The 121,450-nt window shown below is 47.1% G+C and overlaps 1 protein-coding gene across 1 annotated transcript; it reads left to right on the forward strand.

Annotated features, from left to right (window-relative positions):
* The first annotated feature begins 33,316 nt into the window (after window positions 1-33,316).
* Window positions 33,317-108,437, forward strand: ENAM (enamelin). The gene is made up of 18 exons (XM_054987618.1): window positions 33,317-33,456; window positions 33,710-33,856; window positions 34,681-34,732; window positions 35,398-35,508; window positions 36,370-36,443; window positions 36,719-36,824; window positions 37,267-37,362; window positions 37,829-37,933; window positions 38,678-38,810; window positions 39,234-39,325; window positions 39,746-39,907; window positions 78,846-78,916; window positions 89,011-89,080; window positions 89,180-89,224; window positions 91,013-91,054; window positions 96,183-96,524; window positions 105,128-105,175; window positions 105,753-108,437. The coding sequence occupies exons 1-18, from the start codon at window positions 33,317-33,319 to the stop codon at window positions 108,435-108,437; spliced, it is 4,521 nt and encodes a 1,506-aa protein (XP_054843593.1).
* The last annotated feature ends 13,013 nt before the right edge of the window (window positions 108,438-121,450 follow it).

The following is a 121,450-nucleotide window of genomic DNA, read 5'->3' on the forward strand; positions in this document are numbered from 1 at the left end:
CGGTGCTGGCAGGGGTCTTTTTCCAAGACAGCTCTCTTGAGAAGGGAGGGTCCCGGGCGAATGGGGTCCTTCTGCCCTTCCCCTCCAGTAAGCCTGACAGTCACGGCCAGGAATTCTTTAGCCAGCGGTGCCAAGCGACACAGGCCTCCCTTCGCTTGCAGTCAGGACTCCCCCTTTCCACGCTTCTTCCCCTTCCGATGACACCTGGCTTTCCATTTCCCTCGCCCTCCGGAGCGTAGCGGGATGAGAGGAGGAGCTTCTGGTCTCTCTGCTGAAAGGGGGCTAGGCAGAGGTGGGGGGGCCAAGCCGGGGGGGGGCTCCGCAGGGTCAGGTGTCCAGGCCACTCCCCTTGTGTCCGGGAGAGAGTGAGCCGCCGCTGAGGGGGACTTCTCTTTGCAGCACTTCCAGGCCTGCCTGAGTGAGGAGCAGCTCTCACAATGCCTCCTGGCCTGCTGGGACTTCATCGTCTGCCTGGGCCCGGACTGGGTGAGGGAGGGAGCCGCCTTCGTGGTCCTCTCCCTCCTCGGCCAGGCCCAGGCAGTTTTGGACGACGAGGAGGAGGTGAGCAAGTGGGCCCACCTGGCGAGGGGCCTTCAGGGTGGGTGGGGGCATGGGTGGAAGCAGCCCCCTCCCGATGTGATGGGGAAAGAAGCATTGGGGTGATCTGGGGTCTTTTTGGTTCACATCTACAGGAAAGAGAACTCAGGGCGGGACTTGCGTTAGTCGCTATTGACTATCGTAACACCAGCAACGTCCCCCCTGAACTCCAACTCCTCCTCTGACCAGCAGGTAAGGCCATTTCCCAGCAGAATGGGTGGGGGATTATAAAGACAGCCACCTCCCGAGAAGCAGGGAATGAGCCCAAAGGACTGCTGCTCCCCTCAAGGCCCCCCCTTGAAGTTTTCCTTGGTCCATGGGAGCCCCCAAGCCCCCTTCCCTCTCTTCAGCCCGACATCTGAAACTGACCCTTGACACAACAGACCGGTCCCAGGCCAAAGATGGACCCGCTTTGGTTTCTTTAAGGAAAAGGGTCCTCGGTGTCGCCTGCCCTTGAGCAAGCGGTCTCCTGGTGCTGCCCGGCCCCCTTAGCAGAGGCCTCTTTGTCTTCGCCCTCTGGGAGGTGGGAAGGAAGAAAGAAGCCGGCCTCTCCTGGGAAAGGAGACCCGGAGAGCGATCCCGACTTCGGCATGCAAAGCTGAGGCTCCGCTACTGAGGAGGGTTGCCAACACGACTGGAGGAAACAGCTTTTCCCTCCAAGCAGTCGGTCACCTGAGTCCTGGCCCTTTGCCTCTCTCCCCTTGAAAACAAGGAAAGCCAGAGAAAGTGCCTCTCTCAGGCAGGGTCCTGCACGGATCGGAGACTGAGGACTATTTTTGGTGCTGTTGTTACTGTAAAAAAAAGCTTCCCCAACCACGAAACCCCAAGAAAGGGAACAAAGAAGGGAACCATGGGGGAAAGAAGAGGGAAGGGCTGCTGCTGGGGGAGGGAGGGCAGTCCCCTCCCCCACCAGGAGGGTGGTGGGGGAGGGGGCAGTCCCTCATTCATTCCTCGACCGGCCAATGGCCTGGCACCATTTCCTCTGACTGTAGGCATCTTCACAGGGGCGTGGTTCCCTGAAGGAACATGGCATGCCGAAGGTTGGACCAGTGGACTAAAATCTTCCCTTTCTGCTTTCTTTCGCAGGCCAGGCAAGGCAGTGCAGAGAAGCCATTTCAAGCGCTTGTGGTATGGGAATAGCTTCAGTGTGCAATCTGCTGTCGTTGCCCACGAAAACACGCATGCTTTAGAAAAGCTACACAGGAGTTCCAACTGCAGGAAAATGTTTCAGTAACCAATCCCAGGTCCCAAGAGGGCACACAAGAAACAAACCCTGTAGGTCTTTTGCCTGTGGCAAAAGGACCATTCAAGGTCCTTCCTTAAAAGACCTCCTTCTCAGGCACATTAGACCCCACGCGGGAGAGAATCCATCCCAAATGCAGGGATTGTAGGGAAACCTTCACCCACTATAAATTCAGAGAATCTACACAGCCATAAACCTGTCCCGACTGTGGGAAGCCAGAAATCATACACCCTTAATTGTCCACAAGAATAAATAGAATTGGGGGTTTTTTTGAACATTTTCTTTAAAAGGAAAGATTAGATATAACAATAAAAATGCATAATAAAGCTTATTCAGGCAGTAATTGAAATTAATTTGAGACTTATACTAACTTAAATAATATCTCTGTAACTAAATTCTAACAAACAGGCACTACATTTAAAATTGAATTCAGTTGATAAAACTTAGTTGTATAGTAAATCTCCTTCCTCTCCTTACTTATACAAAAGGTAGTATCAACTATTTCACCAATCCTTTCCTGTGTGCCATCCCTTTCTCTTGATGCAAAGTTCCCTTAATTAATATTAGTTCTGGGCTAAGTAATCAAAGAAATCTCTCCATTTCCCCCCACGTCCCATTTTTGAGCTCTTGGGGACACGAGCAGTTAATTGGGCCCTTGCGTCGTATTCATGACCCTTCTCTGTCCCCTCTGACACTTCAGGAGAGGCATCTCGCTGCATCTCGCACTCTAGCGGCTGTCGCATGTAGCGAACAAGGTCTCCTGGCTCTTTTCTGAGATTATTTCGTAGGATATTTAATGACATGTTTTTTGGATTCCACGCAAACCGCCGTTTTCAAAATCTTCTGCATTTCCTTGTGTATTTTCTTTATCCAATATTTTTGCTCTTTCTTACAAGTCCACCACATGTGGTAAGATGTTGCATCCATGCACTGACATTTCCAGCATTAGCACTTCGTAGTTTGCGCAACGTCTTTAGGAGTAATATACCATCTAAAAACATTTTATACCTGTTTTCTCTTAGTAATGGATGGGCTGAAAATTTTATATCCATGGTCCACAGATCTTCCCGTAGGTTCATCATAATAGTTTCTCCCAATTTTTCCATCCATTTTATCATACAGGTTTTGACTTGCTCCGTTTCTGTGTTGTATTACAATCATATTTTATAAATTTTCCCTAGGAGATTTCAGATCTCCAGATATTCATAGTTCCCATTCAGTTTCCTCCCTTAATTAACAGCCTTGTTTCTTACATTGCTCTTTGAGCCTCGACTCGTTTGGCGATCCATCAGTCCTGGAATATATGTATGTTGAGCTTGACTTCCTTGCCAGATATTACCTTTCTCATCAGTCGTTGACTCATAGCTGGGCTGATGGATTCTGCTTCTGGTGGCTGCATCATAGAATGCATTTCTGGGCGACATCAAGGGGGAAATTGGCGGGCTCGGTGTGTTTCTACATTGAAACCATGTTTTAAGGAGTCCATCTCTTAGTATGGACTTAGTCCCATCCTGTTTTTGAATAGATTTCAGTGATTTCTTGAGCCGTAGATAGTTGTGGATCCCTTCCTTGGCACTCTCTGTCTCCAGTTGGATACGTCTACTACGTGGATTCATCATAATCCAGTCAGACATCCAAGCCAGGGCTGCCCCTTGGTGATATAACTTAAAGTTTGGCACAGCCAGTTCTCCTCATTTTTTCTCATCCTGTAATATTTTAAACCTCACCCTTGGTTTCTTCCTCCTCCATCTCGTTACCTTAACCAGCTTCACCCTCAACAGGAGGAACCTGAATCCCCTGGAATCGCACGGAGACTCCCAGCACCACCCACCAATCCTGCATTGGCAGCCCTTGAGCCCCCTGTGAGTGGCACACACAGGAGCAGCCAATCACGGACTGCCGATCCATCCGCTGCCCCCTCCAAAACCACTCCCACCCCCAACGGGGATTTACCAGACAGAGAGGAAAAAACGCCACAATGGTGGGCCCCTAACGGTGGGCACACGGCCCAATAGCTCCCCTCCCTGTTCAGAGGGGATACCCACCCCTGTGCCAGACCAGGTGCCCACCCCTTCCCTGGCAAGGACCAGGCGGGCACTAAAAGTGCCCACTCCAAGCCACAGCCCCACTCTAAGACACACTCTGCCACCCCCAGAAGAGTAAAAAATAGCAAGCTAGCAGACCAAACAGCAGACTTGCTGTTTCAATGCTTCAGTAAAGTCCAATAGGACTTTAAAGCCCCCAAAGATTTAAAACAGTTATTCTTGCTGGCGATTAAGGATGTGCGATTTCTGGCTTCCCACAATCTGACAGTGATGGCGGCTCTCTGCAGAGTGGATTCTCAGGGGTGAGTTCAGATCGGAGTGGTGACTGAGGCTTTCCATCTGGCCATTTGGGATGGCTTTTCTCTAGGGTTGCCAAGTGCCCTGCGGCTCAGAGCAGGGGAGGGGAGAAGGAGGGTGCAGCGTAAGTACTCACCTTGCATGCGCGCAGAGAGCATGTGTGCTTCCGAATGCTTCTGCGTCATGCTGGGAACGATGTCTTTCCCAGCGCGACGGAGAAGCGACAGGTCACACCAGGGGACGATCTGTTAAAAATAGGCCCCTGATCAAGTCTTGGAGGCTGATTTTTATCAAATCATCTCCTGGTGTGACAAAGCCTTTCCCCATCACGGTGGGAATGACGTCGTTCCCAGCGGGACGGGGAAATGACCGGTCACACTGGGGCCAATTAGGTAAAGTAGGACCCCCAATCTAGTCTGAAGAGCCTATGTTGATCAACTTCGCCCCAGTGGGACCCCACGCTTCAGCGTTGAGCTGGAAATAACGTCTTTTCTGGCACAACGCTGAAGCAATGGGTCGCGCCGGAGCCAATTGGGCAAAAATGGGCCTCCAATCTCATTCTGGAGGCCTACTTTTATCGAATTGGCCCCAGTGGGACCCCACACTTCTGCACTGCGCAGAGAGTGATGTCATGTCTGCGCACTGCAGAAGCAACAGGTTATCCCGCGGCCAATTCGGAAAAAACAGGGCCCTGATAGAATCTCGGGTGCCTATTGTTATCAAACAGGCCGTGGGGCAACCTTGCACTGCTGAGTCACGCTGGGCATGACATCATGCCCAGCGCGACGTGGAAATGTTCCGGAGAGCCCTGGGAGGTGCTCCAGGGGCCTGTGAGCAGTTTCGTGTGCCTCTCCCTCCACCGCTCAGGTGAGAGGTGGCAGGGGACGGAGGCTGGAAGGGGAAAATCCTGAGTCCGAGTGGCGGAATGGTAACTCTATATTTCTCTACCCGGTGGGCGGTCAAGTGCTGAATGAGGACCGAGCTCAGGTTGAAAGTTTTCCCACAGGCAAAAGACTTCCACGGGGTCCTCTTAGGTCCTATCCAAAGTGGGGTTTGTTACTGAAACATTTTCCCGCAGCCAGAACTCTTTTGTGGCTTTTCTGAAGCATGAGTGTCTTCGTGGGCAATCACAGCAGACTGCAGACTGAACATTTCACATACCACAAGCACCTGAAAGCGAGCCTCTCTGGGAGCCATCGAGAGCGGCTCCTCACTCCTGTGCTGAGAGACCAGCTGCTCAGCTCTGCCTTCACTCCTCGGCGCCCTCCGTCGGGCTCCACCAGAGAGGCGGCAGTAGGACAACCATTTCCAGCAGGCGCAGGCAGCAACCTCCACCTCAGCGCTGCCTCCTCTGCCTTGAGGCACTTTACCAACATCTGCCTCTATCAAACAGCGCTGCCCTGCGGAGAATTGTCTCCATTCTGGGCAGAGCTAGCCTGGCAGAGAGAGACCAGCATCTCAGCGCAGCCTCCTCTGTGCTTCAGGCACTTGACCATCAGCTGCCTTCTTCAAACTGCGCTAAGGCGAGGAGAATTGTCTCCAGCCTGGGCAGAGAGAGACCAGCATCTCAACTATTCCACCTCTGTGCCTGGAGCACTTTACCAACAGCTGCCTTCTTCAAACTGCGCTACAGTGAGGAGAATTGTCTCCAGCCTGGGCAGAGGGAGACCAGCATCTCACCTCTGCCTCCTCTGTGACTGGAGCAATTTAACAACAGCTGCCTTCTTCAAACTGCGCTACAGTGAGGAGAATTGTCTCCAGCCTGGGCAGAGGGAGACCAGCATCTCACCTCTGCCTCCTCTGTGACTGGAGCAATTTAACAACAGCTGCCTTCTTCAAACTGCGCTGCCGTGAGAAGAATAGTCTCCATCTTGGGCACAGAGAGCCAACATCACAGCCCAGCATCCTCTGTGCCTGGAGAACTTTACCAAAGGCTGCCTTCTTCAAACCTCGCTGCCGTGAGGAGAATTGCCGTGACTTGACCAACATCTGCCACTACTAAATTGTGCTGCCATAAGGAGAATTGTCTCCAGCCTGGGCAGAGAGAGACCAGCATCTCTGCCCAATGTCTTCTGCGCCTGAAGCACTTGCCTCCTTCAAATTGCACTGCCCTGCAAAGAAAGATATCCAGCACGAGCAAAGAGAGGCCATGAGCTCAGGCCAGCGTCCTCTGTGCCTGAAGAACCTTACCAACAGCTGCCTCCTTCAAACTGCGCTGTCCGGCGGAGAATTGTCTCTAGCCTGGGCAGAGAGACTCCAGCATCTCCACCCATCATCTTCAGTGCCTGGAGCACTTTACTAACCCCTGCCTCCTTTAAACTGTGGTACCGTGAGGAGAATTGTCTCCATCCTGGACAGAGAGAGACCAGCATCTCCGCCCAGCATCTTGTGTGCCTGGAGCACTTCAACAACCCCTGCCTCCTTCAAACTGTGCTGCCATGAGGAAAATTGTCTCCAGCCTGGGCAGAGAGAGACCAGCATCTCCGCCCAGCATCCTCAGTGCCTGGAGCACATTACCAACCCCTGCCTCCTTCAAACGGTGCTGCCGTAAGGAGAATTGTCTTCAGCCTGGGCGGAGAGATAAAAGCAGCACAGCTCATGGTCTTCAGTGCCTGAAGCACTTTACCAACCCTTGCGTCCTTCAAACTGTGCTGCCGTGAGGAGAATTGTCTCCATCCTGGGCAGAGAGAGACCAGCATCTCAGCCCAGTATCCTCTGTGCCTGGAGCACTTTACCAACAGCTGCCTCCTTCAAACTGTGCTGCCATGAGGAGAATTGTCTCCAGCCTGGGCAGAGAGAGACCAGCATCTCAGCCCAGCATCCTCTGTGCCTGGAACACTTTAACAACCCCTGCCTCCTTTAAACTGTGCTGCCGTGAGGAGAATTGTCTCCATCCTGGACAGAGTGAGACCAGCATCTCCACCCAGCATCCTCTGTGCCTGGAGCACTTTACCAACACCTACGTTCTACAAACTGTCTGCCATGAGGAGAATTGTCTCCAGCCTGGGCAGAGAGAGACCAGCATCTCCGCCCAGCATCCTCAGTGCCTGGAGCACTTTACCAACCCCTGCCTCCTTTAAACTGTGGTACTGTGGGGAGAATTGTCTCCAGCCTGAGCAGAGAGAGACCAGCATCTAAACTCTTTCTCCTCTGTGCCTGGAGGACGTTACCAACACCTGCAACTATTACACTGTGCTGTCCTGCAGATAATTGTCTTCATCCTGGGCAGAGAGAGAAAAGCAGCACATCTCAGGGTCTTCTGTGCCTTGGCAATTTATCAACACCTGCCTCCTTCCACCAGAGCTGCCCTGCAGAGAATTGTCCCCCGCATGGTCAGAGGGAGATCAACACCTTCATCCAAGGGAGTCAAAGAGAAATTAGCTGCAGTTCCCAGAAAGGGATTCCCACGTCTAAGCAGCTGCCTGCTGATGGAGCCCCTTCTGTAGAGCTCTGGAGAAAGAGGCCTCCTTCCTTCAGCCAGGAGATGAGGATGGGCATGGAATCCGGGGGTCCTTCGGGAAGCAAAAGCAGATCAATATATGAAAACACCAGAGTCAGGCCACTGGCCCGTCCTGCCCAGCATGAAGCACTCCAAAGGCGAGGGGAAAGATCAGTCCAACCCTGAACTCTGGCCCCTTCCCATCACTACGCTATATTTCTTGGAGACCTTCCAGAAAGCAGAGCTCTAATATCTGCAGCAATAAAACATCTGTGGGCCCAGCATGGATTGTAATGGGTATCTGAAGCATAATACAAAACTGAGCAGTAATGCAAGAATAGGAAGCCCTGGATTCAATCCCTGCACATCCCGTTAACAGGAGTCCTGAAACCAGGCCTAAGGAAGGCCTTGGCCTGAAAGCCTGGTGGGATCCTCCCCACCAGAGCAGGTACTGCTGGGGACGGTGGGCCAACACCTTTGAAAAGCTTGCATCATCATCATCATCTTCATCATCATCATCGATTTAGATACCACCCGTCAGGACAGCTTAGAATCATAGAATCATAGAGTTGGAAGGGGCCATACAGACCATCTAGTCCAACCCCCTGCCCAGTGCAGGATCAGCCTAAAGCAACTCTGTCAAGTATTCGCCCACTCAGAGCAGTTTACAAAGAGTGGGGCTGAGAGAGCTCCTAGAAGCTGTGACTGAGCCAAGGTCACCCAGCTGGCTTTAAGTGGAAGAGTGCAGATTCAGACCCAGTCCTCCAGATTAGAGCCCCACCACTGTTAACCAGTACCCCAAACTGTCTTAAAAGGAAAGGCGGAAAACACGGGCTCTCTAAGTATGTCATTGAAGCCACTCTTATCTCAATTCAATTCAATGTATGTAATAAACAAAAGTATGCAATAACCATGTGTGAAAAATAAATTGATTACATCATATCCATTCTTGATTCCATTTTTGACTGAATGGAAACCGTGAATAGATTTTTTGCATGAAATGGATAATCAGGACTTGATGATATCTGGATTTATGGATTACGAATCATGAACAATAGAAAAAACTTAGAAAACTTATGTTTAACTTAAAATAAGTAAGACCTTGAAAACTATTTATATTTATTGCAGAGAAAATTAAAACTCAAATTGTAGTTTAGTTTTAGGTTTTTTTTCTTTTCCTTGTTTATGTGTTGTTAGTGTGTCTTTTTTTAGAAGGTGGTGTTTTTTTAATCTTCTATGTTTATTGTCTATAGCTTTTATGTTATTGTTTATAGCCTCAATAAGGAAAAATGCTTCTTCAACGACTAGCACATACATTTCAAGATGAGCTTTTGTAAGTCAGGGCGGACTTCTGCAGATATCATCATTTCTTTATTATGGAAATCAACCTGAGAATCATTCTTACGTTTTCTTTTCCCCACGTAATGAATCTGCCCCTGAAAGACTCAGGACAGAATCCATCCTTGATCTTAATCCCCGCCCTGCCCGACCTGTCCCATACGGAGGGTTCTCAGTTGGATTTCCACATCCGAAGAAGTGAGCAGTGACTCACCGAGGCTCACGCTGAAATAAAAGTGAGTCTTGAAGGCACCTCTAGACTAGTTATTTTGTGCATGCAACTCCAATAGCCTGAAGTCCACTGGCCAGTTTGCTGGGGCAAATAAACAAGAACTGCGCAGTGTTGCAGCTCAGAGGGACAGAACGTGCAAAGACAGGGTTGGAAACTGATTTTTCCTGCAAGTATTTATGGACCACCTGTAGAGAGAGCTGCATGAGGTGGCTCACAAGCGAAATACAACTTCAACTTTAAGACGTCTGGATGACAGGAGGAGACATTTCTAGAATGCTTCGATCTGTCATTATTAGGATGCCTTAAAACTGAGCCCGTCGGCAGGTTGCAAGCCTGTTTTTTTTTTTTTTTTTGAAAAATTTTTATTGGGTTAGAACATTTTTATTTTTACATTACAGTCAATTTTCCCCTAATTTTTCGTTTCTAACCCCCTCCCTTTCCCCCCCTTTTGTTGACTTCCAACAGCTTTCCCACCCTCTGTCCCTTTTCCCTTACTTCTATTAAGTTCCTCTGTCTAAAACAGATATACATTCTCCATTATATTAAGCAGTACATCTTTAACTCCTTTACTTATTATACACCCAAACTATACGTCTTTAGATAAACAATTTATCCCATTTTCCAGTTTTGAATAATTCTATATAAACCTATATATCATAAACCATAAAAATTTCCCACATTTAAATCAAACAATTTGATTTGTTCTCTATATATTACTCATTTCAACTTTTTATGGTAATTCTATATAACTCCTCAGATACTCAATCAATTTAACTCTTCTATACATTCAGTTTGGTGCATATAAATCTTGTCAAAGAAAGAAAATATTGTTAGTTAGTCAATCCTCATGTTTAAACCTTATCATTAATTATTCTCTATCAGTTGACCTATACATATCTATATATATCTCAATCAATTAATCTAACTGCTTATAAATTCACATTTCTCTTCCTCCCCCGGTAAAGTCACCCCTCTCTTTTATACTTTTATTATATTTCAGTAGTTCTCAAACTGCCACAGTTTTCCTCCCACCTCCCATTTCTTCTCCAGGTATTGTTTCAGCTTCTCCCAGTCTGTGTTGAACTGCCCTGAGTCCAGATCTCTCTGTTTTCTTGTCATCTTGTCCATTTCAGCCATATACAGCAATTTGTAGATCCAATCTTCAATAGTTGGTACTTCTTGTACTTTCCATTTCTGCGCATACAAAAGTCTAGCTGCTGCAGTCATATAAAAAATCAACGTCCTATGATGGGCTGGAATTCCCTCCATTCCCAAGTTTAGCAGCAGGAGTTCTGGGTTCTTATTTATTTGAAACTGTAAAATTTCACTCATTTCTCTTATTATTTCCCCCCAGAACTGCCTAGCTACCTCACACGACCACCACATATGATAGAGGGAGCCCTCATGTTTCTTACATTTCCAGCATTTATTAGAAGTATTCAAGTTCCCTAGCGCAATCTTCTTTGGTGTCATGTACCAACGATAGATCATTTTGAAAATGCTCTCTTTAATATTGATACATGTCGTTGTCTTCATTGTAGTTTTCCACAAGTATTCCCATGCCTCCATTGTTATTTCTTTATTGAAATTTATAGCCCATTTCACCATCTGTGTTTTAACTATCTCATCCTCAGTATACCATTTCAGCAATACTTGGTATACCTTGGATATTCTTTTCTTGTCTTCTTTAAGAAGGGTCTGCTCTAGTTCCGAGTTCTCTGTTCGTATGCCCCCTTTTGCAAAGTCTGAGTTGTATAAGTCTCTAATCTGTCTATACTGGAACCAATCATAGTTAGGTGATAGTTCCTCTTGCGTCTTTATTCTAAGTTTAGATACTTCAATCTTAGTTATTTCTTTGTACGTTAAACATTGTTGTTCATTATCCACAGCTCTCGGATCTATCACCTCATATGGAACCACCCACAAGGGGGTTCCTTCTTGTAGGTAAGTTCTATACTTCTTCCAGATTGTAAATAGACTTCTCCTTACAAAATGATGCAGGAACATCGAGTTGACCTTTACTTTGTCATGCCATAGGTATGCGTGCCATCCAAAAATTTTTTTATATCCCTCTAGGGCTAATAGTTTCTTATTCTTTAATGTCATCCACTCTTTTAGCCAAACTAGGCAGATTGCATCATGGTAAAGTCTCAGATTGGGCAGTTGCATTCCGCCTCTCTCCTTTGCATCTTGTAAAACTTTTACTTTCACTCGAGGCTTCTTGCCTGCCCAAACAAAATCTGATATTTTCCTCTGCCATTTTTCAAATTGTTTAGAGTCTCTGATGATTGGTATTGTCTGTAACAAAAACATTACTCTTGGTAACACATTCATCTTAACTGCTGCAATCCTGCCCAACCATGACAGGTTCAATCTATTCCATTTGATCAAGTCTCTCTCTATCTGAGTCCATAATTTTTCATAATTATTCTTGAACAAATCTATATTTTTTGCAGTCAGCTCAACTCCCAAGTATTTCACCTTACTAGTTACTTCACAATCCGTTGTTTCCATTAACAATTGTTTCTGCTTAGTCATGTTTTTGCATAATATCTTTGACTTCTTTTTGTTAATGAAGAAACCTGCCAAGTCTCCAAACTCCTTGATCTTGTCTATCACTTTTGGCATGTTCTCCAGTGGGTCTTCTACAATTAACATTATGTCGTCTGCAAATGCTCTGACCTTATATGAATAGTCCTTTATTTTTATTCCTCGTATTTCCTCATCTTGTCGGATTTGTATCATCAGAATCTCCAATACTAAAATGAACAACAATGGAGATAACGGGCAACCTTGTCTTGTTCCTTTACTAATCGTCAATTTCTTGGTCAGTTCATCATTCACTACAATTGCTGCAGTCTGGTCTCTATAGATTTCCTTGATTGCTCTGACGAATCTTTCTCCCAGTTGTAGCTTTTCCATAGTGGCAAACATAAAGTCCCAGTTTAAATTGTCAAACGCTTTTTCAGCGTCTACAAAGAAGAAACCAACCTCTTTGTCACAACGCTTGTCGTAGTATTCAATAGCATTGATCACTGTCCTTAAGTTGTCTCTTATTTGTCTGTCTGGCAAAAAGCCTGCTTGTTCCTCCTCTATGACTTCCGAGAGCCACCCCTTCAATCTCTCCGCCAATATCTTCGCAAAAATTTTATAGTCATTATTAAGTAGTGATATAGGTCTGTAATTTTTCACGTTGGTCAGGTCTTGGCCCTCCTTTGGGATCAATGATATATTCGCTTCACTCCAAGTATCTGGAATCCTTTGATCCCTAAAAACTCCATTCATCACCTCTTTTAGGAATGGTGCCAGTTCATTGGCCATTGTCTTATAAAATTTAGCCGTAAGTCCATCTGGCCCTGGCGCCTTTCCTAGATTTGCAGATTGTATTGCCTTGCTTATTTCCTCGTCAGTTACTTCACTGTTCAACTTACTTCTCCAAGCTTCCGAGATTTCTGGAAGTTTGGTTTTCTCCAGATATGATGCTATTGATTCTTTGTTTACTTCTTTTTTATTATACAGCTTAGCATAGAATTTATAGAAGGCTCTACTAATGGTAGTCTGCTCCAAGTACGTTTTATCTTCTTCACAGATTTTATTTATTATTTTCTTTTCCCTTTTCTTCTTCAATTGCCATGCCAAATATTTCCCAGGTTTATTAGCACCCTCAAACGCTTTTTGATTCAGTCTTTTAAGATTCCACTCCAATTCTTTATTACTCATTGCTGTTAGCTGTTCTTGAAGAATTTTGATTTCCTGGTATATTTTCTTTTTCCCTGGTCTCTTTTTTAACTGTACTTCTTTGGCTTTTATTTTCTCCTCAATCTCTTGTCTTTTCTCCTCTTTCTTTTTTCTTGCTCTGCCATTTAAGTCCATTAGTATGCCCCTTACAACCGCCTTGTACGCATCCCAAACTTTATTGGTTGGTACTTCTTTATTCACGTTGTATTGTATAAAAAACTTAGTCTCTCTTCTCAATGTTTCCATATTCTCACTTTCCTGTAACAAGTCCTCATTTATTCTCCAGGCTTTCCTTTTTCTCCTTTTTCCGAATTTCCACATAATTGGGTTGTGATCTGAGCCTACCATCGGCATTATTCCTACCTCCTTAGTCCATAACGCTAAGTCCTTTGAGGCCCAGATCATATCAATTCTTGATAATGTAAGATGCCTTGCAGAATAAAAAGTAAACTGTCTGGTTTTAGGATATTCTCTCCTCCATACGTCTTCGAGAGTCTCTTGTTGAATCAACTCAAAAAAAAGCTTTGGCAATAATCCTCTTTTCTTTTGTGCTTTTGTAGTCTTTTTGTCTAGTTCCAAATCTGTCACTCCATTGAAATCTCCAGCAAGAATTATCTGGTCATATACAAGATCGTCTAAGTGCTTCCTTAAGTCCTCAAAGAAGCTTTCCTTTGCACCGTTAGGTGCATAAAGTCCGACTACCAACACTCTCTTTAAGTTCCAGTTACATTCCACTGCTACAAATCTAGCTTCCACATCTCTCATAACAAATTTTGGCTGCAGCTCCTCTTTTATATACAACACCACTCCTCTTTTTTTCTTGTTGGAAGCCGCTACAAATTCTTTGCCCAATTTTCCAGATTTTAAATATTTTACATCCTGTTTTCTAATATGGGTCTCCTGCAAACAAACAATATCACATTTTTGTTTTAGTAGCCAATGAAAAATATTTTTTCTCTTATTCGGTGAGTTTAGTCCATTTACATTCCAAGATAATACTTTACTCTCCATATTCATGGTTTTGTTGGTAAGTCTTTTTCATTGTCCTTAATAAATCTCTCCATCTCCCGCTCAGATCTGATACGCTTTTTTGCCCCTCCAAACTCAAAGGACACTCCTTCCGGTAACTCCCATCTGTACCTAATGTTCATGTCCTTCAAAGTCTGAATTAACACTCTATATTTTTTCCTGTCCAGTAACACTGATCTGGGCAATTCCTTCATTATGATAATCGTCTTGCCATCAATCTCCAATGGGTCTTGAAATTGTTTTGTCACAATCCTCTCTTTCATATTTCTAGTTGTAAACTGCACGATCACATCCCTTGGTAGTTTCCTCTGGGTTGCAATTCTCGAGTTCACACGATACGCCACATCTAGGATAGCCACAATTTCCTCCTCCTCCTTCCCCAGGTATTCAGCCAACACCTCAGTCATCTGTTCTTGCGCTGACTTCCCTTCAACTTCTGGCAGACCACGAAAACGAAGCTGCTTCTCCATGTGTTTAGTTTCTGCAACTGACATCCTCCCCTTTACCGATCTCATCTCTGTTTGTTGCGTTTCTATTAAATTCTCCATCGCGTCTTCTACTGTTTTGACTCTCTGTTTCGTTCCTTGTAATTCACTGCTAATCGTTTCCACGCCTTTTTTCACTTCTGACAGCTCCGACTTTACTGTCTGTGTAACTTCTTTGACCTCTTTAATAAGCTCCAATTTCGTGTCCTTAAGTTCTTTCATCATGTCTATAAGTTTTTTGTCCAAATTTTCTATTGCCGATTGCCACTCTTTTTTCGACATCGTGGGGCTTGCTTTAGCTCGCTCCCACGAATCTGCTCTCTTCCTCAGCTCCGTGGCGTATAATTAAACGTTTTCCTTTTTTTTCAAATGTCCCAATCTTTGCCAAAATTAATTTTTTATATCCAAAATGTCGGGCGTCTTTTCTCTATGGTTTCTCTATGTTATTATAATCCAAGATGGCCTACTTCCTCTTCCGCTGAAGCCACGACCCTTCCACTTTCAAAAATGGCGATTCCCCACTTCCTGTCCCTTGGCAAGGGCCGCTTCCCTCCAGCCACTCTATTGTTATTACGCACTTCCTGTCTCCCGTCTTCCCACAGCAGGTCTCGCGATGGTGTCTTTTTCCCACAGCTCCAAGACCACAGGTATTCAAAACAATAGTCCGATTTTTGTAATAACTTCTTTAAACTTAGTCTCTTTTAAAATACAACTCCTGCCGAGTCTTCACCTCCTTTTCACTAGTCTGTTGCAGTTTAAAAATCTACTTTCTTTCCTCTCTGTTTTTGTCAATCTGTCCCGTTTCAAGAGATAGCGATCTTTACCTTCTCTTCAACTTTCTCGGGTTGTAATCGCTGTTTCGATCTTAAATTCTCCTCTCGACTTCCCTCCCCGATCGAAGCTTGGGTATGTAGGTCTTATGCCAGCCGAGTTGGCCCCAAAATTGCCGCAGAGATTATAGCCGACCCGTCGCAAGGTGGGACCTCAAGGATCGGGGGGGAGACTCCTTGTGTAGAGCCCCCCCTCGTCCGAGATCTAGCTCACCCTAGGGTCTTGAGCGTTCTTTGCCTGCTCCCCGCCTGAGAGCAGTCGGCCGCGGGTTATTTTCACCCCTCCGGCCGGTTAAAACGGCAATCCGGTCAGCTCCGCAAATGGAGCTGCGTTAGACCTCCATGAATCCCAAACCGGAAGTCGGCAGGTTGCAAGCCTGTTAATGTGAACAGGCTCAAAACTGAAACCTCTGGAGCTGGCCGGTAACCCCTGGTTTTGGGCAAAGCGAAAGAGGAGATTTTGAAGCACCAAAAGAGTTTCCGTTTGGTAGCCCTCCTGGTCTGCAGTAGAACAGCAGGAGTGAAATCCAGCAGCACCTTAGAGACCCACAAGATTTTCAGGGAGGGAGATCCAGATGGTATCTGAAGATGTGTGCTGTGGCTCACGAAAGCTCAGACCCTACCACTGATTTTGTAACTCTTATGGGTGCCACGAGATTTTCCGGGTATCAGCCTTTAAGACTCCGGAAAGCTCCTATCCTGAAAATCTTGTTGGTCTCTAAGGTGCTCCTGGATTCAAACCCTGTAAAATCTTTAAGGCTTCCTGCTTGATTCTGCACCTATGGATTCCCCCGTGAACAAGGAGGCCTCCCCTCGGCTTCCACAGCAAGAGAGAAGGCAAGTCAGTGCCAGCTGCCCTTGGAAGCTCACTTTAGCTTCAGAAACAGATTTGGCATGGGAGGCAAAGACTGGCTGTGATCCTGTGATCCTACAGAGAAGGAGTAGTCTTTGAAAAAGAAAAGGATAGACCCAAAGAAATTAATCATAATCCATGTTTAATAGCTATTTTAAAAATATGGGATAGATATAAAAACAAATTAATCCCCAAGGTATCTCGCTTTGCTACCATTGCTTCGCAAGAAGATCCAAAATATAATTATAAGATAATCAATTTAAAAACCAAAGATCAATACAGTAACCCTCGTTTAATTGATATTGCTACGAAAACTGGCTTGTTAGAAAAGCACAAATTAGAAGAAAAAATGGGACAGAAAATTCCTTGGTTCTCCTACTTCCAATTCGTCTATTTTTCAAAAGATATCAAGCTGAAAGAAATAATGAATAAACCAAAAACTGAGTTGGAACATTTTATTGCCGCTCAAGAATTCATAAGAAAAGGTTTAACTTCCAAAATTTACAACTTACTAATACACTTAACAAGCACAACCAATACTAAGGGGCTAGGGGCGCATCCTGTGATCGGGGCTCGTGGGGTCCCTGCTGGGAGGAGGAACCATAACTCGGGGTGGGCGCAAAGGAAACTCCCGGACGGTAGTCCCTTGGTCCCCTTCCCCGGTTAAAGCTGCCGCTCCTTCCCCTCAGGATTCCTCCCCTTGCCTCCAGATACGGGCTGCGTCCCTGTGGTCGGTACTGAGAGTGGGGGCCATGATTGGCATAGGTGACTGCACTTATTGGCTTGCTCTCCTTCCTACGAGAGGCCGGGGGTTTCACATGGCGGATGGCGCCGGTTTCTCGCAACAGGCCAGCAATGCTTCTGATGCGAGCTTCCAGGTCTCCCCATGAGATGCTCCCGGGCTCCACTCCTGCTAGTGCTAGGCGGGGTGGTACTATTGAGTCCATCTAAGACTGCTCTCCTGAATTCTAACTCGTCAAAGTCGGGTACATCGCTTGCATCTAGGTCCACTTCGTCTGCTAGCTCAGCAAGAAGCTGTTTCCTAGCTAAATATGCCTCTGGGTCCTCCCCAGGTTTCTGGGACTCCGCAATATACAGGGCTTTCAAGCTCTTGGTGGGCCACAGGAATGCACAAATTTCTTTAATTGCTCCATACTGGCTGCGTGTGGCTAGCCTTCGGTTAGAAATATAGGCATTGAGGGCCGAAACTATCTCAGGGGCGGCGCATTGGCGAGCCAGTTGGGCTACATCGGAACCACTAGCGGAAGGCTGAGAGGTGGTCACATGGGTGAACCACTGGATGGCTGTGTCTCGGTTTAGGGGTCCCATACGGTCGGCTATGGCTTGGAGCTCATCGGGCCTCCAATTGCGGGTTTCTTTAACGACCCGGTCTGTCTTCCTGCCATCCTCGTCCATGGATACAATTTCCTTAGTAGCTATTGGATGGAGGGGCTGTGGGGCTTCCTCGGGTTGGGGCGATTGAGATGCCCAGCTATCCTTACTATCTTCTGGGAGGGCCAAGAGGGCTGAGGGGTGTACGGCGGAAATTACGGCCTGTTGCATCCCCAAGTGTCGCTTTAGAGCCTCTAGATCCCTCTTACAAGCTGAATGGTCCGCGGCTGCGGTTTTAGACTGGTTGTGGTCCGCCATGAACCGGGCGGCATGGGTGAGCTTAGTAATCTCCTCTTGTCCCTCCGTTAATGCGTGCTCAGCCATATCGGCACGAGCGGTGGCCGCTTCAGCCTTGTGCTGGGCGTCCTGGAGGGCGGTAGTTAATCCTTGCTTTTCTAGTATGAAATTGACGCGTTCAGCGCGCCACTCAACTGCCTTTTCCTCATGTTCTTTCTCCTGTTCGGTTAGCTTGGTCCTGAGAGTCTGGATTTCTAGGCGCAAGGCGTCCTGCTCTCGTTTTGACCTCTCCTCTAACTCCTCCTGTGCTGTTTGCAACTTGCTAATTAGGGACACACTGTCCTGCAGGGCGGTGAAAAGTGCCCAGGCTCCATATCTGTCCTTTTTGCTAGACCTAGGTTTCTCCTTGTCACAGAAGTCCTGGAAGGCACTTCTAACTATCTGGAGTGGGTCAGGTCCCTTGAAGGAACCGGCTTCCCAAGGGCAATCTCCCTTCTTAACTAGCCACTTCTCCAGGCGGGGCACGGTGGGGTTTGCCCGGTACATTTTACTTTCGTTTAAGGCTGATCTCGGGGGAGGTTAAAGAGTGGATCAGCGACACCAGGGGTGGGGCGATTAAAGCTGCTCAAGGGTTTTAACGACTTCTTCCTCTCTATGTCCCTTTTGGGAGGTTTATCCTTCCCTCAGGTCCTCAAGGGTTTTTACCAGGGGGTTTTAAGGTTCTACTTTTAGGTTCAAAGGGTATTTTAAGGGTCCTACACTCGGTTCTTCTCCACCGGGGGAGAAGGAAGAATTCCTATTCCCGTTTCAAGCTTGCCTACAAGCCATGGGACCAGGAAAAGTTTACTGGCTCAGAGGGTGCTCTCAAGCTCTCTAAGCCCAAGAACAAAAATTCTCAGTGCTTCCAAGCCTCTGCTTAGAAGCTAAAGCTCAGGGGTCTCCCAAGCCTATACTCGGAAAACCAGAAAGTGTTCCCAAGCCTCTGCTCAGAAACTGAACTGCTCCCAAGCCTCTGCTCAGAAGCTAAAATGCTCTCAAGCTCTCTGCCCAAGAACTGTACTCAAAGTGTCCCCAGGCCTCGTGCTCAGAGACAAACGGTTAAACTGTCTCCAAGCCTCGACCAAAAGACTAAATGCGCTCAAGGACTGCCTCTGCAAGTCCCCAAGCAAGATTGCTCAGGAGTAACACTACTGTACTCCCAAGCGAGGTGCGCTCAAGAGTTCAAACAACTCCCAAGCAGAAGTGTGCCCAAGAGTCCCACTGACTCCCAAGCGAGGTGCGCCCACGAGTCTAACTTAAAACTCGCAAGCGGAAAGGCGCCCAAGAGTCTGACTTAAAACTCTTAAGCATGGTGCGGCCGGCTGCCGCGGGGCTTCAGGAACCTGGCTTTAGATTCCCAAAGCTAACTAACCAAACGGACTAACGATCCCTTCACGTTTCCTCCGGAGCGGGGATTGAAGCCTAAGTGCTGGCAGGAATGGGGTTTGGACGGACTTAGGAGAGACGGGGGAGGGCGGAAAAGAATTTTATATGTGCTGCTTCAGGATATATATAAATCTATAGAGCCTACTTCTGGGATCCCACCCACATAGACGCGTTTAGGCGGCCCGGAAAGTGGCCAGGAACTTCACCAGTTCAGAGGTCCTCACCCACAGTACACCGGTTATAACGGCTGGAGGGCCTCGCGGTGCACCACAAAAGGCAAGTAGTCCAAAGCTGGCTGAAGGAGGAAATGGGGGAAAAGCCAACCCACAAGATAGAAATGCTCGCTAGAGCCACACACATTCACACTTTTAATTCCCTGAGCTAAAATTGCGCTCTTTACACTGAGGTCTGGAAAATTTTCCTCTAAGTCAGTTCGCTGAAGACACGCGTGTCGACTCACGTGTATTCACATGAACTGGGTTATGCCCGCATTCTCCACCAGTAAACTGTTACCAGAACTGCTCTTTATTATAATGGGGAATTAGCTGTAGCAGTCTGTAACTATTAATATTAAGCGAGGATCATAACCTATGTATACGGAGGTCCCGATCCCAGACACTCTAGTGACAAAGAGGCAGACACCGAATAAGTTCCAAACACGTGTATTGAGTGTAGCGTAAGCCTAGCTTGCACAATCATACAAGGAACACACAAGGTCTAAGAAATACAGAGCAGGAAATACAGAGACGTTCGCATTAGCGGGTTCCCAACGATGGTAAGGGAAATACTCACAATCCTGGAGCGAAGCAGAGACACGGCAGCGAGGGTGGCCCAATGCCAGCACTGGGACCACAGACGGACAGCAAGGAAGTCTGGATAGGAATGGCCTGAGCACCGAGTGGTCTGGGAGACCAGCTTAAATACCCCAAAACGTACCCTGGGGCTGGTGCTGTACTTGGTGGTTCTCACAGATTAAAACAAAGGGTCTAATGGGCTACTGAATGGCTTGGATGGGCCACTTTGGTAATCAGATTGTGATAAGTGACACCTCAGGAAGAGGGGACAAAAGAGGGAGGGGGAAATCCAAGTGGGCTGAAAGGATGTTCCAGCGGACAGGGCTTGTCCTGATGTCATCAGCTTTGGAATGCGGAGGTTTCTTTGAGATGCATTCTTTAAGTGCTTGGGATGGTCGGCACTTAGTTCCTTCTCCGGGGCGGCTCCTAAGATATGCAGAGCGGGGCGAGGGGCTCTCGCTGCGGACGTGGTGTGCCCGCTTCGCCGAAATGGCTTCTCAAAGCAGTCTCTTCCTCTGGGTCTTCTGGGTGCCTGAGAACATGGATGCCGGCTGGGCATAGCTGGGGCTGGATAGCAGGCTGCCCGGTAGCGAGGGCAAGCTCGGCGACCGGCTCGCGGGAGGCTCCAGACGGGAACTGACCAGGGAGCGCCTAGCCAGGCTCGCTGGAGGTTTCCCCGGCAGGCGCCCGGCTGCTAGCAGCGGCTAGGGCCCATATGAGGCAGGCTTCCATGGAGGCAGCGGGAACAATACTTTAAAACACAGTCCAAAGCAGGGAACAGGCACGGTCCGTGGCAGATGGCAATGCAGGCGCGGGGCACACTTGTAACAGAGTCCAAACGCACACTGGGAATTCTAGATACAGGTCAGGGCAGGGTTGCCCAGAAAGAGAGTCCTTTTGTGTAGTTAACCAAACATGGAGTCAGTAAACTACACAGACTATTGCAGCAGCCAGGTAATTGACACGCAGGCAGGAAACTGACACGTGTACCAGAACACACACGTGCAAAGCAGTCTTTGGTGTAGCAGTAAAACAGCAACGCAGGAAACTTTAACACAGTTCATAGCAGGCTTCAAAGCAGGGGAGGGGGCCTACTTGGCAACAATTCAATTTAAAAACCAAAGATCAATACAGTAACCCTCGTTTAATTGATATTGCTACGAAAACTGGCTTGTTAGAAAAGCATAAATTAGAAGAAAAAATGGGACAGAAAATTCCTTGGTTCTCCTACTTCCAATTCGTCTATTTTTCAAAAGATATCAAGCTGAAAGAAATAATGAATAAACCAAAAACTGAGTTTGAACATTTTATTGCCGCTCAAGAATTCATAAGAAAAGGTTTAACTTCCAACATTTACAATTTACTAATACACTTATCAAGCACAACCAATACTAATCTATATTTCAGATGGCAAAAAGATTGGGCCATCACTATTTCAAATACTGATTGGGAACGAATTTGGGTCTCTAATTCATTTAATACACATGTGATCAATCTTTATTTACAATCATACAAAATTATTAATTACTGGTACCTCACACCCTATAAGTTGCCAAAAGCCTATTCAAAAAGTTCCCCCCTATCTTGGAAACAATGTGGGGAACTAGGTAATTATGTACATTGTTGGTGGAACTGCACGTATGTAAACGAATTTTGGAAAAAGATTTTATATCAAGTAGAACTTATAACTTCATATAAGATTCCTCTAAAACCAGAAATTCTTTTTTTTTGGATAATTGGGACGATCTCAATATCCCTTCTGTTAGAAGGGATTTAATAACTATACTGTTTCATGCAGCTAAATCCTCACTTGCTTCATTTTGGAAGTCACAATCAGTTCCTACAATTAACACCTGGTTCAACAAGATATGGGATTTTCTAATAATGGAAAAAATAACAGAAAAGCTATACCTACAGAAAAACCCCACGGGTACTTGGAATTTTTGTGTTAAGTGGGAGCCTTTCCTCGAATGCCTTTCTAAAAATGATCTACTTTTGACAAAGCTACCTTACCAGGAAATGTGGGGTTTGTGGTGACCTTTTGTGCAGATTGTTATATTACTATTAATATCTCTACTGTTAAGATTGTTCTGTTTGTTACATATTTAAAATAAGTGTTAATGGTTTCTTGTACAGATACTGACAAACTTGTATCCATCTTTGGTTTTAATCTGAGTATATTGTTGTTTGGTTTGATGATAGCTGTTAATGTTATTAAAATTATTAAAATTAAAAATAAAAATAAAAAAAAGAAAAAGAAAAGGAGAGAGCCAAGCTGGAGCCAGCCCCCAAGCGGCCATGCTGAAATCAACCCCCAACTGCACGATCCTAAGCAGAGTTACTCCAGTCTACCTCCAGTGATTCCACTTAGATGGAGATGCTCAGCTTGCCGAGACAGGGCAGCCAGATCCGATTCGTGGCCGAGTCGGCATTCCAGGCTGTAAAAGTCACTTTGGAGGAGGCCTCATCAACGACAAAGCTCAGTTATCTTCCTTCAGCACCCCATGGGCCTTCTCCTCCTCCCCCTCCTCTGCCCATCGGTGGGCACGGGCTGCTCGACATCCTTCTTGCGGGACTCCTTCTGTGCTGAGGCCAAACGACACCTTCCCCGTGGCGGCAGCTGAGGTGCTCCCTCCTCGCCTCCCCTCCCCTCCCCTCCCCTCCCCTCCCCTCCCCTCCCTACGACTGAGGGAATCCCAGCGGTTTCATGCTGCACTGGTCAGGCCAGGCTCCATCGCTCGGCTCCTCTCCGTTCCTCAGCTAGAAAGCCAGTTGGAGAAGCTCTCTAGCCCTGCCTTGAGGCCAAGCCAGCCACAGCAGGTGGAGGTTCCCTCCCTATTGGGCCTGCCCGCAGGTGCTGGCAGAGGCGGAGGGCGGGGCCACCTGGGAGTTCGTACCTGGGAGCTTCAGCCGAGAAGCTGTGAGCAGAGGAGTCAGAAGCTGTGAGCAATTGCTCAGTTGCTCACATTAGCGGTAACACTGGTGCCAAAAGTATTTAAAACCAGGTCTCCTCTGCTGGCATGTTAGCAACAACAGTATCTGCAGTATAATGTTATCAGCAGTAAATGCTGAGTTCATTCCATATCATTTTTATAACCATCCAAAATAATAGACATCAATTCTGTATTAGGCATATTATGTTTGAACTAGCAACAAAGCCCGTTTTTTGGGGGGGGGGGAATACAACGGGCTTTAGAAAGGAGAAGGCGGGCAGGCAGGCATTCGCTCCTCCTCCGTCACTGATCCCAGTGAAGGAGAGCGGTGGGCATTGTCATCTGCTCAGTGGCTCATTCTGGTAGCAGGCATTGGCCCCTGCTTTGCTCCTTATCCCGGCTGGGTGAAGGGAAGAAGGACTTTGCCTCCTGCTCTGCGCCTGATCCCAGCCAGGTGAAGGCATGAGGTGGGCACTGCCACCTGCTCCACCACTAATACCACCTGGCTTAAGGCAGGGGAGGACATTGCCACCTGCTCTGCTTCTAATACCAATAATAAACCTACAGCGAATCAGTCTAAGGACCAATAATTTTACACTCAGCGCCACCAATTTACACAATTGATACAAGTTTATAGTGTGTTAAAGTGCCAAGTGCTCAAGAATGGAATAAGTACAAAAAAGGCAGACGTCCAGCAGACGAGAACGTCTAAAGTCTAAATAATTAATCCTTCTTGCTCCTCCCGGTGCTGTCTCCGTCCGAATTACTGGAGACCTCTCCGCTGACGGGAGAACGTAGTGAAGCTGCGGGACTTGCCGCAAGAAGTCGCAGCCCGACGCTCAACAGGGCAGCTTAACTCCTGTTTCGGGTCTTTGGCAAGAGCGTCGTCAGACAGCAAACGTTCCTAATGAAAAAATCAGATGTACAATGCAATCGAAATACAGTCAAAAGGTTACATGCCACGGCAAATACAAGTCTTAATTACAGAAGCAAGAGAAACTTGCTCTGCTCAGGCCGGGCGATTCTTCCCGATGGCAGCTGGGCAGGGCGGAGCAGCCTCCCGAGGCCCTTGTCTCCGTCCTCCCAGCCCAACCCTGGATTGAAAGGAAGGCCTGGTGCTGCCTCCCTCCTTCCAGGGAGGCAACTAATGCCCCCCAGCTTTAGCAGCGTAGCTGCATGCCGGGAAGGGGCCATATTCCCAAGCAAAGGTTCACCCACCATGGAAGCATATCAAGACACAATTTAAACAGACAATACCAATCATCAGAGACTCTAAACAATTTGAAAAATGGCAGAGGAAAATATCAGATTTTGTTTGGGCAGGCAAGAAGCCTCGAGTGAAAGTAAAAGTTTTACAAGATGCAAAGGAGAGAGGCGGAATGCAACTGCCCAATCTGAGACTTTACCATGATGCAATCTGCCTAGTTTGGCTAAAAGAGTGGATGACATTAAAGAATAAGAAATTATTAGCCCTAGAGGGATATAAAAAATTTTTTGGATGGCACGCATACCTATGGCATGACAAAGTAAAGGTCAACTCGATGTTCCTGCATCATTTTGTAAGGAGAAGTCTATTTATAATCTGGAAGAAGTATAGAACTTACCTACAAGAAGGAACCCCCTTGTGGGTGGTTCCATATGAGGTGATAGATCCGAGAGCTGTGGATAATGAACAACAATGTTTAACGTACAAAGAAATAACTAAGATTGAAGTATCTAAACTTAGAATAAAGACGCAAGAGGAACTATCACCTAACTATGATTGGTTTCAGTATAGACAGATTAGAGACTTATACAACTCAGACTTTGCAAAAGGGGGCATACGAACAGAGAACTCGGAACTAGAGCAGACCCTTCTTAAAGAAGACAAGAAAAGAATATCCAAGGTATACCAAGTATTGCTGAAATGGTATACTGAGGATGAGATAGTTAAAACACAGATGGTGAAATGGGCTATAAATTTCAATAAAGAAATAACAATGGAGGCATGGGAATACTTGTGGAAAACTACAATGAAGACAACGACATGTATCAATATTAAAGAGAACATTTTCAAAATGATCTATCGTTGGTACATGACACCAAAGAAGATTGCGCTAGGGAATTTGAATATTTCTAATAAATGCTGGAAATGTAAGAAACATGAGGGCTCCCTCTATCATATGTGGTGGTCGTGTGAGGTAGCTAGGCAGTTCTGGGGGGAAATAATAAGAGAAATGAGTGAAATTTTACAGTTTCAAATAAATAAGAACCCAGAACTCCTGCTGCTAAACTTGGGAATGGAGGGAATTCCAGCCCATCATAGGACGTTGATTTTTTATATGACTGCAGCAGCTAGACTTTTGTATGCGCAGAAATGGAAAGTACAAGAAGTACCAACTATTGAAGATTGGATCTACAAATTGCTGTATATGGCTGAAATGGACAAGATGACAAGAAAACTGAGAGATCTGGGCTCAGGGCAGTTCAACACAGACTGGGAGAAGCTGAAACAATACCTGGAGAAGAAATGGGAGGTGGGAGGAAAACTGTGGCAGTTTGAGAACTACTGAAATATAATAAAAGTATAAAAGAGAGGGGTGACTTTACCGGGGGAGGAAGAGAAATGTGAATTTATAAGCAGTTAGATTAATTGATTGAGATATATATAGATATGTATAGGTCAACTGATAGAGAATAATTAATGATAAGGTTTAAACATGAGGATTGACTAACTAACAATATTTTCTTTCTTTGACAAGATTTATATGCACCAAACTAAATGTATAGAAGAGTTAAATTGATTGAGTATCTGAGGAGTTATATAGAATTACCATAAAAAGTTGAAATGAGTAATATATAGAGAACAAATCAAATTGTTTGATTTAAATGTGGGAAATTTTTATGGTTTATGATATATAGGTTTATATAGAATTATTCAAAACTGGAAAATGGGATAAATTGTTTATCTAAAGACGTATAGTTTGGGTGTATAATAATTAAAGGAGTTAATGATGCACTGCTTAATATAATGGAGAATGTATATCTGTTTTAGACAGAGGAATTTAATAGAAGTAAGGGAAAAGGGACAGAGGGTGGGAAAGCTGTTGGAAGTCAACAAAAGGGGGGGAAAGGGAGGGGGTTAGAAACGAAAAATTAGGGGAAAATTGATTGTAATGTAAAAATAAAAATGTTCTAACCCAATAAAAAATTTTTCAAAAAAAAAAAAAAGACACAATTTAAACCATTTGCATTGCCCATCCAAAGCCCCTCTTTTTCATGAGCAGGACCAGATGTCTACTTTTCCCATCAAGGTATAAATCTGATCTTCTACCTTCTCCCCTCCCTCTTTCCCAGCTCAGAAAGAAAATATTCTTTCAGAATTCTGCCCCTTTTCCTGTGATGTGACCAGAATCTGGCAAAACCCTGTCCTGCGATGTCGTTTGTATGCCTTGCTTCTGTTGTTCGGATGCCTTGCCTCTGTTGTTGCATCACACCATACACACGTAGCTGCAGGATTATGTCAAGTCTTGTCTTCTCCTTTTGGTATTTGCTGCTTAGATGCTCTGTCCTCCTGGATCCTCACAAATCCAATCGCTGTTTTCTTACCTCTTTGGCCTCTTGTCTCCCGTCCCTTCTTGAGTGAAACAGTTGCCGTCTGCAGATATCTGAAATAGCTGGCTGTTTGGGAGGCTTTTAAATATTTTGTAGCATTGCAAAAGCTTGAGGCTACAATTGCCTGAATTTTATTCTCCGTGATTTCTGGGTTTCACCCCATCTGGATCCGTGCTCCTTCTAAACTTGTAGCAGTGTCTTGGCGCTCAGTCAACGTTCCCTGACTGCTTTTAGGTAGGCCACTGCTTAGGGTTACCCATCCATGTTGTGTTATGTGCCATCAAGTCACCTCTGACCTACGGCAACCCTATGAATGAAAGACCTCCAGAACAGAACTTGCTCAGATCCTGCAAATCGGAGGACGTGGGTTTATTGATGGAGTCAAGCCATCGCGTTTTGGGTCTTACTCTTTTCCTACAGCCCTCCACTCTTCCTGGCCTTATTGACTTTTTCAGAGAATTTTGTCTTCTCATGATGTGACCAAAGTACAATAGCCTCAGTTTTGTCATTTTTGCTTCTAGGGAAAATTCAGGCTTGATTTGATCCAGTACCCACTTATTGGTCTTTTTGGCCATCCACGGTATCCACAAAACTCTCCTCCAGCACCCATTTCAAATGAAACATACGTACATAATGGGATATTGTGGTATCCTTGAGCTATAGCAATAATGATACCACTTGCAAATGATCGCTCTAGTGCAACAACAGTGCATTATTCAACCATATGTGGCTGTAGTCTAGAATTAATATATAAAAACCTAAGCCGCTGGCTCCTTAGGCATTGAGCAAGTAATGGCAGAAGGAAAGTATCTCCCTTGTTCAGACTCTTTTAGTGCACATTGGGCCTTGAATTAAAAAGTGGGACATATTCACGTGGACATGAGTCTGCAGGGCTTTTTTTCAGGCGGAACACGGGGGGACGGAGGTCTGGAACCTCTTGAAAATGGTCACATGGCAAGTGGCCCCGCCCCCTGATCTCCAGACAGAGAGGAGCTTAGATTGCCCTCCACGCTGCTGAGTGGCACGGAGGGCCATCTAAACTCCCCTCTGTCTGGAGATCAGGGGGTGGGGCCACTAGCCATGTGACCATTTTCTCCGAGGGCAACCCACTGAGTTCCACCACCTCTTTTCCCAGAAATGAAGCCCTGTGAGTCTGGTATGCTGGTCTTCCAGCCATGAACAATAAATAACCCCTTGGTGAAACATTGTCTTCTCAGTACACATCTCATCACATCCATGATTCCTCCTTGCTCAGCTCCATTGTTTTGCAGACGCCTTTTACATGCTACCTCCTTCCAGACTTCCCTCATTATGTTTTTGAATGTTGCATCACAGATGCATGATCCAAGATATGTGGGGTCCAAAATACAGATGTAAGCTATTATCTTACCTTAGCAGTAGAGAGTGCACTCAAGTCATAGCTGACTTATGGCAACCCCTCGTGGGGTTTTCATGGCAAGAGACTAACAGAGGTGATTTGCTGTTGCCTGCCGCTCCAATGGTCTTCATTGGAGGTCTCCCATCCATTTAATAACCAAAGTCAACCCTACTTAGCTTCTGAGATCTGTCGAGATCAGGCTCAGCTGGGCTATCCAGGTCAAGGTATTATCTCAACTTACGTTCTGCAAAAATGCACGCAGGCAGGTGTTTGGTGAGGAACAGACTCCTCCTATATTCATCTAGTGTTGATGGTCCCTCCATATCACCCTCTTAAGGACTTATATCTTCCATATGGGATTCAGTTAATTCTGCACTGTCCCGAGATAGATAGCATCAGTGGTCCTATAGCACAGGTTAACAAGGTCAAGTACCCTTGTCAAGTACACCCTGGCTTACCAGCTGGGAGCCATCAGAACAGGTGCAGGTGGCTGTTTTCAAATGGGTGCTCCTTGTAGACACAAAAGAGATGCTCCCGGGCTCTTCTGAAGCACGTCCTACTCCAATGAAACAGAGGAATGCCAGAAATGGCTTTTTTCTTGGAAGAAGGGATGCTTTGGATAAGAAACAAGTGAGTGCCAAGAACTATACTGGCAAGTGTCCGCTGTCTATGGTCACCAAGTTAGGGATCACTAGCCTAGTGAAATGCAATTCCCACTTTGGAAACAAAAAGGCTTAAGTTGCTGCTGCTAAGCATGCTTCACCATACTTGCTCATGCTTAATAATGTTACCAGTGAATTATGGCAAGTGAACATCTCTACGGCTGTATGGGCAGGGCTGTATGAGGCAACCCCCACGATTGCCTCCAGCACCGAAGCGCTGGAGGGGGCACCAGGGGCAGGGGGCACGCCGCGGAGCTGGCGGCAGCAGCTGGCAGATGGCTGACCGGGAAGGATGGGAAGCTGCCCGCATGCCACCCTGGCCGCCTGCTACGCCTGGCTCACAGCTACTGCAGCCACCCAGCTCTCCCGCACTGCTGCTGCCTCCAACACGCACCCCCAGCTGGGAGCAGCAGCCATGAGCCAGGCATGGCAGGTGTCCAGGGTGGCGCGTGGAGCAATGGAGCAGGAGGGCTGGGAGGACACACGTGCGCCTCCCCAGCCACCCTCTGTGCCTGGCTGGGGTGGCAGCTTCTCAGCCCTCCCACCCAGCCACCTGCCGCCCCGTAGTCCAGGTGCACGCGTGCTCTCTGTGTGCACTCGCACAAAGGGGCAGTAGCAGTCCTAAAGCTGCCCCCCCTGGCCTCAGGCGCCAGAAACTCTGGCACCGGCCCTGTGTATGGGGAAGCCGAAAAGAGGGGCAGCTCCACCAACCATGCCTAATTCCAAGCTGGAGAGCTCCACCTGGGCTGACCCAGAGCTCGGAGATGGAGGCTCGCAGCAGCCAGCCAAAGAAGCCTCTGCTGGGATGGAGGCTGGAGCAGCGGTGGCTCCGTTCTTTTCACACCGTGGGTGTTGGGCCAGAAATCCCCCCCAACCCCAGACCCTCAGGGCTTTGGGAATCTTTTTTTTAAAAAAAATCATCATTTTCATAGTGATATATTCACCTCCTGTTGTAACAATACATGCAGCAGAGTCTCTGCATTCCCAGCTTTCATTTCAAAATATATATACTCTCTAGCCTGTTCCATCGATGACAGGATTATGGCTTTTTTCCTTACGTCTCTGCAAGGGATACAATAAAGAGGGACTAGATAAAAAAACAAAACCAGGAAGAGGAGAAAGGAAGACGGGTGAGAGGTTCAATGATGATGAATGTCCAATAGTCGAAAAGTGGGTGGAGGTGGGTGGGACAAACAAAATGAAAAGAGACCTTGCGCACAGGGGAAATAATCAAGTTAAAATTGGCTTCCAGAAAAAGATTGGGGTAAAACAGGGGGGACCAAAGTGAAAACTAAGGGCAAAAAATGTATGTGGAAATCAGGGGATAAATTGAAGCAGTACGGGGCCAGAAATGACAGGGAAAAAATTGTGCCGAAAACCCTGCTGTGAACCAAAGGCCATTTTATAACAACAACAACAACAACAATCAATCAATCAATCAATCAATCAATCAATCAATCAATTTATATACTGCCCTTCAGGACAACTTAACATTCAAAGTGGTTTACAAAGTGTGTTTTATTATCCTCATGACAATCACCCTGTGAGGTGGGTGGGGCCGAGAGAGCTCTGAGAGAGCTGTGACTGACCCCAGGTCACCCAGCTGGCTTCAAGCGGAGGAATGGGGAATCAAACCTGGTTTTCCAGATTAGAGTCCCGCCATTCTTAACCACTACACAAAACTGCCGCTTAAGAGCTGGGGCTGTCTGATCTTCACTCCAGTGATCCTCCTCTCTTTAGAGGCAAGGGATTCTCTCTCCTCTTCCTCCCGTCCTCGACGCCAATCACACATACATGCATAAGATTTCACTTGATGAGTTCCACATTTGTTGGGTCACTGCTGAATGTGTGAACTGACTGCATGAAAAAAGAATTGTATGAATTGAGTGGCTATCCAGCTCCCCACCACTTCTTACATCGTACGGTTCTCAAATGCACGGCATGGGAGAGAAATGCTAGAATTACTCATTTTTCTAACCAGAAACTGTTGGGCCTTTAATAAAAACTTGATGTACAAACATTAGGAAGTGACAATATTCATATCCATGGCATGAAAAGCTTCGCCTGTTGCGTGTTTTTAAATTTTGTGTGCTTATTGTTTAACTGTTTATAGTTGTGTTTTACAGTTTTAATAAAAAATTATTTTTTTTAAAAAAGCTTCACCTGTTAATTTCTGCAGAGTAATGTGCTGTTAAGTATGCGATAGCAGGTAAAAGGTAAAGGTGGTCTGTGCAAGCACCGAGTCATTACTGGCCCATAGTAAACCGGCCTTCTTTTTCTGGTCACTTGTATCCTTGCCGCTAAACTCACTCCAGCTTGATAATCACTTGAACCTGGCCTGCAGGGATCTGATGGCCTGGTCAAGCTGGGTTCAGAACTATTTCCTGTGGAGGCCTTTTTGATTGGGATTAATGGATAAACAGCAAGAAGCTACTCAGGGAATATTGTTTTTGTATATGACAAAATGGGCCCGGAAGGCCCTGGGCGCCACGGAACCTTCCAGAGGCTTTGTGACGGGACAGAAGAAGGCTTCCGAAGGTATTCTGCACTTTCAACATTCCTAATGAAAGAGGGATATACATTTAATACGCAAATAGCTGTGGGGTGGTTCATATTTTGACCGGAACCTGTCTCCTCTAAGTGCTGGCTTTTGATGCGCAAAACCTCTCCTGAAGGCCAAGCAAGGTCTGATGTCATCAATGCCATTATCCCCCTGGGAATGACAGGGCAGGCCCAGAGGCGGTTGCTAAGAGACGGGCTCCAGCCTCCTCTCTGGTAGCCCCCCTCCCCGGCAGTGGTTCATGTGACCGCACCCAGCGAGGTAGGGAAACCTCCCAGCTGAGGGACCCCCGTCAGAGGGAGGGGCCTGTGTGGAGTAGCAAAAAGGGTCGCTGGCCTTCTTCCAGGCCCCGTGCCAAGTGCTGGCTTATGAAGTCCTCCGTTCTAAGCAGAGCCCGGAGACACGGGGGAGCCCCTGGGATCTGTCCTGGGCCCTGTCTTGCTTAACACCTCTTTAAATGGCTTGGGGGAGGGAATGGAGGGGGCGCTCCGTAAAATGTGCAGAAAAAACTAGATCGGGAGGGGGAGCTAATCCAGCAGGAGATTCAGGAAGATCTGGACAGGCGGGAAAGCTGGGCTAAGACTAACCAAAGGAATTTCAACCAAGAGAAATGTCCAGTTGTGCATGTAGGTAGAAAGAATTAAATGCAACATTCTCGAAGGGACGAGCCTTGTCTCGGCAGCAGAGCATGAGAAAAGGACCGGGGGTCTTAGCAGACCATCCCCTGAAAGCAAGTCAGCAGAGAGAGGAGGCAGCTAAGGAGGAGATGCAGTTGGGGGGGGGGCAGCATCACACCCCTGCGGTCCAGATCACGGTGGAGTCACAGTTTCCCTTCACGCGGCTCTGCTTAGTCTTGAGTGTTGTGTTCTGTTTGGGGCCCCACCGTTGCAGAAGGCTGTTGAGAAGCCAGCAGGGGTCCGAAGGAAGCGAACAAGATGGCCGGGGAGTTCTGGAGCTCAAGTCCTATCGGGGAAGGTTGAAGGAGCTGGGTCTGTTTCTCCTGGGGAGGAGAGGACCGGAGGTGAAACGACAGCCCTCTTCAAGTATTTAAAGGGCTGTCACACAGGGAACGGAGCCAAGTTCTTTTCTCTTGAACCAGAGGATTGGACCGGAACCAGTGGGCGAAAATTAAAGCAAAAAAGTGTCTGGCTAACCATTAGGAAGCACTTCCAGAGAGCTGGAGTAGTTCCTCAGTGGAACAGGCTCCCTCGGGAAGTGGCGAGCTCTCCTCCGCCAGAGGGTTTCAAACAGGGACTAGGTGGCCCTCTCTCAGCCATGCTGATGCTCTTCTCTTTCGGGTTCTGTATGCCTTCTGGGCTGCAGTTTAGCGACTGCGGCTCACTAGCCATTCTTCTCCGCTTGGGACTAATAGCCTTTCTTGCTCTTTGGTCTTCTTCCAGATGGCTTATTCCAGGAGTAAGCACCTCTTGATGTAAGTGAGATTTCCTCTCATTTCATCTGTTTGCCTCTCCCCTCCTCCCTTCCTCCTTCCTCCCTTTCTCCCCCAGCCAGGGAGGGCTCTCAGCAAAGGGATGCTCAGGCCCCCACGAGGCTACCTGGGACTCCTCGCCAGACCTTCTGCCCTGGAAGGGGCTTCTCCTCCTCCCACCTGTCCACAAGGGGCCCCCAGCTCTCCATCCCAGGCAACCCCCAGGTTTTCTAGGCAGGGAAGAAAAGCTGTGCTTGTGATGCTCCTCCGCACGCACAGAGGCCCCATTGCCGTCAGGCAAGCCATGAGACATGGGGGGCTCATCGGCCTTCGTTGAACACCTGCCTTCACTCCTGGCAGTCGGCCATTGGAAAGCTGGATTTGTTTCAGAGTTTTCAGTGCCCCATCAGACCGTGAGCTGCAGAAAGCAGTTGCTGCAGCAGAAAGGCTGACGTGACGTGGGAGAGGGAGGGCTGAAATCCCTCTTCAGACACCAATTCCCCTTCGGCATGCCCCTTCTCAGCAATCGGGGGATGACTCACAACGGCCTACCTTTCAGGGCTGTTGTTAGGGACTCTGACTGGGAAGCACTGAGGGTTGAATGCTCACCAGCCTCTCACATCGGCTGGGTACCATTGGGCCAGTCATATACTCGCACCCTAAGCTACCTCACAAAGTTGTGAGCACAAATTGGAGAAGATGTATGCCACTTTGGATCCCCGGCCCCCGGGGAAGAAAAGTGGGGTATAAACCAAGTCAATCGATCAATAAGGATTGTATCGAACCATGATCAAGAATGCCTCACGGCCTCTGCATCGAATTGGTGTGGAGGAAGAGGCAGAAGAGAGGAGGCGAGGCAGCAGGCGACAGCAGGACACGCTGCAAGCAGGCCTGGGCTGTGAAGGGGGGAGAACAGCAGAGCAGAAGTAGACACCGGGCTTCCCCCTCCCCAGCCGAGCAGAGGGGAGAGCTGCCCTCCCTGTTCAGAGAAAGGTCACCCGGAAACCCCCAGGAAAGCCCAGAGTTGAGGGTTCCCTGAGGTGCCCATCACACAATCCTTCCAGGGGACCACCAGTGCCTGCCAGGCCCAGAGTTTCCAGCAGCCCCAAACCACGGCAAGCGCCCCAAGAGAGCGAGGAGGCTGCCAGGCCCGCTTCTCACCTTCTTGCTCTCTCCTAGGCTTCGCCGACGAGTGGCGCGATGGTGTGGGGGGGGGAGTAAAATCTTCCCCCTGCCCACCAATGAGGAGCCGCCGCAGCCTCAGGCAGTGCCTGGTGAGGAGATGCTGTGGGCCCTGGGGAGTGTGTCGGGGGACGAGGCTGATCCGTCAGTCCTGGCCGGGGGGGGGGGGGGTTGCTTCCCTGTGGCCTCCCCACCTGCTCTACAAAGCTCAGGCTCCCACCCTGCCCAGCACCAGCCACCCCAGGACCCTTCCAGCTCTCCAGGGTGTAGATTGCAGAACCCTGGCGGTGCTGGGGACTACACCAGGCAGAGAGAGAGAGAGAGAGAGAGAGAGAGAGAGATCAGAGTGGGCCCTCCCTGGAGCTCTTAGGAGCCTCGCTCAGCTGGCTGATGCTGCAGGATGTGGGGCCAATGCTGAAGCCAGATAGAAACCTCCTTGCTGGTGAGGCTCCCGGCCCAGGCCATAGCATGCAATCCTCGGGCTGACGGACCCGTTCGAGGAGAAGGAAGAGGCCAAAGACAGCAGAAAGCAGATCCACCTGAAGTCTTCTTCCCCAGACTTTCCCTGGCTTCTGGGGAAGGGGAGGTCTCCCTTGCCTAAGCAGGCCCAAGAAAGCCCGGAGGGGCTGTCACCCCCACCCCACCCCCAGCCCGTGTCCCCCTGCTGTGTCGAGAGGGGCAAAGGGGAGTGAAATCCCTGGACTCACCCCCAAGGGTAGCCTGCTCTACTGTCCTCAAAACAGCAGGGGGAGCCCGTGAGGTCAGCAAAGAGGATCCCACCCCCCACCCCCGCTGATCCATCCGGACCCCTGAGGAGACTGTGTGACTGCTCTAAGCTGTGTGGAAGCCCATGGAGAGGGGTGACGGGGAAGACAGCTTGGAAGGTGGAAGGAAGCACCACTCTTCCCGGTCTCACTGTCTCCTCCATCTCTTTCTTCCCAACTTTTAAAAGCCTGTACTTCCGGAAGGCAAAGGGCCCTCAAGAAGGCCATCCGGGACCACATGAGAGGGCGTGGCCAGGTAACCCCCCCCCCCGCCCGGCATCCGTATCCCTCCAGAAGGCCCAGGGCAATTTCCATTCCCTGGCTGAGCCTCCAGGGACCCCCAATACCACCCCTCTTCTCCCACTCCCTTTGGTGTCCTGCAACCCCTCCGTCAAAGAGCAGAAAACCCCAAACCCCACAGAAAGGCCGCTTGGCAGCCAGGTCAGGCCAGACGCACAGGGGCCCTGTCTGCCCATCTGGCTGCTGGGTGCAGGGTACTGGCAGAAGAAGAGGGCGTTTTGGAGCCCCAAATCCTGGTCCCTTTGGTGAAGAAAGCTTCTTTGCTGGCTTCCGGAGTGCTTCTGCCTCCGAAGGCTGCGGTCTGCTCCCCGTCTCCCCCTAGGTAATACCCAGAGGCCTCCAAGGTGGCCAGAAGGGATATTTGGCCAGGGAGCAAATCCGGCTGGCTCAGCCTGCTGTTCTTCCCTGGGCCAGGAAGGCAAGGAGTGGTAGGAGGCACACCCCCCCACCCCCCCGCTTCTTCAGAGGCCTGTTTGGGATGGGGGATCAACCACTCTCAAGCGAGAGGGACTCCTTCAGAGAATCTCGATGGAAACGTGAGGACACCCTGGGCCCATCACCTCAGCGTGGGCCCCGGGGTGGTCCCTGCCCTGCTAACAGCCTGACTCTTGCTACTTCCAGGGAGTGAGCAGTGAGTTCTTGGCCAATGTGATCTGCCTGGCGGAGCAGGGGAAGCGGCAGGGGAAATACCATCTCCCCTGCCCGAAGGAAGAGGTGGTGGAGAAGATCAAAGTGAGTGGAATTCAAGAGCCACTTCCAGTGGGAACAGGGCGGTAGGAGATCGGAGGGGAGGAGGGGGACAGATGGGGGCAAGGCCGGCTTGTGGCTGGAGCAGAGAGAAGCGGGAGGGAAGACGTTGTGTCTCTTCCTGGGGGCCGACCAGGAGGCCAAAGGAGCTCAGGAAAATGGCCTGGCCACCCTCCCGTGGAAGGAGCGAGAGAGAGCAGGGCGAGGGCCACTGGCACAGGTTGGGCAGGGCTACTGTCTCCCCAGAGAAGGCAATGTCTCTGATGGAGAAGGCAACCGACATGCGGTGGAGGCTCGTGCCCACCTCTCCCGCAGTCTTGCTGCACACGGGGCAGGTGGGGGTGCGTGCTTTTCCCACCAGGGCTTTATCCGTCCGGTGGACTTCAAAGTGAGCTTCTCAGCTCCCGTGGACAGCCTGCTGAGATGGGAAGCTGCCTGATGGTGAGGCGGCTATGTGGAGGGCCTCCTTCTCAGGGATGGGAGGCCCGAGAGTCCAGGAGAGAGACTGTGGGGTGGGGGGGCAGGCCGCCTCTCTGGGACGGACTCTCCTCTCCCGGACATCCTTGCCTGCCGGCCATTGGCTGGGATTCAGCATTCCGTCCACTGTTTTCTGGCTTTTTGTATTCTGAGTGATCTTGGGGTTGTGATTTGAGCGGGAGGCATTTGAGTCCCGCAATGCATTCCCTTCCAAGAGACTAATTCCTGCTCTGAGGATTTGTGCGCAGTGCTAAGGAAGGCCCAAGAGCCAAGACCCACTCCTGTGGGGTGGAGAGAGCGGGAGACAGGAGTGCTCGTGGGGCTGCTAGGGGCTACGGGCAGCTGTGTTTGCCTCTTCGTCTCTCCTAGGACATCATGATGTCCGACTTCTTCACCACCTCGCCCCTGCTCCTCCAGTGCCTTAAGGCCATCACCAGCCTCAGGTATGCCTCTCTTGGGGGAATGATTCTTCCTGGCCAGCAAGGGCTCAGGAGACATTTGAGCACCCGAGGAAGGCCGGCCCTTGGATCCAGATGCCCCCTTTGGCTTCTCTGCCCCGACTGGCCTCTCGTGGGTGGGCTTTGCTGCCGGTCCCCCTCAGTCAGCGTGTGGACCTGGGGCTTTGGCTAGGCGTTGGGTTGGATGGGGGGGCAGGCCCAGAGAGTTCGTTCCCTCCCATGCACGGCAGAGTCCAATCATTTCTCCTCTTCCTTGCCAGCCACTTCCTGCCCGCCCTCTCGTGGGACCTGGAAAGGTCCATAGTGGCCTGGGCTTTCCGGGTCATCATCGGAGAAAGCCCAGGCCACCAGGATGCAGCCAGCCAGGTATGTTCCTGCCGGAGTGGCTTTCTGGGAGGAGGGGTTGTCCTCTGTTGGGGAACCCAGGGCTGCCGCAACCAGAATCCCCAACCAGCAGGAGCCCTCCAGGGACCGCCCAAGGGGCAAGCGAGCGATCCAGGTCTGGTAGCGACTGTCCCCAGCCTCTCTGCTCGCCCCCAGGACTTCGAGATGAAGAGCCAAGCCTCCAGGCCTCAGGGCACTAAACAGACAGCTCCAGAGGCAGGCCACTTCTTGTCTGTTGGGAGCCTTGGATCCAAAAGGCCTTCCAAGGAATTCTTTTGCTTCTCAGATCTGAAAGGGGGTGGTGGTGGTTGGGAAAGAGGCCTCAGCTGCAGTGCCTCCACCAGCCATGAGCCCAATTCCAACGGAGGGTTGTTTGGACAGGAAAGCAAGCAAGTGACTTTGCTGCTCCCCTCTTTCCTTTCAGACCCTCCATCGCGAGGCAGAGGAGGCCCTGCTGGAAATGCTGCAGGGACTGTACAGGGGGCTGCCCTCTGTTCTGCACCTGGTGGGACTACTTGACGTAAGTGTGTAAGAGAAGAGGGGACGGAGCAACCAGGGAAGAGACGATCCCTGGGGGCCAGGAGAGGCCGTCCCCTCCACTTCCCCACTGGCCACGCTGGAACTCCCCACCTCATGAGGTCGCCCGGCCGTTGCCCCAGAGAGGTTCCTGGGAGCCTCTCCTGTTGTGCCTGGAATCTAAGCACGGTGAAGCCACGTGTGGACTGGTCCTGTGTGGGGTGTAGCTGGGAGAATGGACCTTTGGGGCTGACCCATCCTCCAGTTTCTCTGGGCAAGGCACAGGAACTTGTCCGGGAAGAAGTGGTGCCTTCCTTTCTTCCCCCTGTCCTGAGGTCACAATCCCAGAATGGATGCAGGCAGATATCTCACAGGAGGAGATTTCTCTGCAGAGGAGCAAAGTCCTGGGTGGGCACAGCGGTAGGCACAGAGCTGGGGGCCTGATTCCGAAGCGTTGCTTCTTTCCACAGCATCTGTCCTACTGGATGCAGAACAGGCGGGCAGGGGTGAGATCAACAGCCCTCTCCCTGTACAGCTCCCTGCTGTCCTATGCCTGCCGCCTCCTGGCTTTTCATGTAAGTGTCTGTCTGGGGTTTGGGGGGAGCGGGGGGAGGGGGAAGGCTTGGTCTCACTTGCCAAGGTCCTTGTCTCTGTGGGGGCTCCCTTGGCCTGGCTCTCAGCCCATGCTCCTGCCGAGCCCTTTGGACTCCTTCCGGGAGAGGCTTTGCTGCCCTCTCCTTGGCTGGAGCACAGAATCCCAAAAGGAGCCCTTCCGCTGGGCATCCTAATCCGCATTCGGGGTGGGGGCAGAGCTCCAGGAGACGCCATGTGCAGACTTTGGAGCAGAGGACACGGCTCTGAGGGAGGGGGGATGCAAAGGGTGAGGGGTCAGTGCAGAGGAACCAGCAAGAGCCGACTGAGCCAGTGCAGGTCAGCAGGCAAAATGAGGCTTCAGATGTTTGTGGCAGTGAGAATGTAGTCCACCCCAAAGGGGTTGCCCTAGAAAGAAAGGGTGTTTCTAAGGGGAGGATGGAGAGAGAGGCTGAGAAGGGAGGGGGTGATGACAAACAAGTGGATATCCCTGAGAATCGCATTCTGGGTCCCAAAAGAGAGGCACCACCCGCCGCAGAGCAGAGAATGCAGAGAGCAGACAGAGGCCCCTGCCTTGCCCCTGGACCGCCTCGACAGGACGAGGGTGCTCAGTGCTAAGAACTGGGGCCCCATTCAGACCCTCAAAGGCCCACAAGGTGGGACGTCAGAGTCAAGCCCAGGGTTCTTTGTGGGTTGGAAAAGACGCCTCTTCTTTCCCCTCCCTCTAGGACTTCTTCGAGCCCGACATCGGCCACCTTCTGGCCCCACTGGCCCTCTCCCTGGTGGATCCCGAACCCAGGATTCGGGAGCAAGCCAGGGAGTCCGTGGGCCAGCTCTATGACAGCTTGCTGGGCCAGAAGGGTAAGTCAACCGGGATGGAGGAGGCCAGCTGACCTTTGAGATCGCTCAACCAACTGTGCTTGCAGTTTCCCTTCATGCCCATGGACTTCATGGCCCTTATGCAAGGATGCATCTTCTGAAAATGTGGCTCTTTCCATGCACAGTAGCAGAGCCAGGACCCTCCCTGACACGCTTCCTCCCAAGACCCCACCCCTTGAGTCCACACGGAAGGGGAACCTTCACGCACCCCTCGCAGCCCTTGCATTTCTCGAGTCTTGCCTCAGAGCTCTGCGACAGCAACTCAGGAGGGAGTCAGGGAGAAAGGGGGGCTGGAGGGGAGGGGGCTCAGATGGGGGGGGAGAGAGACAGAGACCCAGAGGAGAAGGACGGGAAGCTGTGCCGGTCAGGGCAGCCGAGGCTGAACGTGAGCTTTCTTCCTGCCAGGGCTGGGCCGGAGGGGGCGCCGCCTGAGGTGGAAGGCAGAGGACGGGCAGGCCTGGAGGTCCCAGTACCAGAATGTCATCTCTATGGGAAAGGTAAGGAGAACCTTGTGGCGGTGCTGGCAGGGGTCTTTTTCCAAGACAGCTCTCTTGAGAAGGGAGGGTCCCGGGCGAATGGGGTCCTTATGCCCTTCCCCTCCAGAAGCCTGACAGTCACGGCCAGGAATTCTTTAGCCAGCGGTGCAAAGAGACACAGGCCTCTCCTCGCTTGCAGTCAGGACTCACCCTTTCCACGCTTCTTCCCCTTCCGCTGACACCTGGCTTTCCATTTCCCTCGCCCTCAGGAGCGTAGCGGGATGAGAGGAGGAGCTTCTGGCCTCTCTGCTGAAAGGGGGCTAGGCAGAGGTGGGGGGGGGCCAAGCCGGGGGGGGGGGCTCCGCAGGGTCAGGTGTCCAGGCCACTCCCCTTGTGTCCGGGAGAGAGTGAGCCGCCGCTGAGGGGGACTTCTCTTTGCAGCACTTCCAGGCCTGCCTGAGTGAGGAGCAGCTCTCACAATGCCTCCTGGCCTGCTGGGACTTCATCGTCTGCCTGGGCCCGGACTGGGTGAGGGAGGGAGCCGCCTTCGTGGTCCTCTCCCTCCTCGGCCAGGCCCAGGCAGTTTTGGATGACGAGGAGGAGGTGAGCAAGTGGGGCCACCTGGCGAGGGGCCTTCAGGGTGGGTGGGGGCATGGGTGGAAGCAACCCCCTCCCGATGTGATGGGAAAAGAAGAATTGGGGTGATCTGGGGTCTTTTTGGTTCACATCTACAGGAAAGAGAACTCAGGGCGGGACTTGCGTTAGTCGCTATTGACTATCGTAACACCAGCAACGTCCCCCCTGAACTCCAACTCCTCCTCTGACCAGCAGGTAAGGCCATTTCCCAGCAGAATGGGTGGGGGATTATAAAGACAGCCACCTCCCGAGAAGGACTGCTGCTGCTGCTCCCCTCAAGGCCCCCCCTTGAAGTTTTCCTTGGTCCATGGGAGCCCCCAAGCCCCCTTCCCTCTCTTCAGCCCGACATCTGAAACTGACCCTTGACACAACAGACCGGTCCCAGGCCAAAGATGGACCCGCTTTGGTTTCTTTAAGGAAAAGGGTCCTCGGTGTCGCCTGCCCTTGAGCAAGCGGTCTCCTGGTGCTGCCCGGCCCACTTAGCAGAGGCCTCTTTGTCTTCGCCCTCTGGGAGGTGGGAAGGAAGAAAGAAGCCGGCCTCTCCTGGGAAAGGAGAGCCGGAGAGCAATCCCGACTTCGGCATGCAAAGCTGAGGCTCAGCTACTGAGGAGGGTTGCCAACACGACTGGAGGAAACAGCTTTTCCCTCCAAGCAGTCGGTCACCTGAGTCCTGGCCCTTTGCCTCTCTCCCCTTGAAAACAAGGAAAGCCAGAGAAAGTGCCTCTCTCAGGCAGGGTCCTGCACGGATCTGAGACTGAGGACTATTTTTGGTGCTGTTGTTACTGTAAAAAGAAGCTTCCCCAACCACAAAACCCCAAGAAAGGGAACAAAGAAGGGAACCATGGGGGAAAGAAGAGGGAAGGGCTGCTGGTGGGGGAGGGAGGGCAGTCCCTCCCCCACCAGGAGGGTGGTGGGGGAGGGGGCAGTCCCTCATTCATTCCTCGACCGGCCAATGGCCTGGCACCATTTCCTCTGACTGTAGGCATCTTCACAGGGGCGTGGTTCCCTGAAGGAACATGGCATGCCGAAGGTTGGACCAGTGGACTAAAATCTTCCCTTTCTGCTTTCTTTCGCAGGCCGGGCAAGGCAGTGCAGAGAAGCCATTTCAAGCGCTTGTGGTATGGGAATAGCTTCAGTGTGCAATCCGCTGTCGTTGCCCACGAAAACACGCATGCTTTAGAGAAGCCACACAGGAGTTCCGACTGCAGGAAAATGTTTCAGTAACCAATCCCAGGTCCCAAGAGGGCACACAAGAAACAAACCCTGTAGGTCTTTTGCCTGTGGCAAAAGGACCATTCAAGGTCCTTCCTTAAAAGACCTCCTTCTCGGGCACATTAGACCCCACGCGGGAGAGAATCCATCCCAAATGCAGGGATTGTAGGGAAACCTTCACCCACTATAAATTCAGAGAATCTACACAGCCATAAACCTGTCCCGACTGTGGGAAGCCAGAAATCATACACCCTTAATTGTCCACAAGAATAAATAGAATTGGGGTTTTTTTTGAACATTTTCTTTAAAAGGAAAGATTAGATATAACAATAAAAATGCATAATAAAGCTTATTCAGGCAGTAATTGAAATTAATTTGAGACTTATACTAACTTAAATAATATCTCTGTAACTAAATTCTAACAAACAGGCACTACATTTAAAATTGAATTCAGTTGATAAAACTTAGTTGTATAGTAAATCTCCTTCCTTTCCTTACTTATACAAAAGGTAGTATCAACTATTTCACCAATCCTTTCCTGTGTGCCATCCCTTTCTCTTGATGCAAAGTTCCCTTAATTAATATTAGTTCTGGGCTAAGTAATCAAAGAAATCTCTCCATTTCCCCCCACGTCCCATTTTTGAGCTCTTGGGGACACGAGCAGTTAATTGGGCCCTTGCGTCGTATTCATGACCCTTCTCTGTCCCCTCAGACACTTCAGGAGAGGCATCTCGCTGCATCTCGCACTCTAGCGGCTGTCGCATGTAGCGAACAAGGTCTCCTGGCTCTTTTCTGAGATTATTTCGTAGGATATTTAATGACATGTTTTTTGGATTCCACGCAAACCGCCGTTTTCAAAATCTTCTGCATTTCCTTGTGTATTTTCTTTATCCAATATTTTTGCTCTTTCTTACAAGTCCACCACATGTGGTAAGATGTTGCATCCATGCACTGACATTTCCAGCATTAGCACTTCGTAGTTTGCGCAACGTCTTTAGGAGTAATATACCATCTAAAAACATTTTATACCTGTTTTCTCTTAGTAATGGATGGGCTGAAAATTTTATATCCATGGTCCACAGATCTTCCCGTAGGTTCATCATAATAGTTTCTCCCAATTTTTCCATCCATTTTATCATACAGGTTTTGACTTGCTCCGTTTCTGTGTTGTATTACAATCATATTTTATAAATTTTCCCTAGGAGATTTCAGATCTCCAGATATTCATAGTTCCCATTCAGTTTCCTCCCTTAATTAACAGCCTTGTTTCTTACATTGCTCTTTGAGCCTCGACTCGTTTGGCGATCCATCAGTCCTGGAATATATGTATGTTGAGCTTGACTTCCTTGCCAGATATTACCTTTCTCATCAGTCGTTGACTCATAGCTGGGCTGATGGATTCTGCTTCTGGTGGCTGCATCATAGAATGCATTTCTGGGCGACATCAAGGGGGAAATTGGCGGGCTCGGTGTGTTTCTACATTGAAACCATGTTTTAAGGAGTCCATCTCTTAGTATGGACTTAGTCCCATCCTGTTTTTGAATAGATTTCAGTGATTTCTTGAGCCGTAGATAGTTGTCGATCCCTTCCTTGGCACTCTCTGTCTCCAGTTGGATACGTCTACTACGTGGATTCATCATAATCCAGTCAGACATCCAAGCCAGGGCTGCCCCTTGGTGATATAACTTAAAGTTTGGCACAGCCAGTTCTCCTCATTTTTTCTCATCCTGTAATATTTTAAACCTCACCCTTGGTTTCTTCCTCCTCCATCTCGTTACCTTAACCAGCTTCACCCTCAACAGGAGGAACCTGAATCCCCTGGAATCGCCCGGAGACTCCCAGCACCACCCACCAATCCTGCATTGGCAGCCCTTGAGCCCCCTGTGAGTGGCACACACAGGAGCAGCCAATCACGGACTGCCGATCCATCCGCTGCCCCCTCCAAAACCACTCCCACCCCCAATGGGGATTTACCAGACAGAGAGGAAAAAACGCCACAACGGTGGGCCCCTAACGGTGGGCACACGGCCCAATAGCTCCCCTCCCTGTTCAGAGGGGATACCCACCCCTGTGCCAGACCAGGTGCCCACCCCTTCCCTGGCAAGGACCAGGCGGGCACTAAAAGTGCCCACTCCAAGCCACAGCCCCACTCTAAGACACACTCTGCCACCCCCAGAAGAGTAAAAAATAGCAAGCTAGCAGACCAAACAGCAGACTTGCTGTTTCAATGCTTCAGTAAAGTCCAATAGGACTTTAAAGCCCCCAAAGATTTAAAACAGTTATTCTTGCTGGCGATTAAGGATGTGCGATTTCTGGCTTCCCACAATCTGACAGTGATGGCGGCTCTCTGCAGAGTGGATTCTCAGGGGTGAGTTCAGATCGGAGTGGTGACTGAGGCTTTCCATCTGGCCATTTGGGATGGCTTTTCTCTAGGGTTGCCAAGTGCCCTGCGGCTCAGAGCAGGGGAGGGGAGAAGGAGGGTGCAGCGGAAGTACTCACCTTGCATGCGCGCAGAGAGCATGTGTGCTTCCGAATGCTTCTGCGTCATGCTGGGAACGATGTCTTTCCCAGCGCGACGGAGAAGCGACAGGTCACACCAGGGGACGATCTGTTAAAAATAGGCCCCTGATCAAGTCTTGGAGGCTGATTTTTATCAAATCATCTCCTGGTGTGACAAAGCCTTTCCCCATCACGGTGGGAATGACGTCGTTCCCAGCGGGACGGGGAAATGACCGGTCACACTGGGGCCAATTAGGTAAAGTAGGACCCCCAATCTAGTCTGAAGAGCCTATGTTGATCAACTTCGCCCCAGTGGGACCCCACGCTTCAGCGTTGAGCTGGAAATAACGTCTTTTCTGGCACAACGCTGAAGCAATGGGTCGCGCCGGAGCCAATTGGGTAAAAATGGGCCTCCAATCTCATTCTGGAGGCCTACTTTTATCAAATTGGCCCCAGTGGGACCCCACACTTCTGCACTGCGCAGAGAGTGATGTCATGTCTGCGCACTGCAGAAGCAACAGGTTATCCCGCGGCCAATTCGGAAAAAACAGGGCCCTGATAGAATCTCGGGTGCCTATTGTTATCAAACAGGCCGTGGGGCAACCTTGCACTGCCAAGTCACGCTGGGCATGACATCATGCCCAGTGTGACGTGGAAATGTTCCGGAGAGCCCTGGGAGGTGCTCCGGAGGCTTGTGAGCTGTTTCGTGTGCCTCTCCCTCCACCGCTCAGGTGAGAGGTGGCAGCGGACGGAGGCTGGAAGGGGAAAATCCTGAGTCCGAGTGGCGGAATGGTAACTCTATATTTCTCTACCCGGTGGGCGGTCAAGTGCTGAATGAGGACGGAGCTCAGGTTGAAAGTTTTCCCACAGGCAAAAGACTTCCACGGGGTCCTCTTAGGTCCTATCCAAAGTGGGGTTTGTTACTGAAACATTTTCCCGCAGCCAGAACTCTTTTGTGGCTTTTCTGAAGCATGAGTGTCTTCGTGGGCAATCACAGCAGACTGCAGACTGAACATTTCACATACCACAAGCACCTGAAAGCGAGCCTCTCTGGGAGCCATCGAGAGCGGCTCCTCACTCCTGTGCTGAGAGACCAGCTGCTCAGCTCTGCCTTCACTCCTCGGCGCCCTCCGTCGGGCTCCACCAGAGAGGCGGCAGTAGGACAACCATTTCCAGCAGGCGCAGGCAGCAACCTCCACCTCAGCGCTGCCTCCTCTGCCTTGAGGCACTTTACCAACATCTGCCTCTATCAAACAGCGCTGCCCTGCGGAGAATTGTCTCCATTCTGGGCAGAGCCAGCCTGGCAGAGAGAGACCAGCATCTCAGCACAGCCTCCTCTGTGCTTGAGGCACTTTACCATCAGCTGCCTTCTTCAAACTGTGCTAAGGCGAGGAGAATTGTCTCCAGCCTGGGCAGAGAGAGACCAGCATCTCAACTATGCCTCCTCTGTGACTGGAGCAATTTAACAACAGCTGCCTTCTTCAAACGGTGCTGCCGTGAGGCGAATTGTCTCCAGTCTGGGCAGAGAGAGACCAGCATCTCCGCCCAGCCTCCTCCATGCCTGGAGCACTTTACCAACAGCTGCCTTCTTCAAATGGTGCTGTCGTGAGGCGAATTGTCTCCAGTCTGGGCAGAGAGAGACCAGCATCTCAGCTATGCCTCCTCTGTGCTTGAGGCACTTTACTATCAGCTGCCTTCTTCAAACTGCGCTACAGTGAGGAGAATTGTCTCCAGCCTGGGCAGAGAGAGACCAGCATCTCACCTCTGCCTCCTCTGTGACTGGAGCAATTTAACAACAGCTGCCTTCTTCAAACTGCGCTGCCGTGAGAAGAATAGTCTCCATCTTGGGCACAGAGAGCCAACATCACAGCCCAGCATCCTCTGTGCCTGGAGAACTTTACCAAAGGCTGCCTTCTTCAAACCTCGCTGCCGTGAGGAGAATTGCCGTGACTTGACCAACATCTGCCACTACTAAATTGTGCAGCCATAAGGAGAATTGTCTCCAGCCTGGGCAGAGAGAGACCAGCATCTCTGCCCAATGTCTTCTGCGCCTGAAGCACTTGCCTCCTTCAAATTGCACTGCCCTGCAAAGAAAGATATCCAGCACGAGCAAAGAGAGGCCATGAGCTCAGGCCAGCGTCCTCTGTGCCTGAAGAACCTTACTAACAGCTGCGTCCTTCAAACTGCGCTGTCCGGCGGAGAATTGTCTCTAGCCTGGGCAGAGAGACTCCAGCATCTCCACCCATCATCTTCAGTGCCTGGAGCACTTTACTAACCCCTGCCTCCTTTAAACTGTGGTACCGTGAGGAGAATTGTCTCCATCCTGGACAGAGAGAGACCAGCATCTCCGCCCAGCATCTTGTGTGCCTGGAGCACTTCAACAACCCCTGCCTCCTTCAAACTGTGCTGCCATGAGGAAAATTGTCTCCAGCCTGGGCAGAGAGAGACCAGCATCTCCGCCCAGCATCCTCAGTGCCTGGAGCACATTACCAACCCCTGCCTCCTTCAAACGGTGCTGCCGTAAGGAGAATTGTCTTCAGCCTGGGCAGAGAGATAAAAGCAGCACAGCTCATGGTCTTCAGTGCCTGAAGCACTTTACCAACCCTTGCGTCCTTCAAACTGTGCTGCCGTGAGGAGAATTGTCTCCATCCTGGGCAGAGAGAGACCAGCATCTCAGCCCAGTATCCTCTGTGCCTGGAGCACTTTACCAACAGCTGCCTCCTTCAAACTGTGCTGCCATGAGGAGAATTGTCTCCAGCCTGGGCAGAGAGAGACCAGCATCTCAGCCCAGCATCCTCTGTGCCTGGAACACTTTAACAACCCCTGCCTCCTTTAAACTGTGCTGCCGTGAGGAGAATTGTCTCCATCCTGGGCAGAGAGAGACCAGCATCTCAGCCCAGTATCCTCTGTGCCTGGAGCACTTTACCAACAGCTGCCTCCTTCAAACTGTGCTGCCATGAGGAGAATTGTCTCCAGCCTGGGCAGAGAGAGACCAGCATCTCAGCCCAGCATCCTCTGTGCCTGGAACACTTTAACAACCCCTGCCTCCTTTAAACTGTGCTGCCGTGAGGAGAATTGTCTCCATCCTGGACAGAGTGAGACCAGCATCTCCGCCCAGCATCCTCAGTGCCTGGAGCACTTTACCAACCCCTGCCTCCTTTAAACTGTGGTACTGTGGGGAGAATTGTCTCCAGCCTGAGCAGAGAGAGACCAGCATCTAAACTCTTTCTCCTCTGTGCCTGGAGGACGTTACCAACACCTGCAACTATTACACTGTGCTGTCCTGCAGATAATTGTCTTCATCCTGGGCAGAGAGAGAAAAGCAGCACAGCTCAGGGTCTTCTGTGCCTTGGCAATTTATCAACACCTGCCTCCTTCCACCAGAGCTGCCCTGCAGAGAATTGTCCCCCGCATGGTCAGAGGGAGATCAACACCTTCATCCAAGGGAGTCAAAGAGAAATTAGCTGCAGTTCCCAGAAAGGGATTCCCACGTCTAAGCAGCTGCCTGCTGATGGAGCCCCTTCTGTAGAGCTCTGGAGAAAGAGGCCTCCTTCCTTCAGCCAGGAGATGAGGATGGGCATGGAATCCGGGGGTCCTTCGGGAAGCAAAAGCAGATCAATATATGAAAACACCAGAGTCAGGCCACTGGCCCGCCCTGCCCAGCATGAAGCACTCCAAAGGCGAGGGGAAAGATCAGTCCAACCCTGAACTCTGGCCCCTTCCCATCACTACGCTATATTTCTTGGAGACCTTCCAGAAAGCAGAGCTCTAATATCTGCAGCAATAAAACATCTGTGGGCCCAGCATGGATTGAAATGGGTATCTGAAGCATAATACAAAACTGAGCAGTAATGCAAGAATAGGAAGCCCTGGATTCAATCCCTGCACATCCCGTTAAAAGGAGTCCTGAAACCAGGCCTAAGGAAGGCCTTGGCCTGAAAGCCTTGTGAGATCCTCCCCACCAGAGCAGGTACTGCTGGGGACGGTGGGTCAACACCTTTGAAAACCTTGCATCATCATCATCATCTTCATCATCATCATCGATTTAGATACCACCCGTCAGGACAACTTAGAATCATAGAATCATAGAGTTGGAAGGGGCCATACAGACCATCTAGTCCAACCCACTGCCCAGTGCAGGATCAGCCTAAAGCATCTCTGTCAAGTATTCGCCCACTCAGAGCAGTGCACAAAGAGTGGGGCTGAGAGAGCTCCTAGAAGCTGTGACTGAGCCAAGGTCACCCAGCTGGCTTTAAGTGGAAGAGTGTGGAATCAAACCCAGTCCTCCAGATTAGAGCCCCACCACTGTTAACCAGTACACCAAACTGTCTTGAAAGGAACGGCAGAACACACGGGCTCTCTAAGTATGTCATTGAAGCCACTCTTATCTCAATTCAATTCAATGTATGTAATAAACAAAAGTATGCAATAACTATGTGTGGAAAATAAATCGATTACATCATATCTATTATTGATTCCATTTTTGACTGAATGGAAACGGTGAATAGATTTTTTGCATGAAATAGATAATCGGGACTTGATGATATCTGGATTTATGGATTACGAATCATGAACAATAGAAAAAACTTAGAAAACTTATGCTTAACTTAAAATAAGTAAGACTTTGAAAACGATTCATATTTATTGCAGAGAAAATTACAACTCAAATTGTAGCTTAGTTTTAGGTTTTTTTTCTTTTCCTTGTTTATGTGTTGTTAGTGTGTCTTTTTTTAGAAGGTGGTGTTTTTTTAATCTTCTATGTTTATTGTCTATAGCTTTTATGTTATTGTTTATAGCCTCAATAAGGAAAAATGCTTCTTCAACGACTAGCACATACATTTCAAGATGAGCTTTTGTAAGTCAGGGCGGACTTCTGCAGATATCATCATTTCTTTATTATGGAAATCAACCTGAGAATCATTCTTACGTTTTCTTTTCCCCACGTAATGAATCTGCCCCTGAAAGACTCAGGACAGAATCCATCCTTGATCTTAATCCCCGCCCTGCCCGACCTGTCCCATACGGAGGGTTCTCAGTTGGATTTCCACATCCAAAGAAGTGAGCAGTGACTCACCGAGGCTCACGCTGAAATAAAAGTGAGTCTTGAAGGCACCTCTAGACTAGTTATTTTGTGCATGCAACTCCAATAGCCTGAAGTCCACTGGCCAGTTTGCTGGGGCAAATAAACAAGAACTGCGCAGTGTTGCAGCTCAGAGGGACAGGACGTGCAAAGACAGGGTTGGAAACTGATTTTTCCTGCAAGTATTTATGGACCACCTGTAGAGAGAGCTGCATGAGGTGGCTCACAAGCGAAATACAACTTCAACTTTAAGACGTCTGGATGACAGGAGGAGACATTTCTAGAATGCTTCGATCTGTCATTATTAGGATGCCTTAAAACTGAGCCCGTCGGCAGGTTGCAAGCCTGTTAATGTGAACAGGCTCAAAACTGAAACCTCTGGAGCTGGCCGGTAACCCCTGGTTTTGGGCAAAGCGAAAGAGGAGATTTTGAAGCACCAAAAGAGTTTCCGTTTGGTAGCCCTCCTGGTCTGCAGTAGAACAGCAGGAGTGAAATCCAGCAGCACCTTAGAGACCCACAAGATTTTCAGGGAGGGAGATCCAGATGGTATCTGAAGATGTGTGCTGTGGCTCACGAAAGCTCAGACCCTACCACTGATTTTGTAACTCTTATGGGTGCCACGAGATTTTCCGGGTATCAGCCTTTAAGACTCCGGAAAGCTCCTATCCTGAAAATCTTGTTGGTCTCTAAGGTGCCCCTGGATTCAAACCCTGTAAAATCTTTAAGGCTTCCTGCTTGATTCTGCACCTATGGATTCCCCCGTGAACAAGGAGGCCTCCCCTCGGCTTCCACAGCAAGAGAGAAGGCAAGTCAGTGCCAGCTGCCCTTGGAAGCTCACTTTAGCTTCAGAAACAGATTTGGCATGGGAGGCAAAGACTGGCTGTGATCCTGTGATCCTACAGAGAAGGAGTAGTCTTTGAAAAAGAAAAGGATAGACCCAAAGAAATTAATCATAATCCATGTTTAATAGCTATTTTAAAAATATGGGATAGATATAAAAACAAATTAATCCCCAAGGTATCTCGCTTTGCTACCATTGCTTCGCAAGAAGATCCAAAATATAATTATAAGATAATCAATTTAAAAACCAAAGATCAATACAGTAACCCTCGTTTAATTGATATTGCTACAAAAACTGGCTTGTTAGAAAAGCACAAATTAGAAGAAAAAATGGGACAGAAAATTCCTTGGTTCTCCTACTTCCAATTCGTCTATTTTTCAAAAGATATCAAGCTGAAAGAAATAATGAATAAACCAAAAACTGAGTTGGAACATTTTATTGCCGCTCAAGAATTCATAAGAAAAGGTTTAACTTCCAAAATTTACAACTTACTAATACACTTAACAAGCACAACCAATACTAATCTATATTTCAGATGGCAAAAAGATTGGGCCATCACTATTTCAAATACTGATTGGGAACGAATTTGGGTCTCTAATTCATTTAATACACATGTGATCAATCTTTATTTACAATCATACAAAATTATTAATTACTGGTACCTCACACCCTATAAGTTGCCAAAAGCCTATTCAAAAAGTTCCCCCCTATCTTGGAAACAATGTGGGGAACTAGGTAATTATGTACATTGTTGGTGGAACTGCACGTATGTAAACGAATTTTGGAAAAAGATTTTATATCAAGTAGAACTTATAACTTCATATAAGATTCCTCTAAAACCAGAAATTCTTTTTTTTTGGATAATTGGGACGATCTCAATATCCCTTCTGTTAGAAGGGATTTAATAACTATACTGTTTCATGCAGCTAAATCCTCACTTGCTTCATTTTGGAAGTCACAATCAGTTCCTACAATTAACACCTGGTTCAACAAGATATGGGATTTTCTAATAATGGAAAAAATAACAGAAAAGCTATACCTACAGAAAAACCCCACGGGTACTTGGAATTTTTGTGTTAAGTGGGAGCCTTTCCTCGAATGCCTTTCTAAAAATGATCTACTTTTGACAAAGCTACCTTACCAGGAAATGTGGGGTTTGTGGTGACCTTTTGTGCAGATTGTTATATTACTATTAATATCTCTACTGTTAAGATTGTTCTGTTTGTTACATATTTAAAATAAGTGTTAATGGTTTCTTGTACAGATACTGACAAACTTGTATCCATCTTTGGTTTTAATCTGAGTATATTGTTGTTTGGTTTGATGATAGCTGTTAATGTTATTAAAATTATTAAAATTAAAAATAAAAATAAAAAAAAGAAAAAGAAAAGGAGAGAGCCAAGCTGGAGCCAGCCCCCAAGCGGCCATGCTGAAATCAACCCCCAACTGCACGATCCTAAGCAGAGTTACTCCAGTCTACCTCCAGTGATTCCACTTAGATGGAGACGCTCAGCTTGCCGAGACAGGGCAGCCAGATCCGATTCGTGGCCGAGTCGGCATTCCAGGCTGTAAAAGTCACTTTGGAGGAGGCCTCATCAACAACAAAGCTCAGTTATCTTCCTTCAGCACCCCATGGGCCTTCTCCTCCTCCTCCTCCTCTGCCCATCGGTGGGCACGGGCTGCTCGACATCCTTCTTGCGGGACTCCTTCTGTGCTGAGGCCAAACGACACCTTCCCCGTGGCGGCAGCTGAGGTGCTCCCTCCTCGCCTCCCCTCCCCTCCCTACGACTGAGGGAATCCCAGCGGTTTCATGCTGCACTGGTCAGGCCAGGCTCCATCGCTCGGCTCCTCTCCGTTCCTCAGCTAGAAAGCCAGTTGGAGAAGCTCTCTAGCCCCGCCTTGAGGCCAAGCCAGCCACAGCAGGTGGAGGTTCCCTCCCTATTGGGCCTGCCCGCAGGTGCTGGCAGAGGCGGAGGGCGGGGCCACCTGGGAGTTCGTACCTGGGAGCTTCAGCCGAGAAGCTGTGAGCAGAGGAGTCAGAAGCTGTGAGCAATTGCTCAGTTGCTCACATTAGCGGTAACACTGGTGCCAAAAGTATTTAAAACCAGGTCTCCTCTGCTGGCATGTTAGCAACAACAGTATCTGCAGTATAATGTTATCAGCAGTAAATGCTGAGTTCATTCCATATCATTTTTATAACCATCCAAAATAATAGACATCAATTCTGTATTAGGCATATTATGTTTGAACTAGCAACAAAGCCCGTTTTGGGGGGGGGGGGGAATACAACGGGCTTTAGAAAGGAGAAGGCGGGCAGGCAGGCATTCGCTCCTCCTCCGTCACTGATCCCAGTGAAGGAGAGCGGTGGGCATTGTCATCTGCTCAGTGGCTCATTCTGGTAGCAGGCATTGGCCCCTGCTTTGCTCCTTATCCCGGCTGGGTGAAGGGAAGAAGGACTTTGCCTCCTGCTCTGCGCCTGATCCCAGCCAGGTGAAGGCACGAGGTGGGCACTGCCACCTGCTCCACCACTAATACCACCTGGCTTAAGGCAGGGGAGGACATTGCCACCTGCTCTGCTTCTAATACCAATAATAAACCTACAGCGAATCAGTCTAAGGACCAATAATTTTACACTCAGCGCCACCAATTTACACAATTGATACAAGTTTATAGTGTGTTAAAGTGCCAAGTGCTCAAGAATGGAATAAGTACAAAAAAGGCAGACGTCCAGCAGACAAGAACGTCTAAAGTCTAAATAATTAATCCTTCTTGCTCCTCCCGGTGCTGTCTCCGTCCGAATTACTGGACACCTCTCCGCTGACGGGAGAACGTAGTGAAGCTGCGGGACTTGCCGCAAGAAGTCGCAGCCCGACGCTCAACAGGGCAGCTTAACTCCTGTTTCGGGTCTTTGGCAAGAGCGTCGTCAGACAGCAAACGTTCCTAATGAAAAAATCAGATGTACAATGCAATCGAAATACAGTCAAAAGGTTACATGCCACGGCAAATACAGGTCTTAATTACAGAAGCAAGAGAAACTTGCTCTGCTCAGGCCGGGCGATTCTTCCCGATGGCAGCTGGGCAGGGTGGAGCAGCCTCCCGAGGCCCTTGTCTCCGTCCTCCCAGCCCAACCCTGGATTGAAAGGAAGGCCTGGTGCTGCCTCCCTCCTTCCAGGGAGGCAACTAATGCCCCCAGCTTTAGCAGCGTAGCTGCATGCCGGGAAGGGGCCATATTCCCAAGCAAAGGTTCACCCACCACGGAAGCATATCAAGACACAATTTAAACCATTTGCATTGCCCACCCAAAGCCCCTCTTTTTCATGAGCAGGACCAGATGTCTACTTTTCCCATCAAGGTATAAATCTGATCTTCTACCTTCTCCCCTCCCTCTTTCCCAGCTCAGAAAGAAGACATTATTTCAGAATTCTGCCCCTTTTCCTATGTCTTGACCAGAATCTGGCAAAACCCTGTCCTGCGATGTCGTTTGTATGCCTTGCTTCTGTTGTTCTGATGCCTTGCCTCTGTTGTTGCATCACACCATACACACGTAGCTGCAGGATTATGTCAAGTCTTGTCTTCTCCTTTTGGCATTTGCTGCTTAGATGCTCTGTCCTCCTGGATCCTCACAAATCCAATCGCTGTTTTCTTACCTCTTTGGCCTCTGGTCTCCCGTCCCTTCTTGAGTGAAACAGTTGCCGTCTGCAGATATCTGAAATAGCTGGCTGTTTGGGAGGCTTTTAAATATTTTGTAGCATTGCAAAAGCTTGAGGCTACAATTGCCTGAATTTTATTCTCCGTGATTTCTGGGTTTCACCCCATCTGGATCCGTGCTCCTTCTAAACTTGTAGCAGTGTCTTGGCGCTCAGTCAACGTTCCCTGACTGCTTTTAGGTAGGCCACTGCTTAGGGTTACCCATCCATGTTGTGTTATGTGCCATCAAGTCACCTCTGACCTACGGCAACCCTATGAATGAAAGACCTCCAGAACAGAACTTGCTCAGATCCTGCAAATCGGAGGACGTGGGTTTATTGATGGAGTCAAGCCATCGCGTTTTGGGTCTTACTCTTTTCCTACAGCCCTCCACTCTTCCTGGCCTTATTGACTTTTTCAGAGAATTTTGTCTTCTCATGATGTGACCAAAGTACAATAGCCTCAGTTTTGTCATTTTTGCTTCTAGGGAAAATTCAGGCTTGATTTGATCCAGTACCCACTTATTGGTCTTTTTGGCCATCCACGGTATCCACAAAACTCTCCTCCAGCACCCATTTCAAATGAAACATACGTACATAATGGGATATTGTGGTATCCTTGAGCTATAGCAATAATGATACCACTTGCAAATGATCGCTCTAGTGCAACAACAGTGCATTATTCAACCATATGTGGCTGTAGTCTAGAATTAATATATAAAAACCTAAGCCGCTGGCTCCTTAGGCATTGAGCAAGTAATGGCAGAAGGAAAGTATCTCCCTTGTTCAGACTCTTTTAGTGCACATTGGGCCTTGAATTAAAAAGCGGGACATATTCACGTGGACATGAGTCTGCAGGGCTTTTTTTCAGGCGGAACACGGGGGGACGGAGGTCCGGAACCTCTTGAAAATGGTCACATGGCCAGTGGCCCCGCCCCCTGATCTCCAGACTGAGAGGAGCTTAGATTGCCCTCCACGCTGCTGAGTGGCACGGAGGGCCATCTAAACTCCCCTCTGTCTGGAGATCAGGGGGTGGGGCCACTAGCCATCTGACCATTTTCTCCGAGGGCAACCCACTGAGTTCCACCACCTCTTTTCCCAGAAATAAAGCCCTGTGAGTCTGGTATGCTGGTCTTCCAGCCATGAACAATAAATAACCCCTTGGTGAAACATTGTCTTCTCAGTACACATCTCATCACATCCATGATTCCTCCTTGCTCAGCTCCATTATTTTGCAGACGCCTTTTACATGCTACCTCCTTCCAGACTTCCCTCATTATGTTTTTGAATGTTGCATCACAGATGCATGATCCAAGATATGTGGGGTCCAAAATACAGATGTAAGCTATTATCTTACCTTAGCAGTAGAGAGTGCACTCAAGTCATAGCTGACTTATGGCAACCCCTCGTGGGGTTTTCATGGCAAGAGACTAACAGAGGTGATTTGCTGTTGCCTGCCGCTCCAATGGTCTTCATTGGAGGTCTCCCATCCATTTAATAACCAAGGTCAACCCTACTTAGCTTCTGAGATCTGCCGAGATCAGGCTCAGCTGGGCTATCCAGGTCAAGGTATTATCTCAACTTACGTTCTGCAAAAATGCACGCAGGCAGGTGTTTGGTGAGGAACAGACTCCTCCTATATTCATCTAGTGTTGATGGTCCCTCCATATCACCCTCTTAAGGACTTATATCTTCCATATGGGATTCAGTTAATTCTGCACTGTCCCGAGATAGATAGCATCAGTGGTCCTATAGCACAGGTTAACAAGGTCAAGTACCCTTGTCAAGTACACCCTGGCTTACCAGCTGGGAGCCATCAGAACAGGTGCAGGTGGCTGTTTTCAAATGGGTGCTCCTTGTAGACACAAAAGAGATGCTCCCGGGCTCTTCTGAAGCACGTCCTACTCCAATGAAACAGAGGAATGCCAGAAATGGCTTTTTTCTTGGAAGAAGGGATGCTTTGGATAAGAAACAAGTGAGTGCCAAGAACTATACTGGCAAGTGTCCGCTGTCTATGGTCACCAAGTTAGGGATCACTAGCCTAGTGAAATGCAATTCCCACTTTGGAAACAAAAAGGCTTAAGTTGCTGCTGCTAAGCATGCTTCACCATACTTGCTCATGCTTAATAATGTTACCAGTGAATTATGGCAAGTGAACATCTCTACGGCTGTATGGGCAGGGCTGGTGCCTCCATTGAGGCAACCCCCACGATTGCCTCCAGCACCGAAGCGCTGGAGGGGGCACCAGGGGCAGGGGGCACGCCGCGGAGCTGGCGGCAGCAGCTTGCAGATGGCTGACCGGGAAGGATGGGAAGCTGCCCGCATGCCAACCTGGCCGCCTGCTACGCCTGGCTCACAGCTACTGCAGCCACCCAGCTGTCCCGCACTGCTGCTGCCTCCAACACGCACCCCCAGCTGGGAGCAGCAGCCATGAGCCAGGCATGGCAGGTGTCCAGGGTGGCGCGTGGAGCAATGGAGCAGGAGGGCTGGGAGGACACACGTGCGCCTCCCCAGCCACCCTCTGTGCCTGGCTGGGTGGCAGCTTCTCAGCCCTCCCACCCAGCCGCCTGCCTCCCCATAGTCCAGGTGCACGCGTGCTCTCTGTGTGCATGCACGCAAAGGGGCAGGAGCAGTCCTGAAGCTGCCCCCCTGGCCTCAGGTGCCGGAAACTCTGCCTCTGGCCCTGTGTATGGGGAAGCCTAAAAGAGAGGCAGCTCCACCAACCATACATAAGTCCAAGCTGGAGAGCTCCACCTGGGCTGACCCAGAGCTTGGAGATGGAGGCTCGCAGCAGCCAGCCAAAGAAGCCTCTGCTGGGATGGAGGCTGGAGCAGCGGTGGCTCCGTTCTTTTCACACTGTGGGTGTTGGGCCAGAAATCCCCCCCAACCCCAGACCCTCAGGGCTTTTGGAATCTTTTTTTTAAAAAAAATCATCATTTTCATAGTGATATATTCACCTCCTGTTGTAACAATACATGCAGCAGAGTCTCTGCATTCCCAGCTTTCATTTCAATATATATATACTCTCTAGCCTGTTCCATCGATGACAGGATTATGGCTTTTTTCCTTTGTCTCTGCAAGGGATACAATAAAGAGGGACTAGATAAAAAAACAAAACCAGGAAGAGGAGAAAGGAAGATGGGCGAGAGGTTCAATGATGATGAATGTCCAATAGTCAAAAAGTGGGTGGAGGTGGGTGGGACAAACAAAATGAAAAGAGACCTTGCACACAGGGGAAATAATCAAGTCAAAATTGGCTTCCAGAAAAAGATTGGGGTAAAACAAGGGGACCAAAGTGAAAACCAAGGGCAAAAAATGTATGTGGAAATCAGGGGATAAATTGAAGCAGTACAGGGCCAGAAATGACAGGGGGGAAATTGTGCCGAAAACCCTGCTGTGAGCCAAAGGCCATTTTATAACAACAACAACAACAATCAATCAATCAATTTATATACTGCCCTTCAGGACAACTTAACATGGTTTACAAAGTGTGTTTTATGATCCTCATGACAATCACCCTGTGAGGTGGGTGGGGCTGAGAGTGCTCTGAGAGAGCTGTGACTGACCCCAGGTCACCCAGCTGGCTTCAAGCGGAGGAATGGGGAATCAAACCTGGTTTTCCAGATTAGAGTCCCGCCATTCTTAACCACTACACAAAACTGCCGCTTAAGAGCTGGGGCTGTCTGATCTTCACTCCAGTGATCCTCCTCTCTTTAGAGGCAAGGGATTCTCTCTTCTCTTCCTCCCGTCCTCAACTCCAATCACACATACATGCATAAGATTTCACTTGATGAGTTCCACATTTGTTGGGTCACTGCTGAATGTGTGAACTGACTGCATGAAAAAAGAATTGTATGAATTGAGTGGCCATCCAGCTCCCCACCACTTCTTACATCGTACGGTTCTCAAATGCACGGCATGGGAGAGAAATGCTAGAATTACTCATTTTTCCAACCAGAAACTGTTGTGCCTTTAATAAGAACTTGATGTACAAACATTAGGAAGTGACAATATTCATATCCATGGCATGAAACGCTTCGCCTGTTGCATGTTTTTAAATTTTGTGTGCTTATTGTTTAACTGTTTATAGTTGTGTTTTACAGTTTTAATAAAAAATTATTTTTTTAAAAAAAGCTTTGCCTGTTAATTTCTACAGAGTAATGTGCTGTTAAGTATGCGATAGCAGGTAAAAGGTAAAGGTGGTCTGTGCAAGCACCAAGTCATTACTGACCCATAGTAAACCGGCGTTCTTTTTCTGGTCACTTGTATCCTTGCCGCTAAACTCACTCCCGCTTGATAATCACTTGAACCTGGCCTGCAGGGATCTGATGGCCTGGTCAAGCTGGGTTCAGAACTATTTTTTATGGAGGCCTTTTTGATTGGGATTAATGGATAAACAGCAAGAAGCTACTCAGGGAATATTGTTTTTGTATATGACAACAGCAGTGAGACTGATATATTCTCAAAAATTACCTACAACAGAGGAATGGTTGGTGAAAATCTTGGAGTTTGCTGAGATAGCAAAACTTACAACTTTGATCAGGGAAAAGAAATTGGATAAATTTATTGTTACTTAGAAATCCCTTATAGAAATTTTGTGGGAAACAGAAAGAAATGAATAGATGGTTTATGCTTCTGAAGATTAGTAAAATACTCGTGGTAATTTTGTAGTGTATAATAATATATAATATTTATGTATCTTTTGCAGAGAAATTGGAATTCATTCCTGTTTTTCTTTTTTCTTATAGCTATGTGCTTTTTGCTTTTATTTTTTAATGTTTTATTACACACAAAATTTATTATACAAAAATATACAAAATCACAGAAAGAATAAAAAATGGCAACTACTATCCAAGCAACACAACAAAAGACCCCATATCAGTCATTTAAATTACCTTGCAACAAATTACAATAAAAACAATAAAATAAACAATATTTGTATAAAATGTATTTAAAATTTTCAATAAAACATTTCATATAAAAATTAAAAAAAACTATTTCTTATGAATTGATTATATAAGGTACACACTGAGTTTTCCAGAAGAAGTTAATACGTGGTATGAACACATTTCCCTTGCACACAATAGAATGGAGTACCATGAAGTATACTAGTACACCCACAAAAACAGCTTGAGATAAGGAGAGGTCATGTGGTCAGAGTAAGAGAACACTTCTAGCCAGGGCTTTTTTTCTGGGAAAAGAGGTGGTGGAACTCAGTGGGTTGCCCTTGGAGAAAATGGTCACATGGCTGGTGGCCCCGCCCCCTGATCTCCAGACAGAGGAGAGTTGAGATTGCCCTCCGCGCTGCTCAGCTGAGGGCAATCTAAACTCCCCTCTGTCTGGAGAGCAGGGGGCGGGGCCACCAGCCATGTGACCACTTTCAAGAGGTTCTAGAACTCCATTCCACCGCCTTCCAGCTGAAAAAAAGCCCTGCTTCTAGCAGTATAATTCTCGTGAAAAGATAAACCGCTTAGTCTTTGGAACATCTATTTTCAGGGAGAGAACATTTTCTACACTGTCAATGAATTCCTGAGTATGTGCCGTTGAAAACTTACACATTGTAGATGATTCTGAAATGTATTCTAGGGTACACACTCTGCTCACAAAAGGTATTGACAGTCCAAGGCCCTCAGTCCCATTGTTTTGAGAAGGGGGAATAGACACTACAACAATATAGCTACCAAGGAGGCTGGGCAGACGTCGCAAGCCAAGCATCCTCCCGTGATTTAGGGTAAAACTAGACGTGCAGGTTTTTAAAGAGTTGCGTCCAGGTTCTCCGGACCCAACTCAGGTTCCCTGCAGCCACACAGTAGCTGTGGGGAATGGCTGTTAAAAAATAAAGGAGAGCCTAAATGGCCTCAGAAGGCCACCAAAGGGGGAGGAAGGGTCCTGCCTCCCCTCTTAAGCTGTTTTCCAAAATACTGTGCAGGGGGACGGTGTCTCTTTTTTGCTGCTCACATGGAGTATTCTGTGTACATTGAGAAGTAGAAATGGGGGGGACTCCCCCCATGCTATTGTGACACAAACAGTGCAATCCTATTCAGATCCAGAGGAGTTAGCCGTGTTAGTCTGTAGCAGCAAAATCAAAAAGAGTCCAGTAGCACCTTTAAGACTAACCAACTTTATTGTAGCATAAGCTTTCAAGAACCACAGCTCTCTTCGTCTTGCATGCATCTGACAAAGAGAACTGTGATTCTCGAAAGCTTATGCTACAATAAAGTTGGTTAGTCATAAAGGTGCTACTGGACTCTTTTTGATTATCCTTTTCAGAGTTACTCCAGTCTAAGTGTCCGGGGTCTGAGCCCCAGCCCCCAGACTTGACAAGAGGGAACAGCAGGGGACAAAAGGGTGGCAGCAACTCCACCCCCCAAGCCGGCAACCAGGGCCAGAACCTACCTACCCCAGGGGGAGGGGGCAAAAGGCCAGGACCTCAGAGGGGTGGAGGGAGCAAGGAGAGACCAGCCAGCCCCACCTTCCAGGGGGAAGAGAGGGGGCTAAGCAGGCCAGAGGGAAAGGGCCACAGCACGGGGAAGGTGGGTCCAGCAGCAGCAGCAGCCCAAGCAGAGCCCTTACCTGGCAGGGAGAGGAAGCCACCGCTGCAGCCCAGAGCCACACCATGGCTAGAAGACAGCAGCCTGGCTCAAGAGTTGTTAGAAGCCAAGCCTCTCCAGGGTGGGCTGCCACAGGCATTCTGGGGGAGGAGATGGGTAGCCCTGCCCAGCATTGCTGAGCAGGCAGCACAGAAGCTGGCTAAGGCAGCTCCTCATGAGCAAGGCCAGGCAAGCTCAGTAGCTCAGAGGCTGGCTGGGGCAGCTCCTCGTGAGCAAGGTCAAGGAGCCCTCAGCTGGGGTTGGCTTGCACTCAACCCCACCCTGCCAGCAAGGCAAAAGAGCCCATGAGGGATTAGTGGTTGGAGGGAAACACCTGGAGGAATGCACAGCTGGGCCCAGTCAGGGGAGGGAACAAGCCTGGAAGGAGGGCGGGGTGGAGAAAGGAAACCCTATAAAGGGTGGCTGGGAAGAGCTCTGCGGTGGTGGGTTTGAGTAGGAGTGATGGAGCAGAGTGAGATTGGAGAGAAGCCAAGGAAAAGGCAAGAAGGAGAGTGGAGGCTTGAAGGAGAGTCTTGGGAGGAAGAGATGGTGGAAGAGGCAGGGGGTAAGCAGGCCAGGTTGAGCAGGCCAGCGAGTGGATTGAGAGGGAGTTGGGGTGAGGTATACTGCCCCTCCTTCCACAGAGCAGGGTCCTGCGGAATCCCTGGCCCCCCTGTGATGTCAGGGGCAGACTGCCCAGTGCCACGCCCAGTGGCAGCTGCAGCAAGCCCTGACACTAAGTTGGTTGAAGTTAATGGGCTTAGATTGGCATAACTCTACATAGGATTTCACTGAAAGTAACAGCTTGGGGGAAGGCAGGAGCCCTGCTTCCTCTCCCAATGGCATTCTGATGCCATTTGTGCTCCTTTATTTTATAGATCCAGAGGAGTTAGCTGTGTTAGTCTGTAGTCGCAAAATAGTAAAGTCTAGTAGCACCTTTAAGACTAACCAACTTTATTGTAGCATAAGCTTTCAAGAACCACAGCTCTCTTCGTTAGATGCATGTTTGGATCTCATCCGTGCCTGGTGAGAGGTCAGCAGTCTGCATCTGACGAAAAGAGCTGTGGCTCCCGAAAGCTTATGCTACTTAAAGTTGGTTAATCTTAAAGGTGCTACTGGACTCTTTATTATTTTGCAACTACAGACCAACACAGCTAACTCCTCTGGATGTATGACCATGGAAAGCACCGTATTCAGCTGAATGGAGAGGAAATCCATCAACCTCATGAAGAAACTAGCACAGGTACAAACAGACATCACTTGCATCTGATGAAGAGAGCTGTGGTTCCCGAAAGCTTATGCTACAATAAAGTTGGTTAGTCTTAAAGGTGCTACTGGACCCTTTATTTTATAACAGCTATTCCCTACAGCTGCTGTGGGGCTGCAGGGATCCTCTTTAAAAATCTGCATGTCCAGTTTACTGGTACAAAGGTAATACCTCTAGGCTCTTTCGAAGCACCTCAGTGAGGAAGAAGAAAGCTAGAATGACCATCACTCTACACATTACTTCTTTTGTGAGTTCTTCATGGAACCAACCCACGCTCCTCGCAGACAGACATACCTTGGGGATTGGTAAAAGCTAAAGGTGTGCAAGCACTGAGTCAATACAGACCCATGGGGGGACATTGCATCATGATGTTTTCTTGGCAGACCTTTTATGGGGTGGTTTGCCATTGCCTTCCCCAGTCATCTACACCTCACCCCCAGGAAATTGGGTACTCATTTTACCGACCTCGGAAGGATGGAAGGCTGAGTCAACTCTGAGCCGGCTACTTGAACCCAGTTTCCGCCAGGATCGAACTCAGGTTGTGACTTCTGAGCAGAGCTTGGGCTGCAGACCTGCTGCTTATCACTCTGTGCCACGGAGCTCTTACCTTGGGGATTGGCTTCTATTAAAAAATGAGCATCCGGATGGGCTCAGAAAGCTGCCACCAGGGGAGGGAGAGCTCCTGCCGTTCTCCCAAGCTTTTTTCCCCATGCAAAAACATTGTGGAGGGGAGACATTTCCCCATTCCTCCTGCTCTGCATAGAGGTATTTTGTTCCTGTGCAGCAGCAGAAAGGGGAAAACTCTCCTCCCCAGGCAGCAGCTTTCTGAGCCCATTTGCATTCTCTTTTTTAAAGAGAAACCAATCCCCAAGCAGACGTTTGTGTCTGCATGGAACACAGTTTGGTTACATGGAGAACTCATAAAAGAAGTAACATGTAGAGTGACCACGACACTTGGCTTTGGGGGAAAGGTGGGAAAGAAGGAACATGGGTCTCAATAAATCCTTTGGTGGGTTGGTGCCATAGTGCCCGTGGGGCAGCACACTGGGAATCATTTTTATAGTCAATGTTCCTCTCACCTTTACATTGCAGGGAAATATCAGTAGCGCTGGGACAGCTGTCTGTCAATGAAGCCTGCCTGCTGTCAGGGGCAGACAGGTCCTCTAACCTATCAAGACAGGTTCTGGTGGGCCATCAGCAACCAGAGTCAAATGGCATCTGTGGCACTCCCAAAGACGTTTTAACATCCCAATCCACTCCAGCCAGCCGCCACTGATCTTCGCACCAAGTATCCCTTGCTAAGCTTCCAAGCAACCAGAAGCGTTCTCCAAAACTGTAGACTGAACAATACCGGATTTGTCAATAGAATATTTCTATCCCGTGACTTGGTCTGGATTCCAAAAACACCACAATCAGAATTCCATGTGAATTGTATGTTTCTCCCCATGTACGTCCACCCCCTTTATCAAATGCTAGACAGCACACAACAGTGATTATTTAGCCAGTCCTCTAAATCCTTGCAAACAACATACGACGCAGGTTTACTTTTGTGAAAATATGCCTTATGTTTTGTAGAAAATGTATTTTGAAAGGACGGAGACAAAGAAAACAGAATAGTAGAACTCAGACAGTGGTAATGCAGCCAGAAATCTGCAGAGCCTGAAAGGAATAATCACGACATACGATGTTTACATGACTCCTGCTGATGCATCCAGTTTTCTCCTTTCATCTTTCATTACTGATCAGCACGTTTCTGCTTTCCTTTGCTTTGAGGTGGATAATTTCATACTCAGGCGCAACAAGCAAGAGGGAGCTTTATGCCATGGAAATGCATTGTATGCAAAGATTTTTGCAACACGCTCAAGGGAGAAACGGGTGGGCTTGTTTATGTAAGGATTTTGTTTTACCTAAGTAAGCAATGATAATGATAAGCCTGAAGAACAGTGTCTGCCTCCGGTACATGCTACAATCATCCCATTAAACCCATGCCTCTTGTTCTGTAAGATCAGCACAAGAATTTTCTATGCTTAGGATACAATTGCTTGGGCTAGCAATCGTCAGACTGGCAGATGCTCAGATTCATTCAAGATACAACCCAAACAGGTTGGCTCGCCATAATTCTCTCTCTTGTGATTGTTGATGGTGAATGTTCTCTTGCTGTTCTCTGAATATTTGCTGGAGATTGGGTGCCTGAACTTGAAACTCAATCATATCTCATCATGTGAGACCTGAGCATTAATAACTGATGGTATCCTACTATATAAAAGGCTAAGTTCTAGACGACTCTGGTGCGCCACCAGAAGGCGCTGCCGTGGAGGGAAGACCTCCGAATATTTACGGAGCATATCAAAGTGAGTAAAATACCATAATTCCAAAGCGGCAAGCCGCTTCGGAATTATGGTATTCCCAATTTTTCCCCGTTTCGCGTTTAACTCAAAGCGACCTGGCCCTGCACACCCCTACCACAAACCCCTGCGAACTGGGGAAAGTTTACAAACCAGTTCATGGGGTTTAAATGTCCCTTTCCGGCTGCTTAGCAGCGGCAGGGAAAGGGGCGTTTGACAGTTTAAACGGCTCTTTCCTGCCTTGCAAGCGGCAGGTCCCTTTAAACTATCAGCTGGCAGGCGGCAGGGCGGGGGGATCCCCTGGAGTTTGGGCAGTTCTCCATTTCCCTGGGGAAATGGCCCTTTAAACTGCCCCTTTATGACCCAAACGAACCAGTAGACCAGTTCATGGAAGTTTGTGGAAACAAGCTTCGACGAGCCACTGGTTCGTGAACCACAAACCAGCCTGTTTTGCGCGGTTTTTGGGTCATAATTCAATTCATGCCCCTCTCTAGTAGTGGCTGCTCACCTTTGGAATGCCTGTCCCCTTGAGGCTTACCTGCCACATACAACACAGGTTTTTAGCTGCAAGGTCAGAATGTTTGTTTTTACTCATCTTAACTAAGGGATTTTATGATCTTAGCTGTTTTATGGTGTGCTTCTAGAGTTGCCAACCTTCATTTGGGGCCTGAAGTTCTCCAGGAATTATAGCTGATCTCCAGGCTACAGAGATCAGATCCCCTGCAAGAAATGGCAGCTTTGGAGGACAGACTACATGACATCACTCGGCACTGTGCTCCCTCCATTCCCCAAACTCCACCCCCCTCAAGCACCCCCCTCAATCTCCAGGAATTTCCCACAGTGGAGTTGACAACCATATTTACTTCTGGTCTGAGGTCTGTTTTATGGATTTTTAAAGATGCCCAGTGGTTCTTTTATGTTGCTTTGATGCCCCTTGGCTTATTTGTAATGGCTTATTTTGCTTTTAGATCGAAATGTTCTTATGTTTTTATGATATTGAATTTTACTTGTAAGCCATCATGAGCAGAACTCTGGAAAGGCAGTATATAAATCCCCTTTTTAAAAAATAATACAAAATAAAAAATAAATAAGAAGGAATAGAGCTGTGCAAAAAACCCTGGGAAGAAGGAACTTGAAAGGAAGAAGCTTGGAAAGCTCTGCCTTGGAACCTGTGGCCTGGCTATGATGCCGTGGACCCAACAGCACAATGGCAGTCTAGTAGGGTTGCCAGCCTCCAGGTAGTGGCTGGAGATCTCCCGGAATTACAACTGGTCTCCAGGCCACAGAGATCAGTTCACCTGGAGAAAATGGCTACTTTGGGGGGTGGGCTCTATGGAATTATGCCATGCCAAGGTCCTTTCCCTCCCCAAACCCCACTTTCCTCAGGTTTCACCCCCCAGATCTCCAGGAATTTCCCAACTTGGAGCTGGCAACCCTACAATCTAGCCAGGTGGAGCCTCTATGGATGCCTCTGGGGCAGCCTGGCATGCTGTTTTGTGTGTCTGCTGGATTCATGGCCATATTAACCCATGGCCAGGCCCCTAGGCATTCAGGTATTTCAGGCCCCCTCCAACACTTCAGTTTTTCACCCAACTACAGCTAACAGCCTGACCCCTAACAGGTACTAGACCACAGTATGTGGCCCTATATCCATTTTGAGGGTCTCCTGAAGAATTCTATTCACATTTTTAAAATATATTTTTATTGCACAAGTAGAACTCTTCAGGAAAGCACGTTTTGGGGGTATAATTGTTCAATACTGTAATATTTTGAAGTGAATACATGTTTTATTATTTATTAAAATATATAATTTATGGATAATTGTTTTACTGTAAGAGACAATTTGTTTCACTTCAATAAAGCAGTTAATTATTTTATTAATAGAGGTTATACAAGAGAATCAATTAATTGTAATTTGTGTGGGGGTGTGCCTCAGCAAAAAAAAAATGACAGGCCTCTAGTCCCTGTGGGGCCCCTAGGCTTCGGCCTAGTCAGCCTTATGAATAATACGGCCCTGACCTAGGCTTCGGCCTAGTCAGCCTTATGAATAATACGGCCCTGACCTAGGCTTCGGCCTAGTCAGCCTTATGAATAATACGGCCCTGACCTAGGCTTCGGCCTAGTCAGCCTTATGAATAATACGGCCCTGACCTAGGCTTCGGCCTAGTCAGCCTTATGAATAATATGGCCATGGCTGAACTGCACCCTTGGGATATTTTTTGTCGAATAGCTGCTTTCCACAGCAGATCACAAACTGCTTTTGGAACTCACCTCAGTTTCAGAAAAAGTCCGCCATGCCATGCCGAATTAGTGGCCAGTGCTCAGGAGAAAAACAAGCCCAAATTTCCCTGCGTTTCACGGTTCTTTGGATTCTGACCCCCAGATTTATCATCAGGAGAAATTACAGCAGGTGATCAGTTCTCCTAAATTTGCTGTCTGATTTGCAAACAGAAGAGAGACTGAGTTTTCTGATGCTGGGCGGCATTATTAACACCAGGTAGCCCGACCTTCCTCAGTATACAGGGCAAAAAATTGGAGGAGTATCTCTTTAGAGACATTTATTTTCCCCTTCTTTTTAGCTGAAGATCTTAAATAAATAGGCAAACTGTAAACCTTAACCTCAGCTAAATCACACTGCTGTGCTTTTGAGGGTGAACCCATAATTATCTGTTTGTTTTGTCCTTACAGAATTATAACTGATAACTGGGATAATATCATTGTCATGTTGATCGCAGAGATCCTTCTACACCTTTGCAAACAGATAATATCCCCGGCTTCCTTGGTCATCATGAACAGGGTTGAATGAGAGTGAAAATACACATTACATAGTACCTGGGGGTGCTCAAGTGCAAGATTTTGTGTCCTCAATTCACACGCAGGCCGTCTCTTGCTTCGGGCACATGCATGGCACATTCTCAGCAGCTCCCTTCGTGTGATCACAGCTGCAAGTGAGTAAGGGCAAGGGCAAAACGCCAACTCAGCTCTGTTTTCTCAGCAAGAATTCTCAGGGATAGACACTGCAGAACAAGTGCTTTAGTTTAGACTCCTCTGACTTGCCAATGTGCATTTCTTTAAGGTGTGAGAAAGTGTCGAGATCTACATTTCAATGAATGGGTGTGGGAAGTCGGGTAAACTGGGAATTTGGCAGTTGTAAACAGAGAATTTCCTTGTCAAAGATTAATTAAAGGGGTAGCAAAGAAAGGCATAGCCAGAGCTATTTCTTTATAGAAATGTAATGCAACAGTTTGCATCAGGGCTTTTTGTTCTGGGAAAAGAGGTGGTGGAACTCAGTGGGTTGCCCTTGGATAAAATGGTCACATGGCTGGTAGCCCCGCCCCCTGATCTCCAAACAGAGGGGAGTTGAGATTGCCGGCGCGGAGGGCAATCTCAACTCCCCTCTGTCTGGAGATCGGGGGCGGGGCCACCAGCCATGTGACCATTTTCAAGAGGTTCCGGAACTCTGTTCCCCCGTGTTCCCCCTGAAAAAAAAGCCCTGGTTTGCATCAATTTCAAACCATATCGTTATCAGAAAGGAAAAATAGAAAACACTGGCACCTCACAATAATTTTTTTTTAAATAGCAAAGGGTTCTGGGATACTTTTAGCAGCCAAGGAGGAACTGCTATCAAATGCCTGAATGCACTCATGTGGAAGTGTGACTGTGCAAGTGAGTCCCTGGGAAGTGTCAGACTGTGGCTAGATAAGGCACTCTCTGCAAGGTTCCCTTTAGAAGCAAGAACAAGTCCAGTGTCTGGCAAAGGAAGCTTTATTGCAGAAAAGGTCCATTATAGTCCACTGTCCTGAATAGGAGACTCAGGATGGTACATGATCATTGTTACCAATGAAGAGCAAGCATAGGATACAGAGTAACAATACCCATCTGGAACAGCCTCCCCCCACAGTTCTCAAAACAACATCTTTCAGTCCTGGGAAGCTGCTCTCCTTCAAGGCCAATGCTTGGTGGAACGGCGTTAGACAAAACAGTCTCCTCCGGTGGGAATGCTGCCTGGGAACTGGTGCACCTGGGGAGAAAACACTTAAACACTAGAAGCATTAGAAAATGGAGTCAGTACAGTTTAGATATATACTGGACCTGACATTCTGCCCCCCTTAAAATAGATCCCCCCCTGGCTTATATGGATAGCGAGTATGAAAAGCTTTGGTTAATCTAGGAGCATGAACATGTGCAGAGTTCACCCACTCATCGTAACCAGAATCAAAGTCCTTCCACCTAATGAGGTAAAAAAGCTGGTTTCGCTTGAGCTTAGAGTCCAAGATTTGTTGTACCTCATAGTGTATTTGGTCGTCAATCAAAGTTGGAATGGGTGGAGCTTTGATGTGCCATTTGTTGTCGGTGGGAGCTCTCTTTAGAAGGCTGACGTGGAACGTATCATGCACATGGCGCAGGTTTTTAGGCAAAGTTACAGCAACAGTCACTTTATTTATTATTTTGCGCACAGGAAAAGGTCCCAGGAATTTTAGAGCGAGTTTGCGGCTGGTTTGAGCTAGCTTTAGGTTTTTTGTGGAAATATACACATGATCTCCAGGTTGTAATTCCCATTCGGCCACACGATGGCGATCTGCGTATTTTTTGTAATCCAGTTTGGCTTTTTCAAGGTGTTTCTTAATAAGAGTCCACTGCTGCGCCGCCTCCCCCCACCATGAAGATACATCTGGCAGTTTAGAGGAATGGAGAGGGGGTGCGTCCAATGGGAAGGGATCGAAGTGAGTCCCGTACACAATTTTGAATGGAGCCTCTCCCGTTGAAGCGTGTACACTGTTGTTATAGGAGAATTCGGCTAGGGGGAGAAGGTCCACCCAATTATCTTGTTGAAAATTAATGTAGCAACGAAGGAATTGTTCTAAAATTTGGTTAGTTTTTTCGGATTGTCCGTCGGTTTGTGGGTGGTGGCTTGAACTGATGCCTTGTTCAATATTCAACATTTTCAAAAGCTCCCGCCAGAAGTTGGCAACGAACTGTCCGCCGCGATCCGAAATCACCTTGGACGGAAAAGAATGTAATTTTACGATGTGTTTTAGAAACAGATCCGCTAGCTTTCGCGCGGAGGGTATAGCAGTACAGGGGATAAAATGTGCTTGTTTGGAGAACAGGTCTACCACCACCAAAATACAATTATGTCCTTTTGAGATAGGTAGATCAGTAATAAAGTCCATGGATATTACTTCCCAGGGTCTGTTTGGCGTTTCCAATGGTTGCAGGAGACCCGGAGGCTTCCCTTTCCTGGTTTTGGCGCTGAGGCAAACAGGACAGGAACTAACGTATTGGGAAATGTCTTTGCGCATGCCCGGCCACCAGAATTGTCTTTGGACGAGATGCAAAGTTTTCAGATACCCATAATGTCCAGCAGTGGGAGCATCATGACAGCGCTGCAAAATTTCCAGTCTGAGGCTGTCTGGGACATACAACTTGCCCCCGGCCAACCAATCCCCTTGTGGGGATTGGGTCAGTTTGCTCCGCGGAGCTCTATCCCCCTCCTTCTCTATTTCAGCTTTAAGTTTCGATTTCCACTCCTGGTTGGCCGGGAGGGGCTGCTTGGCGCGGCTGCGAGTAGTCACCACGCCCCCAAGTTGCTTAGGCGAGAAGACCGTGTCGACCGTCTCCGCCCGTTTGCTCCTATGTTGGGGCATGCGCGATAGGGCGTCCGCCAAAAAGTTAGTTTTGCCCGGGAGATAATTTAGAGTGAAGTTGAATTTCGAAAAGAATTCCGCCCACCGCAATTGCTTGGCATTCAGTCTGCGTGGGCTCCGGAGGGCCTCCAAATTTTTATGATCTGTCCAGACCTCAAAAGGGTATCGCGCCCCCTCCAGCCAATGTCTCCAGTTAGTAAGGGCTGCTTTTACTGCAAAGGCCTCCTTCTCCCACACATTCCAATTCCTTTCCGCCTCAGAAAACTTTCTAGATAAGAACGCACAAGGACGCAATTTTCCATCCTCCCCCTTCTGCAGCAAAACCCCCCCTATCGCCGTATCGCTGGCGTCGACCTGTACTATGAAGGGGGATTGTTCGTTGGGGTGGGAGAGGATGGGTTCCGTTACAAATTGCTCTTTTAGGCAGTCGAAAGCCGTTTGGCAATCGGGGGTCCATTGTAATTTGGAAGAGGGCTTCTTAGCTTGGTCCCCTTTATCTTTGGTTTTCAGCAGTTCTGTTAAGGGGAGCGTGATTTGGGCGAAATTTGCTATGAAGTCTCTATAAAAGTTGGCAAAACCCAGGAAGGATTGCAGTTCTTTGCGGGTGGTGGGCGTTTGCCAATCTTGGATCGCCTGTATTTTGGCTGGATCCATTTTCAGACCCTCTTGGGAGATACAATACCCAAGGTAAGTGAGTTCTGTTTTATGGAATTCACATTTGGACAATTTGATGGGCAGTTTATTCCTCATCAAGGTGGCTAGGACCTTTTGTACCATTTGAACATGTTCTTCCTCGGTGTCCGAATAAATTAAAACATCATCAAGGTACACCACCACCCCTTTGTACAGAAATTCGTGTAGAACTTCGTTTATCATGGACATGAATACAGACGGGGCTCCCGTCAATCCAAAAGGCATAACTAAGTATTCATATTGTCCGAGGGGCGTATTAAACGCGGTTTTCCACTCATCCCCTGCCTTGATACGAACGTGGAAGTAGGCATCTTTTAGATCTAATTTCGTAAAGATCTTACCTTGGGCCACGACGTTGAGAAGGTCTCGGATGAGCGGTATAGGATAGGCGTTGTTGGTGGACACTGCGTTCAGTCCTCGGAAATCCGTGCAGAGTCTGAGTCCCCCATCCTTCTTTTTTACGAAGAGGACCGGAGCGGCGTGGGGGCTAGAGGCTGGGCGGATGAACCCTCGTTGAAGGTTGGTGTCGATGAATTTCCGGAGCTCTTCGCGTTCATGGAGACTCATGGGGTAGAGTCGTCCTTTGGGCAGCGAGGCTCCTGGTAAGATTTCCACCGCACAGTCCGTTCGTCGATGCGGGGGTAGAGTGTCCGCTTCCTCCTCCGAGAAAGCGTTTAGAAAAGGCCAGTAAGGTTCGGGTATTTGGTTGACTTCTTCTTGGGTAAGGAGGGCCTTTTCTTTCTGAGTAGGATCTTCGCCCCAGTTTTGATTCCAACGGTGATTTTCACAGTTGGCGTGACTGAAGGTAATGCATCCTTGTGCCCAGTCTATGTAGGGGTTGTGATCACATAGCCATTTGCTGCCTAGGATTAACGGGTACTTGGCAGTAGAGCTGATGACAAAGGACCTCTTCTCCCAATGTTGTCCCATGCCTGTGATCACCGGGATGGTTTCAGTTGTAACAGGATTCATGTTGGTACCATCCATTTGTTCAAAGATTACTGGATTTTGTAAATCCCGAGTCGGTAAAACCAGTCCATTAACTAGAGCAGGGGCTATGATGTCTCTCGAGCAGCCCGAGTCGATTAGAGCTTGCACCCGAATGTGCATTTTTCTCTCTGGGTTGATCAGAGTCACGGGCATGAATAAAATGGACCCAGGTGGCCGGTTCCGTGCAGGGACGGGCTTGGGGCGGATCTGTCGTTTGGGCCCTTTTACGACAGATCCATCTCGTTTCCCGACTGGGGACTTTCTGGATTGACTTCTGAAGATGGGGAAGCGGGATCGTATTCCATAACTTCTTCCGCTTCCAGCCCTCTCTCTGAGGCTGGCCTTTGGGAGGTGCCGCGGCCTCTATTCGCCCGAGGTGCCGGAGTTGGGCGTTGGAGTGTAGGAAACGGAGCCGGGGTTGGACGCCGTAGTTGGAGCGGAGGTCTTTGCACAGGCCGGTAAGGGCATTGCGCTGCAAAGTGACCAGCCTGTCCGCAATGCAAACACAGCCCTTGTTGCCATCTAGCATCTCTCGCTCCACGGGTGGCGTAGCTAGCTCCTCGTGCTGCCCTCTGTAAGGTTAATGGTCTTCTTTGTCCCGTTTGTTGTTGTTGTTCAACCAAACGGACTTCCAGAATGCGATTCTCTACTTCACAGGCAAGTTGGATCCACCCTAACAGCGTGGGGGGATTGTCTTGCATGAGGGCTCTGTCCAAAAGTCTCGGGTTAAGGCCTTGTTTGAACAGAATAATTTTGGTGGACTCCTCACACCTAGGGCACTTGGCTGCTAGTTGTCGGAATTTTGTAACATAGTCTCTTGCTGACATGCTGCCTTGTTTCAAGGCTTGCAATTCTGTTCGGGCTCTAGTTTCCTCTAAGGGGTCTTCATATTGGGCACGGATAGCATCCACCAACCCCTGGAGAGTATCTAGTTCTGGGGCCCCAACATTATATAGTCCTACATACCAGTCTGCTGCTTTGCCCTGCAAACGAGATCCGAGATGTTCGATTTGACTGGCCTCACTGCCGAAAAGGTGTCCCCATCGATTGAAAAACTGCACCACTTGTACTAGGAAAAATCCCAATTTGGAGGGATCTCCATCGAAGGTGGCTTCCAACTTCACCCAGCCCATCGGGAGTTCCTGTCTCGGAGCAGGCGCCGGGTAAAAGTCCATCGGTAGTCCTATTTGCCCCTGAGGCACATGAGGAGGTAACTGGAGTCTCGGTCGGGGCAACGGTGCCGGCTGTGCCGGCGGCGGTTGAGCCGGCGGTGCCGGCTGGGGTTGAGCTGGTGGTGCAGGCGGAGGTTGGACCGGCGGTGCGGGCGGAGGTTGCCGGGGTTGCGCTGTCGGGGTTGGTCTTGGTTGGGCCGGAGGCTGCAATGGCGGGCGAGCAGGAGGCGGCAGTCTCGGTCCGGCGGGTAACACGGGAGGCGTTGGCGGTGGCTGTCGAGGTGGAGGAGGTTGACGTGGTTGAATGGGGGTCGGCCGCTGCGGAGGTGGTCGGAGGGGTCGTAGTGGTGCAGGTCTTCCCGGTTGGGTCGGGGATGGTAAGACGGGCTGGTCCTGGGGCTGCTGCACCGGTATGAGCTGCGGTCGAGGTGAGAGGAGCCGCAGCGGCGAGGGTTGAATAGGTGGAAGGCCGCGCGGGCTTGCCCCTCCGGGCGTTGTTAATCTGGGAAGTAGCGGCTGGCCTCTGGGCGTTGTTGGACCTTCTCCCGTAGGTTGCCCGACGGGGACAATGTCTCGCGGGTGACGAGGGGCTCCCTCCTCCGATGGAGCCACTGTTGCTCCCGCTTGGTCTGGTCGGACCGTTATAGTAGAGGAAAGAGGGGGTATCACCGGTGTCTCACTAGGCTTTCCTTCCCCTTCTGTTGGTCTTTCAACGGGGGTCTCGTCTGGCGGCGCGTCCCCTTCCTGGTCAGGAGGGTCGTTGGGAGTCTCTCCGGGTGGCTCAACCGGGTCATCCCTTCTCGGTGGAATTTCCTGCTGTACGGGAAGTTCCTTGGGTTGCTTTCCCGATTCGCCCGGATAGGTGCCCCCCTCGCCGGTAGGTGACGGCCGCTGTTGGACATCCTCCACCGGGTAGGAGATTACACTTTGGAGGGTAGCTATCTGTAGCGCCATCTCTTCAGGAGACAGTCTTCCCCTGCTCCCATTGCCGAAATTAAATGGATGGCATGAGCCAAACTTTCTTCCATATCCATCAGTTTAGCTTCTAACTGTTGCATTCGACTTGGCCCCGGTTGTTCGCTTGTGAACCCTTCATTCGTTGCACTCACCGGGGAAAAGGGGCCCCAAGGAGGAGGGTCCCCTTGGACGACTCTCGATCTCGCGGCGAGAATTCCCTTGGCCATACCCGTCACGGCCGAGATGCTGGTATCCACCGCATAGGTGCGACCTTGTATCTGCTCCCAACTTTGTTCAGGGACCTCCGTTGGCTCTTTCCACGGCACAAGTTCGGAGTAGTCCCAACTCAGGGCACCGCGGCGAGACGTATCTCCCTCCTCTAACGTCCTGTTCCAATATCTCCATGGTTGACTGCTGTCTAGCTCCAGGACGGTTCCTAGGCTTCGGCGCCCTTCCATCGAAGCTCGAGGATGGAGTCCACCTGCCCGACGCCCTCTGGTTTCTCGAGGTCTGGCACCCCACTCCGACGGGGTGGGTACCGAAATCAAGGGGAGAGCGGTCGCTTTCGGCCTTGCCCCGAGGTTTGTTTCGATCTCGTCCCGAGTACTGAGTTCGATGAGAGGCGGGGTGGAAGTGGAGGCTCCGGTTCCGTTCCCGGCTGTTCCCAGCTCCTGGGAGTCTTGGGCTTGCACGGGTTGATTGTCGGGAGACGCATACGGATCAAACAAAGGATCCCTGTCCGGGACAACTTTGGATTCCGCTGGGCCCGACTCAGACATGATTGGTAACAAAATGTCAGACTGTGGCTAGATAAGGCACTCTCTGCAAGGTTCCCTTTAGAAGCAAGAACAAGTCCAGTGTCTGGCAAAGGAAGCTTTATTGCAGAAAAGGTCCATTATAGTCCACTGTCCTGAATAGGAGACTCAGGATGGTACATGATCATTGTTACCAATGAAGAGCAAGCATAGGATACAGAGTAACAATACCCATCTGGAACAGCCTCCCCCCACAGTTCTCAAAACAACATCTTTCAGTCCTGGGAAGCTGCTCTCCTTCAAGGCCAATGCTTGGTGGAACGGCGTTAGACAAAACAGTCTCCTCCGGTGGGAATGCTGCCTGGGAACTGGTGCACCTGGGGAGAAAACACTTAAACACTAGAAGCATTAGAAAATGGAGTCAGTACAGTTTAGATATATACTGGACCTGACAGGAAGTTGGAGGGGGAACATGTGAAATGAGGTTCACTTGAGTGTCCCTAGCTACTTAGTAATGTGTATTTTCACAGCGACTTAATCTTCCATGGCAGAACTAATGTAGTGTCCAATGGAATCCAGTTCTTTTCTCATCGGAATAAGTGCACATCCACCATAGGTTACCACGTCCACGGGGTTGGCGTCAGCATACCCTGAGGTGGGGTAACTGCCAAGGTCCAAGACTTCTGGGGGGGCCCACTGCCACCTAACCCCCTCCCACCTGCACACTTGTCCTGCCACCTGAACTCACTTGTCCTGCCACCTGCACACTTGTCCTGCCACCTGCACACCTGTCCTCCCACCTGCACACTTGTCCTGCCACCTGCCTGCCTGGGAGTGTACAAGCAGCCTCACTCCTCACTGCACTTGTGGCTGAACACTGCCATGGTGGCAGCAATCCCAGCTGCATACACTGCTCAGCATCATCAGGGGGCAGTGTTTGTTTGTGTGGAGGTCTGTGAGCATAGGTGGAGGAAGAGCTTTGGTGTGGCCAGAGCAAGGATATGCAGGTAGTTGGGGGGCATGTGGACGGGCAAGCAAGAAGGGGGGCTTTGGCATTCTTTGCCTAGGGCTCTCCAAAACCTGGAACCAGCTTATTTCACCATTATCAGAAATGGGAGATCTATTCACATTTCCTGTGTTCCCATTTGGAATAGATGGCTTTTCCCGGTGCCCTTCTTTTCTTATTGCAGAAATTCATTCTGCACTGCACTCTACAACTCCTTAATTTTCTTTAACTCGGAAGATCTCTAAAATTAAATCCTGAATTGTATAATGTACAGTGTGTCACAGCTCCTTCAGTCAGTTACTAACCTGAAAGTGTTCATTGCTAACACATTGCAAAACAAAGCACACTTGATCTGATTGTACAGATGATTGCATGGAGATTGTTTTTATGCACAGTTTTACTGGTGCACTTCTCTACTTTTGCACATCAGTAAAAGATTACACAGCCCTATACATAAAATTACATCAACTGGTTTTCTTAAAAGACTTTTTATCAAGTCTTAGTAAAGTAGAAGTGGGAGAAAGAAACAAAAGGAACGTTAGGAATAAAACACTGCAACAAACCATGCTTGCAGTGTGTTCTACACAAAATTCAGAAATTTAGAATAAATCAATAGAGGACTCCCCATGGAATGTCTCCACTTTAGAAACAAGGAAGATTTGGAGGCAGGGATGCCAGGGTGCACCTGCACTTCCAGCCAAAAAAACTGAAATGCGGTCATGTCATTGGGGGTGATGTTCTAGGAGTCACCTAAAACTCTATGGTTTCATAGAGCATTACACCAAACATCATGACATCACTTCTGGTTTTTTGCCGGAAATGACATTATATGCTGCCACCCCCATTTTCACCTGCTAACCTCTGAAGTGTGAGGGCTGGGGAAAATGTCCTGGAGGTCTCCCACCACAGTAAAAGAACTGCTCCCATTCCTACTATAGTCCGCAATTCCCCAGCAAATGCTACTCCAGGTGGCCAGGGGGTCCCCAGGAACCACATAAAAGAGGAATCAGAAGTCTGTCCTGGGAGGGGGTCATTGGGTACAAAACACCCTCCCTTCCCTCCAATGGGATTCTCTGCAGGATCCATCTCCAAACTCCAGGGTGAAATATGGAAGAGGACTGGAAAAATGGAAAGATTATTAATTCCCATCCAGCATCAGTAACTTGCACTGCATGAGAAGGAGGAGACAAAAATAACCCTCCCATTTCCTGTAGGCTCTGCACACTGCCACATGCCCAGGATGGGACAGGGCTGACTCAAGCATTTTGGTTCTCTCAGGCAAATCCAATCTTTCTCCTCCATTGTTTTGTCTCATATGTTGAAGAGCATAACAGTAGCACGTAAAATTATGAGCTGACTAGGATAATGTTTTCTGAATTTCATTTTAATGGCTGCCACTTCCTTATTTCTTTCCCTACATGAGGCTTGTTTATGATCCAAAGAACTTGTGGAGACCAGAAAGGTCTTGGGTCACACAGAATTTCGACATCCCAAGTAGTATCCTAATTTGCCTTTACCATAGTGTCATGGATATGGCCAGGGCTTTTTTTTCTGGGAAAAGAGGTGGTGGAACTCAGTGGGTTGCCCTCGGAGAAAATGGTCACATGGCTGGTGGCCCCGCCCCCTGATCTCCAGACAGAGGGGAGTTGAGAGTGCCCTCCGCGCCGCTGAGCGGCGCGGAGGGCAATCTCATCTCCCCTCTGTCTGCAGATCAGGGGGCGGGGCCACCAGCCATGTGACCATTTTCAAGAGGTTCCGGAACTCCATTCCCCTGCGTTCCCCCTGAAAAAAAAGCCCTGGATATGGCTAGAACTATAGGAAAGCAACTGCTGGATATGACCAAGAAAGTTTTTCAAGACACCTATGTACACAGAGACAGGGCTAGCCCAGCCCCACAACTAGACAGGCCACAAAGGGAGTCTAGAAGCCTAGAATACAACAGCCTTGGAGAGGGGCATCAGACAATTGAGTTACACAGTTGTATTGTGTAGATTAGAAGAAGCCATCTATCTAATGCATACTACGTACCTAGGCCCAGGTGCAGGGAGGATATGAGTATGGCAGGAATGTCTTACTTCATAGAAGCAATATTATAGATGTACTGGTGGAGGGCCAAAAGATATTCAGATGCATGAGAAACCTGTATCCACTAATTCTACATACTCTGTTAACACAAAAAGTAGCAAGAACTGGCTATTGTTTTATGTTTCAAGAAGAGGTTTCAAATATGGGCCGTTTCCAGGTGGCTTACCTGAAGCCGCTCCATGCCGCGATGTTGTGGATCCTGCCGAGGAAAAAGCGAAATATCGCATTTTCTCGCGCGAGTTTTGTACGACGTCGCGCAAAACTCGCATGAGAAAACGTGATATTTCGCGTTTTCCCCAGCAGGATCCACAACATTGCGGCATGGAGCGGCTTCAGGTAAGCCATCTGGAAACGGCCATGGATAATCTTGTCTGGTGTATGGGATCATAAGATAATAGTTAGCTAAGAATCTGAGTCTCTAAAGCAGCTACTGTTTAGAAAAGGTTCTGAAACCCTATAAATATGACAAGTTAAACTGATAGCACGCTTCTTCTTTGAAGAGGCTCCTCACCTGTAACTTTTTAAATCTTCGGGTAAGATACTTTTTGGACTCGTAATTGCTCTCCTTAACGATCTTTGTATTTGTTACAATGGATGGTATGATTTTCTGTTGATTTGAGTCATTATTAAGAATACTAAGTAGGTACCAGTAATAATATAAGCTTAAAAAGGAAGTAGAGACTCCATAAATTGTATTACTTTTGTACTATACCAAGTAACAAACCAAAAACTTTATCTGCGGTATAGGAGTTAAATGATTTGCTCTAGGAAAGCTAATTAGTTGCTCGGGGCTTCTTTGCTGCATGCCCGTATCTGAATCAAGTCTGACCAGAGTCATCCAGAACAATAAAGCCAGCGCTTTGCCCTGCAGGAACAGATTGCGTCCGTAGATGGGGTCCAGCTGACCCTGACTCAATTAAGAGCCTCAGTATTACACTGGATCCAGCATTATTCCCGGAGAACGAAACTAATATAGCAGCTGCCAAAAATGCATTTTCCCATCTTTATTTAGATCAGACTGGACTTAACTGGGCTGATTTGGCCACATGAATCCATGGCTATGGTTACTTAGAGGCTGGACTATTGTAATGAACTCTACATGGCTCCACCTTTAAAGTCAACTGGAGTCTCCATTTGGTATAGAATGCTATACCCAGGGCTTTTTTTCAGCAGGAACGCGGTGGAACGGAGTTCCAGAACCTCTTGAAAATGGTCACATGGCTGGTGGCCCCGCCCCCTGATCTCCAGACAGAGGGGAGTTTTGATTGCCCTCCACACCATGCGGCGCGGAGGGCAATCTCAACTCCCCTCTGTCTGGAGATCAGGGGGCGGAGCCACCAGCCATGTGACCATTTTCTCCAAGGGCAACCCACTGAGTTCCACCACCAATTTTCCCAGAAAAAAAGCCCTGGCTATAGCCACTTACTAGCAGGATCTAGGTAGACCTTGCATGTCATACATATTATGCAACCTCTCCATTGGTTGCCGATCACTTACCAGATTCAACTCAAGGTGCTGATTATCACCTACAAAGCTTTTAATGGCCTTAGCACCACTTACCTCCTCTTCTGCTATGGACAGCCTCTCCTGCTATGCTGCAACAGTTTCACTCACCTGTGCAAAATCTTCTGAAGGTGCCATCTTGATAACAGGTAAGATTGGCAACTGCGTGTTCATTAGGCTCGCCTGGTTCCTGCTGGTAAGAAGAGAGAGCATGGATCTCCCACAGTGAGAACTTGCAACCTTTTCAACTATTAAAGTACTATTAAAAGTATTAAAGTAAAGCAAAAACAATAATATTCAATATTTTTATATTTAAATACACAATTATAAAGTGCAAGGTGCAATAAATAACAATAAATAAGTAACTCTCAATTAGTAATATATGGTTCATGTCCAATCAATATCTTCAGTCACAACAACAATTCATAATAATACACAATAATATCATGTAATCAGGAAGTACTTTTCTACCGCCCGGCCGTAAGCGCTGATAATACAACATTAAAGACTTTAGTGAGGTCTTTATGTATCAACACTATTCATATGACGTAATCTATTCTTCTTCTTCCTTTGTAGGTGCAAACTCCACACTTGGAGACAGCGAAGCTCCCCGGGAGAATGTGGAAGGGCAACCAAGTCAAAAGGAGGTGAGGGTCCAAGTCCGCTGAGAATCGCTCCACAGGGCTAAGCAATTCTCCTGTTTTGACAAGCTTTTTCAAGAGCATTCTTCTGAGACAGCAATATTCTCTGTCTCCGGTTTCTCAATCAATAAAGCAGCAGTAACCAACCGTAATAGGTACCTAGATACAAAGTGAAGCTCAGCTGGGCAGCAGAAGAAAAATGACCAGAAAAATGGGAGGCAACAAGCAGCATCCTGACATGCTGACATCACTGTATATGAGCCAGGAAGTGACATCAGTGCTTCTCTAGGGATGCTCCAGCATTTTAGCAAAAGGCCAACCATAGTCTTCAGGCTACAAGGATCAGTTTCCCCAAAGGAAATGGCTGCTTTGTCATGTCATTATACCCCACTAAGGTATTGTCCCTTCCCAAGCTCCATGCCACATCTCCAGTCTGAAGTTGGCATCCCTACTTGATTGTATTGTTCTATATTCCGTAATTCACCTGCTCAGCAAGAAAGGCAGGCTAAAGTTAATAAATAAGGGAGATCAACAATAATTTTTAAAAATGAACAAAAGTCACCAAAGCCGTCCAAGAAATGGAGTCCCTAAATTAATCCAGTGTTTCTGGAATTTTGTAGATTATGATGGGCAGGAGGATCTTCCAACTATTCTCCCCATCTCCCTCTGCAGCCCCATCTACCAGGTAGTACACGAAAAATTATTTCATCTGCTCTTCCCTGAAGGATTGCCTCAAGGAGAAAGTGCAGTAGTCTTTCTCTGTTCCTCAGTGTCCTTCCAAAGGTCTACTTGCATGCCAGTGGCTACAAAGCTTTGCAAAATGCCCCTGCTAAGCAGCCAAGTTACCCCAGACAGCAAGATAACTCATGTAGCCAGAAATCATGCTTCTTGGAGAAAATCTCTCTTCATTCTTAAATTAATTATAATCTTCTAACATCAAGAAATGAGGAGGGGAAAGCTTAGTGTCCTGTAATAGGCTCCAGCACAGCGTAGAGGTGACTCTCCCCGATTCTGGCTGCTTAAGGCAGGACCTGACCGTTGAAACCTCTGTCTCAGCGATAGACTCCCCCAAAAGCCGTCTTAGGAATGCAAACGGGATAAACTCATGATCTGTCCTTTGATCTAGGAAGATAGCCGGGTGGGAGTCTCCCACTCCTGGCAAAATAACTGTGCTGTCTCGCAGCTCTCTTGCTGGACATCCGCTTCCTTGACCTCCTCACCGGAACTCCAGAAACCATGCTTCTGTTGGATAACAACAACAACAAAATAAATGTATACACCACCCTTCAGGACAACTTAACACCCACTCAGAGCAGTTTAAAAAGTGTTTTATTATTATCCTCATGACAATCACCCTGTGACATGGGTGGGGCTGAGAGAGCTCTGAGAGAGCTGTGACTGACCCAAGGTCACCCAGCTGGCTTCAAGCGGAGGAGTGGGGGATCAAACCTGGCTCTCCAGATTAGAGTCCTGCCGCTCTTAACTTCTGCACCAAACTGACTCTCAGAAAGTCACAGCTGGCAGAAAGTGGTAATGCAGTGCACAGAAATGCCAATCCATTCAACAAGAAACTCAGCAACAACAATGTTTCTGTCAAGTGCAAGAAAGGAAAGAGTGACTCAGCAGGTCTCCCTTTCTCCACTTCCCGTCCCCCTTGCTGCGTTAGAAACTGCATTAGCAAGGACCAAAGAAAATGCAGAGGAACACCCCTGTCTGTTATGACAACAACTATATTAGTAGCCTGTTGCCTGTAAAAATCCTGGATAGGAGTGATAATTAGACAAATTGTTTCAAAAATAAATGCAGGGATCTGCAACTAGAGGTCTTGAGGGCCAAATCCAGCTCTTGAAGAAACCACCATTGGCCCTCCAGATTGCAACCAGAGACGAGACATTCTGGTTAAGCCTTGGTGCAAATTAAGAAACGAGAGTAACCAGTGCAGCAAAAACTATATTCATTTTCTTGCTGATCTTTCCCACTTCTGCCCACCTAAGCAAACTGGTAATCAGAAAGCTGTCTTAGTGGCAAACCTAGTTAGCTGCTGAGTAAAATTGGGAAGGGGCAGAAGAGTAAAATTGGGACCCAACTCATAGGTAAAGAGCCTTGATGAAGGAGATGAGTAAGTGTGATATATACATACAGATCTACTTTCTGGGTTCTGTAATATTAAGTATTGGAGCAGCAATGATTATCATTTCTGGATGCACCTGGTATTTTTGACATTCTACCTATGTATATGGTCATGTGCATTATTACATTGATATTGTTAGTTACCATTATCCCACTCTTAAAGTTTGTTTTTTCAAGGCAATCAGCAAGTTTTCTTTTGATACCCATCTTTACTATTTAAAACAAGTGATGTAGTTTCTGGATATTACTCTCCTAAGCTCTTTTCCCCAGGACTTGTTATTAAATATAATAAGATACTCTGGTTTCTCTTCAGCTCGTATGAATATAATAAGAGACTGAGATTTGGCAACTTCTGTAATAACATATTCAAAAGCCTACATACTATATCAGATGTCAGACTGAAGCCTAAAGTGACGTCAAATGTCTTGTACATACTGATTGGCTGCAAGTTTGTAAAAAACATTTAAATGTTGCCCGGCTGATAACTGTAGAATGGAGAGCAAATTGCTTGTATATTGAGTCTTAGATTTTTCCCCCTTTATCCCATCTGAGGATCCCAAGAATACTTTCCCACATTCCTGAGGTAATTATTATTGCTATTACTATTATTCTCCAGTTTATTTTGAGTTTTGAAATTAATTTCATGAGTCTAATTAGTATCAGGATTACTTTTTTAAAAAAGAGAAAAAATGCCAGTAGAAACATATATTGAGAAGACTTCATTTTTTTTTCATATCTTTAAAAAAAATCACATGAAAAAAAGAAGTCTTTAAGAAAACTGAGAATGTGGTTCAACCAAAATGAAGTATTTATTAGTACATGGGTATGCAATCTTAAAGAACATTTTCCTTAGAGTAAACCTCACTGAATAAAATGGGACTTTCTCCTGAGTAGATCTGCTTAGGATAGCTTCCTGAGAGATTCAAGCACATGGATTCCATTGAAATCAATCGGACTTAAACATGCTTAATTGGGATGGATTTTATCCCAGATGCTTGATAGTCAAAAAACCAACGGAATAAAAAGAAATTCTGCAAGTCAAATTGCTTGTGTAGTGATTCTTGAGATTTAGATGTTTAAGTTCAAAATGTTATTTCTTTCTGCCCCGGTTGAGTAATGTCTTAGAAAATGTCAACATTTGTTATGGTGCCCATCTGGTATTCAATAAAAAAACTAACATCGAACAAAGACAGCATTTGGGTGGGTCGCTTTGAGAATTTGTAAGATATATGTCTCATGTTTCCAATTTTCATCTGAGAAAAATAGTGAGATTTGCCATTATGCTTTGTGATTTCCAGTCTAATTTCTATTAAAAACTCATGAAAAGTTTATTGTAAAATGATGACCATAAAGGAACATCAATGGAAAACTGACAAAACTTTTTGAGTTTTCTATAGCTCCTCCTTTAGAGCTCTTGTTGAGGAAAACCGTGAAATTTGTTGAGGAAATCTCCCATAGTATATACAGATCCCTTCTGTACTGTAAAGTCAATTGCAAATGGCATTTTAGTCCGTTATAGCAAACGAAAACAAAAGTCCAGTGGCATTTTAAAGATTAACACCTATATCAATATGAGTTTTTATGAGGAACAAAGCTGTGACTCATGCAAGCTTATACTGATGTAGGCTGATTCCGTACACGTTGAATAATGCACTTTCAATGCACTTTATCAGTCGCTTGAGGTGGATTTTTTGTTCTGCACACAAAAAAAATCCGTTCCAAATGATCTATAAAGAGGATTGGAAGTGCATTATCCAACATGTGCGGAATCACTCGTAGATGTCATTAGTCTTTAAGGTGCCACTGGACTTTATTTTACTTCCATCAAGTCAAGGCAGCCCTGATCCTGTTGATTTAATTGTCTCATGCTATGTGATATGCCTTGAGTCCCAGCGAGAAAGGCAGACTATAAATGACATAAATAAATACATACATAAAATGTATATTGCTGCTATGGACATACTTTATGCTTGCTATGATAAGATTATAGTAATCAGATCCTCCCATACCTGTTCTATGAATATATTTACTGAAGATAGTGCTGGCTTAAATAAATTATATCTAGGTGACAATCTGAAACACACATACACGGAAGGAAATTATTTCAATAGAATAGAATTGTCCATGAAATTGCATTGTTTGGATGATATATATTTATTTGGATTGTTTGGATGATACATATCTATAACCTATTTGAGAGCAATCTTAACGAGGGCTGTTTTCACACTACTAACCTGGTTCCATAACATTGCGAAACGTCGCGCAAAACCCGCTGAAGATAGCGTCTTCTCACGAGAGTTTTGCACGACATCGCACAAAACTCTCGCGAGAAGACACTATCTTCTGCTTTTTTTGCGCGACGTTTCGTAACGTTACGGAAGCAGGTTAGTAGTGTGAAAACGGCCCAGGTCTACTCAGAATCCTACTAAGGTCTATTGATTGGGGCTTACTCCCAGGAATGAGTTCTTAGTATTGCACTGAGAATCATCGTACCAATCGCTATAAATACATTATCAGAAACGATAAACGAAGCAACAATTTTTAAAAAGGATTATTGGCCATATGCTAGGGATCTGCAACTGGTTGCCCAAGGGTCAAATCGAGCCACTGAACTTTTAATTGCCAACCCAAGGGCAAGAGAAGTGTGTCAAGAGAATAGAGGCATGATAATGAAACATTTCTGAAGGGGCATGTTTTGGAATATAAGAGGAGCTGGGACTGCCGTACTCCATCCTATCTTCAGTGGTCCTCCTGTTGAACGAATGGGTGATCAAGGCAGTAGTACTTCATTCTCTTAAAACAAACTGTACTAACAACGTTCCACAGTTTTACATGACAGGTTACCGTTATACCTTTTGAATGTGGAGGGTCTTGACTCTTGAGTATGTGTAAAAATTATCCAAAAGCAAGTGTACAGCAAACTCACACACATGTCATAATGCTTTCACTGGAAGTTACATGCAGTAAAGCCAAATGGACTTGTCTCACTTTAGTTACTGATAATTTAAGGGCATTATTTCAGGTGCCATAACAGTTGTGCATGATTTTAGGGCTTAAGGAATTATTCATTGCTACTTTAAATAATTCCCAATTATGTTATGCTTAGAACAAAATTCAAGTCCAGAAGCACATTAAAGACCAACACATTTTTCTAAGATATAAGCTTTCATGAATCAAAGCTCAATTCATTGGTCAACCTTGGGAGTAATGGGGTCATTCACCACTGCTTTCTATTAAAAACAACAACAATATGACAGGTTGCCTGGTATCTGACATGGTGAGCTTCGACTCATGAAAGCGCATACCTGGAAAATTTTATTGGCCTTTAAGGTGCTACTTGAATTTTGTTCTATTACTACAGACAAACACAGCTATCCACCTAATCCTGTGTTCTTTTCCCCCCCTTTCAGGCATCGCCTAGCTGTTGTGGGATGCATTCTTAACCAATTTAATAAAGGGTCTCCATGTTAAAGGAAGCAACATTTGCAACAGAAATTTACCAGCAGGTATTTCATATCTGTTTACTGGGGCTTTTCAGAATGTGCAGATCCACATAGTTAGATGAATCCTGTAGTAAAACGAGTCTTGGACTATACTGACTGAGGTATATGCTTCATAATTACAAAAGCTCCCAGCACTCATTAAATCTGATACCAGGGAGAAGGGTTATAAGTGTGCCTAGCCTTTTCTTCAATATGCTAGATTTGGATATAGGCAGGGCTTTTTTTCTGGGATAAGAGGGGTTGGAACTCTCAAGGGGAAAATGACAGGAAAACACACAGGCCCCCTTACAAAATGGCCATTTCCTCCAAGGGAACTGATCTCTGTCTGGAGATCAGGGGGGCGTGACCACCGGTCACGAGAAGTGCCGGAACTCCGTTCCAGTGCGTTCCTACTGGAAAAAAACCCCTGGACACAGGGTTTTTTTTTTTTTAATGAGCAGAATTCATCCCAGTTTAAGACTGAAATGGTACAGTGCAGGAACAATATTACCACATCAGCTGTTTGTGTCCTCAAATCCTCAACGTTTTGTAAAAAGAGTTATAGTGATTAACTGTGGGGTGAAGGGAGACAAGAAAGTAAAGGTCACTGCCTGGCATAGAATCGGTCACGCTATTTAAATTCAGTGTTCATGAGGATGCTTAAGTAGGTATCTGCAACCTTCTCTTCTGCTTTCCCTAAAGCTCTTTTGCAGGCCACAGAATCAAAGAACGCCTGATGATGTCTTCTCAGTCAGTCCTTTAGAATCGTGGCCAGATCTTCTCACTTGCAGTTTTAGCAACCCATGATTTAAGACAGACAAGATCCTGGAAGTTCTATGGCTGGAGCTCTGAACATTTTATTCCTATACAAATCAGGTTCATGGGTGCTTGATTTGGACTTAGACTGTAACGCTGCTGAAGGAGGAGGAGGTTTAAGCCTTCCCTCTTGGGGAGTAATTCAGCCAGCAGCTGTCTGGGGCCATTTTAAGACAAAAAAACCACAAAAGGCGGAAGGTTTAAACCACAAAAGGCGGAAGGTTTAAATCTCCTTCTCTTATATACTAGGGTTCTGATCCAATCTGGGAGCCTTTGTACCTGATTTTTAGAGAGAGAGAAATACTATTGGGAAATTCAGTTGCAGACTCACAGCATTTCATCTATTTGAGCTTTTTAGAGAGCAATTCTCCATTGTCCCAAATGAATTTCTTTGCAAATAGAGCAGTGACCTATAGGAAATTGACTAAAACAAACATGATTGTTTGATGGTGATTAATTTCATAAGGGTTGAATCCACATTACTCATTCTAAGTCGCATGTTCCCCGCATTCCCCACGCAATCCCGAGTGCCGGTCACATTACCTCATTAAACAGACGCATTTCATTCGCATTTCTCCCGAATATGTGGTCACAGGTTTTCAACGGGAGTTTCACGGTGGCCGTGAACGGGCCAATGCGCAATTTATGCGTTTTTTTAAACCCCCCCCACTTCCTGTCTCTCCGGCCGTTCTGAGAGTTCCTATTGGCTGATTCAACTTGCAAGTGCTCCGTAGTCTGCAAAGACTGTTTTTGACTTCATAGCATTGGATTTATTGATTGTGCTGTTTCTGAATCAAATCTGGTAGTTTGAAAAATCATTTTGGGGTGAATCCATTCTCAGAACGGACTCGTGAAACTTCCTTTTTAACTGTTTTTTATTTTTTTATTTTATATTACTGTAATATCGAAATTATGAAATATCAAAATAATGACACTCCAAGGAAGTGAAACTTCAGTAAACTTCAGGCACTGAACTGTCCTGCATAGGAAATGCCCACAAAAGCTTCCCACATGCTTCCAAATTTCCAAAAAAGAAATGGGAGAGAGCCATCAGTGCTGTCAGTGGGGGAAAGAGAGGCATCATTATCTTCAATGATGTTTCTTTATAAGGTAAGATCGAAATAACGGAAAAGTGTGCTAAATTTTTTTTTAAAAAAATGGGCGGGGAAAAAAAGGTCCTGCCCAAAAAAGCGGTTTTTGAGCGGCCATGTGACCGGAGGGACGCGCAAGAAAGACGGATTGGAAGCAGGGATGTGAACGAAGAGGAAAAAATCACAGATTGGAGGCAAACGGAAGATATCCGATAAACATGCGGGTAATGGGTGAATGTGGATTCGACCAAGGTCAAGATCTTCTGTACTTAAAACGAGAAAGCTGTATTATATGCTGCAAAGTTCTTCTCCACATTACTCTTCAGTTCGCAAAAAACCTTCTTGACACCACATATTACAATCAATGCAGGCATAGATGTTCATCAGTCACACATTGACTGCAATATCAGCTGAAGTGTCTCATGTACAAAACAGCCATCACCAGTGAACAACCACAGATGGACCTTTTGCACATTATGTTTGTCAACCCTATGTAATGTTGGAATCATTGATCAAATAACAAAACATAATTTCCAAAGCTAAAAATATCCTGTATACTAATAGTGAAGTGTCCCTGATCTAGGGATACTTAAATCCAGAGACTAAAGTCATGAATGGACAAGACAGATCTTCCTAAACTCCTGAAAAGAGCCCCAGGGTTGCAGAAAAATCTGAAATCTAAAAAAGAAAGAAAAAGAAAGATTGGGGTTTTAAAAAACCCCAAAACAATTAAAGGTATGTCCGTAGCTTCAACTTGGCTGTTGCTAGGCAACCAAGTAACAGTTAAGTCAGTATTCCAGGCTTGCTTTCTGTCAGGAAAAGATAGGGGGAGGCAGGGCCCTTTCCAGGACTGTTTGGGCCTTGAGGGAGAGCCCACTAGGGCCAGCCCCCAAAATGACAACCACATGACTTGATACCACATGACTAGCATGACTCACTTAGGCCTGGCTGCTTGCTGCTGCTCAACAGCACCTCCCCCTAAAGTCAATGTAATGTAGTGGCTCAAGTTTCGGAGTAGGATGTGGGAGACCCAGGTTTGAATCCCCACTCTACTGTGGAAGCTCACTGGATGACTTTGATCCAGTCACACACTCTCAGCCAAGCCTACCTCTCATGGTTGTTGTGAGGATAATATGAAAGCAAGGAGAATGATGTAAGCTGCTTTGGGTCCCCGTTGTGAAGAAAGGCAGTATGTAAATGAAGTAAATTAGTAAATATAGATGAAGATGGGGGACAGATACAAGGTAAGTTGTTTAGTGGTTTTGAAGGAGAGAAGGGCTGTTTTCACACATCTTACCGGCCGCGGAAAATTGCACAAAACTCCCAGAATGATGGCGTCTTCTTGGCACGATTGAATCACGCCACAAACCAGAGTCATGACGGGAAATCACAGCAGGAAGATGCCGTCATTCCAGGAGTTTTGTGCGATTTTGTGCGGCCGGTGAGATGTGTGAAAATGGCCACGGGCGTAGGGAAAGGTGAGCATATGGAGGCTGCCAAAAGGATAAGAAGAAATAGCATGAGGAAGGGAAACAGGGGAACGTGAAGTACACCACACAAGTCCTTTCAGGCTCCCCACCATGCAACTAGGCCTGGCTCAGCCAGCACCATGCAACCGGGACACAGGGGAGAGTGACATCCTGGGAATTACATTTTTGTGCAGGAGCCAGGAGAGTTCCCATGCTTCATCGCGGGCCGATTGGGGCCCCAAGCAGGCTGAATCGAAGCGTGTGCACAAACAGGGAAAAAAAGATGGGTCCTCTCTTCCCACTGGGAGCATGAGAAGACCTGGCAACTGTTTTTCTAGACAAAGTGAAAGGACCAAATCTAGGGGATATACAATCGACGCCGATATTGATGAGTTACCTGTGAAATTGTAATGTATGAGAAAATGGTGGTAACCGGCAGATAAATTGTGTGCCCCTGAGGAAGCACAGTGTGAAGATATCACAAGTGAAACGGAAACAGCCGAATGTCCGTAGGGCAAGGACGTCTGGGAGCAGATGCTGGCTGAAGGACATTACACCACCTGCCGTCTATTTTGCACTTTCTGCACTTTATTGACTGTATATATTTTCAGACAGGAGTGATCGGTTACTGTATCTGTCTGAGGCTGTATGAATATTGCACATTTATTTATGAATGGTATATTTATGAATTATATAACCCATATGTGATTTATGCATTTCATGCACCTTGAATTTGAATAATTCCCAGCTGACTGGTTAATTTTGTAGAGGGGACTCTATTATCCTCAGCTCTTAAGTTTTAGCCATATCCATGACAAGAGGCTATGGGGGGCAGGGAAGGGAAAGAGGACATGGTGCGGGGGGGGGGGATGAGAGGCTCCTGCAAGTCCTTCTGGGTCCCCCCACTTCCAGTTGGTCAACTGGAACCATAGAAGTTTATAGAATAAATGAACTGGAAGCATTAGGTTGCACACTGTGTGAAGATGATCCAAAGATACCCGCATTTCAAATACTTACATGATATAATCACACTTGTGTGCTAAATTGAATAGCCTAATGTGTGTGATGAAATGTTTTCCTAATACGTGCCTCTTTATAACTTCTGTTTACAGACTGGGAAGGAGAAGGATGAAGATAATCGTCCTATGCCTGTGCCTTGTGAGCATAACTTGTGCAATACCGGTGAGCATGTTGGCACTAGCCAACTTTTACTTTTACTTTTAAAATAAATCTGTGTCGGCATAAGATCATAGCACTCCTCTTGTTCTTTTTTCACTTTAGCTGCGCAAACCCCGCAAAGCAGGATTTGGGAGCAAGAGTGAAGAAGTAAGTATATATATCATTATCTTCCAAGATAGTAAGAAGAGTGCTTGACTTTCAGGGCAGGCTGACTTAGGATTGCCAGCCCAAGACTGGCAACTGGTGGGAGACTGCCTCTGAGAGGCCAAACCAGTGATGTCATGACCTGGAAGTGATGTCATGATGATGTCACTTCCAGGTAGTGCCAGAACTGGCATGATGGTATCACCCGCAATGCCAACTGCCCCCAGAATTTCCCCCTGCTGCTCAGCTGAATCGTAGTGGGAGAGCTAGAGGAGCGTGACCCTCCCCCTAGGCCAACTACAGCATTCCATGTTCTACAGGAAGCATTTGAATGTGTTTCACCCTGCAACTTGACCACTTATTTATAATTTACTTCAGGGGTCTCAACCTTGTTGAGCTTGTGGGTACTTTTGAGAATGGGTAATGGTTGCCACAGCAAAATGGCTGCCAAGGGGGGGTGGAACCATTCACAAAATGGCAGCCATTATGAAATGCTGGCTGATTGCAAGCCAGGAGTCCACTTACAACAGGGGCAGTTATTTCCGAAGAAGTCCTCCTTGCAGATCCAAAGAGGATAGCCTTCTGTGGTCTTCTGAAGCACCCCCCCTATCAAGATTTATTCTTTGCTTTTGGATGCCCAAAACACATTGGCAGACCTCACATTCTGGATCACCATTTGCAGCTTCCTTCACAGAACCAGCGTGGCATAAAGCGTTGGACTAGGATCTGGGCAGCCCAGGTCCAGCTCCCCACTCTACCATGGAAGCTTGCTGAGTGATCATGGGGCAATCACACTCTTTCAGCTTATCCTTCCTCACAAGGCTGTTGTAAGGATAAATGGAGGACGGGAGAATGATGTGAATTGCTTCGGGTGAGAAAAGAGGTGGTGGAACTCAGTGGGTTGCCCTCGGTGAAAATGGTCACACGGCTGGTGGCCCCACCCCCTGATCTCCAGACAGAGGGGAGTTGAGATTGGCGGTGCGGAGGCAATCTAAAACTCTGCTCTGTCTGGAGATCAGGGGGCGGGGCCACCAACCGTGTGACCATTTTCAAGAGGTTCCGGAACTCCATTCCACCGCATTCCGGCTGAAAAAAATCCCTGGATATAAATCAAATATAACAAGATAAAATAAACTCATGGTGGCTTGCTTAGGGTTCCCAACAGATCTCCCATCTAGAAAGCAACAAGACACAGACCTGCTTGGCTTCCAGGTTGCTGTATTTGATGCCCTCCAGTCATATCCTGAGGTTTCTTTTCATGGCGTAGTCAGGCTGTGTAATACAGTCATGTTCACCAGCCACAAGGCCTTTCTAGTCGTACTCAGTCAAAAGGGGATTACATATACAAACTCTAATGAGAGGGGCAATACTGAGATATGCCCTCTCGGGTCATTGGAAAATATTTCCCTCCTTATGATGAAACTGAGGGCAAAATTTCTATCGCATCTGGTTTAAAATGGTCTAATTTTTAAATCTCTACTTATAAGGCTGGGATCCTCGATTTATTATTTAGCCAACTTGGCTAATTTTAGGATTTCCATGCTTAAAGGAGACTTTGCATTTCTGGCATTTTAAATAACCAACATGGTTATTTAAATAACCAACATGGTTATTGAGTAGTACTGCAGTGCTACTCAACTGAATAGAATTTGGAGTCAGACCATGGGGGAAGCACACTTTACAATGCATATTTACAACATCAGGAAGACGTTCATCTGTTATGTTGTGTTACTGTTTGTGGTCATCTGGATTTAAAGGAAATGCAGAATAATAAAATTTATTTGCTCACAGATGATGCAGTTTGGTCCGTATTCATATCTGAACTCACCACAAGTAAGTTCACTCTTTCCTTAATTCTTGAAACATACCCTTGATGTACTACTGGATCGAAATTATTCATCCTCTCCATCTCCATAATGAATAATTTTGAGATGTGGATAGAAAGAAGTTGCCACAAAAGATACAGCCAGCAGAAGCAGACTGAGAGGCCAATAGAGCCCTGGAAAAGGGCCCGTCCTCCTCCTGCCACCATACAAACTTAATTTGATTGTAGATGGAACAGCAGTGGGCTAGAGGAAGAAGAGGCACTGCTGTGCTGCGTTTTGCTGGCTGCACTGTGCTCAGGCTGGTATACGGGATGCTGTGCCCATGCTCCTCCTTGCCAGCTCACGTTCTGTGTCACTAGTGTGGTGCCATTCAGCTTCATCCTGCTGGCTGGGCACACAGGCCAAAGCTGGGTGCCACCATGCCCATGCTCTTCCCCTAGCGTTGCCAGCTGGGCTGTTCATTCAAGCGGGAGCAAAATGGGAGGTGCTATGTGATGTCACTTCCAGTTGTATGTGAAAGTGACATCACAATGCTATAGGAATTCCTCAATAACTATGATAAAAACCATAGATACCGAGGGGGGGCGGGGTTACAAGTGTGTTGCGATGTCATTTCTGGGTACAACTGGAAGTGATGTCACGATATTCTCATCCCTCATTTTTGCTGTTGCTGGAGATCAGTGGGGAGGAGGGCTGGCGCTGGGGGCAGAACATTGCCATGGCAGGAAACCGGGTAAGCTTTCCCTTGCCACAAGGCTTGTTTGCACATCCAGCTGCCAGTCCTAGACTGTTAATTTTTTAAATATTTACAGTGCAATCCTAAGCAGAGTTACTCTAGTCTAAGCCCATTGAAGTCAATGGTCTTAGACTGGAGTAACTCTGCTTAGGATTGCACTGTGAGTCTTTGCTGACTTACATTTATCCCAGTTTCCCCCCTCTGGCTAGCAACCTGCAAGATTTTGTATATTCAACAAGTGATAATATTTCCCCCCCAAGAGAAATTAAATCAGAGGCATAATGACGTCCTAGATACTGCCACTCTCCAGCAGAACTACAGTATCATAAATTGAATTTGGCACAAATTCTGTGTTATTCCTAATTAAAAATGCTGCAACAAATAGTCAATAATAGGACAACCAGATTAACACCCAACAGGCGCAAGTCAGAGCAGCACACCGAAAACGGATGTGCTTTAAGGATAGCCAGGAGAGCTGAACAGAATCAGATCTCCTCTAGCGCTCTGGATATGGTAGAGCACATGCTTTACAGTCCTACAGTGCAATCTTAAGCCAAATTATACCAGTCTAAGGGGTTTTCTGCGCGGGTTTCTTTCTAGCAGTTCTGTACTGCTTTGATTTAGCCCCTGATTTCTGTATAGATTTTTTTCCCTTTAGTTTTTGCTTCAGGTTTTTCAATTGCCCCTGTTTCCCCCCCCCCCTTCTCTTGAGACCACGTTTATCCCGATCTTCTGGAAGCTTGTTTGGAGTTGATTTTTTCCTAACATGTAATGTTGCTTTCATTTTTATTTATTCCGCCCACTTCCCTTGCAACCCACTTTTCGATGATTTGACATAAATCAGCATTGAAATACTCCTTCCTCCCACCCTCCTGGTTTTGTTTTCTTCTTTTAATCATCATTCTCATCATGTTGTATCAACCTACCATTCTAGCAATACATGCAGCAGATTCTCTGAAATCAAAGCTTTCACTTTAAAAAAAAAACATAGTCACTAGCTCATTCTATTGCAGTGGTGGTAGAGAATGCTGTCAAGTCATAGCTGACTTATGGCGACCCCTGGTGGGGTTTCCATGGCAAGAGACTAACAGAGTTGGTTTGCCATTGCCTGCCTCTGCAACCCTGGTCTTTGTTGGAGGTCTCCCATCCAATTACTAACCAAGGCCAACCCTGCTTAGCTTCTGAGATCTGATGAGACCAGGCTCACCTGGGCTACCCAGGTCAGGGCTAGCCTATTTCAGAGATATGCTTTATTCCTTATATCTCTGCAAAGGAAAGGGCTAGAGACTTCCTTTTTTTCAAAAACATGAAGCTAGGAGATTAGAGAATCTGCTGTATGTACTGTTATGACATTAGGTCAATATAATGCCAGGAAAATGATTTTTAATTGCAAAAGCTGTGGGGGCAGGGGGTGGCCACTTCTGGCAGCAAAAAAAGCAGCATGGTTTGAAAAGCTTGTCATCATTGCTGCACTGGACTTCATCCCAAAAGAGGTCAGTTTGTCCCAGTTTGGGTCAACCTGGGGAGGCCCTTTGATTTGGCCCAAGGGGGGGGGAGTTAGGTATGGGTGGTGGAGCTGCACCCTTTTTATGCTTCCCCACACTAAGCCTTCTCCATGTGTTCATTTTTAATCTTTTAAAAACAATTCTGTCTTTATATTGATATAATATTATAAACATGCACAAAAAAATAAAAAAGGAGTGTGTGTGTGCTGTGACCTCGCCGATGAAAACGACAGCAACCTCGCTTGAAAATCCTGATTATTTAAGCAATGTACAGAACAAAATAAACTAACTCCACAACTGTAAAAATGCAAAGGGAAGGCAGATATGCCAAAGATTCATACTGAAATTGATCCCAGTACTTTGGGATTGACTGCTAAGAAAATTAGGAATAAGTCAAATGTGCGGGAAAGCCCTAAGTTCACCGATGTCAACAGTCTTAGAATAGCGTGACTGGGAAAGATCTTTGTCTGCCAGAGGATATAAAGAGATTTTACCTGGCCAAGGAGACTGTACTGAGCAAGATGAACTCTGTGCTGCAGAGTTTTATAGGTTTAACTTACTTCAAAACAATAAAAATAAAGACCCAGAATATATCCTTATCTCTTTCAACATTATGATTCTCAGCAGAGTCAGCCATGAACAGGGGATCTCATATAGTAAAACATACACATCTTCCTTCAATGGTCTACTTTTCTTTTGAGCAGAAGAAAAGGGCCGCACCAAAGCAAAGCCCAAGAAGCAAGGAAAAAACAAGGTGCAGCGGGAGAAATATTTGATTAGTAATTATGATCCCAGTGTATTTCACTTGTAGCTTGAGCAAGGTGAGAATTCAGAGAGGTTGCTGCTTTAGAGAGTTCCTGACGAAGCTACAAGCAAAACACGTTGGGAGGTGTAATTACAAATCAAATATTTCTCCCACCGCATCTTTCTTCCCCCTCTCTGTTCCTGAGCACTTCTCATGAGCATTATGACATTTTGCAAGCATTCAAAATGACAGTAGGTTGTACTTGGTAAAATGCTAGACGTTACCCAGACAGCACAGCAACTGTTACTGTTATTGACATACGGAATATAATTCCCTGGCTGTTACAGACAGGGCTTTTTTTCAGCAGGAATGCGGGGGAACAGAGTTCTGGCACCTCTTAAAAATGGTCACATGGCCGGTGGCCCCGCCCCCTGATCTCCAGACAGAGGGGAGTTGAGATTGCCCTCCGTGCCGCTGAGCGGCGCGGAGGGCCATCTAAACTCCCCTCTGTCTGGAGATCAGGGGGCGGGGCCACCAGCCATGTGACCATTTTCTCCAAGGTCAACCCACTGAGTTCCACCACCTCTTTTCCCAGAAAAAATGTCGTGGTTACAGGCTTTGCGGGCCTTCCCATCGTACAAACTGGGAGCCTCCTTTCTGCTTGTATCAGGAAACTGAAGGTATTTGCAATGCCTCTCCTGCACAAGATCGCTCTCTCATGTGAACCGGGCAGTGCTAAGATCTTCCATATACATACAGCTTCCATGCACGTGAACGGAAGCTATATACTCACGGAAAACCCATCACTTGCCCCATGCACATAAGGAGGCAATAGCCCTGGATATAGTATTCAAGTCAACCCATTAGGCCTAATGACAGTCAGAGGTGTGTTACGAACCTCCCCTGCCTTGAGTACTGTGAATGGGCCTACTCTATTAATTTTGCCCAGTGTCAGCTGAATAAAGGCTGGGATTTGAAAGAAAAACCTTTGATTGCAAGGGGATGTTTCCTAAATAAGCAGGAGCAGGTTCTGGGACGAGTGCTTGGCAGACTGCTGCTTCTCACACATAGTTTTGTAGTTTAGAAGGGAGGTGGTCCATTTTTAGCTAGAATTCAATGCTACTGGAAAGTGCAGCCTTGAACAACCGGCTGGAATCATGTGTGTAAAGTGCCATCAAATCCCAAGAGACTTACGGTGACCCCAGTAAGGGCCTGTCACTCACGGTAAGTGTGAGGCAGAGGTGGTTTGCCAGTGCCTACCTCTGCAGAGTCTTTCTTGGTGGGTCACCCATCCAAGTAATGACCCTGCTTAGCTTCCGAGATCTGATGAGATCAGGCCTCCTTCCCTCTTGGGTGGATACCACGCCTCCTTCCCTGTTGGGTGGATACTCACTTGCATTCTACTTTTTATGATTTATATTTATAAATAAAACAATTATTGCAAATTTAGAAAAAAAGCAATTATTGCAGACCTCCCAAGGTCCCAGGAAACAACCCTGTATGATTATGATTATGATTATGATTATGATTATGATTATGATTATGATTATGATTATGATTATGATTATGATTATGATTATGATTATGATTATGATTATGATTATGATTATGATTATACATTCGTTTTATATACCGCCCTTCAGGACAACTTAATGCCCACTCAGAGCGGTTTACAAAGTGTCATTATTATCCTCACAACAAAACACCCTGTGAGGTGGGTGGGGCTGAGAGAGCTCTGAAAAGCTGTGACTGACCCAAGGTCACCCAGCTGGCTTCAAGCAGAGGAGTGGGGAATCAAACCCGGCTCTCCAGATTAGAGTCCCACACTCTTAACCACTACACCAAACTGGCTTAATAATAATAATAATTAATAATTAATAATAATAATAATAATAATAATAATAATATCCCACCCTCCCCGCAAGCAGGCTCAGGGCGGGTTACAACAGAAGATAAAATATACAAGATAAAATCACAATAAATTAACACAGCTTTCTAATAAAACACCTAGTAGTGCTGTATCTGAAACCTCTCTTTGCTCTGAGAAGCAAAGAGCGTGTAGCCGAAGGTAATATCCACCACTTGCTAGCAGCTAAATGAGATGACATAATAGGATCTCACTGAGTGTTTTTTCAACATTTTATTTCAGCTGGCTCAGTTGGCACCTTTGTTATATGGCTACCGTCCGAGCTACCCGCAACTGTTCCCTCAGCCTCGGCAGAGATTTTACATCTGGCCGCAACAAACACCAGCACATCAAGCTGCCAGGCTGCCCCAGCGTAAGCCACACCAAACTCCAGCGGCCAGGCAGCCAATCCAAAGGCCGAAGCTGCAGCCACAGATGCCACAGCAGCCACACAAGCCAATACAACAACAGCCACATCCAAAAATACAGCAGCCACCGAAGAAGCCTCCAAGTACCAGCTCTCCTCAGATTCACCACCAGGGGCCCGTGTATCAGCCCAAGAGGGTCCAGCCACAGCAACCTCAGGTGAGCAAGCAATTTCGATGCCCTCAGAAAATTAATAAAAGTCATGTGCTCATTTGTATTCAGGTTGGTCATTACAAGTGTGCTTAAAAATGGAGACAAGATCTGCCGAGGCAAGAATACACAACCATCACTTGAAGTGATACGTAATAAACCCTTGACTGGTTACAAGTGAAAGGTTCTATCCACGGCACTAGTTTGGCCAGTCTAACGGATCGGCTGCTCTGCTTGTAAGCTTTCTAAAAGAATCCCTTAGACCAAACATAATGCTGGATTAGATGCCCTTTTGGTCTCTCACAGCACAGAAGAGATCTTTTTATGTTGTTACTTGGAAAGCAGTGCTCTTTTGTTTGGTTAGTCAAAGCAGGGGGGAAGATAAAGTTGATGCCTTTCCCCCCTCCTGATAAGGCTCTGTGTTTGTAACAGTTTTATCACCAGCAAAATTTCAGGTGGAGCAGATTTCCCCATTGCCGCACTCTAGCCACCTGCTGTGTTTTTGTTTGTCAGCTGGTTGTAGGGTAGCCAGGTGTCCATTTTTCACCCAGACAGTCCAGTCTGGGTGAAAAATACGAGACACTTGGCCCCTCCCCCAGTTTCCAGGCAGCTCCCTCCCTGAGCAGGGCCAGGGTGTGTGGCCAACCTACCTCCTGTGCAGCACTGCCCAGGAAGAGTGGCCCGTCTACCTAGCCACCTGGCCTCCCACACTGCACCCAGGAGCGACCAGCCATCCTGCCCAGAAGTGGGGGAGACGTGATGACATCACTTGCAGTAGTGACATCATTGTACACACACACCAGGGTCCAATATTCTTCCGGACCCAGGAGCTTATATTAAGAAAAATGGCCACAAACTTATGTTTAAGTAGTAAACATAGCCAAAGGCCCGAGCTTCCTTTTTCTTCACATTTTGCATCCCCCCCTACATAAGTCAGGGTGAGTATGTATTATTAGAAACTGTTGCAAACAATACAGTATCAAACATTATGTACAGATTTTTTTTAAAAAAAATTAAGGCAATAACCTGTCTTGGAATGTAAAGTCCATATTTTCCTGTCAGATTATTTGCATAAACCTCAAGATTTCTCTGTGGTCTGCACAGTAATACATTAGTGATTTTAAAACGGTATCTTCCAAACTCTCATCCATAATGCTGCTGCTTTTTTCTCCAGCAATACACAATCTAGCAGCCCATAGCAAGCTCAAAACTAATTCAAAATCTGCACAGCTGTTGTAGGCCGTTTTCACACTGCTTACTGGCCACAGAACATCGCGCCGAGCTCCCGGAGCGACAGCGGTCAAATCCACATTCACCCATTACCCGCATGTTTATCGGATATTATCCGTTTGCCTCCAATCCGCGATTTTTTCCTCTTCGTTCACATTCCTACTTCCAATCCGTCTTTCTCGCACATCCCTCCAGTCACACGGCCGCTCGAAAACCGCTTTTTTGGGCAGGACCTTTTTTCCCCGCCCATTTTTAAAAAAAATTTTTTAGCGCACTTTTCCGTTATTTCGATCTTGCCTTATAAAGAAACATCATTGAAGATAATGATGCCTCTCTTTCCCCCACTGACAGCTCTGATGGTTCTCTCCCTGACAGTTTTCGAGGAAATGTAAAATGTCATTGAGGACCGATTATAACTTGGGGGAAACATGGAGGAGTGATGGAGGTCCTGCTCTGTGTTTTCTTTATTTCAAATGATTGATTCACCATAATTTCGATATTACAGTAATATAAAATAAAAAAAATAAAAAACAGTTAAAAAGGAAGTTTCGCAAGTCCGTTCTGAGGATGGATTCACCCCAAACTGATTTTTCAAACTACCAGATTTGATTCAGAAACAGCATAATCAATAAATGCAATGCTATGAAGTCAAAAACAGTCTTTTGCAGACTACGGAGCACTTGCAAGTTGAATCAGCCAATAGGAACTCTCGGAATGGCCGGAGAGACAGGAACGGGGGTCTTTTTTAAAAAAACTGCGTAAATTGCGCATTGGCCCGTTCACGGCCACCGTGAAACTCCCGTTGAAAACCTGTGACCACATATTCGGGAGAAATGTGAATGAAATGCGTCTGTTTAATGAGGTAATGTGACCGGCACTCGGGATTGCGCGGGGAATGCAGGGAACATGCGACTTAGAATGAGTAATGTGGATTCGCCCAGCGTCTTCCTAGCGCAATTTGCGCTAGGAAGACGCTGTCGTTCCGGGAGCTCGGCTCAATGTTCCGTGGACAGTAAGCAGTGTGAAAACGGCCAACATGCTTCAAATGGCAGAGCTAGTGGATTATAGGCTGTTGGTGGGGTAAAGTTTAACTCAGATTTATTCTATGGCTTGTGGGTTATAGGTTGTAACGTTTTATTTAGGTTTATTAAGTGGCTTGTAATTTGTGAAGTAAAGTTTTATTCAGGCTTATTCTGTGGGTTGTGGGTTATAGGTTGGCAGTGTGGTAAAGTCGCCTGAGAGTCGATGAAAATGGACCCACCATGCCCTTACCATAGCTAAAGGACTTATATTACAACACTGAAGAGCCAAATACCCACCTCCCATAATCTATATGTCATATAGATGACAACTGCAGATGGACTTTTAAAAAAAGATATTTACAAACTTTGTGTGGATGTTTACGTGTAGATTTCTCACTATTGTTGCCATATATTTATTTCAATTACGTATGAGGTTAATTTTTTTTTTAAAAAAAGTTCTAGGCTTATTCTGTGGTTTAGGGGGTTATAGATTGTTGAGGGAGTAAAGTTTTCTTCAGGTTTGTAGAGGCCGATACAAAGCCTGTGTTAATGAGGTATTTGACTGAGCAACCAGGTCCTAACCATCACCCCTAGTAAGATATCATCAAGAAGTCTGGTATCTGGTATCTACAGAAAGGGTGTTTGAAGTATCTCTTTTTCTACCGCCTTTAACAATACAAAGGGGGTGACGAAAGGATGGGGAAAGTCAAGTTGGGCAAGATATCTTGCTGTCCTGAGAGCATTAAAGAAATATATTGGCATTATATATATGTATACATCTAAATTCCTTTGAGATGCTAGCAATGAGAATGAAAACTTGTTTAGAAGTGTAAAAACGTATACCTCGATAATGTCAGTGCTTTCTCTCAAGCATTTGAGAAAAAGTGGATTACCCCTTGTAAATAAGGGTGGGTGATCGCTCAGAATGAACTTTGAACTTTTATATTAAACCCAGTTCCCTGTTCATGATGATGGATAGATCTAAATCCCGTTTTTAATCTGTATAAAACCACCTAACTCTCTGCGTCAGAAAGATTCATTCTTCGTGCCCTGCTATATGAGAAATGTTCAAATGACAAAGTGAGGAGGGAGATTCAGTACACTGTGGTGATTTTGTAGAGGCTTATGTTGCTGTGTTGTTATGGACTGTTGTGCGGTGACATCTGCACAGCAAATGAAGAGTTTGAAAGTGGAGTGCCTTCCCTGCTTCTCCCTGCAGTGGTCTCTCCAACTGATTTCCTCTGGATTATCATAGAATCATAGAATCATAGAGTTGGAAGGGGCCATACAGACCATCTAGTCCAACCCCCTGCCCAGTGCAGGATCAGCCTAAAGCATCTCTGATAAGTATTCATCCAGCCTCTTCTTGAAAACTGCCAGTGAAGGGGAGCTCACCACCTCCCTAGGCAGCTGATTCCACTTTTGCCACAGTCCTGTACTGGGGAAGTTGGAGGTCCTACAAACATAGCCTAATTCCCCTGATTTGGTGGCACGTCCAGATAGACTACCTTGTTCCCTGGAGGTTCCAGCTCTAGAAACATTCAGTCCCATGATAACATAACAAAATGGAGGCTATGACTTTATACCCACACCGCTTTACACAAAGTTGTGGCAGCATCAGATAAAAAACAGAATAAAATGAAAAGAGAGCCAGTTTGGTGTAGTGGTTAAGAAGAGCGCCAGACTCTAATCTGGAGGACCGGGTTTGATTCGCCAGCTGGGTGACCTTGGGTCAGTCACAGCTCTCTCAGAGCTCTCTCAGCTGCACCCACCTCACAGGGTGATTATTGTGGGGATAATAATAACATACTTTGTAAACCACTCTGAGTGTGTTAAGTCATCCTGAAGGGCGGTATATAAATAGAATGTTGTTGTTATTATTATAAAATGTGAAAGGGCCTGTACAGGTCTACTCAGAACTGGAGCTTGGAGGTAGGGAGGGATGTGGAGGACAGGATCCCATTCAAAACACCTCAGAAAATAACAATGAATAACAATAAGATATTATCTGCTGCTACCAGTTTCTACCTTCTGTGTCTGATTGGGTGCTGTTGACTACACAGAAAGCCCTTCAGGATATGAATTTTATGATGTGATTAAACATTCTTCTGGATAAATGAACATTTACTGCGTGTCGTGACCATTTTATGCACAGCAGTGATGACTGAAAATGTATACTGAATAAGACTTTTTATATATTCATTACATAGTGACTCTTTAATGATTTTATGTGGTCTTGGGAATGGATTGATAACATAATCAAGACTATGCTTCACAATGTTGTGGCTAAACTTGGAGGAGGGCACTGAGATTTCTTACCATTTCTTAATTTATCGTGACTTCTTAGTTATATATACCCAGCGCTTTTTTTCCTGGGAAAAGAGGTGGTGGAACTCAGTGGGTTGCCCTCGGAGAAAATGGTCACATGGCTGGTGGCCCCACCCCCTGATCTCCAGACAGAGGGGAGTTGAGATTGCCCTCTACGAGGGCAATCTCAACTCCCCTCTGTCTGGAGATCAGGGGGTGGGGCCACCAGCCATGTGACCATTTTCAAGAGGTTCCGGAACTCCATTCCCCTGCGTTCCCGCTGAAAAAAAAGCCCTCTATACACCTAAAACACCGTTTACTCATATGCAAAACATTTTTGTTCAATACATACCATCTTCTCTCCCTCACAGATATTGTTTCCAAGACAGCAATATCCCTGGCATTTTCCACAGGTGAGGCAACGTTTCTAATTCCAGTGGAGAAATTTAGCACCAGTTTTCACAGCTGCCATGTATATTGAATAAATCTGGATTGATTAAACCGAGCATCCAATTAATTGGGGAGGAGATTGTTTTACAACTGCTAGCGCAGCAGGTGTTTTCCTTGAAGAAGTGCTCCTCTTTCTTTCATACGCAAGAACAATTGTCTCTTCTGGAACAGAGTGTGTTGTGACAGATAAAATTCATTGTTTAAAAACCAACGAGAATGCTTTCTTCTTCAGACCTGTTATTTTGGCCATACAAATGTATGCAGCTTTAATTGATTCAGGTTCAAAAGATTTAGCTGTTAATTAAAGCCGCTAGTTTTGCATCAGTGACAGCTGCCACCCTAATAAGGGGGCACTGATATGTCCTCCGTGGCTAATGTACAGGTATAGACTGATCTCTCTCTGGAGACGTCCTGATCTGGGCTGAATATCAGCGGTCAAGATTAACCTAGAGCTGGAGAAATCTGTCACCATCAAAGCCTTGAAATGTATATGGGCTCAAATAAAACAAAGCTGATTTGCACACGTCCCGGAGAGTAGCACAGGGGTTCCCAGTGTGGTACCCATGGGCAGGGCTTTTTTTCTGGGAAAAGAGGTGGTGGAACTTAGTGGTGGAACTCAAGACCGCACAATGACATCACTTTGGGTCAGCTGGAACAAGGGGGGAGTTTTTTAAAGTTTAAATCACCCTCGGCGAAAATGGTCACATGGTCGGTGGCCCCGCCCCCTGATCTCCAGACAGAGATTGCCCTTGACGGTGCAGAGGGCAATCTAAACTCCCCACTGTCTGGAGATCAGGGGGCAGGGCCACTAGCCATGTGACAGTTTTTAAGAGGTGCCAGAACTCCGTTCCACCACGTTCCCGCTGAGAAAAAGCCCTGCCTGTTGGCACCCAGATGTCTGCCAACACCTTTACAGGCACCCACCAGGTGCTTTTAAAAAGTGGATGGGGCCAGGTAGACTTTTGCCCAGCAAGGCTTCTGATTGGAGATGTCATTAGCTGTGCAGATTTTTTAAATAAATTGCATCAGCAGCAGCTGCCACCGTAACACAGTGATCTTCACTGTGTTACTGAAGGTAAACTGTGTGTATGCAGGAAAAATATTTATAAACGATTTGTTCATTTTAAAAGGCATCCTCTTAAACAGAGCTTCCATTTGAAATGTTGAAGAGTTACTGCCAGGATTATTCATAACCTGACTTCCTGACACTCCCTGTAGCAGCCACTTTGTGGTTGAGCCCATTCCTCTGTATCAGAATTCCAAAGGTGCCCGCAGGCTCAAAGAGGTTGCGGACCCCTGGTGGCACAGACACTTCACATTAGGGCTGCCAGGTCCCCTTAGCCTCCCCCTGGGGAATGGGAGACCTGGCTCTCACCTGTCGTACAGAGCTTATGTGCTGTGCTGGAAATTGCCTTGTTTTTTCCCGAGTGCAATGCAGAAGTGCGGGCGTTGTGTGCCTGCTTTCTTGCAGATGCCTTTCCCCCACCCCACTAACCAGGTGAGCGGTGGTGGGGAGGCAGGGCCTGGAGATCCTGCTCCCCCAGCAGAGGAATGGCATGCCTAATTTGACCCCACACTACCTAGATCCAGCCCAATAACTGCCGTCCCACACTGTCTCCCACTGTGGCATATGGCATTTGAACTCCTTGCAATGCCTTTCTCTGAAATAAGGAACTGATGCCTGATCCAAAGAGTTCCTAGTCCAAGCCCACAGTGCTAAACACCAGCTGTCCCTGACATCTGCAGCAGAATGGGATTGTGGGAACAAGGCCTGCTCATGTTGGTGTTTATGTTCATAGACTTTGGCTCACGTTAAACGTTCCATGTGCAGTACCAAGAGTGAGTCCTCAACCTGCCACTACACTTTGACTATGAACTAGTCCTTAGTATCTTGGAGTCTCTCTACACAAGATATCTTACATGAGAACACTCAAGTATAGAGAGACACAATGTTAGCCAGGAAGCATTGTTTAAAAAGACAGAGCCGAATGCTCTCAATTTCACCTCTCTATAGAGCCGGCAGAGATCACTCCTTAGAGGGTTTGTTCTTCAACTCCCCGAAGGGGATCTGAAATTGACAGAGCCTTTAAACTTTGCTTCCCAGCTAGCATTGCATCCCCCTACACTTTGTCTCATGTAGAGAGACGCTTAGGCATTACATTTGCATCCAGCCTTTCATCCAATGAGCATAGAGCATGGCTTTAGATTTATAATTTGAATCTCTCATGTCCAAACGCCACCTTCTAGCCACCGCTTCATGAATACTGTCACCATTTATTAGCAATAACAAAACCAACATTATGCTAACATGTGGCTATTTTTTTCCTCTTGAATTGTAGATTTTCAATCAAGGAGGCTTCCACCCACAATCCTTTGGCCCATTTCAAGGAGTAAGATATTCCGTTTAAAAACTTCTTGCTTCTCAGGGCTGAGGAGGGGAGCAAAGTAGGGGAGTTCCATTGATCTCAGTTCTGAATCTAAAGCAGTTTGGGTAATCGAGATAGGTACGAAGTCATTGCTGTGACTGGGACACCACTATCAAAATACTGACATGTTTCCTACCACTCCACTGAGCAAAGTTTGAATCCTTCTTCCAGCCTAACGAGCCTTCCTTCAAATTAAGTGGATCTACCGGCAGCAAGTTGAGTGGATCTACCACTGAAGTTGGAGGAAATATTCAGGCTTTGCTGAGCAGAGTAAATGCCAATGGGTGGCATGTCTGTCCCTTTGGTGTGGTCTAGCCTTCTTACTAGCCTGCTAGTTTGGGGAGTGCACAGAAACACATGGATCCACTGGTGCTGTCCATTATGAGCTGTGTGGTGGTTGCCCTCAAGTCAGAGTTGACTTACAGCGACCCCTGGTGGGGTTTTCAAGGCAAGAGGATAACAGAGGTGGTTTGCCACTGCCTGCCTCTGCAACCTCAGTCTTCGTTGAAGGTCTCCCATCCAATTCCTAACCAAAGCCAACCCTGCTTAGCTTCTGAGATCTGACGAGATCAGGCTCACCTGGACTATCCAGGTCAGGATATTATATTGATGAAGGGACAATATTGAAGAAGTTGTTCAGCCAGGGCTTTTAGGGTGATCAGTGTGCTGCTGCTGTGGTGTGAGCTTTGTACTCTTTTTTTAAAAAAATCGTTTGTTTTAATAAAAATTGCGTTGCTTAAATCTTGTGCATGTCACCTTGGGATAAATTTTCAAAATGAACAATCAAACCCACTTTAAGCGCGAGAGAGGTCCTTATGGGTAGTCCAATATGCTGTTGATTCCTCCACTGAAAATGTAAAGAAATGAATTAAATAAAAGAAAGTTTAGGCATTCAGTTTGGGTTCAGTTGATGAATCCCCACCCCTGGCTATTCATTACACTTAACGGGGTGAGGCAGGAATTTTGCAAGATTCAAAACACCACACGCTCTTAAGTTCTGAAGCTCATGTCATTCACAGTGCAATCCTCAAGAGAGTTACACTCTTCTAAGTCTGTTGAAGTCAATGGACTTAGAAAGGTTTAATTTTGCTAAGGGTTGCAAGATCCTAGAAGTAGAAGTAGTCTAATGTTTATAACCTTCTGTTGCCTAACCCTTCTTAATTTTCTGTTTCCACAGAGTATGCCTCCTGGATTTGGACATCCACCAATCAGTAATGAAGAAGGGGTAAATACAACAAGTATAAGTGGGATAAATGTGTTAATCCATACAAAAGTTCACCAGAGAAAGGGTCAGTCAGATCTCGTAGGATCTGTCCTACAAGACAGATTTGGGAACTACAATGATCTTCAGGCAGCCCTTGTTCACAGCCAGGTTGCTCACATCAGAGCTGTGATATATCGCAGTCCTCATTCTTAGAGCCAAGCTACAAGTGATGCCTGACACAGGTTGGACACTTGTCAGCTTACCTCAAGTTATGATGGGAAGTGTAGGCGTCCTGGTTTTACAGCTTGGCTCTCCATTACAGCTGCAAGACCAGGATGCCTACATTTCCCATCAAAACTTGAGGGAAGCTGACAAGTGTCCAACCTGTGTCAGGCGTCACTTGTAGCTTGGCTCTTAGACTGGTTTGAGGATTAAAAGGCCTAGAACAAGCCATTGCATCACAAGTCCCATTTGAACTGCCGCCACTACAATTTCTCACCTGCATCAAATTGAAAGAGTAATTAAAAGAACTATATTACTAGAATGAATTTGTTTACGATGGTTTTACATTTCCAAATTCTCTTACATGTATTTGCAGACTCCATACTATGGATATGGCTATCATGGCCTGGGAAACAGACGTCCATATAATTCCGAAGAGTTTGAAAATGACTATGAGAAACCCAAAGAAAAAGAAGCCCCCAAAACAGAAAGCCCAGCGACCGATCCTGCAACCAATGCAACAGACACAAATTCAACTCTTTCCAACCCAGCTGGTCAGGTAGGGAATGCTACCAATGCTGGGCTCAGCATAACGGACAACGGGGGCAATTCTCCAAAACCTGAAAGCAGATGGCATATTGGAAATGGCGTCCCAACACTTTTACCTACTCTTCACGTCTCAAATGGTGATACGGCAGCCCAAAATGGCATGGATCAGTCCGTTCATAGGGCCAGCTCTCCAAATATCAACCATATTGTCCAAAACTTGCCTTCAGACCAGCATCAATCCACAGGGAATGGTTTGCCTGTCTACAAACACTATCCTGGTATGGAAAATTCAAGGCCCAACACTTACATTTCTAATGGGAACCCTTCTGGACATCCTGAAACCCCGACGTATCCATCCGGTTACGGAGATAACTCCAATCAGAGGGGCAATCTCCAGAACAACAACAACAACATACCAATAAACACTAGACCTAATCCATATGGACAGCAAGAGCATCCCCATTACCCAGAGAGGAACCCATCCAACCAAAGACAGATATTTCCTTTTCCTAGCTCTGATCCACAAAGCCAATGGAATAAAGATCCAGTCTACAGAGATAACAACCTCAATAGTTTCCCACCTGAAGGCCAGTCCGTGGATCCACAGTTCAATACATTAGGACAAGCTGAGAACTCCTATAACACCAGGAAAGAGACAGATCTGTTCCAACCTTCTGGGGTGCACCAACTGAGCTCGCTTTCTCCTCAAGGAGTGTTTTCACCCACAAAAAGAACTTTGTCCGAGGCAGAAACTCATCAGTATCCGTGGAAGGAGCAGGCCTTTAATCCTCCAGTCTACAAAAGAGAACAATTTTCACCTCCACAAAACCAAGAGTGGAACAAACAAGAAGAGTTGCAGGTCTTCCAAGATGATCCTCCGAGGTATAACTCAAGGCATTCGTCAGGTTATTTTGGCCAGAGGTCAAACCGTATTTCCTACCCTGAAAAGAGTTCCTATGACCAACCTCCCCGATCCTTTTATCCTGAAACATGGGAGGGGAGAGAAAACTCTCCCACACTTGGCCCTCCTGGCCAAAAGGGACGCCCGTTCTACTCTCCTCAGATGCAAAGAAACTCTTACCGTAGAAGTGATCCTGTTGTTCAGCAGGAGAGCGAAATGTATCCCAGGCCATCTCCATGGGCACACGAGAAACGTTTGCATGACCTGGATAGAGAGTACAGAAACGTTCCTTATAGTCCAACTCAGCAGCATGCATATCCTAAGTATTCCCCGGAAAATCCATCCGACCAACAGAGAAGTAACGTGCCGTACAAGGAAATTCACCCGTGGACCCCAGAGGAACATTCTCCGCCGTATACTGCAGAATATTTGAGGCAAACAGAAGTCATCCCTTACCGTAAGAGCAATGCATTCGGGCACCCAGAGAGGACTTACCAGAATGAAGGAGCAAACTCTCCATCCCAAAGCCCCACTCTTGTCCAAAGAGTACCACAATACTCAGAAAGAGATACTTGGGGCCCTGAGAGGATGGGGCCTTCCGTACAGAAAGAGGCTTCACCTTATTTTAATAGCTATCCCCCTGACTTCAGAAGAAACCCAACACATATGGAAGACACAAGGAGTGCTCCAATGTCTAATGCGAACGTTGCAGAAAGAAGCAATTACCCTGACACACTGGGATATCCAGACAACTATCCAAGAGAGCCCAGAACAATCGCCTCATACCCAACGGCCGACCATTTGTGCTGTGAAGGCAATGCCCCAGTGCCGCAAGAAAACGTATTGGCTCCACTGAGAAGTGTTCCACAGTTCAGACAGGCACCGTGGCCGCAAAGAGGAAGTTCACCGTATCCAGAAGCTGATGGCGGCCACCCTAAGCAAGCAGGCCACACGCTGTACCCATCTGGTATGCAGTCTTCACTGAAGACTGAGAAAAGCACGCCCAAACAAAGAGAAGACTTGGGTGTGTTTGAAAAGGATGCGGCCACTCTAGAAAAGGCCCCACCTTGCTCCAGATCACAATTAAGCCAACAGAACGAGCGTGAAGTCAACTATGAAACTGGATTAGCAGCACCAACCAGGAAACCACCTTGTTATGGAAGAAGCGTCCGAGGGGACGGGCACAGTATCTTTGAATGGATCGATCTGCCCAAAAGAGAGCAGGAAAGGGCCGCTCCTGTCAACCTTATTCCTGAAAAAGGCCCACCAGCACAAGGGATCAAAAGTGCAGCTCTCGATACCGAAGGCAGTAGGAAACAGAGGCCAGCAGTGTTTGGGTTCAAGAGGATTCCATGTTTGGGAAACCAGTTACAGCAGTATTTATCCAGCACAGGAGCACCATCTAGTGGCAAACAGCAAGATCTGTTTTATGCGGAGAATCCCATGCTCATCGGAAAGTCGTTCATCATATTGCCTGAACCGCATCCCCTGACTAGCACTAACCCGTCTTACGACACAGAGGAAAAGCCATTAACACCCAGTGCTCTGGGAGAAGATTTGGCTGACCAGCCAAAGGAAAGGACACCAGACTGTTTGCTGCTCCAAAAATAAATGAAACAAAGCACCTCCTCTTTGTGTTTTGAAAACAAAGCATGTTTCTGAAAGATGGTGGCTGCAAGTTCTTTTCATGGCGAGGTATTACAGATATTAGACAGTTATGTAATGCTGAGAAAAGCAGACATGCGTAGCTAGGATTGTTTATGTGTATAGATCTTCAGCTTTTCAGGCCTTCAGTCTGCAACAGGGGACCTGTTTTTATATACTTTTTACTATTGTCTCCTCGCTCTAATTCTTCCCTTCTCATAAAGCCTAGCCGAGATGTTGTCATTGGCCGTAGTTGTGCAAATGCTCAGCCACAGAGACTTCAGATTCTCTTTTCTGCTGTCATTATGCGCGATTGTCTATTTGTCAGATTCCTGTAGCTTCTTTGAAAATCACCTTCAACAGAACAAAACTCACACACACACACACACACAAATTAAAATGGTGTTATCCATCACAGGGCAGCCACCTTAGGTCACTGTGACACTGAGAGATCTCACTTAGGTCACTGTGACACTGAGAGATCTCTGTCTTTTGGTGCTACACCTCTGAAGATGCCAGCCACAGCTGCTGGCGAAACGTCAGGAACTACAATGCCAAGACCACGGCAATACAGCCCGGAAAACCCACAACAACCATCGTTCTCCGGCCGTGAAAGCCTTCGACAATACACCTTAGGTCAGGTTATGACATAGCAGTTGAAGACTAATGGGGGAGATGGTTGATATCTGCATCAGGCGGACTCCGTGGCTGAGCCTACCTGCGACTATTGCAAAAACATAAATGAAAATGTGTGTGTGTAAGACTTCCCCTTTCCCTTCTGAAACTGGTTTGCACAGCTTCTGCGAACAGCAATCACAGAAGCATCACAGACCATGTTCTATAATCTTTCCTTGCTGGGGCACAGGTTACTTGTCTGAAAGAAATGTCAGTCATTTATTATTACAGCAAAAGCCAGTAAAACAAAACAAATCTGCGATAAAAAATAAGTTATTACATCAGGGCATAACAATAAGATCAGAGCATTAGTGCTGGAAGAACTGATGAAATAAAAACAATGAAGATAAAAGAAAAAATGGCAAAATCAATTATACCACATTTTCAGCTAAAAGGAGTCTGCGTTTCCTAATGGCTAAGGAACAGGATTTGGCCACAGCATAAGTCGCTGAGTGTCTTCTTAAAGGAAGTTGTGCAAGATTTCTGGTCTAAAGTCGAGATAGGACTGCAGGGGGTTAAATTTAGACAAGAGAGGCAGTATAAGATAAGCCCTTTCCTCTTGATATAGTTCGCAGAATAAGAGAACGTGAGTGACCGATGCCACCATGCATTGGCACACGAGCAAATTTACCCTGCAATACGGCAGAAGGAAGTGCCTCAAATCGGGCTCTGGGGAACACCCATCTGTAAGGCTCATGAGTGATATTGGAAAGGGAAGGAGCACCAGTAAAACGGGCTGAAAGAAATATACTTTTCATTTCCCCCCCCCTGAAGTCATTTGGCACTAAAACCCATGTGTTGTGGACGGTTTTCTCCTTTCACCTCGGTGTGACAGATTCTGCTTTATTTTCCCATTTTGTTCTCTCTCTTTTAGCAGAAGATGTCAATTCAATTGGCAGCGTTTTTGGGGGGGGAGCAGGGAGGCCGATTCACAACTGGAATACTTCCAGCGGTGCTCTCGGAAGATCGCAATTAACCAGCCCCCCCGCACGAATGGTATTTTCCATCTCTTCATCCTTGATATAGTCAAATAGAATTCCCGAGGCAGCGACGTGGTTTAACGCGCGCTTCAAGCCAATTAAACACAACAGGTGCCGAATGAACGCAACAAAGCAAGTGCCAACGGTAGAGCAGATGTCAGATAACATGGGGACAATGACGTTTTCTGCCCTTCGCAAGGTGATTAGAAGGTTATTCAGAAGATTGCGCAAGCATACAGAACAACAGGCAGATAGGAAATGTCCGTGGGGAGCAGTAACTAAAGGTTTGGGCTGCAATCTTGCACGTACACGGACCACAATTCAACCACAGAGCTGATTACCATGGACTTAAATGTAAGGGTGAATAGATTTCCTCCATTCCATTTGACCATCTGCGGGTTACCTGCTCTGGTTGTTGTCTGATGGTCAGTAGAGACATGCTCTTTCTGTGGCTTTCTGTTTCTTTTGTTTATTCACAGACAGGGATTCTTATAGGCGCGGGGGGTCTGGTTTTTGCCTGTAGCTAAGCTGTGCATACAAATGATCCCAAATCTCCTTGCGGTTGCTTTTGGTGAACATCCAGTTTGGTGTAGTGGTTAAGAGCGCGGGACTCTAATATGGAAAGCCGGGTTTGATTCCCCACTCCTCCACTTGAAGCCAGCTGGGTGACCTTAAGACAGTCACAGCTCCCTCAGAGCTCTCTCAGCCTAACCACCTCAGAGGGAGTTTTGTTGTGGGGATAATAATGACATACTTTGTAAACCGCTCTGAGTGGGCATTAAGTTGTCCTGAAGGGCGGTATATACATCGAATGTTATTATTATTATTACCCTTCATGTACATGATCCCAACAGTCTCTACAGTGACTGTAAAGCATTATGTGTGGGGGAAACATAGAGATAAATGCAAGCTTTTATGCTGTCCTTGAAACTGCAGGCAGAATTTTTTGTGAGATTTTTGCACGGTGGATTCATGTGCAATGGGATTCTCCGATAGGATCCTGCCAGAGGCTTCATGTGCAATGGGATTCTCCGATAGGATCCTGCCAGAGGTGTAAGGCTTGGCCATTGGGGAACTTTGCAATCCGGCTCTGAGATACCAAGTCCAGTTCTGCACTCAGAGACACATGATCACAGTTCTTGTCACGAGGCAAGGAAGTCTTCGTCTCTCTTTGGGTGTCTTTTGCCTATAATTCATGCTAACAGCTGACCTGAAAATGGAATTTATGCCACTGGCGGCGGGGAGGGCGGGGAGAGTTCATTCTCACATAGCTTTGTTATAGGGAAGGGAATATTTTTCCCCCAAAGTTCGTTGTTTTAGGTATAGCCATTGAGTCCTCTTATGCTTTTTTCTCTTTTAAAAGATGCTTTTTTCCTCTTTCATTTTGCTTTGAAGATAAATCAGTGCACACTTTTGGAACATCAGCCCTTGCAGTTGTTTTGTTACATACCATAGGAAAGTGTTGTAGCAGGAAAATAGGAAGATTTAGGGAGACATTGTAATGGGACTGCACCTTTTGAGTAACAGGATTTCCTGCTTCTGGAGGTGGAAAGTGCCATCAAGTCATAGTTGACTTATGGTGACCCCGGTGGGGTTTTTAAGGCAAGGGGCATTCAGAAGTGGCTTGCCGTTGTCTGTCTATGGGCCAAGCTAGAAGTGACGAATGACACTTGAATGGCAAGTGAACAGACTCACAGGTATTCCTCCCTGTTCACTTGCACTCCACTTGCACTCCACTTGATCACGTAGTAATCGAGTGGAGTGCAAGTGGAGTGCACGTGAACAGGGAGGAATGCCTGTGAGTCTGTTCACTTGCCATTCAAGTGTCATTCGTCACTTCTAGCTTCGCCTATATGCTAGCATCCCTGGTCTTCCTTGGAGGTGTCCCATCCAGTTACTAACCACGGCTGACCTTGCCTAGCTTCCAAGATCTGACGAGATCGAGCTTGCCTGGGCTATCCAGGCCATCTACATCTGAGCATCTATAGAATGAAATTCTGCAATTTTACACAATATCCCTTCCTCCTCTCTTTGAATTTCAATTTTACCCAAACTTCAACAGAACAGAAATTATTAGAAACAGACTCCAAATTCCTAAAAAGAGGAAATAAAACTGTTGGATTTCAGGGGAGAAATGGACAATTGGGAATTAAGAGAATTTCTCTTAAGAATACTGTTCTGACTTGACTGGCTAGTTTGAAAGAACTGGCAAAAATGGAAAATTCTGCAATGAGCAACATGCAATTGAAATAATACATAACAGACAATGATGAATTATAATAGTAAATGAAAAAAAATACTAGATCTTAACTTAATGTTTGGTATTTGCACCATTATGACATCGTATTCAGCATAAGAACATAAAGGACAATAAAGAAAAACAGGAAGTGTTGCTGTAACACCTAAATTTTACACCATGTCAAATATTCAATGGGACGCCAGTGAGCAATCTCATTTCATAGGAATTTTGTTACAGGTACCAGAATTGCTAAGAACCTGTTACAAAAGTAGAGTTTGCCATCAAGTCACAGGTGACCCCCAGCAGGGTTTTCATGGCAAGAGACTAACAGAGGCAGTTTGCCATTGCCTGCCTCTGCAACCCTGGTCTTCGTTGGAGGTCTCCCATCCAAGTACTAACCAAGGCTGACCCTGCTTAGCTTCCGAGATCTGATGAGATCAGGCTCACCTGGGCTATCCAGGTCAGGGCTGTGCTATATATAGCCAATGATAAAAGGGAAGTTATATGCCTCTATTGTTATGTGACACGAATGCTTATTAATATACTATCCTGATTAGTCAGGATCTGAAGCCATGATTTCAAAATGATATGTTAACTACAGTTATAGCACATTCCAGTGCATAGTTACACCCTTCTACGTCTTCAATGGGCCCCCAAGGTTCTACTTCTGCACTATTAGTCTTAAATATAGTTTTGTATGATGGATGAATGCAAACTTCCTGGCTTGCTTCCCAACACCATCCGCACACTCTCTTTTTTTAGTTAATGACTTTTATTTTATTAATAAGATTAAAAGCCCAACAAAGGGGCAGAGAAAAGACAGTTTAAAGAAAAAGGAATAAAAAGAGAGAAAAGGAGAAAAAGAAACTAACGAAAATTAAAGAAAGGAAAAACAAAAAAAAATACATATTTCATTTTCCATTTTCTTCTACAACACCTATTATATCTTTACATACATACTTATAGTTTTAGTACCTCTAAAATTTACCTTTTCAATACTGCCCCCCTTCTATTTATTTTTCCTAAATTTTTCTTCTTAGAAATCAAATCCACAAATCATCAATTCATTTTTTCTCATCTCGAGCAGAAAGTCAATAAGGGGTTTCCAACTAACCATGAAAGCAGACAGTTTTTTATCTCTGAGCAGAGCTGTAACTTTAGCCATCTCTGCTAACTCCATCATTTTCACAATCCAGTCATCCATTGAAGGCAATACTGTACTTTTCCATTTTTGAGCATATAAAAGCCTAGCCGCCGTTGTCATATATAGAAATAGAATACCGTGTTTGTTTTCCAATTGCTTGTCAATTAGTCCCCCCAAAAGGCACCATCCACACACTCTCAATGGGTGCAGAGATGCTTGACCGTAGGAACACCATTGATCCAACTACATCTGTGTTACCAAATCTAGCTGGCAAGAGCTATCTGGCATCTCATGGAAAAGTCCTAACACCAGCTGACATCCTTAAACTGGAAATGTCAGCAACCAAACCTGGGACTTCTGAATGCCAAACAGGTATTCTTCCCACTGAACTACAGCCGATAGTTTTACAAACTAACCGTAGCTAAAAATAAAGCATGGTTTCATGTTGAAACTCAATTGAGCTTACAAGGTCTCTCCTTTGCTTGGGGAAAGTTTCTCCGTGAGTACATATCCCCTCTACTCCACCTGTCCAGTGTCTACATATCCTCAATGTTCTCGACGTGTACGGCTTTTTTTATTTTAATGGGGCCCTCCATTTTGTAAAAAGACCTACAAGGAGAGGAGAAGCGGAAACACCACCAGATGCGATCACAGACATTCATAGATGTGGTACAGGTTAAGGACTGACAGTTTACATACATATTTTTGCAGTTCTCTGGGGTCAATGCTGGTTACAAAGTGGAGAAGGGACGGGGTTTGCATCACACGATACTTGACTGCAGGAGGCAGAGTGACTGCAAGGTATTTAATGTACAAATTGTAATAAAGATTAGGATGTCCAGACAGAGCGGTTTAGAACGGAGCGCTGAGCCGTAATACGCAGTTGTGCATTATCATCTGAGCATGCCCTACTGTCCAGATGCAATTTGTATTTTTCATAATGAAATACATTTATCAGAGCAGTGGCTCTGCCACTTCCATTGTGACTCTAGACATTAGCATTCGGAAACAAAATTACTTCAAATGCCAATGGCATCTGCTGTCCCTCAGCACCGTCTATCCCAATCCAAACAATTTTTTTGGCGAGAACATTTTTCATTTTGTGTAGAATCATTGGCAGCCAAACTCAATTAAATAATACAGCTGTCAAAAAAAGAGAGATACAAGTTATAAAATAAGCATAAGGGGACGCGAAGATTAAAGGTCTGACCTACCAAGAGATTCTCCTGATCTTGTGAAAAATTCATTATTGCACATAAGATCCCAGAAGGGCCCCATTTTTACACACAAAAGAAGAAAGAATCCATACGTTGTGCGACTGTAAACCACTATGCAGCAAAGACGCCTTACCTATTTATATAATTTATTTCGTCACTGTATACATTGTTTTTGTTTTTCTGAATAACTGTTCAAACAGCGCAATCTCAAGGGGTGCTGTGGTGGAGGCTTGCAGACCTTACATGGCTACACCTTAGGGTGTCTGCTCCCCAGGGATTTTCCACAGGGAGAAACACTCCACTGGCAACTGCAGGTGGAGCCAATCTCCAGTTGCGAATAATAACAATAACATTCAATTTATATACCGCCCTTCAGGACAACTTAATGCCCACTCAGAGTGGTTTAAAAAGTATATTATTATTATGCTCAGGACAATCACCTCGTGAGGTGGGTGAGGCTGAGAGAGCTCTGAGAGAGCTGTGACTGACCCAAGGTCACCCAGTTGGCTTCAAGTGAAGGAGTGGGGAATCAAACCCGGCTCTCCGGATTACAACCCTGCTGCTCTGAATCACTACGTTAAACTGGCTGCTGCCGTTCAATGCCTCTCCCCCCACCCACCCAGAGAACCAGTGGACAGAGTGGAAAGACCTCACACAACTGCAGCTTCCCAACGGAGGGGATACCCACTCTAGAGGCAGACAGGGTGCCCAGCACATTGCTTGTTAGCCCCAGCATTACCTACTCACACAAACACCCCCGCCCTGAGCCACACACTCCCTTCCCCCGAAAAAGTAAAATCAGAAAGGCAAAGGGACAAAAAAGACCTAGACCAGGCTTGAACCTGTTGGGCTAAGTACAAACCAATAATACAAATGAGGGGACCCAGTCTGGAAAGAAAACCAGAACTTCGATGCATTGCAACTGGGGAGAAACATCCCAAGTTCTCCCAAGAAGCTGAGTTACAAACAAGACTTGTATACTGGGCTTTTTTTCTGGGAAAAGAGGTGGTGGAACTCAGTGGTGGCACTTAGGACTGCACAATGACATCACTTTGGGTCAGCTGGAATGGGGGGGTTGTTTTTTAAAGTTTAAATCGCCCTCAGCAAAAACGGTCACATGGCTGGTGGCTCCGCCCCCTGATCTCCAGACAGAAGGGAGTTGAGATTGCCCTCCAAGCCGCTCGGCGGTGTGGAGGGCAATCTCAACTCCCCTCTGTCTGGAGATCAGGGGGCGGGGCCACCGGCCATGTGACCATTTTTAAGAGGTGCCAGAACTCCGTTCCACCACCTTCCCGCTGAAAAAAAGCCCTGCTTATATATGTTTTGAGGTTCTGCTGGAGAGCATCAGAGAAGGTAACGATTACACAATTCTCCTATTCAGAGGTTGATACTTCAACTACAGAGTTTTGTTTTGTTGCTTTGGAGCATCAATACATTCACTATGAGGTTTACAATGCTCTGTCAATACGTCAACTTCAAGTCTTCGCTTCATTGTTCTTGTGGAAAAACAATTCCGTATGAAGGTCAGTCTGGACCTCTCATGGACTGATCAACACAATTCTTCGACCCAGATGCCTTTATGCCTTTCACGCAGAAGCAGCCCTCAAGCCCCAGAGGCTGAAGAGCAGGTTCCAAAGAGACATGCCAGCGGGCGCCAGGCACCTTGCTACAACCCTGACATTGCCACCTACAACATGGGGGCAGCCAGAGAATATCACACGAATCAGCATGGCTCAGTGGAAAGGCGCTGGGATAGCATAGCCTGGGCTCCTGGTTCTACTCCACCCCCCCATGGGTAGAAGTGAGCAGCAGGCTAAAGCCCCAAGTCTGACTTTTTGCCCCCCCCTCTGCAAATGGCAAAAGGGGAAGTGGGTGACCTAACTGATGAGATGCCCCAGAGATCCGTCATTGTGGCCAAGAGGTAGCTCCACAATCCCCCTCTGCTGCGACCCTGGCAGATGAGCTCTAGCATCAACCTTAGTTCCATGCACTGACTATCAGATGTCAGCTGTGGCAGACTGTGGTGGGACCCCCTCAGACCCCCCCCCAGCATCCACGCACCATCAAAACAGATCAAAACAGAGGTCCAGGGACATGCAGAAAACCTACCAGAGGCACCCCAGCATTGCCACCCTGGAGCCAGAGCCCACCCTCTGGGATGGGTAAGGAGTCAGCCCTCCAGGGAAGTGACAAATGGGGGGGGGGGAGTTGGGGCAGGGAGGGGTGTGGAGCTAGTGCTATCCACACACAAGCAAGCAAACAAGGTGAGAGTTGCGGAGCAACCCAGACTTTATTAACCTACAAATCATAAAGGGGGTCCCAGGACCAACGTGGAGGCAGGTTGAGGCATCCTTAGTGCTGAATGCGGCTCAGGTGAGGCAGATTCCTAAATCGAACTGTTGCCTGAGGAAGGATGTTCTGGGAGCTAGGCTGAAAATGTAGTCTGAGCAGAGCGAAGGGAACTGTAACGGTCTCCCGGTTGAATTGCCACCTGCATAAAGGAAAAAGAGAGACCTGTGTTGTGTCGGCAAAGGGTGCAGCCTTGGCGTCTGCCACAGCCAACTCTGCAGGGCCCCGGGAGGAGCTGCAGGCCCCTGCCAGGGGGTTGGAGACCACACCAAAGCTGATGCCGCCATCCAAATGATGGGAGTGCTCTCTGGGTGGCAAAGATGGGTTTGCTGCTATTGCAGCACTGGGTTCTGATCCTGCCAGGGGTAAGGTGGTTTTGGCTCCTTCTCGAAGGGGTACAAAGGGGTAGCTCACAGCACCCCAACTCACAGTTGCACCCTACCCTATTCCCAAAGAGGGGGATCCAGTCTAGGGAGCCGGCTAACAGCCCTCCTCAAAAAAATCAAAAGTAAAATAAAAAAACCCGCAAAATAATCCCTCCCTCTAAAAACCCCAAGTTAAACAAATAGTAAAGACGGCCTTGAATGAATGCCAAGTCCTAGGCAGCTCTTCTGAATAAAAATGGTCCTGACAGGTCTCCTTCATTTGAGTAGTCCAAATTTTTGGAGACATTACACAGAAGCCCTTGAGAGAGCTGCTATAATGGTCAGAGCGAGGGGCCGACAACACGACCCTCGGTAGGGTCTGATTTCTATCAGCTTCAGTGGACTTTACAGTTCATTGGGCATCAGCGGACTCTGGGTAGGACTGTACTATCAGACTGGTAGAGGCCTAGGGTTGCCAGTTCCCCTTGCCCTCCCAACAGCACTCACCTTTCTTGTCTCCTTCACTTGCAAGCGCTCCTGGGGCAGCATGATGATGTTACTTCTGGGAAGTGAAGTCATCAAGAAGGGCCCAGAAGTGCTTTGTTTGGGCCATTTGGGGCCCAAATGGGCCCGCTGAGAAGCACGGGAGCGCTTCTGGGACCTGCATCATGACATCACTCCCTGGAGGGTGGTCATCGAACCACCGGGGGGGGGGCTGTTCCCCCACCTCCCCCCCCACTGGCCAGATGAGTGGGGGTGGATGATGGGAGCAGGGGATCCTCACCCCTACCGGGGGACCCTACAGAGGCCTGGGTTCCAATTGTCACTCTTTCATGAAGCTCACTGGGCAACCTTAGATCAGTCCTTATCTTGCAGTGTTGATGTGAAATTAAAATGGGAGGGTTGCCTTGAACTTTGTCCTGAACTCCGTGCAGGAAGGGGCATGTGAAAAAACAGAATCAATCATAACATAAATATATAAGTAACCGTATATTTCTCCTCATAGCAAGGCCTGGATGAAGGAAGGAGAAGGGGATAAAGCAAGGGATGTTTTCTCCCTGAGTCATAGATCCAGAGGAGTTAGCTGTGTTAGTCTGTGGTAGCAAAATAGTAAAGACTAACCAGCTTTATTGTAGCATAAGCTTTCGAGAAGCACAGCTTTCTTCATCAGATGCAACTTTATTGTAGCATAAGCTTTCGAGAACCACAGCTTTCTTCATTAGATGCAACTTTATTGTAGCTTTCGAGAACCACAGCTCTCTTCATCAGATGCAACTTTATTGTAGCATAAGCTTTCGAGAACAACAACTGTCTTCATCAGATACAACTTTATTGTAGCATAAGCTTTCGAGAACCACAGCTTTCTTCATCAGATGCAACTTTATTGTAGCATAAGCTTTCGAGAACGACAACTATCTTCATCAGATGCAACTGTATTGTAGCATAAGCTTTCGAGAACCACAGCTTTCTTTATCAGATGCAACTTTATTGTAGCATAAGCTTTCGAGAACCACAGCTCCCTTCATCAGATGCATCTGATGAAGAGAGCTGTGGCTCTCAAAAGCTTATGCTACAATAAAGTTGGTTAGTCTTAAAGGTGCTACTGGACTCTTTACTATTTTCTCCTGGAGGAAAACACTCTACAGATATGCCCTTGTTCTCTAAAGGAGACCAGCTGCCTCTGCCACAGCATCTGTTTTCAAAGGGCGGCCTTCCACTGTGTACGTTACTGACTACATAACTCATCCTTATAAAGGCATACGGGACAGCAGCTAAGTCTCTACTCTCCCAGCACAGTTCCAGTGTGGGTCTGAGTTGTATACAATAAAAAGCCTGTCTTCAGCATCTGAGCTTTCCACAAATGCTGCTTTCACATGCTAAAATTTGTATTCGCTGTTACAAAACCTGAAATCACCTTTATTTTGCCAAACGAAAGCTGAAGATCTTCCACTATTGCAGTTTCTATAATACATAATCTGCCGGGGGCCATTCAGAAACCAGGACCCAGAGTTATTGACGTAAGTAAAATCTGATTCCCAGAGTCCCTCCACACTCAAACATAGGGTTGCCAACTCTGGATTGGGAAATTTCTGGAGATTTAGGGGTGGTTCCCGGAGAGGCCAGAGTTTGGAGAGGGGAAAGAGCTCAGCAGGAATGTGACGCCAAAGAGGCTGCCCTCCAAGGCTGCCATTATCTCCAGGGGAACTGATGTCTGAAGTCTGGAGATCAGTTCCAGGAGAACTCCAGGACCCACATGGAGTTGGCAATCCTACTCTAGTATCTCCAGGGACAGGGATGTGTAGATTAAGAGGCTGGCATATGCAACTAGTGGCCTACCCATTCCTCAGTGGTTTCCATTTTGTAGCACAGTGGTTAAGTGGTTCGGCTGCGAATCAGCACTCTGCTGGTTCGAATCTCACTACTGTCATGAGCTCAGTAGGTGGCCTTGGGTAAGCCCCTCCTCTCAGCCCCACCTCCCCAGCTGTCTTGTGGGAATAATAATAACACTAACTTGTTCTCCACTCTGGGTGAGACACTAATCTGTCTAGAAGAGCAATTATATATGCATAGTTATTATTATTATTATTACAGGGCATAGTAAAAATGCTGTAAAGCTGCTGAATGGCACAGCCTTTCCACAAACCTCTGCCACCATATTGAGGGGCCTCACTGAACTAAGCTAAAGTGATGGCAGACATGTGTTTTTTAATGCCAGGGAAGCCATTTTACCTGGGAACTGTAGTTTTCAAAGACAGTTTTCAAAGACAGAGGCACGCTGGATCACTGGGGGAGAGGAATTTTAAAAGGCGGGGTATAAGTCGAATAAAATCAATAAATTAATTAAAAAACATTGTTTTCTTGCAATTTCAACGGGGAGAGGATTATAGCACCCTATCCCTATTGCAGGGAGGCAGAGGAGGGGAAGAGCTGGTAGCTCATCTCTCCGTTGAGATTGCAAGAAAACAATTTTAAAGTTCCTCTCCCCCAGCAATCATGCGTGGCTCTGTCTTGAAAAACTGTCTTTGAAAAGCTCTTCCCCCTCCCCTGTCTCCCCCCACTAGGGACATAACACTGTTTTCAACTACAGTTCCCAGGTAAAATTGCATCCCTGACATGTTAAAAAACATGTGTCTGTCACCACTTGTAGCTTAGCTCTCAGTTATAGTTAGGGTTGCCAGGCCCCCTCAACCTCCAGGCGCGGGATAGGGCCTGGCACTTACCATGGGGGAGAGGGGGTGTCCACGCGCAAAGCGCATGTGCACCCCCACAGGCACGATGACATCATTTCAAAAGTGATGTCATCGTGCAGCCCCTGGGAGCACGTCCAGGCTCCATGCTGAAACGGGCCTTTTTTGAGGCGCTGCGGAGCAAGGAGCGCTCCTGCACTCCGTAGCACCTAAAAACAGGCCTATTTTGGTGCAGATCAGGTGCATTTTTGAGGCACTCCTGCACTCCGCAACGCCTGAAAATGGGCCTGATCCATGGCAGAGTGGCCCTGTTTTCAGGCGCTGCAGAGCACAGGAGCACTCCTGCGCTCCGCAGCGCCTGAAAACAGACCCAATTCACGCCGAAAATGAGCCCGTTTTGCCGCAGATCGGGCCTGTTTTCAGGTGCTGCGGAGCACAGGTGTGCGGCCGTGCTCTGCAGCAGCCCCAATCCGGGCCAAAACGGGCCTGATCCCAGTGGCTGCTGCACATGGGAGTGCGCCGCGTTGCGGGGGAGCGCGCAGGGAAGGTGCACGCCCTCTCGCCCGTTAGGTAAGTGGGGGCGGGATGGGGGGAGCAGGAGCAGGGGTTCCCCCACCTCCACTGGGGGTCTGGGATCCCTAGTTGTAGTAGGAAATATGCACACAGAAGTTGCCATGAAAGTAAAAAAGTAAATTCAGGGTCAATTCATGGTATTTTTGTTTTGATCTTAAGTGGCATGACTGCAGCCCCCCTACGATGTTTTTCCAACCTGAAAGGGCCCAGAGGAGCTGAGACTATAGATACTGCTTGTTAGTACGCATAC

The sequence above is a fragment of the Eublepharis macularius genome, chromosome 8 (assembly GCF_028583425.1).
Source record: "Eublepharis macularius isolate TG4126 chromosome 8, MPM_Emac_v1.0, whole genome shotgun sequence".
NCBI lineage: Eukaryota > Metazoa > Chordata > Lepidosauria > Squamata > Eublepharidae > Eublepharis > Eublepharis macularius.

Bases quoted from the DNA above. Each gene is read 5' to 3' on its own strand.
- ENAM (XM_054987618.1), top strand. From the start codon at position 33,317: ATGATCAAGAATGCCTCACGGCCTCTGCATCGAATTGGTGTGGAGGAA. The intron at 33,857-34,680 runs GTCAGTCCTGGC...TACTTCCGGAAG, and splicing joins TCGGGGGACGAGGCTGATCC to GCAAAGGGCCCTCAAGAAGG. The intron at 105,176-105,752 runs GTAAATACAACA...ATGTATTTGCAG, and splicing joins CAATCAGTAATGAAGAAGGG to ACTCCATACTATGGATATGG.